General features: G+C 34.9%; 2 protein-coding genes across 3 annotated transcripts; both read left to right on the top strand.

Annotated features, from left to right (window-relative positions):
- The first annotated feature begins 4,231 nt into the window (after positions 1 to 4,231).
- On the top strand, positions 4,232 to 91,285 carry STK31 (serine/threonine kinase 31). 2 transcript variants are annotated; one of them, XM_036863955.1, is made up of 23 exons: positions 4,232 to 4,274; positions 4,363 to 4,415; positions 9,969 to 10,067; positions 15,102 to 15,176; positions 16,605 to 16,763; positions 21,098 to 21,456; positions 22,432 to 22,606; positions 28,258 to 28,373; positions 29,780 to 29,939; positions 32,984 to 33,106; positions 38,751 to 38,930; positions 40,553 to 40,669; positions 41,660 to 41,779; positions 42,873 to 43,004; positions 44,235 to 44,336; positions 45,682 to 45,762; positions 47,955 to 48,080; positions 48,710 to 48,835; positions 50,366 to 50,452; positions 51,166 to 51,315; positions 54,553 to 54,675; positions 73,571 to 73,639; positions 91,099 to 91,285. In XM_036863955.1, exons 1-23 carry the CDS (start codon positions 4,247 to 4,249, stop codon positions 91,258 to 91,260), a joined length of 2,922 nt encoding a protein of 973 aa, XP_036719850.1. In that variant the 5' UTR covers positions 4,232 to 4,246; the 3' UTR covers positions 91,261 to 91,285. The 2 variants fall into 2 exon arrangements, with proteins under 2 accessions (XP_036719850.1, XP_036719851.1); XM_036863956.1 differs by lacking the exon at positions 73,571 to 73,639 and having other exon boundaries at positions 4,247 to 4,274.
- A 4,422-nt stretch (positions 91,286 to 95,707) lies between these two features.
- On the top strand, positions 95,708 to 105,718 carry LOC118900539 (tubulin alpha chain-like). The gene is given in 5 exon segments (XM_036862942.1): positions 95,708 to 95,713; positions 96,802 to 97,331; positions 97,333 to 97,395; positions 101,299 to 101,363; positions 105,684 to 105,718. Coding segments are annotated over 5 exon segments (699 nt in total).
- Positions 105,719 to 121,335: the final 15,617 nt, after the last annotated feature.

Below are 121,335 nucleotides of genomic sequence, written 5' to 3'. Positions count from 1 at the left end.
GGTTGGGGATCCAGGGCAGTATGAAGCAGGAGAGTGTAGGATTTCATCATACTTACTCAGATGGGTGCACAATTTAATACTTATAATTGTTTATTTTTGGAATTTTCCATTTAATATTTTCAAACCCTGGTTGACCATGGGTAACTGAAACTGTGGAAAGTGAAACCATGGATAAGGGAGAACTGCTGTACACATTCTTTTTTCTTTTTTTAGTGCACATGGAACATTTACTAAGATTGACTATATTCTAGGCCATAAAACAAGTCTCAATACTTTTAAGATGATTCAGATGGTAATTTATGTCCTCTGACAGCAATGGAATTAAATTAGAAATCAAAACAAGGTGTCCCAATATTTGGGACATCTCCAAATATTTGAAACTTATATAACATGTGTCTAAATAATCCATGGGTCAAAGAAAAAAATTAGAAGAGGAATCAAAGTACTTTTAATGGAATGAGAATGAAAACATAAAAATATGTGTGTGATTCAGCTAAAGCAGTACTTAGAGGGAAATTTACAGCACCAAATGCCTATACCAGAAAAGGAGATTTCAAATCAGTGACCTCAGCTTTCACCTTAAGAAACTAGAGGAAGAAGAGAAAATGAAAATTAAAATAAATAGGAAAATGGAAATAATAAAGATCAGAGCAGAAATAGAAATAGAAAACAGAGAAGTAATAGAGAAAATGAATAAAACCAAATGCTGGGTTTTTTTTGAGAAGACAAAATTGATAAACCTCTAGCTAGATGGATCAGCAAAAGATAAAGAGAGCAGACAATTCACCAACATTAGGAACAAGAGTGGTGATATCACTATAGATTCTACAGATATTAAAAGGAGAATAAAGGAATGTTATAAACAACTTCATGCCAATGAATTTGACAGCTTGGATGAAATGGATAAATTCCTTGAAAGACACAAACTATGAAGTTCATTCAATAATAAATAGATAATAGATGATTAGCCCTATATCTATTATATGCTGATTAGCCTATGTATCAATTAAAGAAACTGAATTTGTGGTTAATAACATTGCCACAAAGAAAATTCCAGGCCCAGATGGCTGCACTGTGAATTTTACCAAATATTTAAGGAACAAAGATTACCAATTCTATACAGACTTTTCCAGAAAACTGAAGTTAGGAATTCTTTACAACTCATTCTATGTGGCCAGTATTGCTCTGTATCAAAACCAGACAAAGACATTACAAGAAAAGAAAATTTCAGACCAATATCCCTCTTGAACATAGATGCAAAAATTCTTAACATTTTAGCAAATCTAATACAAGAATATATAAAAAGGATAATACATCATGACCAAGTGGGTTTTATCCAAGAGGTGCAAGGTTGGTTTAACATTTGAAAATTAGCCAATGTAATTCATCATATTAACTAACTAAAAAAGAACCACATGATCATCACAATAGATGGAGTATTTGACAAAACTGAATATACATTCGTGATAAAAATTCTCAGCAAACTTAGAAGGTAATTTCTTCAATCTGATAAAGGGTATCTACTAAAACCCCACAGCTGGTATCAGTGGAATAGTACTTAGCAATAAGGAGCAACGAACTATTGATACATGTGAAAAAATGGATGAATCTCAAAATAATTATGCTGAATGAAAGAAAACAGAGAAAATGGACATATTGTATGATTTCATTAACATCCAGTTCTAGAAAATGCAAACTTAACGTATGGTGACAGAAAGCAGAATCTGTTCTTTGGGGTAGTCATGGGGAGCCAAGTACTATAAAAAGGCATGAGGAAACTTTTGGGGGGGAGGTAAAGGAAATGACTGCTATCTTTCTTAACAGTGAGGATGACTGCAGCAGTATATAGTATGTTCGGTCATCTAAGTATGTACTTTTAATACCTGCAGCTTATTGTATATTAATTATACTTCAATCAAGCTGTTAAAAATTAATGGAGATAATTTTCTACTGTTATGCAAGGTTTGCCACAAAGGGTAATATCTGCTTATAACTGGACAGATAAGCTATATTAGTTTTTCCCCCTTAATGTCGTGAAAAACGCTGCAACACAAGAGAGAGATCTGACGCTAGGCTGGACTGAGAAATGCTTGTAAAGCTACGAATCTGAAAACCACATTTTCATTAACCAAAGTCATTTTCTCCTTTCCACCTGTAAAAAAGAATGCCGGGATTCTTCTTACTTGGCTGCTTTAAAATTTTAATCACCGTGTACAAATTAGGAAAGGCCACAAAATCCAAGCCTTATGTCATTATTTGAAGCCTTGTTAAAGAAGCAGCCATTAGCCCGCAGGTGCTGGGAATACCGGCCCATAAATCTTGCCAGCGCAGTCTCCGCGCGCGGCCCTCTGGGTGCCTGGCCTCAGCCATCACGCCCCGCCCTAGGCCCCCAGGCTTTGGTGGTCACGTGAGCGCGGCACCGGCTCGCGCCAAGCCAGTATGAAGGCGCAGCGACGATCGCGCAAGCGCAGTGTGGGGCCAGAGTGGCCGGGGCACGCGAGGTAAGCCTCTGCACATGCGCCACTGCCGGCTGACGGCGGGTTGACGGTGAGCTGACGGTGAGCTGACGGCGAGCTGACGGCAAGCCACGGCCTTGGGGTGGAGGGCTGAGGGCCAGGCATGTGGGGCCGGGGACACTTTTCTAGAACTTCTCTGGTGAGCAGTGCGAGGTCAGTAGGAGTCTTTTTGGTAGGTTCGATGGTGGCTGCTTCAGGGACGGTATTTTCACCCCTGGTGGTCTTTTAGGGCTGACCAGTATGGGCGCGGCCCGTTTCCTGGCCTTCTGGGTCTCCGAGCCGCCGGCCCACTTCTGAGGGTGACAGGCGCCCCAGTTGCTGAGTGTGGTGCCGGGAGGCGAAGCCGGCCTGCACATAACTGAGACCTGCGTGTTCTGGGTGAAGACAGGGACCTGCAGGCCTCTTGTCGGGTGGAATTTTCTCTTCCCGCAAACTACGTGCCGTTTAAACTTCGAAATCCCTCCTAAAATAGGTGTTAAGGAGCGACCTGGACTTACTTATTCCAAACTCTCGATGTGAATTGGAAGTGCCGTTTGGTAATCCAGGTTTGCAGAAAGTGGGTGCAGCATCACTTCCTTCATAACCATGTGAAAAAGTCTTTTTTGACCCCTTGAAAAGTAAGGTTTAAACATTATTCTAGCAGTGGCTTTTTAGATCGTGTGGTGCGATTTCCAAAGTAAACATTTTCATTTTTACTAAGTTTAAGCCAGTGCCTTCCAGTGAAATATAGTCTCCCTGAACAGATTTCAACTTGATTTTACAACTTTTTGCTCAATTTAAAAATTACTTTTGGCCAATATTTGCGGAAGAATCCTTCTTTTAAAGATGTGTTGATCCTAGTTAGTGTATGCGAAAAAATTTTTTTAAAGTTGTAACAAAAATAAGAATAAAGTTTAAAAAATAATTTTTATGATCTTCCCCCCTCCCCCCCCATAGGGTTAACTTTTTTCCCCATAGTTGGGAGAGTATTTGGAGCTTTGGTGTAGTGATGTATAGTTAACTCTTAAATTTCTTTAAAAAAAATTTATTGTTTTCCATTTCCTTCAAAAAACTAACATTTATGCAGGTAAAGTGCAATCTTCTGGTGTTTTAAGGATAAAATTATAAACTAGTAGACATTTATCTTGAAATATTCTGCAGTTGGGAAAGCAAATTATTTAATGAAAATTATGTTTGAAGGTATTGTAAAGTTTGATTCATTTTGCAGTTTTTAAATGCAGGGTATCTTCAAAAGCAGAAACAACTATGCCTTTTAAGTAAAATGGATATGTTTATTTAAAAATTAAATACCAGTCGGAAGCATTTGTTTTACATATGTTTGTAGTGTTTCTTTTTGCTTAGATTATGGAAGTCCTACTCATGTTTGGGGAGGGCATCAATTATTTTAAAAGAGTATGCACATTGTTCTGAAGTATTTATGTAACTGATCAAAGTGTGCATGAATTATACCCTTCAAGGTAAATTTGTAAAGGTTTGGCTAAGGAGATAATTTCAAAGATAGAAATTGCGTATGATAAAATTGCAAAATACAATATACTCAAAACAATTATTGAAGAAAATATCTTTGGGGTTGTTTTTAACATAGAATTTAAATTTTGATAACTTAGGACAAAACATACTTGGAGGAATTTGGACATTATATGGTTTAGTCTTTATTCAGTGTTAATGGACAGATTAATAGAACCTAATTCAAAGTATTAAATTGTTTTAGTTTTTCAGGAATTGTCCAAATGGATGAAGAAGTACATTACAGTAAAGGTACTGACACTAAAAATTATTTTTGATTGTAAGAGCTAGATGATCTTGATTAATTTCTAATTTTCTTTGCATTGTGATTTGGTTTTAGTTGAAGATGTGGTTGGAAGTCATGTAGAAGATGCAGTAACGTTTTGGGCCCAGGTAAATAGTAGCCTGGTTGATTTCCTCTCCCACCCTTTCCTCCACTAATCCAGGACCTCCCCAACAAAAACAAAAATAAAAACCCTCTAATGTATATATATCATTGTTATTCTCAATGCTTAATTTTTATTGAACATTATTTAACACAAGGCATCATTAGAAGACAAATGGTTACAGCTGGAACTTAATACCAGAATTATGAGTAGTAGGCTCATAATACACTGAGTTAAAAAAGAAAACAGCAAAATTGTAGTTGTGGTTTTAGAATTACATTCAATTTAACACATCTAGGCTGCATCAATTACTGAAGGTGCTGAAAAACTGTTGTATTTCTGAAGTTACAGCCCCATCTAGAGGTCTCTGATAAGATTGTTTCTTAAGTGATACTAAGTTTTAAAATTTCAGTCATTTTTTTCTATTGGCTTAATTTTGAATTTGAGGTACAATGTTTTTCTCATCATATAATTGGAAGTACTAATGGAACATTTATAATTTTACACTGGCATGCTTCAAGACAGATAAGTTTACTCAGTTTTAAATACAAAGCAAAGCACCAAAGTGCTTATGTTCCAGAATTTAAAAGGTGAATCCCTCAGAGGTACACAATTACTCACTAATTTTTAATTTTGTGAACTACATGATATGGGAGGGAAGGGAATAACATTTCTCTGTACTTCTACGGCCTGAGAACTCCTTTTTGTACGAGTAGAGTGAATTGGCAATGTGGGAAATAGGATTTATGAGAAGAAAGGTTATAGAAGACATACGATTAACTCAGTGTTCTTAAATCTATATAGAAAACATTTTAGAAGGCTGATAGTCATAGAAAAATTTTGGCAAATTTGTATCTCTGCTTATGAACATATTTTCTAAAGGTTGCCCACAATGTTCTGGTTCAATGCCCATTGGCTCTGCATTAATAGCACCTGTGTTCCTCTCAACAGTGTCCCAGGTTGGATGATAAATGATATTTTTAAGCTCATTATATAGGAAAAACATTTATTATCTTAAATAAGATTTTCAGACCAGCACTGTCTGGTAGAAATATAATGTGAGCCATATAAGTAATTTAAAATTTAGCAGACACATAAAAAAGTAAAAAGAAATGGGCAAAATTGATTTTAATAAATATGTTTTATGTAACTCAGCATATCCAAAATATCATTTCAAAATATAATCAATATAAATGTTACCAAGATAGTTTATTTTCCTTTTTTTCATATCCAGTGTATATTTTGGATTTACAGCACAACTTAAATCAGACTAGCCATATTTCAAGTAAGAATTGGCTATTGTATTGGTCATTGCAGCTCTAGACTTTGATTTTTATTGACCTTTATGTGAAGCTGTTGCTTGAATTTGGAACTATGATTTAAACCAGGAGTCAGCAAACTTTTTCTGTGAAATATTAGATAGTAAATATTTTAAGGTTTGTGGGTCTCTTTTGCAACTGTTCAGCTCTACAAAAGCTGCCATTGTAGTGCAAAGGCAGCCATAGACAATACATAAATAAATACGTATAGCTGTGATCTATTAAAATTTTATTTACCAAAACAGGTAGGAGAGCCCATAATTTACCAACCTCTGATTTCAACCGTGAAGTTGAGGCCCCTGTAGAAATTTAAACATATTTGAAAAAGTGAGGAAAAATGTCTTAATTGGATGAAAGGATGAAGTGAAAACTGCTAAGGCGTCCATATGAATCGAATGATTTTTTTCGAGAAGCAAATTGTGCACACATGTGTGAATCCATACCGGAGACACGCCCTGTATGTGCCCCTTCGATGGTTGTAATAAGTTTGCTCAGTCGACTAACCTGAAATCTCACATCTTAACACATGCTTAAGGCCAAAAACAACCAGTGAGAAAAAGAAGACCCTTCTCAACCTTGAGAATCTTTCAGGAGTGTGATTGGGAGTGAATATGCTTCTCCTTTGTATATTGTTTCTAGGCAAGAATTTTAAAAATGAATCCTACATATCTAAGGGACATCTTTTGATGTTTGATGAAATTTTGATATATTTTGATAAAGTAGTAAAAATCAAAGAAAAATACTTTAGTAAGATGCCATTGCTAAGATGCTCTATCTTGCTCTGTAATCTCGTTTCAAAAATGTGGTATTTTTGTAAAGTGTGGTCCCAACAGGAGGACAATTCATGAATTTCACATCAAAAGACAGTTCTTTATACAACAGTGCTAAAACTGGGAGGACTTCTTTTCACATTCTTATAAATATGCAGCTCACCTGTTGCTTACAGTTTTAATTTTGTATTTTTCAAGTGTGCATTTTGTAGACTTTATGGGGATAGGCTTACTGTGTGTGATTTTTCTGGAGGTTGATAATTTTGCTTTAAGTAGGTTTTCTTTAAAAGAATGGGCAGTTACATGCAGGTTTCAAGAGTATTTTCTGTTAAAAAAAAGTTATATAGGCTTTGTTTGCTATCTTAATTTTGGTTGTATTCTTTGATGTTAACACATTTTATGTAATTGTATGGCTGTATTGAATCATATAATATCAAATATTAGAAGTGATTTAATAGTGTTAATCAATTTAAACCCACTTTAGACACTTTTTTTTTTTCTGAAAAATACTGCCAGATGCTGATGTTCAGTATAATTTCTTTGCCTGTTCAGTTACAGAAAGTGGTGCTCAGCTGTAGAATGTATTGTACTTTTTAACACCAGTTGTGTACATCCTGTGTAACAGGAAGGGCAACAATAAAATAGTAATCCTACAGAAAGAATATGGCAGGAAAAAAAAGATGCAAATTTTAACATTTGATTAGGTTGGGATAGGGTGTAGATGAAGAGTAAATAGAGATTTAGAAACACGTGGAGGCAGGTCAAGATGAAGGTTTGCTCACACATAGTCTCTGTGTTTCTACCACTATGGATTTCTGCCATTTAAGCCATTTACGTGAAACACTTCAGAATTTTTGGTAGGCCTAGTTTGATGAGTGGCAGTTGAAGGAATCTTAAGTATTTGACCTTTGAGAAAAAGAGCTTCTGTTTATGCTAGTCTGTATACCTACAAAATCTAATTATGTAAAATACTTCGGTGTATTTTGAACTTTAGAGAGCTCATTCCAGGAGTTTATTTACAAAGGCTGCTTCAAGTGTGTCTTGGGGTCAGTTTAAATTCACTTCCCATTTTTGCTGTTTATCAGTACTTATATTCATCATGATGTCGTTTGAACTGCTCTTTCAGAGTTTATTTTCAGTTACAGAGATAATCATGTTCTTTCTAGCCTTATTGAATATGGTATTGATATAGATTTTTTTATTTTGTTTCTGTGTTTTTGAATTTTATTTATTTTTTTAATACAGTAGGTTCTTATTAGTTATCTATTTTATACATATTAGTGTATATATGTCAATTCCAATCTACCAGTTCATCCCCCCCTCCCACCCTCCCTCCGCCCCCCGCTTTCCCCCCTTGGTGTCCATACGTTTGTTCTCTACATCTGTGTCTTTATTTCTGCCTTGCAAACCGGTTCATCTGTACCATTTTTCTAGATTCCACATATATGCGTTAATATACAATATTTGTTTTTCTCTTTCTGACTTCATGTTATTGGTATATTTTTAAAGAACATATATATATATATTTAACAGTTTACTTTGAAATAACTTTAGACTTACAGGAAAGTTGTAAAATTAATTTCTTTATACCCTTCACCTAGCTTTCCTTGTTGCTAACATTTTACATAACCAAAGTACAATGGTCAAAGTCAGGAAATTAACATTAGTACAATGCTGTTAAATCTTAACTACAGCTCTTATTCAAATTCCACCAGTCCCCCGCCCCCCCCCCCGCCTTTTTTTTTGTTTCTATAACAGGATCTAATTCAGGATCCCACATTATATTTAGTTGTCATGTATCCTTAGTCTCTTCCAACTTTTGATAGTTCCTTTATTTATACATATTTTTCATGATTTTGACATTTTTAATGAATTCTGGTCAGTTTGTATTTGTTTATGATTTCTCATAAATAGATTGGCAGTAGTACTACAGAAGTGATGTGTACTGAAAGTACGTCATATTGGGGATGTATGATGTTGTTATATTTCACTATTGATGATGTTAACCTTGATCCACTTGGTTAAGGTGGTAACTGCTGGGTTTCTCAGTTGTAAAGTTACTGTTTTTCCTTTTGTAAGTAATAAGTGTTTTAGAGTGAGATGCATTGAGACTATCTAATCTTGTTTCTCTTAAACTTTTTACCCACGAATTTTTTATTTATTGCTATGGCCTTTGCCTAATGATGGTTTTCTATTTTCCTCATTCCTTCTACATTTATTAATTGGAATTCCTCTTTAAGGAAGAGCTGTTTCCTCTCCAGCATTTATGTATTTATTTATTCCATTATTTATATTAATATAAATCCATGGGTATTTATTCCATGGATTATAATCCCATACTATCATTTATTTTGTTGTTTAAGTTGTTCCTGCTTTGACCAATAGGAGATTGTTCACATTGGCTACTGTATCCTTTAAAATGCACCCATTCTTTTTTTGAATATTTCTTGACTTTCTGGCATCACCAGATGTTCCAGGATCATCTTTTATTTCCCTGTCCTAGCCCTGGATTCAACCACTCTCCAAAGAACTCTTGTTCCTTTTATTGGAGAATGGTGTTTAAAAATCAAGATCTGGGCACTAGGTGTGCTTATTGCTACTTGAGTGTCATTGCTTCTAGGCTCTCTCAGCGGACAGAGATAGGACCTATATATATATTTATAAATATACTATATAAATACAAATATATATATAACTAACACATATACACATCTGTATCTCTGTGTCTCTTTAATATATGCATATATTAACACACAAACATATATGTATACACACACATGCACACACATATATGTGTGTTTGTGTATGTGTGTGTGTGTGTGTGTGTATATACACACACACACACACACAAGTTCATACTGATACTTCCCAATTGTAATCTAACACTGCAGGTTCATTCTAGCCTTCCTTATTTGTAATTTCTCTCTCCCTGCTTTCATTATCTAGAACATATTTACTTAACTTGTTCAGTCCTAGTATATACCTAAAGTAGTTTCAAAATTGTTAACCCATGCCCCTGTGAGAAATAAATTTACTAACTAGATTACAGTATTTATATACAGAGAACCTGTACATTTTGAAATTGTTTTTACGTTTCCTTTACACAACAACAAATATGTGAGAAGACCCATGTCATTTGACCAAAATATGGTATCTATTTTGAGCAATTAGAGCTAAAGTAAAACCCAGAGACAATTGTTTAAAGTTACCTCTTAATATGATATTAATAATATTTGGTATCTTAGTTTGAATTCCAAGTAATTTGAACTCATCGGGAAGTAAAAATTTTCTATAGCCTAGTTCCATTTCTTACAAAGAACTTGTTTGAATTATGAAAAAATAATGACATAAGAATTGATTTAATTTCTAATACTCCAAAACCTTTTAAGTATTATGCATAGTAGAACCCTCATTTGCATAACACTGTCAAATAATATTTTACTGAATCTTATACTATATCTATTCTTCTAGAGTATCAGTAGAAATAACGATATTATGAAGATTGGTTGTTCACTGTCTGAAGTCTGTCCCCATGCCAGTTCAGTTTTTGGGAATCTTGATCCAAAGAAGGTGAGCCATATTCTTGGGTATAATTATTCTGTCTTTCTTATTAGCTTTCCTGTGTCTCAGATTTTATAGTTTTTGGAATTTTTAATATATTTGAAAGGAAGAGGCAAGTTTTTAGAATTTGTATAAACTACAGTCGTAATAAGTTTACTTTTTCAAAAATACTTATGAACTATCTGCTAGGTACTGGGCACTGTGTTAAGCATTGAGTATACAGTGGTGAACAAAATAGAATCCTTGCCCTTGACACTGATTCATAAAAATTTGTAAGAGACATACTTATGGAGAACAGTTGGACAATATATATATGTACATATATTTTTTAATTGACATATAACTTACAGTGAAGTGTGTATCTCTTAATCTCTTGATGAATTTTTCATATCTATGCATCTGTGTGGTCATCACCCAGATCAAGATACAATTCTATCACCCTAGAAAATTCCCTCAGGCCCCTTCTCAGTCAATTCTTGGTCAGTAGTCTCTTAACAGAGGTAATCATTATTCTGACTTCTATCACCATAGGTTCATTTGCCTGTTCGTAAATTATACAATATGTACTCTTTTGTATATGTCTGGCTTCTTTTGTTCAACGTAATTTCTGAGATTTATCCATATTATTGTGTGCATCTATATTATTGTGTGTTTGTGCTTTTTCAAGCTATGCAGTATTTCACTGTATAAGTATACCAAAATTTATCTGTTCTCCTTTGATAGGCGTTTGGAGTGTTTGTAGTTTTTGGCTACTGTGAATGAAACTGCTGTGAAATCCTTATACAAGCCTTCTAATGGATATTTTAACTTATTTCTTTTTTGTATATACCTAGGAGTAAAATTGCCAAGTCATAGGGTAGGCATGTTTCACTATAGTAGGTACTGGCCAATCAGTTTGGAAAAGTATTGAACCAGTTTGCATCCTTACCAGCAAACTATGAGAGTTCCAGTTCCTCTGTGTCCTCACCAACACTTCTCATTGTCAGTTTTTCTAATTTTAGCCATTTTGGTGGGTGTGTATTGTTATTTTGTGATTTTAATTTCATTTTCCTGATGAGTACTAAGCTTAAGCATGCTTTTCAGGTTTTATTAGCCATTTGGATATCCTGTTTTGTGAAGTACCTATTTAGATCTTTTCCCAGTTTTCAAGGTTGTTTGTCTAGATTGATTTGTAGGAAGTTCTATACAGTTGGCCCTCCATATCCATGGGTTCCACATCCATGGATTCATCCAATTGTGGATCAAAAACATTCCAAAAAATTTTCAGGAAGTTCCAAAAAGCAAAATTTGAATTTGCTATGTACTGACAACTATTTACATGGCATTTACATTGTATTTACAACTATTTATGTAGCAATTACATTGTATTCAGTATTACAAGTAATGTAGAGATGATTTAAATTTTATGGGAGGATGTGTGTAAGTTATATGCAAATACTGTTCCATTTTTTATAAGGGACTTTAGCGTCTGAGGGGGGTCCTGGGACCAATCCCCTGTGGATACCAAGGGACAACTGCACATGTTCTTTATATATTCTGGATATGAGTCCATTGTCTTATATGTGTGTTGCCACTGTCTTCTCCTAGTGTATGGCTTCCCTATTCACATTCTTGATAACATTTGAAATCTGTTAATTTTTTCTTTTTTGGTTTGTGCTTTCTGTTTCCTATATAAGATCTCTTCACTTACCCCAAGGTCATGACTATATTCTCCAATTTTGTTTTTTCCCTAGAAGTTTTTGCCTCTTGCATTTAGGGCTGTGGTTTACCTCCAATAAATTTTTGGTTATGATGTGAAGTAGAGGTTACATTAATTTTCTTCCATATCGATATCCAGTTATATCAGCACCATTTATTGAAATAACAATCCTTTCTTTGTTGAATTGTCTTGGAATCTTTGCTTTAAATCAGATGACTATATGTGCGTGTTAACCATCTTTTTCAAGATAGTAAATGCCTGTAGTCTTGGCTGCATCAGTTTCTCTGCCAAGAATTTACCCTTTGGACATTTAAGTACAGAAAGTACTCAGAGATGTTTGTACAGATATATTCAATGTAGCATTATTTGTAATAGGCAAAAGTGGAGATTAAGTATCCTTTAATATATCAATATTACAGTAGTAGTAGTAATGATAATAATGATAGCTAGCATTTGAATCTTACCCTTTGTGAGACAGAGACAGTGTTCTAAATACTTGGCTACTAACTCATTTAATCCTCACTCATTTGTACTAACTCATTTAATCCTCACAGCAACCCTGTGAGGCAGATGTTATTATTTTATACTTTATTTTTTTGGAAATTGAGACACAGCTAGGATAACTTTATGAAAATCACCGGCTAGTTAAAGGTGGATCAAATATTTAAACTCACAGAGCCCACCTTCTTAACTGTTACCCTGTATTGGAATAATTATTGAACTGTAGTAGATCCTTATTTTGGAATACTAAGTAATCATTTTGGGGGCTGATAGCTAGGGTAAGGTAAGCACTGAATTTAAGGAGGCACTTTTGCAAGTTCAGGGTTGATACCTCAGAGTGAATTCCCCTTTAAAAATTTTGTGCCCTGGGTGCCTTGCTTGCCTCACCCAGCCCCAAGCCCTGGTTATTTAAATGAGGGAGATAGAGTTCTGTATTTTGATATGGAATTAGGTGAAAAATAGTATATTTAAAATGAACTCATTTATGTAAATAAAAAAGCATAAACATATAGTGTACATGTGAAATTAGTGTAAATGTAAAATTATTTTCAGGAGGTGCATGTGGAAGAGTATTGGGAAGGAAGTCTTACTCTTTACCTCTTTGGGTATACTTTGATTTTCTTTTAATAATGTGCCTTTATTTAGTTTTATTTAAAAATAATTTAAAACCCCAATGACATATATAGAAAAGTATAAAAAGAAGAAATTTAGAAGGAAGAAAGGATTGTAGCTTGGAGCTGAGCATCAGAATGGATAAGATAATGCAATTTGTAAAGATTTTAGGTTTTTTTTAAACATCCTTGTAGTCTGTGACTGTGTTTAATAGTATTATGAGTTAAGACATACCCATTTTTCCTCTGTTGAATGCAGAATAAATTACTTGCTTCACAAAAAATTCAACCTATTTTCAGTAATAGACCTCTCATTATAAATGATTACTTAGCCACCTCTGATTATCTGTGAATGGATTATACTGTGTAAATTTTCTTTAGTGATTGAGTAGTCCTCTTCCTCTTACCATGTAGTCAGGACATGGGGTGTGAATTGTGGAGTCGTGAGAGAAGATGGGGACTAGGCACAATGGGAATGACTATATAGTTCTGACTGTGCTCTCAAGACAAACCTATTTGGGATAGATTTGTATTTATGATGGTGGTTGTGATTATTCACACTAACAGAGTCAAGAACTTTAGATTGCTCAGTTTGGTTGGGTTCGAACTCTATTTCTAGAGGTATCCCCACCCCTACCTAGACTGGGTTACAATGATACACCATTTCTGTCACTTGCCTTGTATTGAATTGTTAATTATATTGGTATATATTACAAAATCGTAACGGTAATGTGATCTTTTGCAAGGTTTGAAATTGGATAGGACGGTTGATCAGGTATTTCTGCTACTAAACCTGTTTGCTTGCTGAAACATGAAGTAAGATGGCTGGGAGAGGGTACCATGCCATTTGTGCTCTCCCTTGCCCTTCAGTTGGTGAGTGTTAGCTGAGGGAACCAGAGTTAAGTGCTAATTGAACACACCTGTCCTTTGTAGCATTTGCTTTCTTAGCTATCCATTTGTGTGTCTAAGTTGATTTGTACTTTGTTGCTTTGGGGAGTTGAGGATTTTTACATTTCACCCTCTGTATTCCTTTTGCTTTAAAATCTGTGAATTTGTCCTAGTTCAGAGTGATATACTTAAAATTAATTTTATACTCCATCACCTAAAGCCATGCTCCTCAACCTTTTTTTCATTATGCCCTTCTAAGGCATTTTTTTCCCTAATGGGTCTCCTCTCTGCAAGACATTTTAACACCACAGATACACTGGATATCTATTTATGTTGTCAGGTAGGGTTGAACTTTGGAGGACTACAAACCACTGTAATATCTAAGATTCTCCTCCATGCTCCAAGAACCAGTTTTTACTCCCATGGGGATAATATTTCTCCCATTGAGAATGTATGATTTAAAGTGGTTATCAACCTGGGGTTACTTTGTATCTTCCACTCCCACCCCCAGGAGACATTTGGCAATGCGTGGAGACATTTTTGGTTGTCACAACTGGAGGGAGTGCTATTGGCATCTTGTAGGTAGAGGCCAGGGTGGGAAGCTGCTAAACATCCTACAACGCATATGACAGAAGACAGCCTCCATCCCCCCACCAAGGAATTATCCTGTCTCTAATGTCAGTAGTGCTGAGGTTGAGACACTGACTTAAAGTATGTAAATTTTTCTCTTTGTTCTCTATTAAACATAATTAAATTAAAATATAAATTTAAAATATATGAAGGTTCAGTATTAAGGATATTATCTGATGTAATTTATTTGCCTATATTTACAATAACACTGAAGTCTTTCTGTACAAAGTAAAAAGTGTAAGAATCTTTCTTGTCTGATTGGACATAGGGATCCTACCATGGTTGAGAATTAGACTTAAGTAGCATGTACTTGGCATGTTTGTGTTTTAAGAACAATTAATTGTACCAATTATGTCTTCAGACATCAAAACAGCATGACTTTAAGTCTTTGATGCTTGGGCCTTTTTTTGAGTTTTCTGTTTTTATGTCTTTCGTCTTCTCTCTCCTTTTTTTGGAGAGGCAGGAAAACATAATGGACTCTGAAGTCAGTTGCCTGAATTTGAATCCTGGTTCTGCTGCTAACTAGTTTATGACTTTGGGCATATAATGGTGAAAACAAAGTACCTGCCTCATAGGGTTGTTATGAGAATAAAATAAGTTATTATGCTTATTTATGTATAGTAAGTCCTTAATTCTGCTAATTATTATTCTGATCTACTTAGCATTAAATTCATTAAAATGCCAAATAATTTTACTTTCTTTTTCTCTTTGTAGATTTATGGAGGATTATTTTCTGAAGATAAATGTTGGTACAGATGCAAAGTACTGAAAATCATCAGTGATGAAAAGGCAGGAACAAGTGTTCAATTTTTTTGCTCTGAGGAATATTTATTTTGGTTCCAAAATTTGATGCTGATTTAGTCCTTCATTGCTTATTCATAGTAGTAATAAAATATGGTTGAATGAACTTATAAACTGATTAAAATATAAATTTTTCCCCTTAGAGAACACAAAAGAAATCAATTGCTTAAAAAAATACAAGTCAGATTCAGGAATATTCTTCTGATTTTAAGTTGTTGTATAATCACCCCAGATTATCCAAGAATAGATTACATAATTTGTGATTATTTTTGGTGACCAATTGGTTCTTTGTACCTCAGTTCTTAATAATTATGTTTGATTCTTGCTGAGTAACTTAAAATTTCATTCTATTAAGATTGAGTAGGAAAAGAACATTTGATTGATCCTGAAGTTATGGTTATCTTTTACTTAGTTGATGTGCATATTGTTAATAATGAAGATTGGCTTGCCACTTTCTCACGCCTTGGTTAAATGTGATGAATTTTCTTTGCATTTAGCTATTTTGTTTTTTACGTTGTGAAATTGTGGGAGATTTTTAAGGGAATTTGTGGAGATAGGATTCTGAATAGCTATTTGGTGGCAATTGCACATTGCAGGCTCTGTAAAAGCATCTCTGTAGGGTTTCTTTCACTGTTTTTTTCTGTCTACTTTCCTGAACTTAAAATATTTTATAATATATATGTTTTGTAAATATTGTTCTTGGTGTAATGAGAAGGTAAGGTGAAACACCTTGAGTAATGTTCCATATATCTTTAAAAAAAATCTCGTGATTTATTACTGTCATGGGTAGTGGTTTATCTTAGTGAAATAGACCTTTTCTCCGCAGTTTGACAACTGGAGATGATATTTTGTGTTTGCTTTTGGTTTAGCTTTAACTTTTTTAAATTAAAGGGCAAGATAGCTTTTGACCTTGTAATAAACTATTTTTCTTTTTTACCTTCTATACAGATATAGAGCTGGAGGTAAGGGTGAATTTGATTCATTTCCAAGATCTAACAGTTGGAGTAGGCTTAAGTTTATCAAAGAAAGTTTCATAACTTTGCCTTTATTTTCAGATTTTATTGTTTCCAACTTGAATTTAAGAAGGTTGATTGATTTTAACATTTGAGATAGGAGAGAGTCATACGTTTCATAGATTTATGTTTATTTAAATACTGTTGTTTAAAAAAAATCAAAATGAGAAATGGTACTGTTGGAAATAGTACCAAATATAGAAATCCTCGGGATCTCATCGACTATAGATTTTCTGTATTTTGAGGATATTGCTGGAGCTCTCATTTCTGAATGCATTTTGTCAGTTTCAGGTAAAATGCTATCATGATTTACAGGTAGTTAACAGAAAGCAGCAAATGGGTAGTTTCTTTGGAGATATTTAATCTAAGTTCTGTATTAGCATTTCTGTCTTTTTTTTTCCAGTGTCTGGTGAGATATATTGACTATGGAAATACTGAAGTTCTAAGTCGATCTGATATAGCTGAGATTCCTTTGGATCTGCAATTTTCTAGTGTTGCCAGAAAGTATAGACTTTGGGGACTACAGATTCCTTCTGGCCAAGAAGTTACCCAGTTTGATCAGGCAAGTCAAAGATTGTAAATATTTTTGCTAATAGAAGTAAAACTATGTGCTGGAAACGCAATATAAGTGTGCTAAAAATCCATTAATTTTCTTTGATGTAAAAGCTTGTATAAATTAATGGAAAATATGAAATTATAGAATAATTCACAGACAATTGTATAATAATATATTTGTGCTCGTCTTTGCTGGGTAAACATTCTTGATCAGATAAGACTGATATGATATATATGTGTGTGTGTGTGTGTATGCGCACACATATAATAAATGTAAATAGTTTCTTCTGATGTGAAAGCTTCCAAGAATAGTCTCTTTTATGATGGAGAGAATGATGAATCTAATTATTCTGTTTTTTGCTTTTGTGAAAGTATTTATTAAATAAAAGTGCTCTTTAATCTAGCCCTGGCGATAAATATCACAAATTTGAAATTAGTGGAGTTGTAAATTAATCAGATTGTATCATTTTGGCAGAGGCTCATACTGTTCGATATAGTAATTGGCAGTGATGTTCTGCTAATCTAGACTACTGTTTGTATTCATTTCCATTAAATTTTGGGTTAGCAACCTAATTCTGGAAGACCTCTAATAATTTCAGGGGTAGTCTTAACAAGAATCCTACCTCCTTTTAAATCTGTGCAATAGTGATGTTCTTTTGTTAGCTGATACTGCCATTGAGGGAATATCACATTGCAGAGTAATCAGATTTGTATTGTATATTTAGCAGCTCAAATGACTTATTTGAAAATAATTTAATCAGTACTAGAAGGAACAGTAAAATTTGAAAACCTTCTCTTTGCCTCTTTTTGTTGTTTTTAGAATCTTTTAGGTCATTGGGTGTAGTTTTGTCTGCACTATAGTTACTTATAAGAAATGTTTCTGTACTTAAAACTTAGACTCTCATAAGTAGAGTAAAGCATAGATATTATTGTAAAATTACACCCTAAATTTTTGGTTTAAAATCTAAAATTTATTACTTTTTTTTTAATATAAATGTTTTGACCAAGGTAGAGGCTTGTTTTGAATTTCTTGCATGCCTAGAGCCTTGGAATCTTAAATTTACAGACCTTAGAATTCATCTGCTCTCATCTTATTGTTTTGCAAATAAAGAAATTGGGTCTACAACAATTAAATGACTTATTTAAACTCATAAAGCTAATTAGGGCTGAGCTAGGGCTAGAACTCAAGTCCATTGCTATTCTCGTAGTAAGATGATGTAAAATTTATGTAGATTGAAACAAACATGAATCAAAGAAAATGTCATTTTCAAAATTTAGTTTTGGAACTGAGGAAATAAACTTCAGTATTGAGAATGTTTTATATGCTTCATAGATTCTTAATAGATGGTATTATTTGTATTTGCATGCTTACATTCAATAAAAAGACTATTCATTGGAGTTGAACTAATTAGCAAACTGAATGTTTTCTGGAAAGAAATGGTTATTCTTGAGTGCCTCTGCTTAGAAAGTCCATGTTTAGCCATTAATTCTCAGCTGAAGGTTCAAATGTAATTTCTTATAAGAAGTCTTTGCTGATACCCACCATTCATTCTCCTGCAGCTGTTTTAGTTCAATGTATAGGCATGTAGAGGTGTAATTTTTTTCCTCCCCCCACAAGATGGTGAGCTTGGTAGAGACGAGACCGTCTTGGTAGAGACAAGTATTTTATTCATTTTTTATGCCTAATCTCTCTGCTTCTGCCTGTTAGGTGTTAGATGAGCATCCAGTTTATCTAGCATTTGAATGGATGAATGGATAAGTAGGGATTCAGTTAAAAAAAAAAAAGAGGGTGTCCTGGGCACTGAAATACTTTCAACACATTTTAAACCAACACTTTCACACCTATGCTGAAGCACAGTTGAAACTGAAACTTAAAATGGTGGTAAAAATTGCTGAAGATCAAAGAAGATCAAATTATGTCCTAAATGCCTTTCTTACTTTGAAAATTTTCATGTAGAATCAGGGAATGAGAGGTAGAGATTGGAATATGGGTTTAACAGTTTAGAGGTCTTTTAACCTGTTTTCTAATATATCCAGACAAGGTTGGGTAGACTAAGAAAGCAAGTGATGCTTTCCTATTTCTGAATAAAGTGTTTTGTTAGAATTTAGGAGAACTCAGATTTTATTCCAAATTCAGGGTTCTGCCTGTAATTATATATGATTCAGGGAGAATCTGGTTGAACAGTTTTGTACTAATTGTGATTAATGACCATAACTAAAAAGAATTTGACTTCAGAGAAAAGTCTAAAAATCAGATTTCTGTGTAAAAATTTCTAAATAGTATACCTTTAGAACATTCAGCTTTAGGTAATTGGAACTTTCGTAAAAAGTAGATTTATTTCCACTTAAATTCATATGTTGCCCAAGGACAGAGTTTCTTGAAGTGTTAAGTATTAAGAATTTCACATATTGCAGCAATAATTTTCAGACACTGTCACTTCCATTAAGATTGGTTAGGGGTGGAAGTTATACTTGAATTTTAGATAGACTTTCAACATTAAGTGTTGAAGTTAAGGGTTTTTTTTATGAAAGAGGTTAACTAAAAACTATATTCTGATTGATCGAAATCTTAGATATATTTCAGTGAATTATATTTTGAGTTTGTTAGCTTTGCCTGCTTGATCTCATTTTTTGGTGATGCATTCTGGACCATCTTTGCTTTCTATATTGGTGTTCTTGGTGAATTCAAGTATCTCAATATGTGTGTATTTAAAATTTTTATGATTTGAAAAATTTATTAAACCTGTGTTTTTGGTAACTTAAAATACTTTGTCATTTTGGTTTGCGGATTAAAAAAATTCTTTTTTCTTTTTTCTTTTTGGTAGTGATGGTTGGTGATCCTTGAGCCTATGTAGTTTGAATCTCCTGTACCCTTTCAGATGCGTCCTTTTAGGCTCAGGAGTTCTTAACCTGGGCTTAAAATATATCATGATGAAATAATTTTCTTTGTAGTTCTCCTTATGTTTATGTTATACATTTAAAAACATTTTCCAAGAAGGATTCCAAAGGGGTCACCAGATCGATGAAGGAGCCCATGGCATGGAAAAAGTTAAGAACTCCTACATAGATCTCCCTTCTGCCCTCTATACTACCATATAGTTAAAAAGGAAATAGTTACTCCCTATCAATATTATTTAGTTTCTTGTACCTTGAAAAATTTTTTTCTTTCTTTCTTTTTTTTTTTTTTTAAATGTGACTAGCTTGTATTTTCTGGTTTTTAATTTGTTCTTTATGCTCGTGTTGCCTGGATTATTATTGGTATGATTACCTATTAGGTTTTATTTGCATCAGCTTTATTGTTTATCATATTTACCTAGTGGGAATATAGCTAAAAATAAAGCTTCTCCCTAAGAGGATTATGGCCCGTAAGATTAATTACATCAGGGATTCCAAGGAAGATATGAAACAAGATATTTTTGTCTCAAATTTATACTTTATATATTCTGAGAAATGATTCATTTCCTCTATAGGATGAAAGTTAGGTAAGGAACTTAGAGAAATTTGGGAAGAGAGGAATAATGATCAAATTGGACCATATCAAAGTAATTTTAGGAGTTCAGATTTCTGGAGATGTAAGCAAGTTCTTATTAAAATTAAATCTCAAGATATCTTCAATTCTAAATATGTTTTAGGTATGTCTTTGCTCAGTGCTGTGGATCAATAATCTATAATTAAATGTTATCAAGTACCTAATTACTCACATGTCTTCTCATATGCCAGTTATACAGGTATTGCTCCCTCAGACAAAATTCTATTTAAGAGAGTTTTAATTTAGGAATTTCTAACATCTCATAGTCCATAATTGCAGTTTGTTGATTTTTTAAAAAAATTGTTGATGTTTTATGCTTTGAGTTTCTGTTTTCTGCTTCTGCTCTTGTCTTACTTTGAAATGAGAGTACCTGATTAGGCCTTTAAAATGATTTTTAAAGTTTTGTTGAATTTGAGCACTTTTTCTAGATACCAAAATTCATTTTTATGTGGTGTAGCTCCTCAGGGCACCATTATATGTAGTTAGGGCCAAAATGTCAACAGAATCTGCTTGGTTGAAAAAAATTATTCTAGGGTATTTAATTGGTACACATTTAAAAATGTATAAATATGGCTGCCTATACTGGTCTCAGCTCTGCTTCTGGAAAGGATTTTAGCAAGTGTGTAATTGGAATATAGTCATACACATGCTGAAGTATATTTGCACTTAGCCAACAACAAGGTAAGACCACTTTTATAGAGATTTCAGAGTGAGGAAATACGATCGTTGGAAAAACTAGGTAGAAACAAAATAAGTGGAGAAAAACATGTTGGTGTAGCTGGTTTATGTCTTCTTTTTTTTATCTTTCTTAGGGCAGAATCTTTTTGGGGAGCTTGATTTTTGAAAAGCAAATAAAAATGAGAATTAAAGCAGCCTATCAAGATGGAACAGTTATTGCTCAGGCTGAGTATGGCAGTGTGGATATAGGGGAAGAGGTGGCTAAGAAAGGATTTGCAGAAAAATGCAAACTTACTTCCAGCACTGACATCTGTGAGGAAAAAAAATCGGATCCTGGTCAGCTTGTCCTCAGGAACCTCAAAAGCCCCATTCCTTTGTGGGGGCATAGATCAAACCAGTCACCCTTCATCAGGCCAAAGAACCGCTTAAGTGGGAGGCTGTCTGTTGACTTGAAGAGTGAAAATGATGCAGGAAATCATGTGGCACTTCCAAAGTAAGACTACGTTGGGATTTTTAGTCTTAACTAATTTCTGATTTATGGTGTAAGCCCTTGTCATAGTAGAAGTCAAGGCTTACGTTTTTGGAGTCCTCAACTATGTCAGTGATTCTGAGGGATGATACTGATTATTTCTGTTTTTTCTCAAGCAGGTATTCCTCTCCTCTTTAGCAAGACTATTTTAATTAAAAGCCATTTTGAAAGAAAAATCATTCCTGAATTGTTTGAAGTTCACATACCAACTCTTCATTCCAACTCTTTCTGATACATTTATTAAAAATAAAAATCTACCCCTAAATCTAAATGATTCAGCCAAGAGCCAGAATTTCAGATAAACTTGAAGTTTTTCCTTTGGCTTTAAGAGTATTTTAATGAGTTTTAGGGAATTGCCTTCCCTTTTTAACAAAAGAGAGGCTCTTTGTTCTTCCTGTGAAAATTTACTGTGATAGAATTTGATTATTACAAAAGGTGTTCACTTTTTAGATAATTTTGAATTATAAACTTGAAGCAAAAAGTCAGGTTTGATGTTTACCAAACCATTCTTACACTTCTGTGTCATGATTAGGCTATGATGCCATGTCTTGGGTAATATAGCTGTTTTTTGGAACCTTATCAGTGCTCTAGGAACTAAACTGTCAGATGGAGTTGGGGTGATGGGGAGGAGGGATTGGAAGAAACTGATACAGAAATGCTTTTTACTGTATTTCCTGGAGTTGATATTGCTATGAAGAAGTTGGAATATGTATTCTTTGAGATTTGGAGGCATTGTTTTTGAAGTGTTTCTTCAGTTATAAAATCTAGTTTGCATTAAAAATATTTTTTAATGTTGAACTAGGTAAAGGTTTTAGATTAGTTTCCAAAATTAACTTTAAGATATATCATGCTAAAAAAAACCCAAGAGAATTTTAGGGTTTGATCTCTGTAACACTTACACAATTTGTTTTTTACAATGAGTGAATTTGTTTTTAATAGGGAAAATTTGGCTGTTGGTGGCTTTAATTTAGGGTCGAATGTCAGCCTGGCAAAAATTAAGCAGGACCAGAAACTGATTGAAGAAAATGAAAAGCTTAAAACAGAGAAGGAGGTTCTTCTTGAAAGGTATAAGGCATTAGAATTGAAAGTAGAACAGACTGTCCAGGAGCTGCAGGTATGGTATGTTCAGTGGCATAAGGTAAAGCATGACGAACTGGGAAATCCTTATATTCATTTGCTCTTATTTGTTTGTTTAATTTTCTGTCTCCTTTCCTTCCCTTCATCTCCCCACTCTTTATTCTCTCCTTTCTTTATATTTGTTTACAGATTTTTTTTCTTATGCTACAAACTAATCATCTTTGGATTTCATTGGATGTTTGAGAGATTAATAATTTCTCAGTTACATTTCCTCTTATGTTCTTTAAAATTTTTAACTATGGAAATTTTCGAACATTTTATTTATTTATTTAATCTATTATTTATTTTTGGCTGCGTTGGGTCTTTGTTGCTGTGTGCGGGCTTTCCCTAGTTGCGATGAGCGGGGGCTACTCTTCATTGTGGTGCGCAGGCTTCTCATTGAGGTGGCTTCGCTTGTTGAGGAGCACAGGCTCTAGGCACGCAGGCTTCAGTAGTTGTGGCTCGCGGGCTCTAGAGCGCAGGCTGAGTAGTTGTGGTGCACGGGCTTAGTTGCTCTGTGGCATGTGGGATCTTCCCGGACCAGGGATCGAACCCATGTCCCCTGCACTGGCAGGCAGATTCTCAACCACTGTGCCACCAGGGAAGCCCCCTCAAACATTTCAAAAAGAGAGAATTGAATAATTAATACTTATGTATCCATCACCCAGTTTTTACAATTATTAAATACACAGCAGTCTTTTTAAAAATCTATACCTCCTGAGTAATTTTAAAACAAATCCCATTCATAATATTTTAATGTATGTGCGTTTGTATGTATCTCTAATAGAAAAGAACTTCAAAAAAGACATAACCATAATACTATTATACTTAAAAATTAACAATAATTCCTTAATATCATTTAATATCCAGTCAGTGTTCAGGTTTCCCATATTGTTCCATGAATGTCCTTTTACGGTTGGTTTCTTCTAATCAGAATTCCTGTTAGGCCCATACATTGCATTTTGGTTGATAGATCTCTTAAATTGCTTAATCTGCATCCTTGTGTTGCTTAACAGGCTCCTGTATCTCCATGTGTTTCCTTTTATGGTAGTTAGGTCTCAAGGTTTGCTCAAATTCGGGGCAGTTTTTTTCCCCCCAAGAATACTGTGTGGTTTTCAAATGTGTAGCTTTTTCTGATACTAAATATGTTATCCCAACACTATTTTCCAATTCTCTAACACCAGCTGGATGTCCTACAATGCATTTTTGATACTAAATACCAGGAGTTATCTCGGACTCCACAAGGTAAGGACTCAGTCCCTCAAGATTTAGCCCAGTTCAGGTACCAGCCACAAATCACATCCCAGGCTACCCACACTTCTGTCTGGCTGAGTATAAATTTGAGGGTTCCTATGACCCCACCCCCACCCCCTGCCCTCAATTCAGTAATTCTCTAAAACAACTCACAGGACTCAGGGAAATGCTATGCTTATGGTTACAGTTTTATTATAAAGGATAAAACTCAGGAACAGCCAAGTAGAAGGAAGAGATGCATAGGGGAAGTAATGAAGGGGGTGGAGATGGGGTAAGGGGTGGAGGGGGTCTCTGGGCCTGCCACTCTCCCAGCACATGGATTTGTTCACCAGTCTGGAAGCTCCCCCAAAGCTCATCATTCTGAATTTTTAAATTTTTTTCTGAGTTTTTTTTTAAATCAAGGTTTTATTACATAGGCCTGGTTAAGTCATTGACCATTGGTGATTGAACTCAATCTCCAGCCCCTAGATTCATATGTGACATTCTTCAGGGAACTCTGACTCATAAATCCATAAATTGTGGGTTTTATCCATTATAACTATCCTTTAGCCAGGAACATCTTGCTAAGTGCATTTCAGAGATAAGGTCTCTTCCTCTTAGAAAACAGTCTGTTTTCTTTTTAGAGGTTTAGTTGACAAGGAGATCAGACTAGTCACCTGCCTTTTATTTTCTCTATGGGTGTCCTGGTTCCCTTCCATGAAGAGAGTAAATGGATTATAGGCCAACTGCTTTACCTGTTGGAGATATAAAGCCTTTCTTTCAACCCTGGAAAGTTCCTTGGTATCTCTTTCTGGCCTATCCTCTCTTCCTCCCACTCAGGGCAACCATTCTTCTGATTTATATATAACCACAGTTTCATTTTCCTGGTCCTGTACTTCATATAAATGTAATAATCCTCTGATAAGTATTCTATTATGTTTGGCTTCATTCACTTAAAGAATAATGTCTGTGAGATTTATTGAGGTTGTGTTTATCAGTAGTTTGTTCATTTTTATTGCAAAGTAGTGTTCCATTCTATCAATATACCCCAGTTTATTTACTCATTTTCCTATTCATGGGCATTTAGGTTGCTTTCAGTTTTTGGCCATTATAAATAAAGCCACTGTGAATATTCTTCTACAGGTCTTTTTGTGGGTATATGGATTCACGTATTTTGGATTATATTCTTTCCTCAGCCATGTCTAGTCTACTGATAAGCCCATCAAAAGCATTTTTCATTTCTGTCTACAGTGTTTTTGATTTCTGGCATTTTTTGTTTGTTTCTTTCTTAGAATTTCCATCTCTCTGCTTACATTGCCTGTATGTTCTTGCATGCTGTCTACTTTATCTGTTAGAGCCCTTAGCATATTTATCGTACCATGTTTGAAATTTCTGGTATGATAATCCCAGTATTCCTGCCAGATCTGAATTTGATGCTGATGTTTGCTTTGTCTCTTCCAACTGTGTTTTTGTCTTTTAACATGTCTTACAAATTTTTTTTTTTTTTGATAGCCAGGCATGATGTATTTGGTGAAAGGAACTGCTATAAATAGGAATTTAGTAAATGTGATGATTAGGTGTGGGGGAAGGAGAAGCGTTTTATAGTCTAAAAAGACTAAGAAGGTCTTTTAGTGAGCCTGTGCCTCTGGACTGTGAATTTCACACTTGCATCTAGATTTCTCCCCCACTCTCTTTAGAAAGGACAGGATGGCTAGAGTGGGCTGGATTTGGGTATTTCCCTTCCCCCAGGTTAATTAGGCTTGGATAAAATCCTAGCAGGTAGGCTCTGTTTAAATGGTTTCCCCTAAGGGCAGATCTTGTTAAGTACAGAATGTTCTAACATATTTCAAAATGGTTCCTTTTCCCCTCCTCCTGCTGGAAGCTTGAGGGGATTTACTGTGAGAACCTGCTGGAGATCCAGGAGGTAAAACTCACAAAAATGTGGGGGCATCCTGATGATGGGGTCCCCCTGGTGTTTTTAACTTTCAGTTGTTCATACTGAGCCTCTAGCAATACGTCAGTTACAGTTGCGGCTTCCCTACTCCAGACTTCTTCCCTGGGCGGTGGGGATTGCTGCTCCAGAAAGTTTTGAGTTTCCTTTATTAGCCTGTCTTGTCTTTCCAGTTGTGCCTTGTGACCTTACCTCTGTGACAAATCTAAGAAGAATTGTTGATTTTTCAGTTTGCTCAACTTTTTACTTGTTAGGATGGACTGGTGACTTTTCTTCTTACATGCTGAACTGGAAACTGGAAGTCCTTAACATTTTTCAAGAACTAATTTTTGCTTCTGTTGATTTTTTTTTCTTTATTGTTTGTCTCTATTCTACTTTATTGTTTTCTTTACTTATTGTTATTATTTCCTTCCTTCAGGTTGTTCTTCTAGCTTCTTTAGATGGAAATTTGTATCATTGTTTTATTTTTTATTCATATCATTGTTTTTAATCTTTTGTTCTTTTATAATGTTTAAAGATTTCCGTTTAAGCATCACTTTACTTGTAGTCCACAAATTTTGATTTTTTTTTATTATTTAATCAAACATTTAAAAACTTCCCATTATTATTATTTTTTTTAATCATGAGCTATTTAGAAGTGTGTTGCCTAATTTCCACATATTTGGAGATTTCCCCCCAATATATTTTTGTTACTGATATTTTATTTTCTTAGCATCAGAGAGCATACTCAGTATGGTTTCAGTCCTTTTAAATTTATTGATATTTGTTTTATTATCCAGCATATTGTTTGTCCTTGGAAATGTTCTTTATGCTTTTAAAAATTATGTGTATTCTACAGTTGTGTGGTGGAGTGTTTTATAAATGTTAGTTAGGTCTAATTGGTTGATAGTATTGTTTAAGATTTTTGTATCATGACTGATTTTCTGTTTACTTGTTTCTTCAGTTACAGAGAGAGGAGCGTTAAAATATCCAGATATTATTGTGGTTTTGTATATTTCTTCCTTTTGTTCGGTCAGGTTTTACTTTGTGGTTTTGAAGCTTTGTTATTAGGTGCATTCACATTTAGAATTGTTGTGTCTTCTTGATGAATTAATTCATTTGTCTTTATGAAATATCCCAGTTTATTGCTGGGAATGCTCCCTGTACTGAAGTCCACATTGCCTGATATTAATATAGCAATGTTTGCCTTGTATATAGTTTCCATCCTTCAATTTTTATCTGTCTCTTTATATCTAATAAGTGTTTCTAATAAGCAGCATATGGTTGAGTCTAAGCTGTTTTCATCCAGATTGATAATCTCACATCTTTTAATTGGAGTGTTTAGCTAATTTTCATTTAGTGTAATTATTAATGTGGTTGGGTTTAAGTTTGGCATCTTTTCTATTTGTTTTGTTTGTTGTTTGTCTTAAAAACCATACTAATGATTTGTCATCTGAGCTCCGGTTTTTTTTTTTTACAGGTGGATTAACAATAAGTTTAAGACAGTTGAGAAATAAACTGAGTTGACATTTCTTTTAGATTTAAATGATTCTTCAGAATTTTATAGTTCTCATCCACATGTATTTCATTAGCAATTTGTACTAAAAATTTGCTTTTATGGAGTCTTTGTAAAGCATTAAACACATTTTCAAAGATTCAACAACTTTTTATTTTCCCACTTCTGTTTCTTAGATTTATGTAATTTTTGGAGTAATTATCATAGCAATTACAGTAGATATAAACAGATTTAAGAACAAACATAACTGCTTCTTCATGGTCATCCTCCTCAGCAAATGGGAGCAGAAGGGCATGAGCATTCCCAAATGTAACTTACTATTAATCAGCATTCAGTATTGGCTCTCTTTTTATTTAACTGAAGCATTGGAGAGAATGTGAACACCAGAGAGCATGTTGTTTAAATACTGAGTAAAAGTTCTGTGTTTAACTATGTAATACCTGGTTTGTAGTATAATTGGAATAAAATTGCTAAGTCTTTATCCATATTACTGCACTATACATTATTTTGAATAATTATATTAGACATATTGTTAAGGTACCACTCAGAATCAAGGAGTTTAACCTAGCTTGGGTCAAGGAAATGATGTTTTTGATTCTTTTATAATGCAGAATGACATCAGACTTCATCAGAAAACAAATTGTCATTGATTATCATTTGGTTTTTAAGGGGATCCTTTATTTTTCTTTTTAAAATCTAAGTATTAAGACATATAATATGTGAAATTTTGTTTTTATTTGGTTTCTTATTAGGATGCAATATAAGAGTGTCTCATCTGTGTGAAGGCAGAAGACTGGAATAGTTTATCTTTTTCAGATCCTAGCTAGCAGGGAAATCAGTGTTTGTTGTCCTGTCGCCTAACAGTTTTTAGCCTTTAAAATTTTAATTACACCTAAAAATCATTTAAATAACAGTAGAAATACAGTTTCCTATTTCGGTCTAACTAAGATGTATTTGTTCTTTGCTTCAGCAAGAGAAAGCAACTACCATGGATTTGACTAAACATTTAGAAAGTACTCTGAAGACTTGTGTAGGTACCAGAATGAAAAATCTGGCAGCTAAGGTTGAAATATTGAAAGAAATTAGGTAGGTAAAAGCATATTTTTAAGAAGGATAGTTTAAAACAAATGCTAATTAGTTGGTGCTTTGTTTTGTATGCCTGCCATTTTTGCTTTGTAACTTAATCTTTGTATGTTTATTACTTTAAAGAAGGAAACTAAAAATAGTTACTCCTGAGACAAATTTTATATTGTTTTTGTTAGTGTTCTGTTGTCACTATGTGGCATGATAGTGTCCTAAAGTCATCTATGAGAATGAAATTAAAAAGTCAACACAACTTCTAAGTGGTAGTTTGATGAGAAACTACTATGTCCTCTTGTTTTGCTTGGGGTTATTTTCAGTCCTATACTGAAACTATAGATTTCAGTAATCTAAATTAATTATACTCCGTCTAAAGAAAGAAGAAAGTAGTCTTCATGGAGTTAGAAGAAAAGTGATCTTCATGGAGTCAGAAGAAATTGGTTAGCAAGTTTTGTACAGGGTTTATTCAGCATATCTCAGACTCTATATATGAATTATGTAGGTACTTTACTTTATAGAGGATTGCTTTATTATTGGTTAGGGATAATTTTTCACCCTTTTCTGGAATGTGGAAAAAATAGTTCTCAAAACAACCTAGTTCTCTTTTTGTGCTATACATACAACTTAAACCAGTAATTCATTTTCTCATGTACTTTGAAACACTAAGAAGATGTTGCCCTGAATTAATCCTGCACATTCATCTTTTGTCCAGTGGGAATTTATATTCTCCAGTATAAATCCATCAATCGGTATCTGGTTTATAAGTTTCTAAATAGTTTGAGTAAATTAAGTCTCTCTAGAGCTTAATCAACTTTTAATGCACAACCAAAAATTCAAGTGACTACACTTGCAAAGCTGTGAGATTGACTTTGGACCAAAACAGTTCAAAATATTTTAACCCATATTTGAGGAAATAATGTGCTGTTAGAATGGTGGCAGTCTAACTGGAAGCTAGAAAAAAGAAAATGATGGGCCTTGTTGGTTTTGCTATTTGGTCTTTCTCATTGCTTTTTTTTTTGGCTATTTTAAAAAACTCTGCAAATGCTAGTCTGCTTATTAAGGTACAAGGACTATGTGCCTGTCATCTTGGTAAGCAAGATTGGCTTAAGTATAAAATTTTACAGAATTATTTATAAATCTAATTTAATATCATTTAAAATCTGCAGACTTTTGAAGTTGTCTTCTTATATAAAGCTTTTTGGAAAAGATATTTAAGTTTTTTTCTCAATCAATTATGTTTTTAATTAAAAGTTTGTATCAAAGTTATTTATGATTTTATATGATTTTAAAAAGTACCTCTTCATAGCCAGTGTTGTAAATAGTAACTTTAGACCATTCGTATTTAAGTGTAATTTTTTTTCTCACAACACCTTTAAAATTTCTTGATCTTTTCCTTTTTGCTGTTTTAATAGATGTGTCAATGTCAATGTTCATTTTGGAAATGACCTTTCAGATGCTATACAAGTATTGTATGAAGACTGCTTTACTATCCCAGCTTCTTTGAATGAATTAGAGATAATTTGGGCAGAATACTGTCTGGCTCAGGAGAAGATTCAAACTTGTCAGAATGTGGTGGGTTAAGAATTTTTCTCTATGATGATTTTTATCTGTTGAACATAAGGAGATAATGTCTTTCAAGAAAGCAGAAGGACTGCAGATATTGTAATGATACTTTATGTGAAATCTTTAACTTTTACAGTATCTTCATATTAATAATTTGATTTCTTTTGTTGCCTTGTAAGAAAGGTAGGATAGATAAGTAGTGATTGTGGAAAAAGGGTTAATTAACAAAATCTTTCCCCCTTTTGCATGAGAATTTACCTCTCTCTGTTCCCTTGGTAATTTGATGAAATGATATTTCAGTCATGTTACTGGCAACATTGTTTAGGTAAAAATAAAACCCCTGATTGGTAAATTGTATCTGGACTGGGAGGAACTGTAAACTACAAATACTTGCAACTGGGCATACCCCTTGAGGGACCCTGGCAGCTATACCTATAAGAGATGGTGGCTTTTGAGGGACATGAGGCTTGTAAGCCAGAGTGGCTCCCACAACTGCTAATGTGGATCTTTTTTTAAAATTTTTTATTTATTTATTTATTTATTTATTTATTTTTGGCTGTGTTGGGTCTTCGTTTCTGTGCGAGGGCTTTCTCCAGTTGCGGCAAGCGGGGGCCACTCTTCATCGCGGTGCGCAGGCCTCTCACCGTCGCGGCCTCTCCCGTTGTGGAGCACAGGCTCCAGACGCGCAGGCTCAGTAGTTGTGGCTCACGGGCCTAGTTGCTCTGCGGCATGTGGGATCTTCCTGGATTGGTGCACAAACCCGTGTCCCCTGCATTGGCAGGCAGATTCCTAACCACTGCGCCACCAGGGAAGCCCGTTAATGTGGATCTTGTCTTCTGGTCTGAGTGGCGTGTTTTATGCTGCATTATAGGACTCTGCCTTACTGTTAAATGCTATCTAAGCCATCCATATGTGGGTAGGGGAGGGATATGATGAATGGAATATTTCATGTGACTTCTTCATTAGTGTAGGTAAAAATATATTTATTTCCTCTTGGAAGTTTTTTAGTTTATTATATTGAGCTGAATGGAACTCCTTGTTTTTCATATAAAGATATTTGGTACAACAATCATAGCTTTCCATAGTACCTATGAGCCCTAAACTTGTGTTTGGAGTTGTCGTATCTTAAGTATCGGTGGTTTCTGCCTCTGGGGATTGTACCCTGAAAGTCTTATTCCCTATTCATTCTAGGTTGGCCAGTTGGCAGCCTAACTGGCTCTGAATGAGAAAAGTAAACAGAATAACTAGGCCTTTGAAAATGCCAGGAATGTTTAATTTGGATAAGGGATTCGATTTGGGTTATTTTACGTATTAGACCTTTACTGGTCACTTCTGATTATGGAAGGAAAAAAAGTGACAGAAGTAATAATTTTTGAATCTGTATGAATCACAGGCAGTGTTATAGATACTTTATAAACTTTTTCGTACACAAACTTTTAAAAATGGGCACTTTTGCTCCTCAGGAAACTGAGGCCCACAGGGTTTAAGGAAATTGTTCAAGATTACGTAGTTCTAAATGTTAATATGGAATTTGAACCCAGGTATGTCTGATTGCAAAGTGTATTCTAGTTCCATTTAAACCATACTGCCAGTATTAAAATACTTCATCGTGTATTTTCATGTAGTAAGATGAAAAGATGAAAAAGGACTGCTTTTTAATTTTTGTTTTGTTTTGTTTTTGAGCATAAGAAAGTGATTTATCACAGGGAGGGAAAGGGCTTAGTATATACATAGGACTTGGTATTCTAGTAGAACAAATGTGATTTTTTTTTTTGAAGCAATTTATTTCCACTACTGCTGATGTTTCAGGACTTACTTTTAGGCTTTATTGCCCTAAAGTTCATTTGACAGACTGAAGAGTAGATTATTGGATAAATAGAGAGTCATAATTGTCCCTCAGATAAAGTTGTAATTTTATTTCCCTTCTTGTACTTAATTTGGGTCTTAGTATTGTTATTTTCATTTATATATTTCGCACAGTTCCTTAACTTGATTGCCATGTACTTTTTTTTTTTTTTAATAAATTTACTTATTTATTTATTTTTGGCTGCGTTGGGTCTTCATTGCTGCTAGTGGGCTTTCTCTAGTTGCGGTGAGCAGGGGCTACTCTTTGTTGCCGTGTGCAGGCTTCTCATTACGGTGGTTTCTCTTGTTGCGGAGCATGGGCTCTAGGCCCATGGGCTTCAGTAGTTGTTGCACGTGGGCTCAGTAGTTGTGGCACATGGGCTTAGTTGCTCCGCGGCATGTGGGACCTTCCTAGACCAGGGATCGAACCTGTGTCCCCTGCATTGGCAGGCGGATTCTTAACCACTGTGCCACCAAGGAAGCCTGCCAGGTGTATTTTTGATGAAAGAGATTCTTTTCTTCTGTCTTTATAATTAGTTATATAATGGTCTGGTTGAGCTTACACAAAAAACAGTATTCTAACATTCAGGCTTTTAAGTGTATGTGCCAGACACTGTTACAGGTAGTAGACACATGCATTTGTTTAAGACGTGGTCCTATCCCTCTATCTACCTTGGGTATTAGCCGGATATATAAATAGATAGTTTTAATATAGTTTGGTAAGTACTATAACAGAGGTAATGCACAGCATTCTTGGATATCTCTCATATCTATTTCCAAACATAGCCTTTTGGGTGAATTGGAGGTTTTATCATGGTGGAGTTTAACTGAATCTTGAAAGATAAGTAGATGAAGGAATTGAGGGTGGGCTGAGAGTAGGAAGGAGACAGTGTGTAATTAGCCATAGACACTTGTATAATTTTCTTAAGAAAAGCAAAAATTTTATTGTTGCAGAAATAATGGGAAAAGATGAAGATTAACAGAGCAGAATTGTTGAACGTAAATCTTATTTCTAATTAAGGGAGAGAAAACTCTTTGTCAGTTTGGTGATCTAAGGAGACAGGTGTTTGTCTGAAATGTTACTATGTTTGGAGAACGTAATGTTAAATTTTACTAACTTTAAGAGATCAGTTTTTTTCATAGAGGTCAGTGTGTAAAAAAAACACCTGATATATTAATGATGGTTATTCTTTTTTTCCTTCCTCCAGAATGAAGGGAATATTTTGATAGCCAAAAGAAATGAAGTACAACAGAAGTTGTACATGGCAGTAGAAGTTTTTATTCTGGAAGTTGATGAGTTACCTCTTAATAAACGCTTGAAAACATTACAGGTTGGAATTTTAAAAGATATAAAATATACATTAAAATATGTTTATCATTTGAGAGGTGAAATTAGCATTTACCTTTAGACTTCAGATAGTACTGATGGCTGCAAAAGTTTTTCTTTGATAAATCCTAGTTTCTTTTTAATGGTGTTAAAATTTTATATTGATATATTTAATGTGTTTATGTATATGTATTTATCCTGCAAACAAGGTAAAATGATCAGGCATGTCAGGCTTGCTAGAGCAGCATTCTTTGGGAAAACTCACAGAGACAGGAGCAGTAGCAGGCAGGTGAGTCCCTGTTACCCACTGCATTCTAGCAGAAAAGCTAGTAAAGCCATATGTTAGAGTTAGGGAGAGGGATCCTGATCCTTGAGTTATAGGGTTTTTAAGATCTGTGATAGGGGATGGAGTACAGTAGCTGTATGATGTTGTGGAACCTTGTCTTTAGTCCTATCCTGTCAGCTCAGAAATGAGTAATTTGGAGTGAATGAGTGTGACAATGTCATTCCACCTATTAAGTCTTTCTACTTATTCAGATCTTTTATTATGTTTTTTAATGATGTTTAAAATTTTTCTCCATAGAGCCTCATGCATTTTCTTCATTTAACTCCAAGACATTTATACTTTTGATTGCTTTTGTGAATGTTATCTTATTTTCCATTTCCTAGTTATTTTTGATGGTGTAGAGGGATACTATTGATTTTTATATATTGATGTCTCTCTGGCAACTCTGCTGAACTCTCTTTTAGTTTTTGTCAGTTGATACTCTGAGCTTTCTGTGTGGTCATATCATTTGAACACAATAACCCTCTTCTACTCCTTCTACCTTTTATGTATCTTAGAATTTTTACTGTTTTTGTCAGTATCTTTAATACCAAGTTGAATAATAGCTGTCTTGTTTTATACTGTAGGGAATAAGCTTGCTGGAGAATTGGAGAAAAGGATATTCAGGGACATCTGGGCACTGTCTCTTTTTGTCCACCTAGATGAAGGTGTAGTTTTCATATTACTGTGTATGGTTCAGGAGCCATTGGAGCCCTGGTTTGAAACATTTTCTTAAATGGAATTGCATAAATAGTATAGGTTATTCCAGAATGGTGAAGTGAGCTTTTCATATAAAAGGATAGTGATGAAAGAATTCACCTGTCTGCATTGCAGCTTCTACTTTACCCTGTAAAGGTTTATTTCTTCTCATTAACTGTTAGAAAACAGAGGTAAAGGATCAGCAAACAAGGTCATTTTTAAAGCTCTTTTCTTTTTAAAGTTTAATCTTAAAAGAAGTTTTGCCAAATCTGGTTTGTCTCTCTTTCTACTATTCCCCTCGGTCACCAGTTTATTCTTTTTTTTAAATTTTTCCTGGAGTATAGTTGATTTACAATGTTGTGTTAGTTTCAGGTGTACAGCAAAGTGAATAAGTTGCATATATACATTCTCTTTTAGATTCTTTTCCCATGTAGGCCATTGCAGAGTATTGAGTAGAGTTACCTGTGCCGTACAGTAGGTTCTTATGAGTTATCTATCTTATATATAATAGTGTGTATATGTCCCCCTACCCAGAATCATATTTTTCTACATCTGTAACTCTGTTTCTGTTTTGTAGATAAGTTCATTTGTACCCTTTTTTTAGATTCCACATATAAGCGATATCATATGATATTTGTCTTTCTCTGTCTGACTTCACTCAGTATGACAATCTCTAGGTCCATCCATGTTGCTGCAGGTGGCATTATTTCATTCTTTTTTATGGCTGAGTAATATTCCACTGTATACATGTACCACATCTTCTTTATCCATTCCTCTGTTGATGGACGTTTAGGTTGCTTCCATGTCCTGGCTATTGTAAACAGTGCTACAGTGAACATTACGGTGCATGTATCTTTTTGAATTATGGTTTTCTCCAGAGCTACATGTAAGTGAATGAAATTAGAACACTCCCTAACACCATACACAAAAATAAACTCAAAATGGATTGAAGACCTAAATGTAAGGCTGGATACTATAAACCTCTTAGAGGAAAACATAGGCAGAACACTTTCTGACATAAATCACAGCAAGATCTTTTTCAATCCACCTCCTAGAGTAATGAAAATAAAAACAAAAATAAACAAATGAGCCCTAACTAAATGTAAAAGCTTTTGCACAGCAAAGGAAACCATAAACAAAATGAAAAGACAACTTACAGAATGGGAGAAAATATTTGCAAATAAAGCAACTGACAAGGGATTAATCTCCAAAATATACAAACGGCTCACGCAGCTCAGTATCAATAAAACAAACAACCCAGTCAAAACACGGGCGGAAGATCTAAATAGACCTTTCTCCAAAGAAGACGTACAGATGGCTAAAAAGCACATGAAAAGATTCTCAACATCACTAATTATTAGAGAAATACAGATCAAAACTACAATGAGATATCACCTCACACTGGTCAGAATGGCCATCATCAAAAAGTCTACAAATAATACATGCTGCAGAGGGTGTGGAGAAAAGGGAACCCACTTGCTCTGTTGGTGGGAATGTAAATTGGTACAGCCACTATGGAGAACAGTATGGAGGTTCCTTATAAAACTAAAAATAGAGTTACCATGTGATCCAGCAATCCCACTCCTGGGCACCAGATTATTCTTTAAGCTTCTCTTTAGTTTGCTGAAAAATAGTTTGATTTTTATTTATATTCTTCAAGTAAATACTTAAGAAATATAACTTATACTTTGATAATGAGGGTCAAAGAAGTGAAATGTCATGATTTTGATTTCCTCAGCATTTATTGAGATTTTTTTTGTGGCCTACAATACACGGTTAATTTTTCATGACTGTTCCTTTTAAGTTCAAAAAGAAAGTATATTCTAGGTTTTCTTTGTGTGCAGTTTCTGACCTATAGCTATTATTTTAAGCTTTAATCTTCTGTATCTTTGCTTAGTTTTTTTATCTGATCAGTTTATCAGTTTGGGGATATTTTTGTTATATATTCTAGTTAATATATTGTTATATATTCTGGTTCTTTAAATTGTTCAAAATATTTCATTGCTGTATTGTTGAGTGTTAATGAATTTGTGATTGTTATGTATTTTAAACTGTTATGGAACATTATTTTTCCCTTAAGGTGTTTTGGGATAAAATTTTATTTTTGTTTTCATTTAAAATTCTTATCCCACCTGTCTTTCTGGTTAATATTTGCTTTATATATATTTTCTTTTTTTCTTCCCTTTATTTTAAATGTCTCTCTTAGACAACAGACTAACAGATCATTTTTAAAAAGAGTCCAGTGTGTAAATCTGCCTTTTGATGGGTAGCTTGATTTATATATTTATAATTACTGTTTTATTAGAACTTTTTTCTGTGATTATTTTTGTGTTTCTGTTTATCATGGTTTCTTTTTTTTCTCCCTTTTTTTTTCACCTTCTACCCCTGATATCTTAGAACATTTTCACTTGCGTCTGGTGTGTCTTTTTGTCTGTCTGTATCTCCCTCCCATGAATCTAACAACCACAATTGTTGTCTAGGATTTGACTCACAGATTGTTACAGATATTGTATATGATATCTCAAGTAACAGACTTTAGAGTTATTTTCCCACTCTTATTTATTTTGTAAATTATTGGATATCTTTTGGTTTACTCTGTATTGGAATACTTTCTTTGAGAGTACTTTCAAGGAGGGCTTTGAGTGGTTGACTTTGTGAGGTAGTAAATGTCTCAGGATATTGTATTTAAACAATTTAAATATTTAAACAATTGCTTACATTTAAGCTCTTTAAACAATTGTTTAGTGAGCTACAAAATATTAGGTCCATTTTCTCTTCAGACCTTTGACAATAATAATCCATTGTTTTCTTATTTCAGTAGTTGTTGATATGAGTCTGATTTTTGTTCTTCTGTTACCTTTTTTCCTCCTGGAGCTTGAACATTTTCTCTTGACTTATTTCCTAAATTGCACTGAAACATATATAAGTTTAGATTTAATCTGAGGCAATTCAGTTTGAGGTTTTTCTTTAACTCTAGGAAATATTTGATAATTATTTCTTAAAATACTGTTCCCCCCGCTCCCTCCCACCTCATTTACATTTTCTTTCTTTCTGAGACTTCTGTTAGATGGATATTTAAACTTCTGTTCTTTACATATTTTAATTGTTCACTCATTTTTTTTCTATCTTTTTATCCCTTTCTTTGTCTTTTTGGAAGGATCCTTGACTTAACCACCTAGTCACTAATTGGTTCTTTTGCTGTATTTCTTCTGCCACTTAACCAATCCCTTGTGTTCTTTATTTCAAAGATTATTTCTTTCATACTTATATTTCAGTTGGTTATTATTCATAGCTACTTGGTTTTGCTTTATGTTTCCAATATTCTTTCTTTCTTTGAGAATATTTGTTATGTTTATTTTGAGTTCTTACTATTACCTAGGCGACTGATTTTGCTTCCTTTTTATAAGGTGGCTTAGTTTATTATATTTCTTTCAGAGTGCTTGTATTATTCACACATTTCATCCTCCCCTGTACTTCCCCTCAGGACCTCATATTCTCTTGAAGAATTATAAGCTGCCTTAGTGTGCTGTTGTATACATATGTGATAGTGTGGTAATGGGACCTAGGGAGGGGTGAAAGCTTGGACCATAACTTCAGAGACTTCAGATGGGTTTAGGGAATAGGATGGGGTTGTTACTCAGAACTTCTAGGGTTGCAGACTGGGCTCAACTACTTCCTATTGGCTTTTCTTCTAGATGATCTTACTCTTCAGAGGACCTCCGAGTCCTGGGAGGAAAAGAGCCACTGCTCTTTTCCAGGGACTGCCACCCTTGGGTGTAAATGCTACCAGGTGTTCAGGGCAAAAGGGAAGAAAAGAGAGTGCTTGGCCAATTCTTTTGTATTGGTTATCAATTTTTGCCTCATCTAGGTTTCTATACTGTACTTGTATAAATCCATTGCCTCTTGCTTGTGCTGCTGCCTTCCTGCCCAGTGTGAGGGAGAAAGAAGGGCATATGAAGACAGTTCTTTTCCCACAGGATATTCTCTGCTGTGGTACAGGCCTTCTCCCACTTGCTATGACCGTATTCATTCAGTGCTAAGCACCAGCCATCCTCTCTCTTTCCAAGGGTTTGTCAGAGTTTTGTGATAAGAATTTCTGGAATCTATTAAGTTTTCCTCTTGTCTCTGTGACATTTCTAGAGTCTGATTCCTAGAGAGAGCCATCAAGCTCTTTTGTCTCTTCTAGTCCTTTCTAAAAATGCTTTTAAGTGCATACACACACACACATATATATGCTTAATGTCTTTCCTTAATTGGAATTATTTGAATATTTTGGTGTTTTTATTTTTACTTAGCAGTAGCTCTTAGAAACTTCCATATCAGGGCAAAATAGTAGTGATTCTTACGTAAAGTCAGAGAAAAGAGGATAATTTCTACTTGATTAAAAACCTAAGAATATAAAACCTTCTATTTATAACCTTAATGAACGTTTACTCTTACAGTCCAAATAAATCACCTTATAGGTAGTTTTATGCTTTTATGTTTAATTATTCTAAATTTTATTTATAAAATGCTCAAAGATAGGGATTCAACATACTACTTTTCTGTCTCTCAGATTCTAATATGGTGCTTGAATCCTAATATAAAGTTAATAAACTTTAATAAACAGAAGTATCTCTTGCAGGATTTGTCAGCCTCTTTAGAAGCAGTATATGGACAGGCCACAGAAGGGACAAACTCTGAAGAAACACTGAAGAAATTTTATGACTGGAAGTGTAATAAAAGAGAGGAGCTCACCAGTGTTAGAAGTGAAACAGAGGTTTCTCTACAACATCTTGTAACGTGGTTTCAGAGTACCTTAAAGGTAACAAGAGCTGTTGCCGAGTGGTGTCATAGCATAAACCGGGGAATATGTATTTTTAAATTGTCCACATGTAATTTACTTCTTTCTGAGAGAGGGAGGGTGGGAGAGAGAGATAAAAAGGAGAAAAAATATTAATGAGAATATGAATGAGAATGCTGGGATAGAAGAGTGAGGGATTTACATATTTACATTCTCTGTTTAGGACATATATGAAAACAACTTCAATCAAGTTACAGGTGTAAGATAATATCAGTGGAATTTATTACAAGTGTAGTGTATATTTTACAGCTATAGTGTAGAGATAAGAGTATGTGCTTTGAGGGTAGTAGAGCTTTCCTCTTTTTGGTTTCTTTTTTAGCAAGACATGTGTGTTTTAACATTAGTTGGCTAACTAGCCATGATTACAATGTTGTTTAGCAGTGTAAGTCTTTTAAGTTTTAGTTATCTTAAATATCCTAAAGATACCTAAACTAAATGGGGAATATTAGTCTCATTTGATATTAGATATTAGAAAAGGTGTCTTTTATATCTTCTTTTTTTTTTTTAGTTCTTAATTATTATTGTGAAAACACAATGTAATTTTCTAAAAGGCTTGGAGGCATGTGGCTTTGTGTAATGTACTCAGAACCCTAATTAAATTTTGGCCTAATTTTGTTATTGATTCTGTGTTCTTCTGTCTGCTTTACATCCTCCTGAGCAAAGGGAAAGGCACCTATAATGTCATTTATCTCTCTGTGTGAATGATTTCCAAATATGCAGTTCTAGCTTTGTCTGGGGAAAAAAAAATCTTTAATCTCCTGCTACTTCTAGAACTCTTCATTTTTGGTGCTTTTTATGGATACATTAATGTAACTAAGTTATTTCTTTGTCTTATTTTGTTATTGATCATAATTGTCTTTCCATTTAGGTTAATTATCTGTTATCCTTTTCTTTCATTTCCATATCCGTTTCCCAAATCTAGACCTCCATAAACACAAATCTGAACCTCTGAAAGCCGAGTGACTGCTTCTGACATTTATGTTCTGTATTATAGTTTGGGTCCCTGATGTCATTCTATTTAACACCTTATTATAAAGTCTGTTTCCTGATAGAAAGTACCTTAGTTTTCCTAATGAGATGGAAACTATCAGGGTTTAATTTTTAACCTTGAATCTTCATATTCCTTAATGCTAGTGGGTCATCATTAAGTACCAGGTACAGTCATACCCCTTCTTTGTGTAAACGCTGATATTGTCTGCCTACTACCTGTCAGATTTAAACTTGCTCCCTGAGCAGTCAAGGTTCTTTACCAGTTTTTAGTCAGACTGCGTCTTTTTCTATTCCCCCAAAACATCTTGGTCTTGTCCCTGTTTTTTCTCATAATTTTCCTCTGTATTGTCCTCTCATCTCTCTTAATCAGTAATTACCTTAACAAAAATCTGTGTTTTCTTTAGGCATGTGAGGTGTGTATACCTTTTCTTTCCGGTGCATAAGTTTTGTGAGGGTAGTACTTTATGTTTCTTGTGTTTATTTCCCCCTCGTTGCCCAGTACATAGGTTAATGCTCTGCTCCAGGTATAAGGACACAATACTAATTGAAATAATTAAATGAGATACTTCATGTTTTTTATTTTTGCAAACGAGGCCTTTGATCTATCTGTGGAAGAATCACTGACTTCTGAAGACACAATTGGTAATATTGATGAAATCCTAGAGAAGACTGAGTCAGGTGTCTGCAAAGAGCTGGAGATATCTCTGACTGTGAGTATTGATATTCTTTATTACTGCTTCCTTTGAAGCAAAGTGGTTTCCTTACTAGGTAGAGAGTGTTAAGACTAGTCTTAGCTTTCTTCTTAAAGGCCTATTTGAGATAGTAACACTGTCAAGTTCTAATCCAAATACAGTGTGAAGTCTTATTCTTCCACAGGGTGGTATTTTGATTTTAGTAGGATATTTCACATGAAAAAAAAATCTAATGTTTAATTCTAGGAAAACAACTGTTAATCTGAGTGTATCAGCTTTCTTTAGCACTTGATTCTTGAGTCCATCATACCCAATGACTGTAAGTGTAAGATAAGGCTCTTTAGAGTTTGTGAAAACTTGAAATAAAATCTGGGAGAGCTCTTGGAAGTGGATACACAAGTTTGATTAGTAGCTCCCTTTCCCTACTGTGTATACTCTCTTTTGCTGTGTAAAGTTAAAAGTTAGTGTATTTTGTAATGTTAATATTGCTCACTGGAACTCTTAACCAGTTTTTCAGGCTGCTTACCAAAGTCTCATTGGTTATGTTCTTTATTTTGCTTGTTTCTCTTTACCTTTTGTGATTTTATAAAGATTGGCATTAAAAAATACACATTACTATATTTCCCTATTGTCAAATTGTCCTTATTTAGATGGTTTTGTCAGGCTTGATTTTAGAAGTGGTTGTTAACAGATATCTAAAAATAAAGTGTTGAAGTTCTGTATATTGTTTAGTTCTTACATTTAGCATAACAGTATCCCTGATTTCCTTTAACACTCTGCTTCAGACAGCTTTAAGTATAATAGCGTTATGGGAATAAAATTTCCCATATGAACATCTTTGACATCAATCTCTCTTCTCCCTAGAAAAATATCTGTGTTTAAGAAATATTTTGAAATAGATATAGAAGTTCGTTAAGGGTATCATTTTAAAGTGTATCCATTGTTATTGAAGGTTTTAACTATTTTGTATTCCTTTGTATATAAATCTGTGTGTATGATTTCATTTAGGAGCAAGGTGATGCAGACAAGGAGATCACTTTAAATACATATAGTCAAGTAGTACAAAAGATCCGTTCAGAGGAAAGGCTTATTGCCACAGTACAATCCAAGTACAAGGACAGTGTTGAGGTTGGATTATGCTTTATATTATTGGTCTTATATACTGATGCTTTGAAATTTTTAATACTTAAACTTTTCTCAAGTAGTTTAATACCCAGTGTGTAGATAAATTATTTACTATTGCTAGAAAAACACTATAGCCATTGTTAGCTGGTATATAATTAAATTCATCCTATAGTGGAAATGGCATTTCACTGATATAAATATATTGAGATTTTTTTATTGTCTTAAATCTTTGATTTTCTTATGTCCTTTAAAACATAACTTTTATCATTTTCTTTTTGCCTATACAAGTTTACAGTAGAAAACTTGCTATATACAGAAAGATAAGAAATAAAAACATTGATTATAGTCCCTTTTGCTTAAGAGATACTCACTGCTAGTTTCAGAGTATTTCCTTTGTGAATGGTGACTTATATGTATGTATGAATATTATGTGCACTGCATCATTTTGTAAACTGTTTTGAAAATGTTTTCTTCATTTAATTGTGTATTATGAACATTTGCCCATGTGATTTATAATTCTTGTATACTGTCATTTTGAGTGACTAGAACATCATCTCTTGCATAGATGTACAGTGTTATTTAACCTTTCATCTATCAGATGTTAAGGTTACTTCCATTTTTTTTACCATAAATAACACTGTACATAATCTTTGTACATAATATTGTGTGTGTATTTCCTCAAATAGAGTCCTGAAAATTGTTAATTACTAAGTCAAAAGGAATGAACATTCTTAAAACTTGATACATATTGTCAAACTACTTTTGGGAAGGGTAATTTCAATTTACATCCTCACTAGAAATTCAATTTGCATTTTCTGTAGCAAAGTGTGTCTCGCTGTGTGTCTCAGCTTGAAATATTTTTTCCCTTTGCTTCTTTGATTGCTAGAATGATACTCTTCTAAATAGATATGTGGATAATTAAGAAATCAGTGGGTAGAATTGTCTTGTTGAAAATTGAAGAATTTCTTATTTCAATCTGAACTCAGTAAATACTAGTTGAATCTTAATAGAGAATTAATGAGTGGTCAGAAAGCGACTGTTTGATTAATATTGTTGTCTCTGTGTTGAAAATATAACAACTCTTTCTCTCACTTAGTTTAAGAAACAGATTATTGAATGTTTAAATAAGAGCCCCAATGTGGATCACTTGCTGTCCATTAAAAAGACACTGAAAAACTTAAAGGCTCGACTGAGATGGAAATTGGTTGAAAAGAATAATTTGGAAGAAGTAAGGAACAGTTGGTTCTTACTGAACTCTGTGTGTACCTCATTTTATTTATGCGTAAGAGTAATGCATAAATACACTCTTTAAAATTATTCACATTTTGTTTTATTTTTCCCTTCTGTGTTTGTGTTTAAATAAAATTACTACGTTAATAGTGTAAACATTTTCCCATGTCATGAAATGTTTTTAAAAAACATTTTACATGGTTGCCTTGGTTGTTAGTAAGATAAGCATTTTCGAATAATTTAAAAAACTGTTGATATGGACTGTTATAATATCTATTAAAAACAAGCCTACTACATGCTGCGAGGTGATGGGGTACTCCCCCAAAGGCAGAATTTTGTCGTAAAGATCAGGATGTCTTTTGTTAGCTCTCTTTTTAATGGCTGGACATACTATTTCTTGCAAATAGTTTAAGTTGTTTTCATATTATAATAGAACTGGAAGAATTAGGACACTTTAAACTGGACTAAACCTCCTTCTTTAGTCTTGAAACTTTGTGAATAAACTGGCATTCTTTGTTTCCTTGAACAAAGAATTTACTTATCAAAGGGATTTACATTATATCTTAATCCAACTTGAGTTAGCTTTCTTCCTCATTGGAGCATTTAAGCATGGAGTGGAGCTAATTTAATAGTTTAAAATTTTTCTAGTTTTATCCTATTCTGGGCTGTGGGAAATGGGGTCTTTTTTAGTTTAATTTTTTAACTTTTATAGAAACATCTAACTTTGAAAACATGTACCTTTTAAGGAGGCTTGTTAATTATCTTAGAGTTTTATGGAGTCTTTGTGAGTCCTACATTGTCTTTCCTGTAGTAGACATGCCATATGTTTACTAATTTTTAAAAAATCAAATCTTATGTAGAAAAAGGTTCCAGGGAGTTTAATTGTATTCTGGTTCCTATTCTTGACATTTACGTTATGGTGGCAGTTGGTCATCTTAGAGAAAATGTACAGCAAATTAAGAGATAAGAAAAATCTATGTAATTAACTTTATGACTTTATTTTTATAATTCCTTTTTGTAGGTTTTGGAAAAGTCAGGATTAGAATAAACTAATAAATATTAATTCAACAAGTGTTAATGAGAGATTGTTATGTGCTAGGTATAGAAGGATACGTAGAAATCAGACAGAGTGATTTGCTGTAGAAGTTGCATTAATTCTTACTAGGAAGAGTTGTTTTGAGTCTACTTTCATAAGTCTGTAAGGTCACTTTTTTCTTTCTGATTAAAGTCCGATGACCATGATGGATCTGAGATTGAGGAAATAAAACAAGAAATAACTCAATTGCGGAATAGTGTCTTTCAGGAAATTTATCATGAGCGGGAGGAATATGTAAGTATTCGATTCTTTGAAATTTTGAATTAGTTTTTACTGTAAAAATTGAATTCAAATATCCATTTTTATGAAGTGTACTATAATCAAAAGATCAGAGATTATATTGGCATAGTTAAATTGGTATAGTAATGTTTGTGAATTTAGAAATTAATTTCTGATGACAAAATAGTTCATAACCATTGTGCCAAATGTGAAAATTACAGAAAAGTGTAAGGAAGAAGAAACATCATCTGTAATGTTCTCACTCAGTGGTAACAGTAGTATAATCACATTTAACTTTTGAGTTAACTTCCTTTTAGTTTTCTTTCTGCTTGTTTTTACGAGAATCGTGATTATAACAGACACTTTTGCATATTGCTTGTTTTCTGTTGAAGATAAAGCCTAAAGATTTTTTCCTTTATTAAAATCTGTATGAACATCATTTTAGCTTAAAACTGCAATGAAAACATTAATAGGGCATCATAATTTAGTTGAAGAATATAACAAAATAAAACTACTGGGTTGGGGGAAAGTTCTACCATGAATTTTTGTGACTTTGGAAGAGTCAGTCAGCATATTTTGTCTTTAAAATGGAGAGAATATTTTATGTTTCAGGGATGTTATGGGAAAGAAGTAAGATAAGAAACAATGCCTCTGAAAAATAAAAATACTATGAAAATAGTAGGCATTTTAAGTGTTATGCATTATTTAGCAAACTTATCTGACTGTGTGTGCTTCATTGTTCACCTTAGGAACCTTGGATAAAATAGCTATCTCCCAGGAACGTGATAAGTATCTAGAAGTTTTACTGAATAAACATGTGATAAGTGACTTTTCTAAGGATCCTCAATTGACACATTTGCTTCAAAGTAGCTTTTGCAGAGCTACATGTTTATTATTCCTTTCAAGGCTTTTATGATTTTTTTCTTCCTAAAATGAAATAGCCATTATTTTAAACTGTTACTGTGTTCTGTTTTGTTCTGTGTTTGTACTGTGTTCTACTATTTTGAGAAATAGTGACAATTTTATGACTCAAATTGGTTTTTCATCACACTTTTTCATTTTAGCTTGTGAGTATGGACTTTGACCTTAGGCAAGGTTTTGTGCCTGTATATGTATATTAAGCTTAAAATTGGTAATTAAGTTTTTCTTCTGTTAGTAAGATGGTAATTTAGAACCAAATGACTCTTGGTTTTTGTTTAATATTTCTTGTAGTAGAAGGCAAAATCAGTGATTATATATTTTATGAGGTTATATATATATTATTAGATTATATATCTTGTTAGATACATAATAAGGGAGATACCAACATGTCACAATTGAATATATATTGATCTATAATAAAAATATTTTTTAAATTTAGGAGAAGCTGAAGAGCTTGGTACAGAAATGGTTCCCTGAGCTTCCTCTACTTCATCCTGAAATAGGATTACTTGAGTACATGGTAAGCTTTGTTTCCTCTGAGAATTACTATTCTGCAGAGAGTGTTGAAAAGTGATGACATTAAAATTATGTATTATGGGCTTCCCTGGGGGTGCAGTGGTTGAGAATCTGCCTGCTAACGCAGGGGACACGGGTTCGAGCCCTGGTCTGGGAAGATCCCACATGCCACGGAGCAACTAGGCCCGTGAGCCACAACTACTGAGCCTGCGCGTCTGGAGCCTATGCTCCGCAACAAGAGAGGCCACGATAGTGAGAGGCCCGCGCACCGCGATGAAGAGTGGCCCCCGCTTGCCACAACTAGAGAAAGCCCTCTCACAGAAACGAAGACCCAACACAACCAAAAAATAAATTAATTAATTAAAAAAAAAATTATATGTTAGTGTTAAATTTATATTATCCTTACTTTATGAAAATGTTCCTGAGGAATGGTTTTTAGGTATTATTAGAACTTTTTTCAAGACTGTCTTTAATACTTGCATACTGTATGTATATCAATTTGCATGTTTTTAATTTTTATATCAATTTTTATATCAATTTGCATGTTTTTCTTTGTTTTCACTTTTCCTCATACCCACTCAATACATTGCATGGCACTTATTTGAATTACAGGTGTTTATTTTTTGAAGTGATGAAGCAGTTTTAGCTTCTGTTCCAGGTTAGAATAAAAGCAGGACACTGATAATCATGAGGAATTTAAACAGAATTTATCTTTTAAGTTAAAGCAGGCAGGATTCAAAGCCTGGGAGATCAGTGTGTTAGAAGGACTCTGTGGAGCAGGATTGGTAAACTTTGGCTCTCAGAGCAGAATCTGTTAGCTCTGTGTTTTATATTGTCTGCTAGGGATGAGGGACTAGATGAGATGTTTATTCTTTTTTTTTTTTTTAATTTTATTTATTTATTTTTGGCTGCATTGGGTCTTCATTGCTACGCGTGGGGCTTTCTCTAGTTGCGGCGAGCGGGGGCTACTCTTTGTTGTGGTGCGGGGGCTTCTCATTGCGGTGGCTTCTCTTGTTGCAGAGCACGGGCTCTAGGCACGCGGGCTTCAGTAGTTGTGGCACGCGGGCTGAGTTTCTCCGTGGCATGTGGAATCTTCCCGGACCAGGGCTGGAACCCGTGTCCCCTGCATTGGCAGGTGGATTCTTAACCACTGTGCCACAAGGGAAGCCCAAGATGTGTATTCTTCAAGATTGTCATTAAGTCCCTGATAATAGCTTAAATACAGTACATAAAGGGATGTTCACATAGACTTGTGAACTCATAAATATGTAAGATTAATAAGTCCCATAAATTGTTAAAGCAATTACTGTATAATCTTTTCAGACTAAACTTTAAAATAATGTAGTGTTTTTCTTGCAATTATTTAACTCTTGCTTAGAGACTCTCTCTTATAGGATGGGTGAGTGAATATGTGGTGCTATATAGGACTTGAAAATTAATTTTAAAAATATGCTAATCTGTTTTATTGTGGAAGATTATAAAAGGTTCGAATTGTGGCTTATGGATGCCTTTAATTATTTTAAGATGTTTTCCTGTGATGTATCCTTAGGAAACCCCTGTAGATTATGTATTGTGGATTACTTAAATATGCTGACAACACTTAAAAAAAAAACCAGAAAATAATTTCACAACCCCTCTTACTAAAACTATACCACAGTAAAACTCAGCTTGATTTAAAATGTTGATAGTCATATTTTAGTGCAAAAAAGTTATTCCTTTTAAAAAGTAGCAGAAATACCTAGTAGAGTTAAATTATTTAAAAGCCATTTTCACTTTTGAGGATTCCACTTCAGAGGCAGGGGTGTTAGAGTTCACAGTAGTCATAATTTTTAGACATCTCATTCCCATTGTACAGTCTCCCTTTTATTTGTCATCATTTTAATATTTTTTAGGAAACACATGAAGTTTTCCAAGTAAACATCAGGGTCCCTTGGAAGCACGTCTGGTTCATCCCAGTCATCTTCAGAATCTGTTAGAGAGCTGTTGCAAGGATTAAATGTATGGTCATAACATTTTGGGTGGGAGTTCAAGAGCCAGGAAATAGAAAAAATATGAAACTTTAAATATTTTTATTTATTGGTGTCTCCAGTAGGGTTGATGTCCAGTCCATCTAATAGTATGTAACTAATTTTGTTGATTATTTAAAAGTGCTGGGATTATTTGGATTCTTAAACTGTAACAAAAACTTGTGCCTAGAACTCTGGTGGTCTTCTTACAATGAGCTTGGAAAGGGATCTTCTTGATGCTGAGCCCATGAAGGAACTTAGCAGGAAGCGTCCTTTGGTATGTTCTGAGGTTAACGGGCAGATAATTCTTTTAAAGGTAAGTTTAAGTTCTTTGGACTTGTGGGAGATTCAGAAGTACAAAGGGGAGTGGTGGTGGTACTTTTCAGGAAAGTAAAGACCCACTGTTTATTTTCTAAATTATGTGAATTGACTGGTATGATGATTATGCTTCCAGTGTGGTTGCCAGAACTAATTTTGAATTTAAAGTTTCTCTCATTTCCCTAAATAATGTATGTCTTTAATAGGATATACTTGCTTTCCTTTTTTCGGGTGAACTTATTACATTCTAGCCAAAAGCCTTTTAAAATTCTTGTTTTTCTTACATTTCTCTTTGAAATCTCAACTATTTTGCCAACACAGTCTTCTGTTCTTTGATTTCTTCTCTTCATTGACCTGGAAAACTGTTAATCATGATAGTAGGATAATTACTTTGGCCTTAGTGAGTACATATTGTAGAGTGTATATTAAGCTACTGGTAGAAATGTTCTTTTCTTTCTAAATCATATCATTTAAAGCAGATAGAAAAAGTACTTATACAATTAAAAAAAATAAATTTAGATATATTTTAACTTACGTAAAAATCTAATTTAAGTTGGAATGATATATAATTAGAGTGAGATTTTTAATCTTGGAATTGCCAATCCCTCTTTTTTTTTTTGGTACAAGGGCTATTCTGTGGATGTCGACACAGAAACCAGGGTAATTCAGAGAGCAGCTGCGTATCACAGAGCTTGGAGAGAAGCTAAAGAAGAGTCTGGGTTGCTACCATTGATATTCCTATTTTTGTGTAAGGTAAAGTTTTTATGCTAATCTCTTGCAGAAAACATTTTATTTAAAGTGCGTTTTAGCTCCAAGCTTTAGAGAAGTAATTAATTCCTTTTAATTTTTTTAAAATTGAAGTATATAGTTGATTTACAATATTGTGTTAGTTTCAAGTGTACAGCAAAGTGATTCAGTATATTTGCAGATTTTATTCCATTACATGATAATGGGTATAATTCCCTGTGCTACACAGTAAATCCTTGTTGCTTATCTATTTTATATATAATAGTTTGTATTTGTTAATCCCATACCCCTAATTTGTCCCTCCCACTTTCCCTCTCCCCTTTGGTAACCACAAGTTTGTTTTCTATGTCTGTGAGTTTGTTTCTGTTTTGTATATACATTCATTTGTATTATTTTTTAGATTCCACATATGTGATATCATATAGTATTTGTCTTTCTCTGACTTATTTCACTAAGCATGATATTTTCTATCCATGTTGTTGCAAATGGCAGTATTTCATTCTTTTAAATGGCTAATATCACATTGTATATCTACCACATCTTCTTAATCCAGTCATCTTTTGATGGGCATTTGAGTTGCTTCCATGTCTTGGCTATTATAAATAGTGCTGTTATGAACATTGGGGTGCATGTATCTTTTAGAATAAGTTTTTTTGTTTTTTCTGGATATATACCCAGGAGTGGAATTGCTGGATCATATGGTAGTTCTATTTTTAGTTTTTTGAGGAACCTCCATACTGTTTTCCATAGTAGCGACACCAATTTACATTCCTACCAACAGTGTATGAGGGCTCCCTTTTCGCCACATCTTCTCCAAAATTTGTTATTTGTAGATTTTTTGATGATAGCCATTATGACAGGTGTGAGGTGATACCTCATTGTGGTTTTGATTTGCATTTCTCTAATAACTAGTGATATTGAGCTTCTTTTCATGTACCTGTTAGCCATCTGTATGTCTTCTTTGGAAAAATGTCTATTCAAGTCTTCTGCCCTTTTTTTGATTGTTTGGTGTTTTTTGATATTGAGTTGTATGAGCTCTTTGTATATTCTGGATATTAACCCCTTGTTAATCGCATCATTTGTGAATATTTTCTCTCATTTCATAGGTTGTCTTCATTTTGTTGATAAAAGCTTTTGCACAGGAAAGGAAACTAAGTTTAATTAGACAGTCTTTTCAAAAGGTGGTGCTGGGCATGTAAAACAATGAAATTAGAGCATTCCCTTACACTGTATATAAAAATAAACTCAAAATAGTTTAAAGACCTAAATATAAGACATGAAACCATAGAACTCCTGGAAGAGAACATAGAAGAAACAGTCTTTGACATAAATTGTAGCAATATTTTCTCCTATCAGTCCCCCAAGGCAAAAGAAATAAAAGCAAAAATAAACAAACGGGGCCTAATTAAATTTAAAAGCTTTTGCACAGCACAGAAGTAATTCTTTCCAGAAAAGTTATTTTGTACAGTCATTGTATACTAAAAATATATTGAAGAATTTTTCACTTACATTCTCATTCTCTGTTTTGCTTCTCAGTCTGATCCTATGGCTTATCTGATGGTCCCATACTATCCTAGGGCAAACCTGAGTGCTATTCAGTCCAGCATGCCTTTAACTTTAGAAGTAAGTAAAAAACCTTATTTCCACGGATGTATTAAATGAGAAAAATGACATCTAAAGTTTATTGAGGATATACTACATGCTTTATACAGTGTACAATTTTGACTCATTCTATTTAATTGTCATATCCGCCCTGTGATATGAGTTATCCCATTATATACAGATTAGAAAAATGAGGCTCACAGAGATTAATGTGACTTGCACAGGGTCCCTCATCCAGTGGCTGAGTTGGGACTTGGAATTGGGTCTTTTTGGCACCAAAGCCTATCCTTATAACTATTAAGCTGTGCTGTGTGTAAATTGTGTAGTATAGCACTTGGTATTATAAGTTTTAAGCAATAGCTTTGATTTCTATCGTAAATTTGAATTAGTAATAACAATAAAGGATGCCCAGATTCTTGCTACCCAGTAACACTATTTCAGTCTCTTTTTCTTTTCTAGATGCTTTCTGCTCATTATTTGTAATCCAAGTCTTCTTAGAGACTGTAGTCTCTAAGTCATACACACACACACACACACACACACCCCACACGGTATTACCAGTGACATAATCAGGACTTCTGTCCTTTAATTCTTTCTCTATGCTGTATTCTTTTTAAAGGTTCATTTGGAAGAAGCTTAGTCACTTCTGGAAAAGTCTTTTAATTAGAGAAAAGGTTCAGCTGTTAAAATGATTTGTCTACTTCCTGACTTCTTTTGTATGTACTTGTCTATAGGAAGCTTTAAAGGTCATGAAAGGTGTTGCCCAGGGCCTGCATACGTTGCACAAGGCTGACATAATTCATGGATCACTTCATCAGAACAATGTATTTGCTTTAAACCGTCAACATGGAATTGTTGGAGATTTTGACTTCACCAAATCTGTGGTAAAATATAGTGGTTTTATAAATAAGTTCTAGACTTCATTTAGTATTATTATTATTAGGCAGTAGTTCAGCACTTTTACATCATATGGTAATTTATTATAAGATCTTTGCCTTCAGTTAAGGTGTGTCATGTAGTGTAAGCAATTATGTGTTATCAGGTAGGTGCTGGAACAAGAGTTTCTAAAGTTGTGCATTATATTTTTTAACCGTAAGTCTTAGGAGCAACCTGAAATTACAGTCAGTGGCATTGACAACATTAGCATTAATTAATTAATTCATCAAGAAACATTTAGTTGCTGGAAATACACAAGGAAAACTAGGTGGCCATCTCCTGTCTCCCAGTCTACTGGTGCCCTCCCCCTCAATAGATTAAATTTAGATATACACGCTTTGCTATTTTTTGATTAATGGGCATTTTTAGAAACTTGGGAACCTTGGACTTTTCCATTTAATTCAAGTTCCAGTTTGATGACATTGCCTGTGAATTTTGGTGTCATATTACCTCAGAAGAGGCAGTTTGTGGGAATAACAAACATCAGACAATTAAAGAGCATATTGTGATCTTTTTTATTTTTCTTTTTGGTAGAATGGGCAATTTCAAAATACACACAATCATGAGGGAGCAGTTCTCTTTGTTAAAATAACAGCTTTATTGAGATATAATTCACATACCATAATGTGTATATTTCGCTACTAATTTTAATATAGTCAGAAGGTTCTGCATCAATCACCACTGTCTAATTCCAGAACATTTTTTATCACCCTCAAAAAGAAACCCCATACTGGTTTGCAGTTACTCCCCCTTTCTTTCTCTACTCAGCCTGTTGGAAACCACTAATGCATTTTCTGTCCCTATGGATTTGCCTATTCTGGACATTTCCTATAAATGGAATCATGTGTGGCCTTTCGTGATTGACTTATTTCACTCTGCATAATGTTTTAAAGGTTCATCCATGTTGTAGCATGTGTCTAAACTTCATTCCCTTTTAAAAATGCCCAAATAATATTTCGTTGTATGGATATGCCATATTTTGTTTTTACCTTTGTCAGTTTGTGGGCATTTGGGTTTCCACTTTTTGATTATTATGAATAATGCTGCTATGAAAATCAGTATACAAGTTTTTGTGTGGAGATATGTTTTCTTGGGAGTGGAATTGTTGGGTTATATGGTAACTCTTCTGTGTTTCACCGTTTAAGGAAAAAAACTGTTTTCCAAAGTGGCTGCACTGTTTTACATTCTCATCAGCGATGTATGAGGATTCCAGTTTCTCAACATCCTTGCCAATATTTTATTGTCTGAGGAGTTCCTTTTTGACTAGTGAAAGTCATAATGCTTTTTTATTTTTTTTTAAAGATTTTTTTTGATGTGGACCATGTTTTTAAAGTCTTGATTGAATTTGTTACAATTATTGCTTCTGTTTTGTGTTTTGGTTTTTTTGGCCGCGAGGCCTGTGGAATCTTAGCTCCCTGACCAGGGATCGAACCTGCACCCCCTGCATTGGAAGGCAGAGTCTTAACCACTGGACTGCCAGGGAAGTCCCCATAATGCTTTATTTGTTGGTCGTCTGCAAGTTATAGGATAATGCCACCTGTCTGTATACAGTTTCAGTGGTGTTCATATGGTACCTCAAAAAGAAGAGAAAATAAAAATGTAAAACTATAATGAAATGCTGGATTATAAAGGATTTATACATAGTAGATTTGCTGAAGTGTTTATGTTTATTTATTTGAAAATTAGGATAACATCTTAAGAAAAATAACTGAACTGTGAGTTTTAAAAAGTTCTCAATTCATAGGGATCCTGGTTACTTTACCTTTTGAACATGCCATTTGCACAACTATAGATATGACTCCAAGGAATTCTTCCTGTTTTATACTGATTTGTCAGCTGTTATTATCCAACAAAACATTGTTTTTAATCTCTATTTAAAATTATTTACTTTGAAATATTGATTAAAGTCACCTTTTGCTGCATTTTTCACCCTACTGTCAGATTGAAGTACTAATCAGGAAGGGTAATTTGAAAAGTAGACTGTAGTCAAGAGCATTGCTTTTCATACTTCATACTCCATGTGAATCTCCTGGGGATCTTGTTAAAATGCAATTTTTAGAAATTGAGGTAAAATTAGTATATGATACCATATGTTTCAGGTGTACATAAAATGCAGATTTTTATTCAGCATTTCTGGGATGGAGATTTTGTATTTCTAACAAGCTCCTGGGTGATACTGTAGCTGCTGGTCTTTGGACCACACTCTGAGAAGCAAGGATAATGATGGTAGTGATATGTGCTAGGTAATTATTGTGCTGATTACCTTTACCTTTACAATAACTCTGTAAAGTAGTTACAAATTAATTTCCTTTTTACAAATTAATTATTTTAGGCTCAAAGTGGTTAAAGCCCAAGGTCACATAGCAAATAAATGGCAGAGTGGGAATTGCAGTCAAGGTTTGTCTGAATCCAGGGTTCATGTTCTTGTCATTCATCATCCTTTGACACATTGGAAATGGTGTACTTAGAAAATGGTCAGTAAGGAAGTACTTTGTAGACTTGTGGTTTTTAAAAGTTATTTAGAATTTTCAGAATTAGAAAATAGCACTGCCTCTAGCCCTTATGAAGTGTGTTTTTTTTTTGTTTGTTTTTTGTTTTTTTAATTTTTATTTATTTATTTATTTATTTATGGCTGTGTTGGGTCTTCGTTTCTGTGTGAGGGCTTTCTCTAGGTGTGGCAAGTGGGGGCCCCTCTTCATCGCGGTGCACGGGCCTCTCACTATCGCGGCCTCTCTTGTTGCAGAGGACAGGCTCCAGATGCGCAGGCTCAGTAATTGTGGCTCACGGGCCCAGCTGCTCCGCGGCATGTGGGATCTTCCCAGACCAGGGCTCGAACCCGTGTCCCCTGCATTGGCAGGCAGATTCTTAACCACTGCGCCACCAGGGAAGCCCCTGAAGTGTGTTTTTTAAAAAAAGAGTACCAAATTCTTAAAGAATCACTGGTTCTTAATTTTTAATCTGCTGGAGTCTACAATGTGAAATGTAACCCTAGTCTCACTGTTAATTTCATGAGACTGATTTTAAGAGCAATTTATAATAGTGGAAATTAGGTAAAAATATTTGAAAGCAAGAGAGAATAAAATATTTCAAATGAACATTTTTTGTGTTGATTAAATGCAGATTACTTCACAGAATGCCGCCTCAACTGTGTTGCCTTTAAAATATTTAACCTACTTTTTTTGTAGAGTCAGCGAGCCTCAGTGAACATGATGGTTGGTGACTTGAGTTTGCTATCACCTGAATTGAAAATGGGAAAACCTGCTTCTCCAAGTTCTGACTTATATGCTTACGGCTGCCTTTTATTGTGGGTATGTTATTTTTTTATTGAAACAGATAAGTCATTTATTTATATGTATTTCAGTATAGAAAGTGATGATTTGAAGTGGCTTTCCTCAGTATATTACTCTGAATAAAAAATAGTGGTAGATTTTCTGTAGAAAAAAATTTCTTCCCACTTGTTTTTAAAATTTTGTCATAAACTGTTGCTCTACAGTTAATCTTTGAACAACATGGGTTTGAACTGCCTGGGTCCGCTTAAGCGCAGTTTCATTTTCAATAGTATATACTGTAGTACCACGCCATCCATGGTTGCGCGGATACAGAGGAACCAGGGATATGGAGGGCCAACCATAAATTCTATGCGGGTTTTCAACTGTGCCAAGCTTCGGCACCTCTAACCTCCATGTTGTTCAAGAGTCAGCTGTACTTCTTATCATCTGTTGTGTACTTTCTAGAAATTGGCTTGATAATATGGTTTACATAGCATGCTACTGTCTTAGTTTTATTGAAGTCAAGATTAACAGTGAAGATGGTTTTGTCCTATATTAATCTGGAAGTAATTCATGCATATATGGAAAATAAATATTAAATGATATTAAATGAGCCTTGAGTAAATGTTCCTGCTTTGAGTGTAAACCAAATAGCTATTTCTAATCCATGGTTTAAACCCATTCTTCCTGTGAAATATGAGGGATTAAGTGTTAACAAGGGAAGGATGTCTGTTCTCACTTCTTCTGTTTAACATTGTACTGGAGGTTCTAGCCCAGGGGTCAGCAAAATTTTCCATAAGCGGCCAGATGGTAAATAGTTCAGGCTTCGTGGGACATACGGTTTCTGCTGCTTTAGCGTGAAAGCAGCTATAGAGAGTACATAAATGAGTGAGTGTCTCTGTTCCAATAAAACTTTATTTATGGATATTGAAATTTGAATTTCATATAATTTTCATGTGTCATGAAATAGTATTCTTTGATTTTATTTTCAACATTTTAAAATGTGAAAACCATTCTTGGCTTGCACACTGCATGAAAACAAGCAGTGGGATGGATTTGGCATGCAGGCTGTAGTTTGCTAATCCTGGTTCTAGTCAGTCAAATAAGGCAACAAAAAGAAATAAAAGGCATACAGTTTGAAGATGAAGAAGTAAAGCCATCTTTATTTGCAGATGACGTGATTAATTATGTAGAAAATCTTTTTGAATGTTATATACATAAATGCTACTAAACCCACCAAATTTAGCAAGGTTTCAGGATACAAAATCAGTATAATAATTAATTGTGTTTCTATATACTAGGAAATTGAAATTAAACAGTCATTTACAGAAGTATAAAAAATATGGAGCTTTTAGAGCTAAATTGACAAAAGATTTGCAAGATCTGTATACTGAAAACTACAAAAGTATTGTTGAGAGAAACTAAAGAAGGTGTAAATAAATGGAGAGATGCGCCATGTTCATGGACTGGAAGAATCAGTGTTGTATGGATGTGAATTCTTCTCAATTGGTCATAGTTGTGATACAATTTCAACAAAACTCCTTCTAGGCTTACTTTTTTTTTTTTTTGACAGTAATTAACAATCAGATTCTGTAGTTTATAGGAAAATACATGGGATCTGGGATAGCTAAAACAATTTTGAAAAAGAATACAAGTGGAGGATTTTAACTGATTTTAAGACTTAATAAAATTACAGTAAATCAAGACAGTGTGATACTGATGTAAAGTTAGACATAGGTCAATGGAACAGAATAGAGACAGTAGAAATACACCCACTAAAATATGGTCAATTGATTTTTGACCAAGGTGCCAGGACAGTTCTATGAGGGAAAAGATAGTCTTCAACAAACGGTATTGTAACAATTGGATATCTGTACATAAAAAATAAACTTTGACTCATTCATTGCACAATGTATAAAAATTAACTCTAAATGTATATTAGACCAAAATGTAAAACCTAAGTCTCTAAAACTCAGGAATAAAATACAGGAGAAAATCTTACTGAGTTTGGCAAAGATTTCTTGTAATAGGACACAAAAAACATCAAGTGTAAAAGAAAATAATTTGGATTTCATCAAAATTTAAAATTGTGGTCTTCACAAGACACTGTTACAAAAATGAAAGGCAAGTCATACACAAACTTGGAGGAAATATTTGCAAAACATATATCTGACAGAAGACTTCTATCCAGCTTACAATGAACTCTTACAACTGAATAATAAGACAACTCGGGGCTTCCCTGGTGGTGCAGTGGTTGAGAGTCTGCCTGCCAATGCAGGGGACACGGGTTCGAGCCCTGGTCTGGGAAGATCCCACATGCCCTAGAGTGTCTAGGCCCATGAGCCACATTCACTGAGCTGGCGCGTCTGGAGCCTGTGCTCTGCAGCAAGAGAGGCCGTGATAGTGAGAGGCCCGCGCGCTGCGATGAAGAGTGGCCCCTGCTTGCCACAACTAGAGAAAGCCCTCACACAGAAACGAAGACCCAACACAGCCATAAATAAATAAATAAAAATTAAAAAACAAAAGCAACAACATAAAAAGCACTTTCCTACACAATTTCCCCCTCAACCCCGGATAGATTTATAAAAAAAAAAAAAGAAGACAACTCAAAAATGGGCAAAATATTTAAATAGGCACTTACCAAATAAAATGTCCAGATGGTAAATAAGCATGTGAAAACATGCTCTCAATATCATTAGTCATTGGGGAAATATAAATTAAAACCAAAATGAGATACTACCACATGCCCACTATAATGTCTAAAATTAAAAATACCACATCAAGTGTTGGCTAAGATGTATAGCAACTAGAACTCTCATGTATTGCTGAGGGGAATGTAAATGTAACAACCACTTTGGAAAACAACTTGGCAGTTGTTAAAAGGTTAAACATATACCTATTATATGACCCAGCTGTTTTACTCTTAGGTATTTAGCCAAGAGAAGTAAAAGCATATGTCCACACAAAGACTTGTACAAAAATATTCAAAGACATTTTATTTGTAAGAGCCAAAAAATGGGAACAACCCGAATGTCCATAAACGGATGAATGGAAAAACAGTCTGCTATATATTCATTGGAATACTACTCAGCAATAAAATGGAATGAACTATTAATACAGGCATGCCTTGTTTTATTGTGCTTCACTTTATTGCACTTCGCATATATAGTGTTTTTTATATATTGAAGGTTTGTGGCAACCCTGCATGTCAGATGATGGTTAGCGTTTTTTAGCAATAAAGTATATTCTTAAATTAAGGTATGTACATTGTTTTTTATTCTTTTATTTTTTTTAACATCTTTATTGGAGTATTAATTGCTTTATAGTGTTGTAAAGTTTCTGCTGTATAACAAAGTAAATCAGCTATATGTATACATATATCCCCATATACCCTGCCTCTTGTGTCTCCCTCCCACCCTCCCTATCCTACCCTTCTAGGTAGTCACAAAGCACCAAGCTGACCTCCCTGTGGTATGCGGCTGCTTCCCACTAGCTATCTGTTTTACATTTGGTAGTGTATATATGTCCATGCCACTCTCTGACTTCATCCCAGCTTACCCTTCGCCCTCCCCGTGTCCTCAAGGCCATTCTCTGTGTCTGCGTCTTTATTCCTGTCCTGCCCCTAGGTTCATCAGAACCATTTTTTTTTTATTCCATAAATATATGTGTTAGCATATGGTATTTGTTTTTCTCTTTCTGACTTCACTCAGTATGACAGACTCTAGGTCCATCCACCTCACTACAAATAACTCAGTTTCGTTTCATTTTATGGCTGAGTAATATTCCATTGTATATATGTGCCCCATCTTCTTTATCTATTCATCTGTCGATGGACACTTAGGTTGCTTCCATGTCCTGGCTATTGTAAATAGTGCTGCAGTGAACATTGTGGGACATGACTCTTTGAATTACGGTTTTCTCAGGGTATATGCCGGGTAGTGCAATTGCTGGGTCATATGGTAGTTCTATTTTTAGTTTTTCAAGGAACCTGCATACTGTTCTCCATAGTGGCTGAACCAATTTACATTCCCACCAACAGTGCAAGATGGTTACCTTTTCTCCACACCTCCTCCAGCATTTATGGTTTGTAGATTTTTTTGATGATGGCCATTCTGACTGGTGTGAGGTGGTACCACATTGTAGTTTTGATTTGCATTTCTCTCATGATTAGTGATGTTGAGCATCCTTTCACGTGTTTATTGGCAATCTGTATATCTTCTTAGGAGAAATGTCTATTTAGGTCGTCTGCCCATTTTTGGATTGGGTTGTTTGTTTTTTTGATATTGAGCTGCATGAGCTGCTTGTATATTTTTGGAGATTAATCCTTTGTTAGTTGCTTCATTTGCAAATATTTTCTCCCATTCTGAGGGTTGTCTTTTCATCTTGTTTATGGTTTCCTTTGCTGTGCAAAAGCTTTCAAGTTTCATTAGGTCCCATTTGTTTATTTTTGTTTTTATTTCCATTTCTCTTGGAGGTGGGTCAAAAAGGATCTTGCTGTGATTTATATCATAGAGTGTTCTGCCTATGTTTTCCTCTAAGAATTTGATGGTGTCTGGCCTTACATTTAGGTCTTTAATCCATTTTGAGTTTATTTTTGTGTATGGTGTTAGGAAGTGTTCTAATTTCATTCTTTTACATGTAGCTGTCCAGTTTTCCCAGCACCACTTACTGAAGAGGCTGTCTTTTCTCCATTGTATATTCTTGCCTCCTTTATCAAAGATAAGGTGACCATGTGTGCATGGGTTTATCTCTGGGCTTTCTATCCTGTTCCATTGATCTATATTTCTGTTTTTGTGCCAGTACCATACTGTCTTAATTACTGTAGCTTTGTAGTATAGTGTGAGGTCAGGGAGCCTGATTCCTCCAGCTCCGTTTTTCTTTCTCATGATTGCTTTGCCTATTCGGGGTCTTTTGTGTTTCCATACAAATTGTGAAATTTTTTGTTCTAGTTCTGTGAATAATGCCAGTGGTAGTTTGATAGGGATTGCATTGAATCTGTAGATTGCTTTGGGTAGTAATTTTCACAATGTTGATTCTTCCAATCCAAGAACATGGTATATCTCTCCATCTGTTTGTATCCTCTTTAATTTCTTTCATCACTGTCTTATAGTTTTCTGCATACAGGTCTTTTGTCTCCTTAGGTAGGTTTATTCCTAGATATTTTATTCTTTTTGTTGTGGTGGTAAATGGAAGTGATTCCTTAATTTCTCTTTCAGATTTTTCATCATTAGTGTATAGGAATGCAAGAGATTTCTGTGCATTAACTTTGTATCCTGCTACTTTACCAAATTCATTGTTTAGCTCTAGCAGTTTTCTGGTAGCATCTTTAGGATTCTCTGTGTATAGTATTGTGTCATCTGCAGACAGTGACAGTTTTACTTCTTTTCGATTTGGATTCCTTTTATTTCTTTTTTGTCTCTGAGTGCTGTGGCTAAAGCTTCCAAAACTATGTTGAATAATAGTGGTGAGAGTGGGCAACCTTGTCTTGCTCCTGATCTTAGAGGAAATGGTTTCAGTTTTTCACCACTGAGAACGATGCTGGCTGTGGGTCTTATATGGCCTTTATTATGTTGAGGTAGGTTCCCTCTATGCCTACTTTCTGGAGAGATTTTATCATAAATGGGTGTTGAATTTTGTCGAAAGCTTTTTCTGCATCTGTTGAGATTATCATATGGTTTTTATCCTTCAGTTTTTTAATACGGTGTATCACATTGATTTCTGTATATTGAAGAATCCTTGCATTCCTGAGGTAAACCTCACTTGATCATGGTGTATGATCCTTTTAATGTGCTGTTGGATTCTGTTTGCTAGTATTTTGTTGAGGATTTTTGCATCTATGTTCATCAGTGATATTGGCCTGCAGTTTCCCTTTTTTGTGAGATCTTTGTCTGGTTTTGGTATCAGGGTGATGGTGGCCTCATAGAATGAGTTTGGGAGGGTTCCTCCCTCTGCTGTATTTTGGAAGAGTTTGAGAAGGGTAGGTGTTAGCTCTTCTCTAAATGTTTGATAGAATTTGCCTGTGAAGCCATCTGGTCCTGGGCTTTTGCTTGTTGGATGACTTTTAATCACAGTTTCAATTTCAGGGCTTGTGATTGGTGTTTTTATGTTTTCTATTTCTTCCTGGTTCTGTCTTAGAAGGTTGTGCTTTTCTAAGAATTTGTCCGCTTCTTCCAGGTTGTCCATTTTATTGGCATATAGTTGCTTCCAGTAATCTCTCCTGATCCTTTGTATTTCTGCAGTGTCAGTTGTCACTTCTCCTTTTTCATTTCTAATTGTATAGATTTGAGTCTTCTCCCTTTTTTTCTTGATGAGTCTGCCTAATGGTTTATCAATTTTGTTTATCCTCTCAAAGAACCAGCTTTTAGTTCTATTGATCTTTGCTATTGTTTCCTTCATTTCTTTTTCATTTATTTCTGATCTGCCCTTTATGATTTCTTTCCTTCTGCTAACTTTGGGTTTTTTTGTTCTTTCTCTAGTTGCTTTAGGTGTAAGGTTAGGTTGTTTATATGAGATGTTTCTTGTGTCTTGAGGTAGGATTGTATTGCTATAAACTTCCCTCTTAGAACTGCTTTTGCTGCATCCCATAGGTTTTGGGTCGTCGTGTTTTCATTGTCATTTGTTTCTAGGTATTTTTTTGATTTCCTCTTTGATTTCTTCGGTGATCTCTTAGTTATTTAGTAGCATATTTAGCCTCCATGCGTTTGTATTTTTTACAGTTTTTTCCTGTAATTGATATCTAGTCTCATAGCGTTGTGGTCAGAAAAGATACTTGATATGATTTTAGTTTTCTTAAATTTACCGAGGCTTGATTTGTGACCCAAGATATGATCTATGCTGGAGAATGTTCCATGAGCACTTGAGAAGAAAGTGTATTCTGTTGTTTTTGGATGGATTTTCCTATAAATATCAATTAAGTCCATCTTGTTTAATGTGTCATTTAAAGCTTGTGTTTCCTTATTTATTTTCATTTTGGATGATCTGTCCATTGGTGAAAGTGTGGTGTTAAAGCCCCGTACTATGATTGTCTTGCTGTTGATTTCCCCTTTTATGGCTGTTAGCATTTGCCTTATGTGTTGAGGTGCTCCTATGTTGGGTGCATAAATATTTATGATTGTTATATCTTCTTCTTGGATTGATCCCTCGATCATTATGTAGTGTCCTTCTTCGTCTCTTGTAATAGTCTTTGTTTTAAAGTCTATTTTGTCTGATACGAGAATTGCTACTCCAGCTTTCTTTTGATACCCATTTGCATGGAATAATCTTTTTCCATCCCGTCACTTTCAGTCTGTGGGTCCCTAGGTCTGAAATGGGTCTCTTGTTGACAGTACATATACAGGTCTTGTTTTTGAGTACATTCATCCAGTCTGTGTCTTTTGCTTGGAGCATTTAATCCATTTACATGTAAGGTAATTATCGATATGCATGTTCCTATTACCATTTTCTTAATTATTTTGGGTTTGTTTTTGTAGGTCTTTTCCTCCTCTTGTGTTTCCTGCCTAGAGAAGTTCCTTTAGCATTTGTTGTAAAGCTGGTTTGGTGGTGCTGAATTCTCTTAGATTTTGCTTACCTGTAAAGGTTTTAATTTCTTTGTCGAATGTGAATGAGATCCTTGCTGGGTAGAGTAATCTTGGTTGTAGGTTTGTCCCTTTTATCACTTTAAGTATGTCCTGCCACTCCCTTCTGGCTTGCAGAGTCTGCTGAAAGATCAGCTCTTAACCTTATGGGGCATTCCACTGTATGTTATTTGTTGCTTTTCCCTTGCTGCTTTTAATATTTTCTCTTTGTCTGTAATTTTTGATAGTCTGATTACTATGTGTGTTGGCATGTTTCTCCTTGAATTTATCCTGTATGGGACTCTCTGTGCTTCCTGGACTTGATTGACTATTTCCTTTCCCATGTTAGGGAAGTTTTCAACTATTATCTCTTCAAATATTTTCTCAGACCCTTTCCTTTTCTCTTCTTCTTCTGGGACCCCTATAATTCGACTATTGGTGCGTTTAATGTTGTCCCAGCAGTCTCTGAGACTGTCCTCAATTCTTTTCATTCTTTTTTCTTTATACTGCTGTGTGGTAGTTATTTCCACTATTTTATCTTCCAGGTCACTTATCTGTTCTTCTGCCTCAGTTATTCTGCTATTGATTCCTTCTAGAGAATTTTTAATTTCATTTCATGTGTTGTTCATCATTGTTTCGTTGCTCTTTTGTTCTTTTAGTTCCTTGTTAAATGTTTCTTGCATTTTCTCCATTCTGTTTCCAAGATTTTGGATCATCTTTACTATCATTACTCTGAATTCCTTCTTTTTCAGGTAGACTGCCTATTTCCTCTTCATTTGTTTGGTCTGGTGGGTTTTTACCTTGTTGCTTCCATCTGCTGCATGTCTTCTCATTTTGCATAACTTACTGTGTTTGGGGTCTCCTTTTCGCAGGCTGCAGGTTCATTGTTCCCGTTGTTTTTGGTGTCTGCCTCCAGTGGGTAAGGTTGGTTCAGTGGATTGTGTAGGCTTCCTGATGGAGGGTACTGGTGCCTGTGTTCTGGTAGGTGGGGATGGATCTTGTCTTCTTAGTTGGCAGAACCGCATGTGGTGGTGTGCTTTGGGGTGTCTGTGAACTTCGTATGATTTTAGGGAGCCTCTCTGCTAATGGGTGCAGTTATGTTCCTATCTTGCTAGTTTTTTTGGCATGGGGCGTCCAGCACTGGAGCTTGCAGGCTGTTGGGTGGAGCTGGGTCTTAGCGTTGAGGCGCAGATCTCTGGGAGAGCTCTAGCCGATTGATATTATGTGGTGCTGGGAGGTCTCTGGTGGTTCAGTGTCCTGAACTCGGCTCTCCCACCTCAGAGGCTCAGGCCTGGCAACAGGCTGGAGCACCAAGACCCTTTCATCCACACAGCTCAGAAGAAAAGGGAGAAAAAAAGAAAAAAAAAACCCAGTAAATAATAAAAGTTAAAAAAAATTATGAAAATAAAAAATTTTTTAAAAATTGTTAGAATAAAAAAGTAGTAATAATAAAAAAAGAAAAAGAGAGCAATCAAATCAATAAATCCACCAATGATAACAAGCACTAGAAACTATACTAAGATAAACATAAAAGTCAGAAAGAAGTCAGTTGCAGACAGCAAACCGCAAGTCTACAGTTGTTCCCAAAGTCCACAACCTGTTTTTGGGATGATTCGTTGTCTATTCAGGTATTCCACAGATGCAGGGTACCTCAAGTTGATTTTGGGAATTTAATCTGCTGCTCCTGAGGCTGCACGGAGAGATTTCCCTTTCTCTTCTTGTTCGCACAGCTCCTGGGGTTCAGCTTTGGTTTTGGCCCTGCCTCTGTATGTAGGTTGTCTTCAGCCCTCTGTTCCCACCCAGACAGGACAGGGTTAAAACAGCGGCTGATTAGGGCAGTCTGGCTCACTCAGGCTGGGGAGAGTGAGGGGTACGGTAGTTATAATTGGAATGCGGGGTGAGCCCGCGGTGGCAGAGGCTGGCGTGATGTTGCAACAGCCTGAGGCGTGCCGTATGTTCTCCTGGGGAAGTTGTCCCTGGACCACAGGACCCTGGTAGTGGCGGGCTGCACAGGCTCCTGGGGTGGGGGTGTGGGGTGTGTGGATAGTGACCTGTGCTTGCACACAGGATTCTTGTTGGCTGCAGCAGCAGTTAGCGTTTCATGCCCGTCTCTGGTGTCCGAGGTGATAGCTGCGGCTCGTGCCCATCTCTGGAGCTCGTTTAGGTTTTGCTTTGCTTTCTGTGGACAGACAGGGAAAGAATCCCCTCTCCTCGCACACCCCGAAATAATAGTCCCTTGCCTCTTAGGAAGGTCCAGACTTTTTCCTGGACTCCCTCCCCACTAGCTGTGGCGCATTTGTCGCCTTCAAGATGTCTTCACGCAGCCAACCCCAGTCCTCTCCTTGGGATCTGACCTCCGAAGCCCAAGCTTCAACTCCCAGCCCCCACTGGCCCTGGCGGGTGAGCAGACAAGCCTCTCAGGCTGGCGAGTGCTGGTCAGCACCGATCCTCTGTGTGGGAATCTCTCCGCTTTGCCCTCTGCACCCCTGTTGCTGAGCTCTCCTCCGTGGCTCTGAAGCTTCCCCCCTGCCCACCTTCCGTCTCTGCCAGGGAAGGGGCTTCCTAGTGTGTGGAAACTTTTCCTCCTTCACAGCTCCATCCCAGAGGTGCAGATCCCGTCCCTATTCTTTTGTCTCTGTTTTTTCTTTTGCCCTCTCCAGGTACGTGAGGATTTTCTTGCCTATTGGGAAGTCTGAGGTCTTCTGCCAGCATTCAGTAGTTTTTCTGTAGGAGTTGTTCCACATGTAGATATATTTTTGATGTATTTGTGGGGAGGAAGGTGATCTCCACGTCTTATTCCTCTGCCATCTTGAAGGTCCCCCCTTTACATTGTTTTTTAGACATAATGCTCTTGCATACTTAATAGGTTACAGTATAGTGTAAACATAACTTTTATGTTACGGGAAACCAAAAAAAATTGCATGACTCACTTTATTTCAGTATTCACTTTATTGCGGTGGTCTGGAACTGAATCCTCAGTATCTCTCAGGTTATGCCTCTACACCCAGTAATATGGAGGAATCTCAAAATAATTCTGCCAAGCTAAAAAAAGCCAAAGGAAAGAAAGAGTACATATTTTATGTTTCTATTTATATAGAATTCTAAAAAATGCAAACTTATCTATGGTGATAGAAAGGAGTGCTCTGGGGATTGAGGGTAGAGAGGAAGGGAGCAATAGATTACAAAGGGGCATGAGGAAATTTTTTTGGCATGATCACCATGTTCACCAGATTGATTGTGGTGATGATTTTGTAGCAGGATACATATATCAAAAATATTGATAATTATATACTTTAAATACATGTAGTTTATTGTACATCAACTATACCTCAATAAAACTATTATAAAAAGAGTATTTATACCTACCCAAGTGGTAATCAGTGGGAATCCCATTCAACAATTAATTATTCCCAAGTTTTAGCCTTATGCTGGCATATGTATTTAAATTTGTGTGGTTTCATAGAACCATCATAGCCATAGAAATTATTGTACTGGCATCATTTTTGTCATTGCTTTAGTAATCTCTTTATTCTTTACATCAGGACGAAAGTGAATGACTCAAATGTTCTTATGTTCCTGAGAGCTATCATAAAATACCACTTAAGTATGGTAATAGCAGTCTTTATTCCACCAATTTCCTTTCTTCATTAACTGGTAGTAAAGAGCTTTATGAGTAAAGACACTATTGTGCTGAATTCCTGCTCATCTTTAATGTTGACTAAGTTCTTTTAAAATTTTTATTTTTAAATTACCATGTAGTACAGTTGATTGGTTTTTGGTGTTCAGGCCTATGAATTTTAACATATGTGTAGATTAGTATACCCATCACCACAACTGGGATACAGAACAGTTCCCTAACTAAAAAAAAAAAAAATCCTATGTGCTGTCCCTTTGTAGTCATACCCTCTCCCTAACCCTTAACCCTTGGCAACCGCTGATCTTTTCTATATCACTACAGCTTTGTCTTTTTAAGAATGTCATATAAATGTTATCTTACAGTATGTAACCTTTTGAGACTAGCTTCTTCACTCAGCATAATGCCTTTGAAATTCATCCAAGTTGTTTAGTATATCAATAGTTCATTCCATTTTTGTGACTGAGTAGTACTCTATTATATGGATGTACCAACTTTGTTTATCTGTTGAAGGGCATTTGGGTTTCCAGTTTTTGGCTATTACAAATAAAGCTGCTAGGAACATTTGTGTATAGGTTTTTTACGTGAACATGGTTTTACTTCTCTAGAATAAATAGGGGGGCGATTATTGAGTAGACTGTAATTGTATGTATAACTTTATAAGGTGGTGCCAAACTGTTTTCCAGAGTGGCTGTACCATTTTGCATTCTCAGAACCAGCACTGTATGAGAGTTTCAGACACTCTGCATGATTGTTAATACCTCATATTGCCATTGTTTTCTGTTTTAGCCATTCTCTTAGGTCTGTAATAGTGTCTTCTCATGGTGGTTTTACATTTCTCTAATGCGTAATGATGTTGAGCATCTTTTTATTTGATGATTATTTGCCTTGCATATATCCTCTGTGGTGAAGTGTCTAAGTCTTTTGCCCATTTTAAAAATTGGGTTTCTTACTGTTGAGTTGTGAGCATTTAAAAATATATTCTAGATCCAAATCCCTTGTCAGATGTCATTTGAATATTTTTCCTAGTCTGTAGCTTGTCTTTTCATTTTCCTAATAGTGTCTTTTGTAGACAAAAAGGTTTTAATTTTGAGGAAGTTCAGTTTATTATTGTTTTCCTTCAATGGGTAATGCTTTTGGTATTGTAGTTAGGAAATCTTTGCCTAACCCCAGGTCATAAAGATTTTCTCTTATATTTTCTTCTAAAGGCTTTATAGTTACATGTTTTACATTTTAGATCTAGGATCTATTTTGATGTAATTTTTGCGTAAGGAGTGAGGTTTATGTCAGGGTCCACTTTTTTTTTTGCATATGGTTGTCCAGTTATTAGAAAGACTATGATTCTCTACTGAATTTCCTTTGCACCTTTGTAAAAAATCAGTTGGTAATATTTGTGTGAGTCTGTTTCAGGACTCTTTATTCTGTTCCATTGATCTATATATCTATCTGTTTACTAATACCACACTATCTTGATTACTGTATCTTTATAGTAAATCTTAAAATTGTATGATTAGTAAAACAGTTTTTTCAAATTGTTTAGCAGTTCAGATATCTTTGCCTTTCCATACACATTTTATAAACAGCTTGTCTATATACACAGAAAGCCTCTGTGATTTTGATTTTGACTGGAACTACATTAAATCTGTTGATCAAGTTGGGGAGAATTGACATTTTCAATAATTGACATCTTTACTATGTTAAGTTTTTTAATCCGTGAATCTGTTTATTTAGGTCTTCTTTGATTTGTTTCATCAGCATTTTGTTATTTTTGAGCTTATAGATCCTATACATGTGTTGTTAGATTTTATACCTAAGTATTTCATTTTTTTGGAGCTATTGTGATATCTTAAAAAAACTAAAAAACTGTTTTCTAGTTGTTCAAGTTCTTTTTTTAAAAAAACAGCTATTTTATTGATAGGAAAGTTAGTTTAGTACCAGAGGTTACAGATGCTTTGATCTTCCTCCTCAAAGAACTGGGCAAGTTACAATAGAAACACATAGTGTAAAATATATAAAAGGGCAAAAAGTCAAGACTCAAGGGCTATGCTTCAAAAGACAATATTCAGAGTTAAACTGGAATCATTAGCGAAGAATCTTATTTCCAGAGCCATGAATAGATTACTGTCACGATATGGCTTTTAAAAGTTTTGGAATTAGCAAAAATGAAAGTAACAGCTTATTTGATATTAAAACACTAGAATACTGACTGGATGTTTTGGGGCATATCATAAGATATTTTGGTTTAGGATCATTTTTGTTATGAGACCCAGATTAAATGACAGAAAGATTCTGAAGACTGCCTTCAACTACAGAAAATTATAGTGTTTGAGTGTTGGCACCCCTTCTACCTCAAGCAATAAATCATGTCTTTTAACTGGTACATTTGGCAGGTAGTCTTATCTTAAAGTTGTTTGTATTAAGGTTCTTCTGTATTTTTTTGGGTTATAATGAAATTCTTAAAGGCATTTCTAGAAGCCAGTTTTAAAAATTAGAATGGTTCTGATGTGATATTGAAAAAAATTGTGTGTGGGTGCTACTGTGAGGAAGCTGAATAATTTTAAAATAGAGAGAAGTAAATGGTTATTTTCTTTTATTCAAATGACACTTTTTTAGCATGGACTTCTCTAAAATGCAACGCTTTTCCCTGCTTTAGTTTTCTCTTAACGTGCTATACATGTGTTTTATTTATCTTTATTATTGTCTGCTTCTGCCAATAGAATGTAATCTCCTTTCAGGTAGCTTGTCTGTCTTGTTTGCTAGTGGATCCTATGCCTAGAAGCGTCCCTGGTGTAGAGCTGTCACTGGAATATTAATTGAATGAAAGCATGCCTTTATGATATCAAAATGAATGTTTAAATTTTAGCCACAATTATGTGCTGAAGTATTAGGCTTTTTTTTTTTTTTTTTTTTTAAATAAAATGTGCCATGTTTCCTTGGTGTGTTCATCTTCTGGTCTCTCCACCATGGCCCGTTGTACATTTCTTTGGAACCTTGTTTGAAGATTTTCTTTTTATTCCAACTCCAGAGATGTTCCTAGGAGATATTAGTGGTCATATTGATCCCCCATTGAACAACTTAGCTTTGCGTTTTTTGGACCTCGTTAACAATTTGAGACCCATACCTTCATGCAGTTTCAATTACCTTCCGAAACCAGGATTTTGTGATTCCCTATAGTTTTTCTTTTACAAAAGTAAAGAATCCAATCCAGTATATTTTTATCTGGACAGGACTTCCTATCCTCTCATTTTACTATAACTGCTCTTAAATCTCCAATATGTTTTGTCCACTGTCTTCCCTTTCTCCCTAGTCTATCAGCAACCTCCTAGCTTCTCTTCCTTTCTTCTTCAGCGTTGGATCCCAGCATATAACATCTAGGCTACCCTGTATCCCCTTTGACTCCTATTCATCTCTTTAGCCTCTTTAGACAACCCTCGTTTCTAGATATGTTTTGTGGTCTGCTATATATGATTTTTAAAATAGTCTATTTTTTAAGGTTTTATTTCTTTGTGAGACTAATTTCTATAAAAGGCACATATATTTGATTTTTCTCCAGAGTATGACCAAACATTATATTTATTAATTTAAGGACATTATTATGTGTATTTATAACATGGTGATAACATCCTCCCTTGCTGGGAGCACATAGTGCATGTTTGGAACTTAGTTAATAAGTGCTTTATGAACTTTATCTCATTGCATCCTCCTAAGCAACCATGTGAGGGAGCACATCATCATCCTAAGTGTAGACGTGAGGCATGTGAAAGTCAGAGAAGGCCATCACTTCTTAAGTAACGTCCCATCTCAGAATTTCAGTGACTTGAGGCTGTGTTCAAGACTACCTTCTGCATTCACATCACATATTAAGCCTTGAATGTGCAGTCTTCACTGAAGCCAATGATGAACAGTTGCTGAAGGGACCCAGGCTTTGGAAATAAGTTACTAATAAGTGTCATTGCACTGATTACAATGAAGTCCCTTACATTTTACAGTGCCCTATTAAGGCATCTCTAACCTTGTCTTCTATGAGCTCTTTGGTGAGAAGTCCTCCTTTTAGAAAGCCTTGCATGGATGTGAGTAACACTCCTGTTTAGAGGTCAGGTGTACTTTTTATACATTATGCTTTGTTTTGATGTTTAATCCCCAACTAAGAGACAAGGGGAAAAGTAATATTCCATATCTGTCATTCCTTTAGACCCAGCTAATGTGGCCTATGATGAGTGCCTTTCACAAATATTCCAATTAAGAGAAATCTCAAGAGAAGGAAAATGGGTGGCAGCCCCCTAAAATCTGGAAGTGATGCTAATATCGTAATTAAGCAGACTGAGTGGAATGGATCTCATTATTACAGAATTGGATGTAGGAGGATTAAGGCTTCCAGGCTGGATGGAGCCACTAACATCTCTAATGCCCTCCTCTGTGCAGGAATTTCATGTGTTTCTGGACCTCCTTTGAGACCCAACCAAGAACCTCAGACTCATTATTGCTTTCTTGGATCCAAGTGCAGAGAGCTTGGAGTTCACTTCTCAAAGTGTGTTATTTATGAGGATTATCTATAACATCTACCCATATTTTTACTCTTTTCAATTGTTCTTTTTTCATTCCTGATGTTTCAGTATTTATTCTTTTATCATTTCCTTTCTATTTTAAGAACTTACTTTAGCCATTCTTTCAAGGTAAGTCTGCTGGTGACAAATTGTTAGTTTTCCTTCATCTGAGAGCATCTTAATTGCACCTTCATTTCTGAAGGATATTTTTTGCTGTGTACAGAATTCTGGGTTTATAGTTCTTTTCTTTCAGTGCTTCAAAAATGCTGTGCCACTTTCATTGGGCCTTCATGGTTTCTCATGAGAACTCCACTGTCATTTGAATCATTATCCTCTTACAGTAATGTGATGTTTCTTTCCACCTGTTTTTAAGACTTTTCTTTGTTTTTAGTTTTCTGAAGTTTGATTATGATGTGTCTTAGCACGGATTTCTTTGGGTTTACTCTCTTTGGGGTTTGCTCAGTTTCTTCAGTTTGTTTATGTTTTTAACAAATTTGTGAAATTTGGTTCAGCTGTTATTCATATAACTATTTTGTTAGTCCTACATTCTTTCTCCTTTTTTTCTGAGACTCTGATGATACAAATTTTGGATCGTTTGTTATTGTCCCACAGGTTCCTGAGGCTGTGTTCATTTTCTTTCTGTTGTTCAATCCGGATATTTTCTGTTATTCTATCTTCAGTTTCATCAGTGCTTTCCTCTGTCATATTCATTCTACTGTTGAGCCAATCCAGTGAGTTATTTCTGTTGTTCTGTTGTTGTTTTTCATTTCTAAAATTTCTATTTGGTTTTCTCTATATCTCCTGTCTTCTTTGCTGAGGCTTTCTATTTTTTTTTCTTTCATGCATGTTTCAAATTGATCTCTAAGCATTGTTATGATGGCTCCTTTAAAATCCTTGTCAGATAATCCTTGCATCTGTGTCATCTTGATGTCTTCTGTTGATTGTCTTTTTGTCATTTAAGATTTTGTTGGTTTTAAATTTGACGTGTGATTTTTGATTGTAGCCTGAACATTTGGGGTATTATGTTCTGAGACTCTGCATCCTATTTAATCTTCATTTTCTGCAGACAGTTACCTTGTTTAGGTGTAGTGTACAGTTTCAGATGAGTTTAGATCTTCAGCTCCCCATTGAGCTCTGCTGACACCACCTCAGCAAAAGTGGAATGCTGATTTGTATTACTTTGCCTCTTCTCATTCCTGATGGTTGGGAGTGGAAATTCATCTCTCTATTGAGTGCAGGGAGCAGGAGGAGCAATGTGTTAAACTATTACTGCTTTACCACTACCTTATTCCACCTCCTTGTACCTTGTTGCTACCTGGTGAGGGTATAAGTTTCATTTCCCACTGGATCCTCCTGTCACTTGGGGAGTGGAGAGGGAAAAACAGAGTGCTGGCTAACACTGCCTCACACTGCTTTTTCCACTTTGTTGCTGTTGAGTGGTAGTAGAAGATAGCTCCCCACTGGGTCCCACTGACAGTACCCCTGGGAGTAGATTGCCAACTAGTGCCATCACATACAACCTTGTTCTGCCTTTTTGCTGATGAGTACGGGTGGGAGTTCAGCTCCCCACTCAGCCCCGCTGAGACAGTTTTTCCTTTGGTGTTTGGCTGGAATAGAGGCTGTTACCAAAAAGGTTTTCTGTTCTGCTAGACTACCCTATTCACAGTCCTTTAGCTAGATGGAGCAGGCTTTTCTTGGGGCTATTTTGGTCTGTGGCTCTTGCCATTTCTGGGTTGCAGGCTTCTCTAGCATCCATTGTGGGATATAGGAGAGCCAAAAATAAAACCCAGGGAATTCACCATTGTGTCATTTCTTAAATCCTAAGGTTCCTAGCCACTTCGCTTTCTTCTTTCCATTTTAGCTTCTTATTTCCACTTTTCGGAGTCTTCTTAGGTTTGTTGGTTATGTTTTATTCAGATTTTATTTTAAGAGGGAAGACTGGTATGGAATGGGACCCCTGGAACACCTTGGGAACTGAATGCTTTTGCAGAATGTCACCACCATATCAGTCTTACTTCTGTTAGGTCCTCAGTGCTTTCTTTTAGTCCTTTCACCTGCCCACAGCTAGTTCATTCTCAAATTTCCCTCAACGATTACTTTAAACCTTTTACTGCTTTCCTCAAGCCCCTACCTAAATCTTATACCCATTCTTTTCAGTAGACCTTGCCTCTTAATTTTTTTTTTTAAACTGAGATCATGATATGTGCTTTCCATAAAATTTCAGTGCTTCTGTCTACAAACTGGTCACCTCTTTACCTGGTCTTCTGTCTTCTACTCCTATCTCAGAGAATTAAAGTGCTCCTTCTCTAGTGCAAGCCATCTGCATGTGACCTTGATCCCATTCTCTCTCCTGTTCTAATACCTCACTTTTACCATTCTTCTGTCTTCACTGTATCTTTAGTCTATTTCTTTTCTTTTTATTCTTTACCTTTCCTTTAGCCTAAAAATACGGTTAAGTCTGATCTATCGGAAAAAAAATCCACAGTAATTACTTTACCCATTGTTTTCTATGACACAGTACCTTCTAAGTTCTTCTTTTGCCTCTGTGACTGGGCATTTCTTTTACTCCTCTTTACTGCCTATCTGTTAAATGTTAGTGTTCCCAAGGATTTAGCCCACATCCTACTAAAGTTTTCACTGTACAGCCCTTCCTTGGGTGGTGGTGTTTACTCTCATAGCTTCTGGAACCACCTGTTTGTTGCAGTTCTTACATTTATGAGAGTAATCTAGTCCTCTTGCCAGAGTTTCAGCCTTGTGTATATATGCCTTCCTTTTGGCTGACTTTACCTTAATTTATTAAATACCTTATCTTGTGCCAGAAAGGATATAAGGCAGTTCACAGAGGTACTTGAAAATAGAGCAAGATATTATAAATTGAAGATGAGAAGAAAGAAGAAAATGGTTGTGGACATAAAGTAGAACCATGAATGGGAGTGCTACAAAATTTTAATACATTTGCTTGTAAAGTGAGGAAGTATTAAAAGTGCTTATAGTGTGTGCATCAACTCTGATTAATATGTTAGGAGCCCCAGGGACTGTTTGGTAGTTGTTATTATGAAAGTTTTTTTATCCTGCAAGAACTAATGTGCTTTCTTTGAGCTCTGCTCTTCTCTCTAGAACCTGAAAAGTTCCAGATTGGCCTCTGCTATAGGATCGGTAGTTTGGTACATTGGGAACTTATTCATTCTCATTCTCTTTAACAGCTTTCTGTTCAAAATCAGGAATTTGAGACAAATGAGGATGGAATCCCGAAGGTGGATCAGTTTCATTTGGTATGTTACCTTTTTGTCATTTACTGGTTGGAAACCTGTGATAAAGGTGTGTAGCAGTAATATAAACTTAAATATTTGACTGAAGATGTCCTCTTATTTTTGTAAGACTACAAAATAGCATTCACAGTAAAGAAGTATTGAAAAAATTTAAGTGCAGTACTTACACCATTGCCAGAAAATTACTGCTAGAGAGTACTACTGGATTGTATGTTTGTCACACAAATTGTATATGTAATCTGTGTAATAATTAAGGAAAAACAGTCTTTGCTATATCTTCAAAGATCATATTATATTAAAATTAGTGTTTTACTACTTTTTATAAGTACCTGGCTGTATCTTTTCTTTGTCATACATCTGTGTCATTCATACTGCTTTGAGATCTATATATATATATGTATACAGACAACCTATTTTGAGTATCTTCTGTATCAGGAATTGAACTAGGTGCTGCTTTTTAGGATTACAGCATTGAAGGAGTTAATAATTTAGAAATGTGAACAAGTAAACAACCAATATTTATATATAGAATATTAAGAAAGTACCCTGGAGGGAGCTGATATTTAATTTGGCAGAAAAACGGGGAGGGAAGAGGCTGTTCAAAAATGCCACCAAATAGTTATTTGAGATGAATCTTCAACATTGAATTAGGATTTTATGAGAGTTAGAATGAGATGATGGGCATTTCAGGTAAAGACAGTAGCCTGAACTAAGACATGAAAGTATTAAAATCCATTGAAATGGAATAGTCCCCAGTGTGACTAGATATTAAGGAGTTAAATATGGCAGTAAACATGTCTATAAAAGTATAATGATACTGAGTTGCATGAGCTGCTTGTATATTTTGGAGATTAATCCTTAGTCAGTTGCTTCGTTTGCAGATATTTTCTCCCATTCTGAGGATTGTCTTTTCGTCTTGTTTATGGTTTCCTTTGCTGTGCAAAAGCTTTTAAGTTTCATTAAGTCCCATTTGTTTATTTTTGTTTTTATTTCCATTTCTCTAGGAGGTGGGTCAAAAAGGATCTTGCTGTGATTTATGTCATAGAGTGTTCTGCCTATGTTTTCCTCTAAGAGTTTTATAGTGTCTGGCCTTACATTTAGGTCTATAATCCATTTGGAGTTTATTTTTGTGTATGGTGTTAGGGAGTGTTCTAATTTCATCCTTTTACGTGTACCTGTCCAGTTTTCCCAGCACCACTTACTGAAGAGGCTGTCTTTTCTCCATTGTATACTCTTGCCTCCTTTATCAAAGGTAAGGTGACCATATGTGCATGGGTTTATCTCTGGGCTTTCTATCCTGTTCCATTGATCTATATTTTCTGTTTTTGTGCCATATTGTCTTGATTACTGTAGCTTTGTAGTGTAGTCTGAAGTCAGGGAGCCTGATTCTTCCAGCTCCGTTTTTCTTTCTCAAGATTGCTTTAGCTATTCAGGCTCTTTTGTGTTTCCAAAGGATTAATCTTCAACATATACATGCAGCTCAATATAAATAAAACAAACAACCCAATCCAAAAATGGGCAGAAGACTTAAATAGACATTTCTCCAAAGAAGATATGCAGATTGCCAACACACACATGAAAGGATGCTCAACATTACTAATCATTAGAGAAATGCAAATCAAAACTGCAATGAGGTATCACCTCACACCGGTCAGAATGGCCATCATCAAAAAACTCTACAAACAATAAATGCTGGAGAGGGTGTGGAGAAAAGGGAACCCTCTTGCACTGTTGGTGGGAATGTAAATAGATATGGCCACTATGGAGAACAGTATGGAGGTTCCTTATAAAACTGAAAATAGAACTACCATATGACCCAGCAATCCCACTATTAGACATATACCCTGAGAAAACCATAATTCAAAAAGAGTCATGTCCCACAATGTTCATTGCAGCACTATTTACAATAGCCAGGACATGGAAACAACCTAAGTGTCCATCGACAGATGAATGGATAAAGAAGATGCACATATATACAATGGAATATTACTCAACCATAAAAAGAAATGAAATTGAGTTATTTGTAGTGAGGTGGATGGACCTAGAGTCTGTTATACAGAGTGAAGTAAGTCAGAAAGAGAAAAACAAACACCGTATACTAACACATATATATGGAATCTAAAAAAATAAAAATGGTTCTGATGAACCTAGGGGCAGGACAGGAATAAAGACACAGACGTAGAGAATGGACTTGAGGACAGGGGGAGGGGGAAGGGCAAGCTGGGACAAGTGAGAGAGTAGCATTGACATATATACACTACCAAATGTAAAATAGACAGCTAGTGGGAAGCACCTGCATAGCCCAGGGAGATCAGCTCCGTGCTTTGTGACCGCCTAGAGGGGTGGGATAGGGAGGGCGAGAGGGAGATGCAAGAGGAAAGGGATATGGGGATATATGTATACATATAGCTGATTCACTTTGTTATACAGTGGAAACTAACACAGCATTGTAAAGCAATTATACTCCAATAAAGATGTTAAAAAAATCATAATGATCAGGCTGTAAAAGTTCTCTTGCCATTTTATTTTAAAAGAGAATATTTTATGTTCTACAACTGCTTTTATGGCTTTATTTTCTTAAGAGCAGTTTTAGATTCACAGCAAAAATGAGAAGGTAGAGATTTCCCATAGGTTTCCTTCCCCCATATATGCAGTTTATCCATTATCAACATCCCCTACCAGAGTTATACATTTGTTGCAATTGATACCTACATTGATACATCATTATTTCCTAAAGTCCATAGCTTAAATTAGGGTTCACGCTTGGTGTTGTACATTCTTACAGGTTTGAACACATGTATGATGCCATGTATCTACCATTATAATATCATACACAGTATTTTCATTGCCCTAAAAATCCTCTGTGCTCTACCTTTTCATCTCTACTTTCTCCAAACACCTGGAGACTGATCTTTTTCCTGTCTTCATAATTTTGCCTTTTCCAGAATGTCATATAGTTGGAATCATACAGTATGTAGCCTCTTCAGATTGGCTTTTTCCACTTAATAATATGCACATAAGTTTCCTCTATGTCTTTTCATGGCTTGATAGCTCATTTCTTTTTAGCCTGATCCATTGTCTGAATGTTCCACAATCTATTTATCTCTTCACCTACTGAAGGACAACTTGGTTGTTTCCAGGTTTTGACAATTATGAATAAAGCTGCAATAAACATCCATGTGCAGGTTTTTGTGTGGACATAAGTTTTTTATTTCCTTGGGTAAGTACCAAGGAGTGCAGTTGCTGGATTGTATGGTAATAATATATTTAAATAGTTTAGTTTTTAAAGAAATTGCCAAACTGTCTTCTAAGCTGTACCATTTTTGATTGCCACTAGCAATAAATAAGTGCTCCTGTTGCTCCACAGCCTTACTAGCATTCAGTCAGTGTTTTGGATTGTGGCCATTCTTATAGATGTGTACTAGTATCTCATTGCTTGAATTTACTTTTCCCTGGTGACATGTGATGTGGAGCATCTTTTCATATGCTTATTTGCCATCTGTATATCTTCTTTGGTGAGGTATTTGGCAAGGTCTTTGGCGCATTTTTTAATCATGTTTTCTTATTGTTGAGTTTTAAGAGTTCTCTGTATATTTTGAATAACAGTCTTTTATCAGATACGTCTTTTGCAGATATTTTCTCACAATCTGTGGTTGTCTTCTAATTTTCTTGAATGTGTCTTTTGCAGAACAAATTTTAAATTTTAATGCAGTCCAGTTTATTCTTTCCTTTCATGGATTGTGCTTTTGGTGTTGTATCTTGAAAATCGTTGTGAAACCCAGTTTCATCTATATTTTCTCCTGTGTTTTCTAGGAGTTTTATAGTTTTGCATTTGACATTTAGGTCTGTGATCCTTTTTGAGTTAATTATTGTGACAGGTATAAGATCTGTGTCTAGATTCATTGTTTTTGCATGTGGATGTCCAGTTGTTCCAGTACCATTTGTTGAAAAGACTATCTTCTTCATTGTATTGCCCTTTCTCCTTTGTCAAAGATCAGTTGTCTATATTTATGTGGATCTGTTTTGTTCCACTGATCTATTTGTTTATTCTTTTACTAATACCACATAGTCTTGACTACTGTAGCTTTACAGTGAGTTTTGAAGTTGGGTAGTAACAGTCCTTTAACTTTATTCTTTTCCTTTAATTTTGTATTGGCTATTCTGGGGCTTTTGCCTCTCAGTGTAAACATTAGAATCATTTTGTTGATATCCACAAAATGACTTGCTGGGATTTTGATTGAGATTGCATTGAATCTGTAGATGAAGTTGGGAAGAATTGATATCTTGACAATATTGGTTTTTTTTCCATGAGCATGGAATAACCATTTATTTAGTTCTTTAATGTCTTTCATCAGAGTTTTATAATTTTTTTCTCAAATAGATCCTGTACATATTTTGTTAGATTTCTACTCAAGTATTTAATATTGGAGGGTATGAATATAAATGGTGTTGTGTTTTTAAATTCAAATTCTACTTGTTCATTGCTGGTATATAGGAAAATGATTGAATTTTGTATATTAACCTTATAGCCTACAAATTTTTTATAATCACTGAACTAGTTCTAGGTGTTTTTTTGATGCTTTCATATTTTCTACATAGACAGTCATGCCATCTATGAACGAAGACAGTTTTATTTCTTCCTTCCAGCTGACATGACCTCATATTCTTTTGGTAGTTTGAACTGCAATGAAGGAACACACACAGTTTTGTTTAACTCTATATGGTCTCTTATTTGACCGAAAAATTTTTTTGTTTTGTAGTACCTACTATTATCCCATGAAATTAATTTTTTAAATAAATTTATCTATTTATTTTATTTACTTTATTTTTGTCTGCATTGGGTCCTCATTGCTGCACGCGGGCTTTCTCTAGTTGTGGTGAGTGGGGGCTACTCTTCATTGCGGTGCGCAGGCTCTAGGCACGCCGGCTTCAGTAGTTGTGGCTCACAGACTCTAGAGTGCAAGCTCAGTAGTTGTGGCACACGGGCTTAGTTGCTGTGTGGCATGTGGGATCTTCCCGGACCAGGGCTCGAATCCGTGACCCCTGCCCCGGCAGGAGGATTCTTAACCACTGCGCCACCAGGGAAGCCCATGAAATTAATTTTTAAACACACATTAGGAATGATTATTAAGGAGTTTTGCCCCACTTCTTGGGCAGTAGTAAAAAACATTGGAGACAACTTTTGGGAGATTATGAAACTATTCATTACACCTACTGGCCATCTCTATAGAATGGGATAACGAAGAAGGTTGATAATGTTTTACATTTTTGAAAAGCGTATGATACAGAGTTTTTGCCATTAGAAAAATAACAGTTAGAGGTTACAGCTTCACCCAAAGCGAACACTTGAAACTCACGTTCTTTCAGGTTTGATAGAAAAATTACCCTGTAACAAATTATCCGTAAACTTAGTGATTTAACACACATTTATTGTCTTAAAAGTTTGTGAGGGCTTCCCTGGTGGCGCAGTGGTTGAGAATCTGCCTGCCAATGCAGGGGACACGGGTTCGAGCCCTGGTCTGGGAAGATCCCACATGCCGTGGAGCAACTAGGCCCGTGAGCCACAACTACTGAGCCTGCGCGTCTGGAGCCTGTGCTCCGCAACAAGAGAGGCCGCGATAGTGAGAGGCCCGCGCACCGCGATGAAGAGTGGCCCCCGCTTGCCGCAACTAGAGAAAGCCCTGGCACAGAAACGAAGACCCAACACAGCCATAAATAAATAAATAAATAAATAATTCCCATTAAAAAAAAAAAAAGTCATGTGCCTTGCTTTAAAAAAAAAAAAAAAAAAAAAAAAAGTTTGTGAGCCAGGAGTCTGAGTGCAGCTTATTTGGATCCTCTACTTCATGTCCTTTCATAGGCTGCAGTCAAGTTGTTGGGTGGGCTGTAGTTATCTTAAAGGTCGACTGAGGAAGGATCTGTTTCCAGGCTCACATAGTTGTTGGCAGAATTAGTTTCTCTCTAGTTTTTGACCAGAGGTTGCCGTATTTCCATCATGGCAACTTTTCTCATCAAAGTGCATAAGCAGAGAAAGCAGTAGAAAAGAGTCTGTTAGTTAGACATAAGTCACAGTTTTTCATAACCAACTTATGGATGTGATATCCATCACTTTTTCTCTTTGTTAGAGGCATTTCACTAGGTCAAGCCTATACTCGAAGGGATGGGATAATGTAACAAAATGAATACTGGGAAGTAGGGCTGACTGGAGGACATCTTAGGGGTCTGCCTACGACAGGTTGTAATCTGTCAGCCATGTGCTAGACACTCTGCTAGGTGTATGTGTAAGGAAGATGAATAAACACAAGAAGTCTCTCTTTAATGTGGGTAGCTATGTGTGGACATTAAGTTAGAAGAATACTTGGCATGTGCAGTATTTGCTTCTATCTGAGGCAGCCATTAGTGCTGGGAATGGGGTTGTCTTTACCCACATTTTGTGCTCACACATAGTTATCAAACAAATGAGGGAGCTCTTGTCTGGACATAGCAGGGCCCATGTCACAAGTGGAGAGAAATCATGGAATTATGCAATGAAAGAGGTATTAGAGGATAATTAATTCACTTGTCCCCAGCCCCCTGGGAGAATTTCTTCAATAATATCCCTAACAGATGGCCTTCATTCTCTGCTTAAATACCTTTAAGTTTGGAGAAACCCATTTCACTATTGTACAACTCTTAGATTTATTATAAGGTTAGTTCCTTCAAATAGTTGTTCCTTCACATAACATGTATGATGCAAAATTCAAGAGTTACAAGAGGAAGCACATGCTGTTAGAAATCTCTCTATTCGTATTCCGTCAGCTATCCAAGTCCCTTCCCTAGAAACACTTGTTATTGCTAGTTTGTGAATCTTTCTATAAAAGTCTGTGTATGTATCCTTTTAAAAATAGATTGTTTCATTAAGTTTTTAAAAAATTTATATTTGGTCTGTAAGCTCAATAAAGCAGGGACTTTGTGTTATGCAGCATTGTATCCCCAGTGTCTGTAGCAGTGCTTTACACATAGTAGGACCTTAATAAATATTTTTGAATGAATGAATCTTGCTCTATTATATTTTTTCTGGTTAAATGATCTTCATCTGCTATTTCTTGGACCTGCCTTTTCCCTCCATTTCCCATTTATATTTTTAATCCTTCTCAAATCAATTTTTGTGTATGATACGAAGTTAAGGATCTAATTTTATCTTATTATATGTGGATAAATAGTTGACCCAGCACCATTTATTCAATAATCAGTCATTTCCCACTGATTAATAATGCCAGTCTATGCTGTATCAAATTTCCATGTATTCATGAATCTATTTTGGGCCTATTCTGTTCTTTGACTATTGATCCCTGTGCTGGCACTACACTATTTTAAATGCTGTATCTTTGTAGAGGGCGTTGGCTTTCCTTCCTCACATTTTTCTTTAACATTGCCTTGACTATTCCTGTCACTTTATTTTTCCATGTGAAATTTGGCACCAACTTGTTAATAAGTCTTCTGAAAAACACTGTTGAGACTTTGAAAGTATATTGAATTTATAGGTTAATTTGAAGGAGAGTTGCTATCTTAATGATACACTATTTTTGTGATTGGGAAAATAATAGCTTTCCATTTGTTTAGGACATTATTATTTTACTTTTTATTGTATTGATTGTAAGATAGATTTTATTATTATTACTAATATTTTTTGTTCTAAATAATTTCATAAGTAGTTTTAATTCAAAGGTGCATATATCATGTAGCAAAAATTGATTCTTTTTTTCAGTTTTAAAAATTGGGGTATAATTAACATATAACATTATATTAGCTTTAAGCATTCAACATAATGGTTCAATATTTATATACATTGTGAAAATGCTCACCACGCTAAGTCTAGTTAACATCTATGACCATAATAGTTAAAAAATTTTTTGTGTGTGTGTGATGAGAACTTTTAAGATCTACTCTCCTAGGAACTTTCAAATATAAATACAATATTATTATTATTATTTTTTAAAGGAACGTTTATGTATTTATGTATTTTGGCTGCGTTGGGTCTTTGTTGCTGTGCTCTGGCTTTCTTTAGTTGTGGTGAGCAGGGGCTACTCTTTGTTGCGGTGCGTGCGCTTCTCATTGCAGTGGCTTCTCCTGTTGCGGAGCATGGGCTCTAGGCATGCGGGCTTCAGTAGTTGTGGCTTGCGGGCTCTAGGAGCACAGGCTCAGTAGTTGTGGCACATGGGCTTAGTTGCTTCGCAGCATATGGGATCTTCCTGGACCAGGTCTCGAACCCGTGTCCCCTCCATTGGCAGGTGGATTCTTAACCACTGAGCCACCAGGGAAGTCCTAGTATTACTATTTTTTAAAACAATTTATTATCTCTGAAGTTGGGCTATTTCTCATAATCGAAGTCTTTTTATCATGGTTCATAGTTTTATTGGGAGTATTTTAATTCCTTAGTGTTTTAGTGTCCCTTATGTTAAATGAAATATGGCATGTCTTTCAGTAAAGTTTTATAATCATTTTTAAATAGCTTTATTGAGAAATAACTTAAACACCTTACAGTTCACCCATTTAAAGTTTACAACTCAATGATTTTTAGTATATTGAAAGATGCATGCAAACTATCACCACAGTCAGTTTTAGAACATTTTCATTACCTCAAAAAGAAATTCCATATTCCTTAGTTATGGACACTCTATGTCACTATCCAGCCACACCAGTCCTAAATGACTGCTAACGTACTATTTGTCTCTCCACATTTTTTCTATTCTCGACATACATATGAATGGAATCATATGATATGTAAACTTTTATGATTGGCTTCATTAATTTAGCATAATGTTTTCAAGGTTTATCCAAGTTTTCCTATGTATCAGTACTTACTCCTTTTAATGGCTGAATAATATTCCATTGTGTGGATTTACCACATTTTATTTATCCTTTTGTCTGTTGATAGACATTTGGGTTGTTTCTACCTTTTGGCTATTACGAATAATGCTGCTGTAAACATTGGTATACAGGTTTCTCTGCGGACATATGTTTTCATTTCTCTTGGGTATGTACCTCAGAGTGGAATTTCTGGGTCAAACTGTAACTCTGTGTTTAGTTGTTTGAGGAACTGCCGGACTGTTTCCCAAAGTGGCTGCAACCATTTTAAATTTCCGTCAGCAGTGTATCCGGCAAGATTCCAAGTTTTTATCCTCCCCAACACTTGTTTTTTACCTGACTTTTTGCTTCTAGCCATGTTAGTAGGTGTGAAGTAACATCTTGTTGTAGTTTCAATTTGCATTTCCCTGATGATTAATGATGTTGAGCATCTTTTCATTTCCTTATTGGCCGTTTGTATATATATATATTTCTTGGTGAAATGTCTATTCAGAACTTTTGATCATTTTTAAATTGGGTTATCTTTATATTACTGAGTTGTAAGAGTTCCTTATATTCTAAATACAAGTCCTTTATTAGGTAGATGATTTGCAAATATTTTCTCCCATTCTGTGGGTTGCATTTTCACTTTATTTTTTTATTGAAGTATATTTGATGTACAGTATTATATGAGTTTTCAGGTGTACAACATAGTGATTCACAGTTTTTAAAGGTTATGTTCCATGTATAGCTATTATAAAATATTGGCCATATTTCCTGTGTTGTACAATATATCTTGTAGCTTATGTATTTTATACATAGTAGTTTGTAACTCCGAGTTCCCTACCCATATCCTGCCCCTCCTCCCTCCCTTCTCCAATAAACGTAACTACTAGTTTATTCTCTATATGTGTGATTCTGTTTCTTTTTTCTTATATTCACTAATTTATTTTTTTAGATTCTACATATAAGTGATATCATACAGTATTTGTCTTTCTCTGTCTGACTTGTTTCACTTAGCATAATACCCTCCAAGTCCATCCATGTTATTGCAAATGGCAAAATTTCATTATTTTTTATGGCTGAGTAATATTCCATTGAATATATATACCACATCTTCTTTATCCATTCATATGTTAGTGGGCACTTATGTTGCTTCCATATATTGGCAATTGTAAATAATGCTGCTACGAACATTGGGGTGCATGTATCTTTTTGAATTGTTTTCATTTTTTTTTTGTATATATACACAGGAATGGAATTGCTAGATCATATGGTAGTTCTATTTTTAGTTTTCTGAGGAACCTCCATACTGTTTTGCACAGTGGCTGTGCCAATTTACCCTCCCACCAACAGTGTAGGAGGGTTCCCTTTTCTCTACACCCTCTCCAGCATTTGTTATTTGTGTTCTTTTTGATGATGGCCATTCTGATGGGTGTGAGGTGATGTCTCGTTTTCATTTGCATTACTCTGATGATTAGTGATGTTGAGCAGCTTTTCATGTGCCTGTTGGCCATCTGTATGTCTTCTCTGGAAATATGTCTTTTCAGGTCTTCTGCCCGTTTTTAAAATGGGTTTGTTTTTTTGATGTTGAGATGTATGAGCTGTTTATTTATTTTGGATGTTAACCCCTTATCTGTCATATCATTTGTAAATATTTTCTCTCATTAAGTAGGTTGTCTTTTTATTTTGTCAATGATTTCCTCTGCTATGCAAAAGCTTTTAAGTTTAATTAGGTCCTGTTTGCTTATTTTTGCTTTTATCTCCTTTGCTTTAGGAGATAGACCCAAAAAACATATTGCTGGGGTTTATGTCACAGAATGTTCTGCCTATGTTTTCCCCTAGGAGTTTAATGATTTCGGGTCTTACATTTAGGTCTTTAATCCATTTTGAATTTATTTTTGTATATGGTATTAGAGAATGTTCTAATTTCATTCTTTTACATGTAGCTGACCAGTTTTCCAGCACCACTTATTGAAGAGACTGTCTTTTCTCTGTTGTATTCTTTTTTGCCTCCTTTGTAGATTAATTGATCATAGGTGCATGGGTTTATTTCTGGGCTCTCTATTCTATTTCATTGACCTATGTCTTTGTTTTTTGTGCCATTATCATGCTGTTTTGATTACTGTGGCTTTGTAGTATAGTCTGAAGTCAGGGAGTGTGATACTTCCAGCTTTGTTCTTTTTTCTCAAGATTGCTTTGGCAATTTGGGTTATCCTCTGGTTCCACATAAATTTTAGGATTATTTGTTCTATTTCTGTGAAATATGTCATAGGTGCTTTGATAGGGATTATATTAAATCTCTAGATTGCTTTAGGTAGTATGCTCATTTTAACAATATTAATTTTTACAGTCCAAAAACCTAGTATATCTTTCCACTTCTTTGTATTATTTTCAGATTCCTTCATCAGAGTTTTATAGTTTTCAGAGTATAGGTCTTTCACCTCCTTGGTTAAGGTTATTTCAAGGTATTTCATTCTTTTTGATGTGATTTTATTTATTTATTTTAAAAAGATTATTTATTTATTTATTTATTTTATTATTTTTGGCTGCATCGGGTCTTAGTTGCAGCACATGGGATCTTTGTTGAGGCATGCGAGATCTTTTGTTGTGACGTGCAGCCTTCTCTCTTGTTTTGGTGCGTGGGTTCCAGAGTGCATGGGCTCTGTAGTTTGCGGCATGCAGGCTCTCTAGTTGAGGCATACAAGCTCAGTAGTTGTGGTGCGCGGGCTTAGTTGCCCCGTGGCATGTGGGATCTTTGTTCCCTGACCCTCATCCTCTGCATTGTAAGGCGATTCTTTACCACTGGACCACCAGGGAAGTCCCTGATGTGATTTTAAATGGGATTGTTCTCTTGCTTTATCTTTCTGATACTTCATTACTAGTGTGTAGAAAATAAACAGATTTCTATATATTAATCCTGAATTTTTCAACTTTAATGAATTCCTTTATTAGTTCTAATAGTTTCTTGGTGGAGACTTTAGGGTTTTGTATATATAGTATTATGTCATTTGCAAATAGTGACAGTTTTATTTCTTCCCTTCCAATTTATATGTTTTTTATTTCTTTATCTTGTCTGATTACTATGGATAGGACTCCCAATACTGTTGTAAATAGAAGTGGTGAGAGTGGTCATCCTTGTCTTGTTCCTGATTTTAGAAGAAAGGCTTTCAGCTTTTCACTATTGAGTATGATGTTAGCTGTGGATTTGTCATAAATGGCCTTTATTACGTTGAGATATGCTCCCTCTGTACAAACTCTGATGAGAGTTTTTATCCTGAATGGATGTTGAATTTTTGTCAAATGCTTTATCTGTGTCTGAGATGATCATGTGATTTTTATCCTTCCTTTTGTTAATCTGGTGTATCATAATGATTGATTTGTAAATATTGAACCATCCTTGCATACCTGGAATAAATCCGTCTTGATTACAGTATATGATCCTTTTTATTGTTGGATTTGGTTTGCTAGTATTTTATTGAGGATATTTGCATCTCTATTCATCAGAGATATTGGCCTGAAATTTTCTTTTTTCATGGAGTGTTTGTCTGGTTTTGATATCAAGGCAGTGGTGGCCTTGTAGAATGAATTTGGGAGTGTTCCATCCTCTTCAAGTTTTTGGAATACTTTGAGAAGGACAGGTATTACCTCTTCTTTGTATGTTTGGTGGAATTCACCTGTGACGCTGTCTGCTCCTGGATTTTTGTATATGGGGAGTTTTTTAAATTACAGTTTCAGTTTCACTCCTGGTGATTAGTCTGTTCAGATTATCTATTTCTTCCCAACTCATTCTTCCTAGGTTTTATGTTTCTAGATATTTGTCCATTTCTTCTAGTTGTCCAATTTACTGGCATAAAACTGTTTGTAGTATTCTGTTGTTTTTGTATCTCTATGGTATTGGTTGTTATTTCTCCTCTTTCACTTCTCATTTGGGGCCTCTCCCTTTTCTTCTTCATGTACCTGGCTTAAGGTTTGTCAGTTTTGTTTATCTTTTCAAAAAACCATCTCTTGGTTTCATTAATTATTTTTTAATTTTATTTATTCTCTCTCCGACATTTATTACTTCCTTCCTCTACTGACTTTGAGCTTCATTTGTTCTTTTTCTAATTCCTTTAGATTGTAGGTTAGGTTGTTTGAGATTTTTCTTGTTACTTGAGGTAGGTCTTCATTGCCATAAGTGTCCCTCTTAGAACTGCTTTTGTTACATCCCATAGATTTTGGAAAGTTGTGTTTCCATTTTCAGTTCTCTCGAGTTATTTTTTGATTTCCTCTTTTATTCCTTGGTTTTTTAGTAGCGTGTTGTTTAGTTTGCATATATTTGTACTCTTCCCATTTTTTTTTCTGTAATATTTTTCTAGTTTCTTTTGTGATTAGAAGAACTGCTAGATATAATTTCTGAACTCTTAAATTTGTCGAGACTTGTTTTGTGGCCTAGCATGTGATCTGTCCTGGAGAATGTTCCATGTGCATTTGAAAAGCATGTATTTTGGTGATTTTGGATGGAATGTTCTGGAGATATTTATTAAGTCTAACTGGTATATTGTGTCATGTAAGACCACTGTGGCCTTCTTGGTTTTCTGTTTGGATGATCTATCTGTCCATTGATGTAAGTGGGGTGTTAAAGTACCCTACTATTACTGTATTGTTGTCAGTTTCTCCCGTTATGCATATTTGCCTTATATATTTAGGTGCTCCTGTATTGGGTGCATATATGTTAATGAGTGTAATATCCTCTTTTTTTATTTATCCCTTTAATGCTTTTCTTTGTCTTTTGTTACAGAGTTTGTTTTAAAGTCTATTTTGTCTGATATGAGAGTTACTACCACCAGTTTTTTTGTTGTTTCCATTTGCACGAAATACCGTTTTTCCATCCACTTACTTTCAGTCTGTGTGCTTCTTTAGCTCTGAAGTGAGTTCTGTGTAAGCAGTATACAGATGGGCCTTAATTTTTATCCAATCAGCTACCCTGTGTCTTTTGATTGGAGCATTTAGTCCATTGACATTTCAAATAATTATTGATAGGTATGTACTTATTGCCATTTTGTTACTTTTTTTCTGGTTATTTTTGCAGTTCTTTTCTGTTTATTTCTTCTCTTTTTGTTTCTTCCCTTATGGTTTGATGATTTTCTTTAGTAGTTTGCTTGTGTTTCTTTCTTTCTAGTTTTTGTGTATCTGTTGAAGGTTTTTGATTTGTGGTTACCATGGTGTACATATATGCTGACCTATAACTATATCTACTTGTTTTAAACTGGTAGTTATTTAAGTTCAAACAGGTTCTAAAAGATCTATATTTTTACTCCCCTCCCCTGCATTTTGTATGTTTTATGTCATATTTTACATCTTTGTGTTTATCCCTTAACTCTCTGTAGTTACAGTTGATTTTAGAATTTTTTGTCTTTTAATCTTTTTACCAGCTTAAGTGGTTTATCCCCAGCCTTTACTATATATTTGCCTTTACTAATGGGATTTTTCCTTTCCTGTAGATTCTTTCTTCTTGTTACAGCCTTTTCTTTTCCATTTAGAGGAAACTCTTTAAGCTATGAACTGTTAGCTTTTCTTGTCTGAGAAGTTCTTTATCTCTCCCTCAATTCTAAATGATAATCTTGCTGGGTAGAGTATCCTAGGTTCAAGGTTTTCCCCTTTCATTACTCTGAATATGCTATTGCACTCCCTTCTGGCCTGAAAAATTTCTACAGAAAAATAAGCTGATAGTCTTATGTGGGTTCCCTCATATGTGATGCTTTCTTTTTCTCTTGTTGCCTTTATAATTCTTTCTCTTTGGCTTTTGACATTTTAATTGTGATACCTCTTGGTATGAGTCTGTTTGGGTTCATTTTGTTTGGGACCCTCTGTGTTTCCTGTACCTGGATATCTGTTTCCTTCTTCAGGTTTGAGAAGTATTCAGCCATAATTTCATCAAATACATTGTCAACTCATTTCCCTTTCTCTTTTTTTTCTGGGACTCCTATAATGCAAATGTTGGTATGCTTCATATTATCTCAAAGATCTCTTAAACTGTTTCATTCATTATCTCTTAAACTGTTCCATTCATTATTTAATTTTTCCATTCACTGCCTAGTAATTTTAGCATCATTTAGTGATGCTCCTCTAGATACTTTGTTTTGTTGAATACTGGTGATTTTCCAGTTCTGTTATTGCATCTGTGTTTATTAATTGAAATGTTTTGATAAACTTTGTCTCAACAATTATTGGGTTACCCTACATTTTAGTTCGTTCAGGGAAAGAAATTTTAAGAAAAATTAGTTGGTGTCTTGGCAACCTCTAAAAGGTATCAATCAAATTTTAAAATTTTGTTTTAATGGTATGATTATAATCTTGTGGATTTAAACATATTTTAATGTGTCTTAATTTGTTGAAGTCATTTAAAAAAGTATTTTGCTCAAATTCTAATTCGTTGAGAACCCTATTCAAGATGGATTCTGTGACCTTTGTCACAAATTGAATTGTCTTTTATAACTTGCTTTTTGCATAAGATGTCCCTTATTATCTTGTACATTCTTTGCCCAATAACTGGAATTAGCCATTTTCCCAAGGAACCTGGGATCCTTTTAGCAGGAAATTTAGAGACAAAAATATGGGTTGCAAAGGTTGTTCATTGTTATTGGAAGTTCATTTTTTTTTTTAGAAAAAGAAAAATGAATGCATATTTTGTATAGGTATTTCCAAATAAAATTCAAGATTATAGGCTTTTTACTTAATTTTAATTACAAATTTCCTCTTTCCTTTTATACTAATATTCATTTTTATGATATTAACAATTACATAATTGCTTCATCTTGAAATAAATTTGATAGTTTGAAAATAACAATGATATTATTAGAAACAGTAAGGTTATTGAGTACACTTTAACATTTCTTTGAAGGTCTTTCTTTAGGATGTATCTCACAAGATCCTTATCCCACTACGATTGTATAGCCAAAATACTTGTTTTAAAGTCAGTTAAAATAATTTTCTGTGTGATTATGTTACCTGACACATAGTTCATTTGTTTAATTTTGGTTTTGACATTTAGAGATTGCTTTTGTTTTTGTTCTTTAGCTGTGTTTTATAATTTTACAATATTTTATAATTTGCAAGAGGGATAACCTTAAGGTAGAAATTTTTTGTCTATAGTTACTTTTGGGAATTGAGAAGACTTTTTTCCTAGTAATTAGATAATTTTATTTTATACATTTAGATTTTTGATACATTTGTAATTATCCTGGTGTTTGGTGTGAGGAATAGATCTGATCTTATTTTTTTCCATTGGGTCCAGTTGTCCCAGTACCTTTTATTAAAAAGTTATCCACTTCTTCCATTAGAAATGTCATATTTCTTATAATAAGATTTTATTTGCACAAGAGTGTATTTTTAGTTTTTCTGTTTTGTTCCATTGGTGTGTTTATTCGTATTCTTTTGTCATATTCCTTTAATTCACAGACTGTATGATATCTTTTAATACTTGGAAAGGCTAGTTTCTTCCTTATTGATACTCTGTATCAGAACTTTCATGTCTGTTCTCACTTATCATTCTTATAAAAGATCTATACAGTTAACTTATCTAGTTCCAAGGGGGAAAAACTGATTGTATGTTGTTGGAATCAGGTAAAGCTTATAAATTAACTTAAAAATTGGCTCATTACTGATGAGATCCTTTTTGTCCAAGAACATGATATGATTTTCTATTTGTTCTAAATCTATTTTTGTGGCTTTCAAGAGTGTGTGCTAGTTTTTTTCATTTAGATTTTGTAATTTTTAGTCAAGTTTATACTTACTAAAGGTATTATCTTTAAATACGTTTAAAAACATATTCTGTAGAATTCAGTATGAGCATTGGCATTCATTCAGTTAGCAAATGTATACTGAATACCTGCTATATCCCTGACACTGTGCTTGTTGTTGGGGATGAAGTGAGAAACTAAGATTTCTGGTCTTATGCATCTTAGAGTCTAATGAGGACACTACCAATAAATAGGTGAGTTTTATTCAGTGTGAAATGTGCTCTGATTGGATTCATCATAGGGAGCAAGAAAAAAAGCATACTTTGGGAGGTGGAACTAGTGGAAGAGGAACATTATAATGTTATTTACTTGTGGTAACACAAATAACGTTCTTTGAAATTGTGGTACATAATAAAATCCGTAATAATGATGATAATGTGTTAGGGGTGGTAGAAATGTTTCAAGAGGAGATCATTTCATAAGTGAAACCAGAAGCAGTTGAAGTAAAGGTTAGGCTACCCTTCCAGACAGAGGAGCTTCAGTGTAAAATTTTCATAGTGTCAAATTCTGACTAGTGCCCTAAAAAAGAAGGAAAATGGGAAGTAAAATATACAGGGTTTTTTTGTGAATTTCACTTGTTTTTGATAAATTTCAGTTGTGATTCTTTTCTTTTTCCTTTTACATTTCCCTGTGATTTGATTCCATTGTTTTAATACTGGATTAATCCTTTTCCAATAAAAACCAGTTGATATTGGTAAAAAATTTTTTAAAACCTAAATAGGAAAAATTGATTTTAGCTCTGTATCATTGATTAAAAGTATTTTTGAATTGGATACTCCTTACTTATTACAAGTTTGTCCTTTCATTCATTTGCTTTGATTTTATTTTTGTTTTGTAACATCTTTTTTCTTACAGGATGATAATGTCAAATCCCTCCTCTGTAGCTTGATCTATTGTAGAAGTTCAGTGACTGCTGAGCAAGTTTTCAATGCTGAATGTTTCTTGCTACCAAAGGGGAAATCAACTCCAAACTCAGGAAAAGATACTGAATACACCCCAAAAAAAGAGGAAGAATAATTAAAGGTGGAGAACTTGGATAAAGATAAGGAAAAGACAAGATATGGTGAAGCCAAATTTGATTGATCAATATTTTTTTGTTGTTGCAGATGTTCCTTTTTAAAACTTTGTTTAGTTTGGTTAAATAAATAGAAAAATATCTGGAAGTGTTCTGGAGCTAGTTGGGTGTCTTTGGTATTCCAGTTGTGAAAATAAAAGATGTTTTTGGTTATGCAAAAAAATTGTATACTTTGAAATTTCATTTAACTAGAGTTGTGAAGGAAGAACTTTCTGTCTGTAGTTACTTTTTGAACTTTTTGAAATTGTATAGCCCGACTATGTTACTTGTAATAGAAAAAGGTTATTAGATTGTTGGACAGCTCCTACACAGACTTTCAGTATGTAGGCCAGCTCATTATGAAGGGTAATACTTTTGTTTAACAGATGATAGTTGGCATATGCTTTGTACCCAGTTTTGGGAATATAAAGATAAGTTAAACGTGGTTCTTACACTTAAAAAGCACATAAATCTATTGAGAAAGTTAGAGATCTAAACAGATCTTCATAACACAGTATAGAATATCTAATGATAGTTCTGGGCAGAGCTCCTGGTTACACAGGAGGGATACTCATCTTATGGAAGAGGGGTGTCATGGAAACTTTCTGGAGGAGATACTACCTTAGTTAAATCATAAAGGATGAGTAGTAAAGGTGAAGGACGATCAAGAGTATCTTACTAGCAGAGAAAGCATGATGAAAGCACTGAAGGGAGAAACAGTTTGTGTGTTTAATAGGGAATAGTCATATAGGTAGATGAGGGCTTTATATGAAGTAATAAAATGCTCATACCTTACAATTCTATAGGAAATGTGGAGCCATTGAAGAATTTTAAACAGCTTTAGCTCCCTCAAAATCTGTCTTATACCTACTACCAGGATAAGAGGTAGGGAGACTGATCAGACGGATATTATGATAAAGTAGGTGAGCAGCGATGAAACTAAGATCTACAGAGGGGAAAGAAACAGTGATGAAACATATGGGTCCAATTTATGACAGTTAGGCAGTTCTTTCGGACTTGGTGATTGAAGCGTATGTAGACTAAAGTAGTATGTTAGAGTCTCTAGATGCCTATTCAAAATCTAGTCTTTCTTTCTTCCTTAGTAGTAGATAGCAGTTTTATTCGGGGTGGCAGTGTACTTGGTTAAAAGACTACATTTACCATCTTCTCTATTAGTTGAAGCTTTTTGACTAAATTTTTGCAAATAAGGATCCTTAAAAGGAGCTGACTTAGCTTGGAGATGTGTCCTTTCACCCTTACCCCTTTCCTATTGCCTAGAAGTTAACATGGTGGTTAGAATTTGAGCAGTCTCCTCGGATCATGAGGTGACCTTGAGGAAACTCATGAAACTAGGATGATGGAGCAGCAAGTTAGAAGGAGCTGATGTTCCTAATAATTCTGGATCCTTTGTACTAGTCTCAAGATTTCATGTTATTTGAGAGAATAAACCCTTACATCAGAGTGTGGTCCCTATATCAGCAGCCTCAGTATCACCTGGAGGCTTATTTGAAATGCAAATTCTCAGCTCCACTCCAGATTTTTTAAATGAGAATCTTTGGGGTTGGGTGGAGCCTGGCAATCTGTGTTTTAACAAGCACTGTTAAGTAATTGTAATACATACCAAAGAGGACTGTTGCCACACATCCAAGCTATTGTTCCATTTTGGGTTTCTTGTTTTATAGTAGAACTTAATTCTACCTGATTAAGTAATAAAGACACAGCAGTTAGGTTTAAAACAAACTTGGATAATTTAAAGGGGCAAAGAATAGATCACTTTACTTATACTATTTTAAATAAAGAATTAGATTATCATTTTCCAAATGTGTTCTGCTGAATGAACACTAGTCCCTTGGGATGTTCATTACAAAAAGAATTCTGTGATTAGTTGTTTGGAAAATAATGAATGCTAAATTGGAGATTGATCATATTAGAGGGTAAAGGTTCTAAAATGTTTTCCGGAAAAGAAACCTGTTTGGTTTTATTTAGCCAGCATATACCAAAATTGACAATGAGACCCCCTTTTTTTCACGTAATACCTAGCAACTTCTCTCTTGTGAAACTAGAGTTTCAGATTTTGTTACCAAGTTAGATAGTACTTATTTTTATTTCTTGTTTTAAAATGGCAAGTATTAATGTGTGGTGGAAAGAGACAAATTCATGTGTCTCTTCAATGCCACAGATGTTTCTTGAGATATGTGTATATATGTGTAAGGGCAATACAGAGGCAAAAAAATGTGTTCACTGCCCTGTGGGCAGTCTGAGAATAATGCAGTATGTAATAAGCTACAAGAACGAAATGTATGTCATCACAAAGAAGAGGAAGGGAAGAGAGGAATAATGAGGTTGGGGGATAGCTGTTTGACTCATTTTAGAGGTGCAGTAGTATTCTGCTTATTTAGAACTGGAAAAAGGTATTCCAGACAAAGGAAATTAAGAAAGCTCAAAGGGTAGATTTGGGAAAGGGCAAGAATTTGGCTGGAGTATAGGATATTCATGGGGTAGCTGAGAAAAAAGCTTAGGAAAGTATTTTGGGGGCAGATCATAGAGGGTCGTGAGTTGCCAAGAGATGGGACTCTATTATAAATTTATGAGCAGCTGAATCACACAGTCATGCTTATTTTAGAATAAAATAGCTAACTAGAGAGGATGATTTGGGAAATAATGGAAATAAAGAAAAGTCAAGGATGGCATATTTCATTAAAGTAATTGAGGCAAAGAAAACATCTTGTTTTAGATCAAAGTATTGAAAAGGAGAGAATTAAGAGTATAAACTGTTCCTCAAAAGAAATTTATGGGGAACCTCTGGTCCATTTCATAGATTTCATAGTATCAGTGCTAAGTCATTTCAGTGTATATTTAAATGTCAGTATTTGTTAAGTTTCTTTTTAGCATCTCTCTTTTAACTCAACAAATGACATGCTTTATCATTTCTTACTTGTTAGTATAACCATATCTTCTGCCATCAAAACTACATGTGGAAGCAGTTCTGGAATGTAAGGACCTCTGAAGATCTAGTTCTCCATAAAAGCAACAAGAACACTGGCAAAAATTATCAAATGAAAGCTAAGTTGCACATGAAAAGAATACAGACTTCACAGAATTAGTCCAGGAAAGTCACTAAGCAAACATCGTCATCGTCATCAATAACAACTAGCAATAACAACCTCTGTGTTGGTGGGGGGCGGGGAATATGATTTTCAAAGTTGGAAATTGCTATGCTTAAAATGTCCAGTTTTGTGCAAAAAAAAAAAGTGAGACATGGAACAGGAAAGTATGGTCTGTATGCTAGGAAAAAAAGCAACCAATAAAAACTGTCCCAGAGGAAGCTAGATGTTGGACTTTAAGTTCACAAAGACTTTATATCAACTATTAAAATATGTTCAAAGAACTAAAGGAAATCATTTCTAAGAATTAAAGGAAAGTGTGAGAATAATGTTTCACCAAATAGAGAATGCCAGTAGAGAGATAGAAATTATAAGAAAGAACCAAATATAAATTAGGGAGCTGAAAAGTACAACAACCAGAATAAAAAATTCATGAAAGGGGCTCAACAGCAGATTTGAGTTAACAAAAGAAAAGATCTGTGAACTTAAAGGTAGGTCAATTTAAGTCATCTAGACTGAGGAACAGAAAGAAAAAGAATGAAGAAAAATGAAGAGACTAAGAGGCCTATGAGACACCATCAAACATACCAACAGCATAATGGGAGTCTTAGAAGGAGAGAAGAAAAAGGGACAGAAAGAATATTGAAGAAATAATGGCTGAAAAATTTCCAAATTTGACAAAAAACATAAATCTACATAATCAAGAAGCTCATCAAATTCCAAGTAGGATAAACTCAAAAGAGACTCACAGCTAGACACATCATAATCAAACTACTGAAAGCTAAAACCAAGGACAGAATCTTGAAAGTAGCAAGAGAGAAATGATTTACTGAGTACAGGGCATCCTCAATAAGAGCAGCATCTGATTTTTCATCAGAAATAAATGGAGGCTAGAATTCAGTTGGATGATGTATTCAAAGCATTAAAAGAAAGAAAGCCTTGTCAAACAATTGTATATCCAGCAAAAATGAAGGCGATATTAAGATTTATATTTATGATGTTAAACCATTCCTAGATAAACAGAATTTGTTACTAGAATATCTGCCATGCAAAAACAAAAAAGGGGTCTTTCAGACTGAAATGAAAGCACACTAGATGGTAACTTCAGTTCACACACAAAAACAAAGAGCACTGGTTAAGGAAAATACATGGGTAAATATAAAACAGTATTAATGTATTTTTGTTTGTAACTCTTTTCTTCTATCTGATTTAAAAGAAAACTGCATAAAGCATTAATTATAAGACTGTGTTAATGACCTTATAATGTGGAAAGATGTAATTTTTCTGACAAAGGAGAGGGGAGAAAATGGAGGTATATTGGGGCAAAGTTTTTGTTTGCTATTGAAATTAAGTTGGTATTAATGCAAACTAGATTGATTTAAGTTAAAATTTTAATTCTAATAACTGGTGCAACCATTAAGAAAATCAGAAGTATGGTTCATTAAGAAAATAAGAAGTATGGTAGAGGAAACAACAAAGGAATGGTACACTAGAAATACCTAACAATAAAGAAAACTGGTGGAGATACAGAGAAAAAAGATACAAGACATACAGAAAACGAACAGCAAAATGAAAGCTGTAAATCTGCTATAGTAATTACATTAAGTACAAATGTATTAAATTTTCCAGTCAAAAGATAGAAACTGGAAAAATATATTTTAAAATAGGATCAAATTATGTGCTGTCTATAAGAGATGCAGTTTTAGTGCCATAACCACAGAGTGGTGTTGACACCTTCAGATCAGCATGAGGGAGTGAGTGCCTTTCCATTCATATTGGCCAAGCTGACATCTAGATTGAGGACACGTGCTGGAAACTCTGTTGCTTAGAGTATGGAATTCAGCCAGATGGTGTCATTCTTGGCAGTAAAAAGGATCAGTAGGAAAATGCTAAAATAGAGCATATGAATGCATCTTTTGTGAGACAAGAGCTGGGAATCATGTGCCCAGAGCACTCTTCCCAACCTAGAACCAACTATTAGAGATGGGATTCATACAGGGAAGTACCAGTCACTCTTTTACCCAGAGCAGCTTGTTAGCAGAAAGGAGGGTAGTGGGAACAGCTATGTCTGAGGTCACTATGGGGTCAGAGATTGTCTGCCTTCGACTAGAGAGCATCAGAAAGCTGGCAGAACAGTTTCTGACTTTCTGAAGCTTTGGAAGAAACATTGAATCAGGATTTACATCTCTCTTAATAGAGTGGCTCATGATAGAATATAGCAGGAAGACTAAATTGAGTTATCTGTATATTCAGCCTTCAGGATCTTCACTGTTGTAGAGCCTTACAGCTCTATTCTTAGAGCACACAGACTGTAGCTGCATGGTAGACAATGAAGCCATCTGTGACATATGCCGCCATATGCTTGGTGTATAATGCCGCCTCTTCTGTTAGCATTAATAGGCTGACAGGTCTTCTATTACTGCTTGCTTCTGGTTTGAAGGGCCTTTGAATGGGTACCTAATTGAATTCCAGAACAAATTAGTAACTTATCTGAGAATATATTTCCCCATGACAACCCTTGCCCTCATCATCTCTGCTGACAGAAACTACCAGGAGCAGCTCTCCATTTCAGACATCACTACTGCTTGCTTTGAGTTCTCCAACCAGCTGGTTAAGTGTGATCCTCAACTTGGGAATTACATGGCCTGCTACCTGCTCTACAAAGGGGATGTTTTTCCCAAGGGTGTGAATGCAACAGTTGCAGCCATAAAGTCAAGGAACTCTGTTCAGTTTATAGATTGGCTTCCAAATGGTTTCAAGGTGGCCATCAACAATCAGCTATCCGTGGTGATGCCAGGAGTTAACCTGGCTGAAGTCCAGAAGGCTATCTGCATGCTGAGCAACAGCACAGCAATTGTGAAGGCCTTAACCCTACTAGACCACAGGTTTGACCCCATGTATGCCAAGAGGGCATTTCTACATTGGTATATCAGAAGAAGTGTGGGAGTTCTCAGACACCAGGGAAGATTTGGCAGCCTTAGAGAAGGATTATAAGTAAGTGGGGTAAAGTTTCTGATGCAAATATCATTGGTTAAAAAAATGAATAAGTTAAAGTGTTATGCTTTCTTTTTAAAACATTATACAGTTAGTAGGTAGAGTTTCCTTGATTAGAAGAAAAAATAAATTAGGCAAGACCCTAAGTTTCACACTATATCAAATGGCTCAATATTAACAATGAGCACATATTTCCTTGTCTATCAGTGATATTCAGCACTACTACCTGTGACCCTCCTAAGGTTTGGAGTCCTTTGAACTACTGGATCACTTTGTATGTGTGTGTGTGTGAGAGAGAGAGAGAGAATGGAAACCTGGCTTTATCCTTTGCTTTTTAAACCAAGAGACTCTGAAATCCTGTGCAACGTTTATACTTTTCCTTTCCTGTACATGAGGTAGAAAACTGCACATATAGTTTATTAATGTCATTTCCATATATATATAAAATATATACAGTATATATTACATTGATTAAAGAATTAGAATTTTTTTTAAAAGACCCAATTTAGTTTCAAAGATACAAATAGATTAAGAGTAGAGAGATGGAAAAGATATACCATGCAAACAGTACCCAAAAGAACTAGTGCCTACACTAATATCAGACAAAATAGTCTGTGGCAAAAATTATTACTAAAGATAAAAAATATTTTGTAATGGAAAAAAAGTCAATACATCACAAAGATGTGTGCATACATACATCTAACAGCAGAGTCCCAAATTTATAAAGCAAAACTTGGCAGGATTGAAGAGAGAAATAGACAATTCCACAATAACAATTGGAGATTTTGTTACCTCAGGTTTAATAGTGGATTGAACAACTAGGCAGAAGATAAACAAATAGAAGAAATGAACAACACTATAAATTAAAGGCCAACTTTAGAACACTGTACCCCAAAAGAGCAGAATGCATGTTCTCAGGTGTACATGGAACATTCTACAGGATGGACTATATATGAAATCATGAAACAAGTCTCAAAACAGTTTAAAAGGATTTAAATCATAAGTATGTTTTCTAATCACAGTGGAATGAAATTAGAAATCAATAACAAGGAAATTTAGAAAATTCACAAATATATGGAAATTAAAAAAAAAAAACACTTCTAAATAACCGATGGATCAAAGAAAGAAATAGCATAAATTAGAAAATACTTTGAGGTGAAGGAAAATGAAAACACAACATACGAAAACTTACAGGATGCAGCTAAAGCAGAGCTTAGAGGGAAATCTATAGCTGTAAATGCTTATATTAATAAAGGAATAAGATGTCAATCACTAACCTGACCTAACACAGCCTTAGTTTCTATCTTGTTAAGAAACGATAAAATGATGAGCAAACTAAACCAAAAGCAAGCAAAAGAAAAGAAATAATGAAGATTAAAACAAATAAATGAAATAACAGAAAAACAATAGAGAAAATTGAGACCAGAAGTCAGTTCTCTGAAAACATCAACAAAATTGAGAAAAACTTCAGCTAGGTGGACCAAGAAAAAAAAGACTCCAGTTATGAAAATGAGTAATTAAAGAAGGGACTTCACTACAGACCTTAGAGAAGTAAAAGAGATTGTAAGGAAGCACTATGAACAACTGTATACCAACAGATAGATAGCCCAGATGAAATGAACAAATTCCTAGGAAGACACAAACCTGAAAAACTGGCACAAGAAGAGGAAAACCTGAATAGACCTATAAGGAGAAACAATTAGTAAATCAGAAAATTCTTACCAAGGAAAGCCCAAGCTAAATGACTGAATGGTGAATTCTACCAGACAAAGACATCACACACACAAAAAACTATAGATCAATATCTCTTATGAATATAGATGCAAAATTTCTCAACAAAATACTAGCAAACTAAATCTAGCAACATTATACACCATGAACAGCAGGGATTTATCTCAAGAATGCAAGGCTGGTTTAATATTTGAAAATCAATCAATGTAATATACTATATTAATAGAATAAAAACAAAAAGCTTATCTTTTCTTAATAGATGCAGAAAAAGCATTTAACAATATCCAATACCCCTTTTATGATAAAAACACTTAAACTAATAATGAAGAGTTTACTCAACCTGATAAATAGTATCATTAATAACTCATAGCTAGGGCTTCCCTGGTGGTACAGTGGTTAAGAATCTGCCTGCCAACGCAGAGGACACAGGTTTGAGCCTTGGGCTGGGAAGATCCCACGTGCTGCGGAACAACTAAGCCCCTATGCCACAACTACTGAGCCTGTCCTCTAGAGCCCGCGAGCCACAACTACTGAAGCGCGCGTGCTTAGAGCCTGTGCTCCGCAACAAGAGAAGCCACCGCAATGAGAAGCCTGCACACTGCAACGAAGAGTAGCCCCCGCTCACCACAACTAAAGAAAGCCCGCGTGCAGTGACAAAGACCCAGCGCAGCCAAAACAAAAAACAAAAAAACCCCTCATAGCTAACATCATACTTAATGGTAAAAGACTGGATGATTTCTCCTAAGATAAGGAACAAGTCAAGGCCTCCACTCCTGCCACTTCTCTTCGACATTGTACTATTGGTTTTAGCTAGGACAATTAGACAAGAAAAAGAAATAAAAGGCATCCAGATGGAAAGGGAGGTGTAATACTATTTCTATTCTCACATGACTTGATCTTGTCCACAGAGAATCTTAAGAAATCCATTTTAAAACTTTTAGAAGTAATCAGTTCATCATGGTTGCAGATACAAGGTCATTACATAAAAATAAATTACATTTCTATAACCTAGAAATTTTTATAACAATTTCGTTTACAATATCATAAAGAAAAAATAATTAGGAGTAAATTTAACAAAAGAAGTGTAAGACTTGTATACTAAAACTACAAAACATTGGTGAAAGAAAGTAAAGAAAACCTAAATAAACTCAAAGATATATTAATGCATCGGAAGACTTAATATTGTTAAGTTGGTAATACTTAATTATCTAGAGATTCAACACAGTCTCTATCAAAATCTTTGCTTCTGTTTTTACAGAAACTAACAAGCTGATCCTAAAATTCATGTGGAAATGGAATGGACCCAGGATAGCTAAAACAATACTGAAAAAGGAGAACAAATAGGAGGAATCACACTCCTAATTTCCAACTTACTATAAAGCAATGATAATCAAGACAGTGTGGGTGCTGGCATAAGGATAGATATGTAGATCCATGGAATAAGATTGAGAGTTTCTATCTATCTATCTATCTATCTATCTATCTATCTATCTATCTATCTATCTATCTATCTATCTATTTATTTATGGCTGCATTGGGTCTTCATTGCTGCACAAGGGCTTTCCCTAGTTGCAGTGAGTGGGGACCACTCCTCGTTGCGGTACGTGGGCTGCTCACTGCGGTGGCCTCCCCCGCCGCGGAGCACAGGCTCTAGGCGCGCGGGCTTCAGCAGTTGTGGCATGTGGGCTCAGCAGTTGTAGCCTGTGGGCTCTAGAGCGCAGGCTCAGCGGCTGTGGCACATTAGCTGCTGTGCAGCATGCGGAATCCTCCCGGACCAGGGTTCGAACCCATGTCCCCTGCACTGGCAGACGTATTCTCAACCACTGCGCCACCAGGGAAGCCCAGGAGAGTTTCCATTAAATTACAATATTTTGTGCTTCAAAAGACACTATCAAGAAAGTGAAATGACAACCCACAAAATGGGAGAAATATTTTCAAATCATGTATCTGCTAAAGGACTTGTAGTTAGTGTGAGAACTCCTACAACTGAATAATAAAAAGACAAACCAAATAAAAATGGGCAAAGGCTCTGAACAGATATTTCTCCTAAGAAGGTATACAAATGGCCAATAAGCACATGAGAAGATGTTCAACATCATTAGTCATTAAGGAAATGCAAATCAAACTACGAGATACAACTTCATAACCACTAGGATGGCTAGGATTAAAAAGTCAGATAATGACAAATGTTGGGGAGGATGAGGAGAAAGTGGAACTGCTGGTAGAAGTGTATAGAGGTACAACTGCTTTGGAAAACAGTTTGGCAGTTCCTCAAAATGTTAAACATGGAATTACCATACAACCTGGGAATTTAACGCCTAGCTAATTACCCATTAGTCATGAAAACCTGTGTTTACACAGAAACCGTGTTCTTGAACAATTATTGCAGCATATTCATGGTAGCCAAAAAGTGGAAATAATCCAAATATCCATCTATTGATGAATGGATAAACATAATGTGGTATATTCATACAATGGAATGTTATTCAACAATAAAAAGGAATAAAGTATTAATACATGCTACAACATGGACAAACCTTGAAAACATAAAAAAAACTCAGTCATAGAAGACTGCATACATTTATCTGAACATTTCATATCTGGGCATTATGGAATGTTCCAAATAGGTAAATCTATAAAGACAGAAATTAGATTAGTAATTGCCTGGGAATGGTGGTAGAGGGTAGAGGGTATGACTGCTAATGGGTGTATGACCTTTTTTGGTGTGATAGAAATAATCTCTAATTAGATAGTGGTGATGGTTTCACAACTCTGAATATACTAAAACCACCGAATTGTTTACTTTTTTTGAAGGGTAAATTTTATGGTACATGAATTATACCTCAAAAAGCTATTATATAAGAAAAAATATACATATGTGTTCATTCAATAAATATTTGAGGGATTCCTGAATGTCAGTCATCATATGTTGCTTTCTTATCTTCTACTAATCCAACTGTGTGTGAGTCACCTACTTTTTCTCCTGGTTTGTGACTTTCAAGCCTAAATCTGCATAAGAATCATCTGGTAATCTTTTAAAAAAATTCAAGTTTCCCAATGTCCGTACCGAGATTCTACCTCAGTGTATCAGAGATGGGACTTGGGAATCTATATTTATAACAAGTACCCATAATTATGTCTGATGTAGCTACTCTGGGAGGACCACATTTAGAAAAAGTGTTCTAGGAGAATTTTACCAGCCACATTTTATTCATTGATTTTCCTAGTCCTTTCTTAAAGGGACCTTTACTCTCTGCATTGAATGTGTATAGATTAAAACCAAAAAATTAGAATATTTGTCATATTTGTGGAGAAATAATGTATCTCCTAGTTCTAAATTGATTGAAGAAATCATGAAGGTTGAGACTGACAGATGAGAATATATAAAAATCAACATAGTAAAAATAAAGGATGAGAGCTGTCCAGAAAAATCTGCATGAGTTTAGAAGACAGTGGGTTAATAGTTATAACGCATAAAGTGATTATTCAAATTTATAAGAAAATTACTAAGATTCCAGTAGATAAATGCAGAAATAAACATGTAAATTTTTTTCAAAAATCAAAGAAGTGTAAATTGACCTCTGAATAAAAGCAAATTTCATGCTTAGTAAAGCAGCAAAATATTAAAATGGCAAGGTCCTATGATATTAGCTAAATTGGTGCTGGTTTTCATTTACGAAAGCAGTGTGAAGTTGGTAGATAGTAGTTTGATCCTATGTCTCATGAGCCATGAAAATGATTCTCTCCTTTGATCCTAATGATACTAGTCTTAAAATTTTGTCTTAGGAACATGATTTAACAGAAATAAAGTTACACATAAATAAATGTTCAATTGGAAATTGAATAAATATTCAACAAGTGAATTGTTTCATAATTCATTGTACATCAGTATAATAGACTGCTACACAAGCATAAATTATGAAGACACACACATAATGCTCATACATACGGGGAACAATACCTAAAAATGTGCTTGTGAGGAATATAAGGGTAATGAAACATTTTTTTAAATTCTTCATTTTTTCAACATTTTATTATGAACATTTCCCAACATACTGCAAAGTTAAAAGAATTTTACAGTGACTATTCATATATCATCATTTAAGGTATATCATTAACATGTAGTTATACTTTACCGTATAATTTTTCTTTACCTACCTTAATATTTTTATATTTGTTTCTTATTGAGTTTAAAATTTCCCCCAGTATATTGAGCAGAGTTCCCTGTGCTATACAGTAGGTCCTTGTTCGTTATCTATCTCAATATTCTATAACAACCTAAACGGGAAAAGAATTTGAAAAAGGACAGAAAAAAGTAAATAAATAAAACTTAAAAAATTTCCCCCAGTTTTCAAGTAATAATATGACATTTCCTGAGAAACGCTTATTTTTGATTAACAGAGGAGTAACTTAAATTTCACTGAAAGGCTTAGAACTCTTGTAAGTATGTATATGGCCACAAGGTGTAGCTCTGGACCTATCATCCTGGGATACGCATCTGTAAGCAAGGTTGTAGTAAAGGTAACTTCTGAATGCAATCAGACTTGTTTTGTTTTTTTGAGTGAGGGTACAGTAAATTTCTCCTCCATTAAGATCTAAAGTAATTTAGGTTGTATATTTATTTCATTGTTCAAAATGTCTTTGCCACAATTTCTCTTACCTGGAACTTGACCTTCTTACTCCACAGCCTCTGAGTCAGAAGTTTTGGGTTATGCAGCAAATATGTTTGTTACTAGCTGTTTGAAATGATAATTTTAAGAAGATTTAAATTAGTCATGGAAATAGAAATTTTCAGACTTTTTTGTACAGTGAAAACTCATCAAAACTATAATTTTTCTTTAGTGTGATTATTTGATTAATGTATGTATTTCTTTAAATATAAACTCTATAAGGTTTGGGACTGTACCTAGCACAATGACAGACATTCAAAAAATATTAGTTGAATGATAAATTTAAAGAGTGATTTGAAACTTTTACTGAAGGTTATTTTGTAGGAATTGGTAAATCTACTCTTTAAGAAGTATGCTTATTCATTTTAACGATAAGATGATTACCTTTAGATATACTTCATAGTTTAAAAATTGCTCCCAGATGAAAATATTTTTCTGTTTTTAGTTGCAAAAAAGAATATAGTCATTTTTAAAGGAAAGTAGAGCCTAATTTGTTGAAATCCATTTTAACCAAAAATGCTTTCTCTTCTTCCCCTTCAAGGAATCCTCAGTTTCTCTCTACATTAGACGTCATCAACTGTCAATTTGTTTCTTCATACCAGAGAATAAAATCATGAGGCAAGAATCCAATAGTATGGTCAAGTAAATCAAACTGTCTACTGGAATAACCAGGGGAAGGGTTTTCCAATTTAAAGTCTTTTTCTTTTTTTTTAAAGGAGAGAATATTTGACAAGCAGTCTATGAAACATAGTATTCTTTTTCATAAAATAAAGCTATTCAGAGTTAAAGGTCTTGGGAAAATTTTAGTTTAAGTAGAGACGTTCTTCTCAAAGAATTTAATGTCATTCTTTTGAATTTCAGCTAGGATGGTAAAAAAAATTCATCAAGGGAGAAGATAAGAACAAACATTTAGAAGGACTCTTATTTTACAGAAAGAAGAGAAATACCAGAGAAACAAGACCACAAAATTACTTAGCTCAAGAATTAAATTATCGACAAACTTTTTGTATTATCCCTGTATACTGCTTTTACATGTGTTCTTTCAACTGTACTTGACAAGGGAGAAGAGTCATTATATACATATAGCCTGAAGGGCTTGGACTTTGAAGGTCTTTACTATCCTTCATTTCCTTAAAAGGTAAGTAATGTTTATATTGCAAACCTGTCTTGTATACCCTCTCCCTCCTCCTTTCTCTCCTATCTCCTCTTTCCCCTTTTTTCTTCTCCCTGCACCTTTTTTTTTTTTTAACATTACAAGTTCATTTAGAGGAAGATTAATAGCTGCTGAAAGAATTAAATTGGAAACATAAAATATTTCTTGAACAACTTCTACTAAGGTACAGACTTGTTATTGCCATCATGTTTCTGTAACTGCCCCAAAATATTATACATATCAATATTTTAACACTTACTTGCTTTTCCTTGAATATCATGATTTATTTTTATCTGATATCAGCTCCATTTATGGCAACTAACTGGTAACTGCAAATTACAATTGCTATGACAAACTGTATATGAATAATGCAAGCATAATTTTGGTCATGATTATTGTACTTGCCTGAGTCATGGCTTGCATCATCTCCTGCAATTCTATTTATGATTCACAAAATTTTATTTCCATATATCCTTTTCAACCTTGCATAAGCATCAGCCGTATCATATAAATATGTGATGGCAATTTGCTTTAGTAGGAAAACCCAGAGAATTTCTTTTGGCTTCTGTAAGAATTTTCAGCCTTTTCTTTAAAGCAAATAATAAACTTTATGCCCCATTAAATGACTTTTTTTCCTGTGTGGTAGTGTTTAAAGTCATGCTTAGAGGTTATTTTAAATTTGATTCTTTACTAGTTAATGTGCTTGACAAAATTATGTCATTGTATTTTTGCAGGTTGGGAAGGGATGTGGTTTGTTCTAACACGATGATAGCATATTCAGAGTAAAAATCTGAGCCAGGGTAGTCATAGATGACTTTAATGTAATTAATTACATTAGACCCTGATATAACAGTTGATTTTAAAACATACTTTGGTTGTTAGTTTAATCTACTGCTTTCAATTCTCCCCTCCTTTTGTGTTAAAAATTTCTGAAGTCTGGAAATGTTTCATTTGTTTCCTATTTTGTTTCATAATTAAAAGCTATGGAGCTCCCCTATGTTCATAGCAACACTATTCACAATAGCCAAGACATGGAAACAACCTAAATGTCCATCGACAGATGAATGGATAAAGAAGATGTGGTACATATATGCAATGGAATACTACTCAGCCATTAAAAAGAATGAAATAATACCATTTGCAGTGACGTGGATGGAATTAGAGATTATCATACTAAGTGAAGTAAGTCAGAAAAAGAAATACCATATGATATCACTTATATGTGGAATTTAAAATATGACACAAATGAACCTATCTATGAAACAGAAACAGACTCACAGACATAGAGAACAGACTTGCGGTTGCCAAGGAAAAGGAGTGGGGGAGGGATGGACTGGGAGTTTGAGTTTAGCAGATGCAGACTATTACATATAGAATGGATAAACAGCAAGGTCCTACTATATAGTACTGGGAACTATACTCAGTATCCTGAGATAAACCATAATGGAAAAGAATATAAAAAAGAATGTATATATATATATATATAATATATATATATTAGCTGCATCACTTTGCTATACAGCAGAAATTAACACATTGTAGATCAACTATACTTCTTAAAAAAACAAAAAAAACCCATCTTTATAAAAAGAGATATTATGCTTATAGTCAATTATAATAGAACGTAAGTGTACATTCATATTTTTATGGAAAAAGATGTATAGATGCATAAAAGCAGGTTTGGAACACTACACACTGAAATGCAAACAGTGAAAAAGAAAGAATAATTCCAAAGAAAATATGACAGTTATATAGAATATACATACATAAAAGTAACAGAAAAAAAAAAAAAAGCTATGTAGCATCACTTACCTCAGTGCAGAAGTTAGGGTGGATGGATGCTAGGTATTTTGTCTACATTGTCTCGTTTAATCTTCACAACAACCCCATAAAGTGCAAATATTATTCCTCTTTTACAGAAAAAGAAGGAAAATGAGGCATGAGTGACTAGGTTTTGGCAAGGATCACATTTATCATCACTGAAATTATATATGGGACACCAGGATTGATGCTGAAAACACTAAGAGGTATGAGTCTTTGTTTTAGAAAGCCTTCAGTATGCTTGAGACAAGGCATATCTGTGAAGAAAATGAGAGGAGAATCTCTTGCTAAGTGCTGTTAATCCTAAAGTGGTGTCTCCCACAAAAGTGAATCAATCTTGGGGTCAGCGAATCTACCTAAAACTCTGTCTTAGCAGAGGAGTCCAAAATGAAGTGGAACTCTACAATTTTTGCATAAGTCTGTTTATTGCCATTACATTTATTAATTTATTTAATTTTTGGTTGTGTTGGGTCTTTGTTGCTGTGCGCAGGCTTTCTCTAGTTGTGGTGAGCGGGGGCTACTCTTCGTTGCGGTGCGCGGGCTTCTCATTGTGGTGGCTTCTCTTGTTGCGGAGCACGGGCTCTAGGCACACGGGCTTCAGTAGTTGTGGTGTGCAGGCTCAGTAGTTGTGGCTCATTGGCTATAGAGTGCAGGCTCAGTAGTTGCGGTGCACGGGCTTAGGTGCTCCGCGGCATGTGGGATCTTCCCGGACTAGGGATCGAACCCATGTCCCCTGCACTAGCAGGTGGATTCTTAACCACTGTGCCACCAGGGAAGTCTGCCATTACATTCTTGAGAGAGTTAAAATGTATTTCTCCTGATTGTTTTCTTGAAGTGACCCTTGGAAGGATAGCTTCTGTACAGGAAATAAAATGCTCTTACTTTAGGTATCAAGTCGTCCATTATTTGTCCACTTTGGTAAATCAGAAGTTTGTTATTTTCAAGTGTGAAGATAATTTCCTTGAATGGCTGGCAGAAAGATTCAGTATACATGTAAAGAAATAAATATTAATTTCTGTGTATGTTTAATTTTTTATGAAAATGTACTATTGTAGGAGATATCCCTTTAACAGAAACAGTTTGTAATTGAAGCTCATTTTCCATGCGAAAGTCATTGCCAGGGACCATTTATGTAGAACAAATAAGTAACTGTAATATGGAATTCAAAATTACCAGTTCTGGTTTGAGTAAGAGATTAAAGTGAGTTTATTAATTCTCACACCAATTTGAGGGAAATATCTCTCAATTTGAGGGCAAACAAAACACAGTAGGTATGCTGTATAGTTTTTGCTTTCCTTCATTTTTATCAGAGTTTGAGAGAAAGGGACAAGAGGCATTACATGCAGAGAGATTAGAAGGAAGTGTTACCCACCTCAGTGTTCCAAAACTTTTTGTTTGTTATGCACTTTTGAAGAGTAGAAATTTTGGCATTTTATTTAAGGAATTTAGAAGATGGATTTTTTTTTTTCTTAAAAAAGTTTTGGGAAATAGAAAATGCATTTCACGGTTATTGTATTCTTTGCTGTTACTGTTTGACACTATTGATTTTTTTGTCTACATTCTCCTTCATACTCAGAGGCTTTCGGTTCTTACATGTTCTAGCAAATCACTAATTTTTTTTTTTTGGAACTGACCAGATGCTCCATCACATCTCTTATTACTAATTTACAGCAAGTTGTATCTTCTCTGTGCTAATCTCTCACATAAAGTGTAAGTCTAATACAAATTATTGTAACAGTATATATCCTTATATTTTTACTTGTAGCAAAAGTAAATTTTATATGTATAGTAGTTTACCTGTGAAGGGTTTGTGGTACACGAATGAGCTGTGGCCTATATTACCATAAGCCTACACAGCAAAGGGTGAAGAGACCAACTGGTGCTGAGACAGAAAGCAACTGACCTTTAGGAATTAAGAAACTTGAGACCGTTGAAGACCATGGCAGCCTGGAAGTTGAAAATCAAATTCTGGGTATGACAATGTTAGGATTCTGACTGAATTCACAAAGGAAATTTTGATTATTTATATATTGCTTTTTAAAAATTAAGAAATGTAAGGTATTAAGTTATACTTCATGTTATTTTATTGCTTCTTAAAAGTTATATTTTTTCATATTGTTTATTTTTTACTACCACATGTATACACACATTGGAAAACCTAGAAAAGTTGAAATAAAAGGAAATAAAATAACAAATTTCAATCACTTAAAAAGTAATTATTCACATTTTAGTGTTTTCCGTGCAGTTTTTCTCCATGCACAGCCTTTTAAAATAATCTGTTATTATATATATATCTTAGCTCTGCTGGCTGCCTTGCTTTCTGCTGACAAGTTGATACCTTGTTACTGCTCTCATCAGTGGCATTTCTGTTGCTATTTTTCTTAAGTGGCATGTTGAAACAGAAACATGGTGTCAAGGTTCCCTGGTGTAAGGCCTTTAGGCAAAGATTTGGTCAGATCTTTGTTCTGGGCTCTCTACTTGGGAATGTAGGCAAGATCCCTTCCAGCAACAAATCAGCAATTCCATTATCTGAGTTGGTTAAATAATGTTTTTGGAAATATTCTGAACCCATCAGATTCCTGGAAGAAATAAAATATTATATTTGAAAAAAATCTGTTATTATAATACTGTATATATAATTATCTTTTTCTGGTTAAAATTATATCATAACTACTTTTTCATTATTATAAAGTCTTCACAAACTAATTTTTAAAAATGGCTTTAAAGTATTCTTTTAAGTGAGTATATCTTAGGTCATGAAAATATTGTTTGTTTAGTTCACTCTGGAAGGGAGGAGGAGATAACAGTGTTAAGTTAGGTGGACTGGACTTAGAAGATGGAACAGAAGTCTGGATTCTGAACTGTTAAGTTAATGATTAAACTTACCCAAATTAGAAGCAACTTAAAGATCAAGGTCCAGGACAAGATTAGCAAAAACTATAATGCCACCCTACTGCTCCATGGCAGATCTTTAGTAGATTATGGCATTCTTTCCCGTGAACCCAGGTACTTTTGCCATTGCAGGTTAGGGATTTAAGAAATTCAGTTTTTAGGTAAAAACTAAGAATCTGAAATTAGAGATTGCAATAACCAGATCTAATGTGTCAAAAAGAAGATGCAAAAATCTAGAACTCAGAAGTGGAGAGAGCCAGGTAGCATAAGAAATCAGAACACAGGAATCTGAACCAGGGATAAAGGTGATTTTCCTACTGACTCTCTTGTACTAAATGTATTGATAAATGTATTTTTTCTAAATGTATTCAAGAAGTCTCTGCATTGTGATACAATTAAAGGGAAATGATTAGGTTATATTAGGATAGTGATTTTAATAGTAATTTTTTCTCTTACTTAAGTTTCTAAATTTTCTGTAGTATGAATATATTTACTGTTATAATTAAATAATTTATAAGTACTATTCAAATAAGTTGAAGAATATCACCTATATTGAATTAGAAAACAAAAATTCCATAGTAGATAATAAGTGTTGTAAATGCATATATCTGAATTAGCTCTGGACTTGGGGTCACAGGAATTGGGTTTTAGGCCAACCTATACCATTACTATGTATGATTCTGACTCCAATTCTGATGTATGTTTTTTTCCCACCCACCAAGCAATTCTCTGACACCAGCTAGGTGTCCTATAATTCACCTCAATTCTAACACTATAGTTGACTGAAAAAAAAATGCACAACTGGGACTTCCCTGGTGGTCCAGTGGTTAAGACTTCATGCTTCCACTGCAGGGGGCATAGGTTCAATCCCTGGTTGGGGAATGAAGATCCCGTATGTCAAACGGTGTGGCCAAATAAATAAACAAGTAAATAAATAAATAAATGCTCTTAAAAAAAAAAGATGGAAAAAAATGCATGACCTAAAAGTTGAGAATTATGTTTTATTTGGCAAACAAAACTGGGAACTTAAGCCTTGGAAGATAGCCTCTCAGATAGCTCTGAGGGACTACTCTGAGAGGTAAGGGAGGAATCAGAATATATAGGAGTTGTAAAGCAATTATACTTCAATAAAGATATTAAAAAAAAAAAAAGAATATATAGGAGTTTTGCAATAAAAACCAGGGATTCGGAACATCAAAAGATTACTGTTAAATAAAGAAAACCAGACATCTCAAGTTAATGAATTTATGTACTTTTTTATTTATGGGAAGATGCAAGAGTCTGGGCTCATTGAAATCATCCCTTTGATATGTGCCTTAACTATCTAGGGCCAGTATCCTGCTTTTCTCCATCTTGAATCCCCCAGGGTGCACAGTTGGGGGTGGCTTCAGTGGCTGCTGGCTTGATAGCTGCAACATCCTTTGTTTACTGATATGGCAGGCAACATTTTTCATCTATACTGTCTACTTGGAGATAGTGTCAGATTCTACAGGTTAATGGCTCAGTCCCACAAGACTGCTCCCACTGCAGATGCCAGTTAATTGCAGGTCCAGATCAATACCCATGACCCCCTCTTTGGGTTTGAGTAATTTGCTAGAATGGCTTACAGAACTCAGGAAACCAGATGACTTGCTATATTACCAGTTTATTATAGAAGGATGTAACCCAGGAACAGTCAGATGGAAGAGATTCATAGGGCAAGACATGTGAGAAATGGCCACAGTGCTTCCATGTTCTCTCCACTCTCCCTATATCTCCACATGTTCACCAACCCAGAAGCTCTCTTAACCCAGTCCTTTTGGGTTTTTATGGAGGCTTTGTTACATAGGCACAATTGATTAAATCACTGGCCATTGACTATCCATCAATTCAACCTCCCACCCCTCTCCCATCCTGGGAGGTCAGGGAGGTGGGAATGAAAGTTCTAACCCTCTAATTTCATAGTTAGTTCCCTGATTTTCCAAAAGTCATCTCATTGTTGTCGAAAGAGATATCAAATCATTTATTATGATATCAAGTCAACTTTGTGGCTCTTATGACTTAGGAAATTCCAAGTGTTTTAGGAGTTCTGTGTCAGAAATAGGGACAAAGACAAAGTATATATATTTCTCATTATAAATGACAGTATTACACTATGGAAGTCACTTTTTTTATCTGGGTTTCCACTTCCTTACCTGTAAGGTTGAAATAAAATAATATCTACCTTTAAGGCCATTTGAACAGATTATGATAATGTCTTCGAAAGTACTTGGTAGTGTGCTACACAAATGTAAATTACATTGGAATGGTATGAAGCAAAAGCAAGTTCTTTCAAGTTTTGGAAGTATTTAAAAATACAAAGTAAGAGAAAAGACAGTCTCTTTGGCAAGTGATGTTGGAAAAGCTGGACAGCCACATGTAAATCAATGAAGTTAGAATACTGCCTCACGCCATACACAAAAATAAACTCAAAATAGCTTAAAGACTTTAATATAAGGCATGACACCATAAAACTCCTAGAAGAGAACATAGGCAAAATATTCTCTGACATAAATCGTAGCAATGCTTTCTCAGGTTAGTCTCCCAAGTCAATAGAAATCAAAGCAAAAATGAACAAATAGGACCTAATCAAATGTATAAGCTTTTTCACAGCAAAGGAAACTATAAACAAATCGAAAAGAGAGCCTATGGAATGGGAGGAAATATTTGCAAATGATGTGACTGACAAGGGCTTAACTCCCAAAATATACAAACATCTCATACAACTCAGTAACAAAAAAAAACGAAACAACCCAGTCAAAAAATGGGCAGAAGACCTAAATAGACATGTCTCCAAAGAAGATATCCAGGTGACCTCACACTGGGCAGAATGGCCATCATTTAAAAAGTCTACAAATAATAAATGCTGGAGAGGGTGTGGAGAAAAGGGAACCCTCCTACACTGTTGGTGGGAATGTAAATTGGTGCAGCCACTACAGAGAACAGTATGGAGGTTTCTTAAAAACTAAAAATAGAGTATATTGATATTATAACATGTCCCTTTTTTAACATTAAATGTAAATGGTGTAAACATTTCTATCAAAAGGCAGAAATTATCAGACCTGTGAAATCCAACTATATGCTGTTTACAGGAAATGCACTTTAAATATGAAGATATAGATATATTAAAAAGTAAAAGGATGGAAAAAGACATACTATACAAATTCTAGTCAAAGGAAAACTAGATTGGATATTTTAATATAAAACACAGTAGATTTCAGAATGAGGAATATTACAAGGGATAAAAAGAAACATGACATAATGATAAAAGAGTTTATTCACCAAGAATACATAACAATTCTAAATGTGTATGCACCTAACAACAGAATTTCAAAAAACACAAAGAAAAACCAGCTCAAACCAAAAGAAATAGACAAATTCATCCACAATGGTGTGAAATTAGAAATCAGTTATAAGAATAAAACTGGAAAATTCACAAATATGTGGAGATTAAACAATATGCTATTGAATGGTTCAAAGAAGAAATAAAAAATTAAAAATATCTTGAGACAAAAGAAAATGAAAATACAACATACAAAAACTTATGTGATGTGGCAAAAACAGTTCTAAGAGCAAAGTTCATAGTGATGAAACCTACTTTAGGAAACAAGAAAGATCTAAAATAAACAAACCAACTTTACAGTTCAAGGAACTAGAAAAAGAACAAAGCCCAAAGTTAGTAAAAAAAAGGAAATAACAAAGATCAGAATGGAAATAAATAGAGACTAAAGAGACAATTGAAAAGATCAATGAAACTAAGAGATTTTTTTTGAGAAGATAAACAATTAATTTAAAAGAATTTAAAGAATTTAAATCACAATCATACAGAATATATTTTCTGACCATGATGAAACTGAGTTAGGTTTAAAAAATACACAAGTACCTGGAAAATTCCCTTAATATTGAAAAATTAATACATTTCCAAATAATCCACACATCAAGGAAGAAATCACAAAGGAAATTAGAAAGTATTTTAAACTGAATGAAAATGAAAACATGACGCCAAAATTTGCAGAATGCAGCTAAAGCAGTGTTCACAGGGAAATTACAGATTTAAATGCTTACATTAGAAAAGGAGCATTTAAAAAAAAAAAAAAGAAAAGGAGCATTTAAAATCAGTGATCTAAGCTTCCATTTTAAGAAACTAGAAAAAGAAAAATAACCCCAAAGGAAGTGGAAGGAAGGATATAATAAGGAGTGGAAATCAATGAAATAGAATCAGTAAAAACTACAGATCAATAACCCTCCAGAATATAGATTCAAAAATCTTTAACAAAATATTAGCGAATCAAATATAGCAATATATAAAAAGGATAATGTATTATGGCTAAGTAGGGATTATCACAGGAACTCTAGGTTCCTTTAACATTTGAAAACCTGTCAATATAATTATTCATATTAACTGATTCAAAAGGGAAATCCATATGATCATCAGTAGATGCAGGAAAAAAACAAAAACAAAAACAAAAAACAAAAAAAACTCTTGCCCCAATTCTACATCTATTCATGATAACAACTCTTAGCCTATAATCCCAGGCCAGTCCTCTGCCCTCCAAGGCCCCCTCCAGTCCATGTGGGTCCTTGAGGGCATAGGAGGGAGGCCGGGGAGATCAGGAGAGACAGGCGGGAGGAACCATCCAGGAGGAGAGGGAGAGGAGTGGAGAGTGATTGCCCTGCCCACTCGAGCCCAGGAAGCCTGTTGGGCTCCCAGGTGAGGTCCCCTGCCCTCTGGATCAGGGGTGGGGGACACACCTGGGCCCCTTCTGTTCCTTGAGCCTAAGCCCCAACCTGCCACAGCCCTCAGGGCCTTTTCCAGCCCTGTGGGTCCTGAGCATTGTCCCCGCCCACTGCCCAAACCTCGCCCTTGCTTAGGCCCCGCCCTCCACAGCCAAGGCCTTCCCTCCCCCTCCACTTCTTTTTTCTTTTCCCTCCTCTTTTTTACTGTTGTGGTACTGATATACCTTCCGGTTGTTCATTCATCTATATTTTTATTTTTATATTCTTCCTAACATATCTGTTAATTTCCTAGTCTAATTTTGTTTTTTACTTTGTTTTTTTTTGTTTTTTGGTTTTTTTTGCCACCCCAGGTGGCTTGAGGGATCTTGGTTCACAAGCCCGGGGTCGGGCCGAAGCTCCTGCAGTGGGAGCTCCGAGTCCAAACCACTGGACTAACAGAGAACCTCAGACCCCAGGGAATATTTATTGGAGTGAGGTCTCATGGAGTTCCTCATCTCAGCACCAAGACCCAGCTCTACCCAATAGCCTACAAACCCTAATGTTGGAAGCCTCAGGCCAAACAACCAGTAAGACAGGAACACAATCCCACTCATAAAAAAAATTAATAATAATAATAAGATGGCAAAAAAATATGTCACAGATGAAAGAGCAAGGTAAAAACCTACAAGACCAAATAATGAAGAGGAAATAGGCAATCTACCTGAAAAAGAATTCAGAGTAATGATAGTAAAGATGATCAAGAATCTCAGAAGTAGAATGGAGGCACAGATTGAGAAAATACAAGAAATATTTAACAGAGATCTAGAAGAACTAAAGAACAAACAAACAGAGATGAGCAACACAATAACTGATATGAAAAATACACTAGAAGGAATCAATAACTGAATAACTGAGGCAGAAGAACGAATAAGTGAGCTGAAAGACAAAATGGTGGAAATAACTGCCGAGGAGCAGTTGAATGAAAAGGATTGAAGACAATCTCAGAGACCTCTGCGACAACACTAAATGCACCAACATTCAAATTATAGGGTCCCAGAAGAAGAAGAGAAAAAGAAAGTGTCTGAGAAAATATTTGAAAAGATTATAGTTGAAAACTTCCCTAATATGGGAAAGGAAATACCCAAGTCCAGGAAGCACAGAGAGTCCCGTACAGGATAAACCCTAGGAAAAACACACCAAGACACATATTAATCAAACTAACAAAAATTAAATTCAAAGAAAAAATATTAAAAGCAGCAAGGGAATAACAAAAAATAACATACAAAGGAATCCCCATAAGGTTATCAGCTGATTTTTCAGCAGAAACTCTGCAGGCCAGAAGGGAGTAGCAAGATATACTTAAAGTCCTGAAAGAGAAAAACCTACAACTAAGATTACTTTACCCAGCAAGGTTCTCATTCAGATTCGATGGAGAACTCAAAAGCTTTTCAGAAAAGCAAAAGCTAAGAGAATTTAGCACCACCAAACCAGCTTTACAACAAATGCTGAAGAAACTTCTCTAAGCAGGGAACACAAGAGAAGAAAAAGACCCACAAAAACAAACCCAAAACAATTAAGAAAATGCTAATAGGAACATACATATTGATAATAACCTTGAATGTAAATGGTTTAAATGCCCCAACCAAAAGAAACAGACTGGCTGAATGGATACAAAAATAAGACCCATATATATGCTGTCTACAAGAGACCCACTTCAGACCTAGGGACACATACAGACTGAAAGTGAAGAGACAGAAAAAGATATTCCATGCAAATGGAAATCAAAAGAAAGGTGGAGTAGCAATACTCGTATCAGATAAAATAGACTGTAAAATAAAGACTGTTACAAGAGATAAGGAGGGACACTACATAATGATCAAAGGATCAATCCAAGAAGAAGATATAACAGTTATAAATGTTTATGCACCCAACATAGGACCTCGATACATAAAGCAAATGCTAGCAACCATGAAAGGAGAAATCAACAGCAACACAATAATAGTGGGGGACTTTAACACCCCACTTACACCAATGGACAGATCATCCAAACAGAAATAAGGAAACACAAGCTTTAAATGACACAATAGACCAGATAGATCTAATTGATATTTATAGAACATTCCACCCAAAAGTGGTAGAATACACTTTCTTATCAAGTGCAGATGGAACATTCTCCAGGATAGATTACATCTTAGTTCACAAATCAAGCCTTGGAAAATTTAAGAAAATTGGAATCGTATCAAGCATCTTTTCTGACAACAACACTATGAGATTGGAAATCAATTACAGGAAAATAACTGTAAAAATCACAAATACATGGAGACTAAACAGTGTGCTACAAAATAACCAAGAGATCACTGAAGAAATCAAAGAAAAAATCAAAAAATGCCTAGAAAAAAATGACAACAAAAACATGACGACACAAAACGTATGGGATGCAGCAAAAGCAGTTCTAAGAGGGAAGTTTATAGCAATACAGTCTCACCTCAAGAAACAAGAAAAATCTCAAATAAACAATCTAACCCTACACTTAAAACAGAGAAAGAAGAACAAAGAAAACCCAAAGTCAGTAGAAGGAAAGAAATTATAAAGATCAGAGCAGAAATAAATGAAATAGCAATGAAGAAAACAATAGCAAAGATCAATAAAACTAAAAGCTTGTTCTTTGAGAAGATAAACAAAATTGATAAACCCATAGCCAGACTCTTCAAGAAAAAAAGGGAGAGGAGGCAAATCAATAAAATTAGAAACAAAAAAGGAGAAATCACAACTGACACTGCAGAAATACAAAGGATTATAAGAGACTACTACAAACATGTATATGCCAATAAAATGGAAAACCACGAAGAAATGGACAAATTCTTGGAAAGGTACACATTTCTAAGACTGAACCAAGAAGAATTAGAATATAAACAGACCTATCACAAGTAATGAAATTGAAACCGTAATTAAAAATCTTCCAACAAACAAAAGTCCAGGACCAGGTGGCTTCACAGGCAAATTCTATCAAACATTTAGAGAAAAGCTAACACCGAGCCTTCTCAAACTCTTCCAAAAAATTGCAGAGGGAGAAACACTCCCAAATTCATTCTACGAAAACCAATAGTAGTCAAGAGAGCGTGGTATTAGCACTAGGATATACCTATTGATCAGCAGAACAAGAGTCTAGAAATAGACTCACACGTTTTGGTCAATTGTCGTTTTTTTTTTTTTAATTAATTAATTAATTAATTTATGGCTGTGTTGGGTCTTCGTTTCTGTGCGAGGGTCTTCTCTAGTTGCGGCAAGTGGGGGCCACTCTTCATCGCGGCGCGCGGGCCTCTCACTGTCGCGGCCTCTCTTGCTGCAGAGCACAGGCTCCAGACGCGCAGGCTCAGCAATTGTGGCCCACGGGCCCAGCTGCTCCGCGGCATGTGGGATCTTCCCAGACCAGGGCTCGAACCCGCGTCCCCTGCATTGGCAGGCAGACTCTCAACCACTGTGCCACCAGGGAAGCCTGGTCAATTGTCTTTTGATAAAAGTGCCAATATAATTCTATTAGAAAAGGTAGTCTTTAAAAAAAAAATGAAACTGGAACAATTGGGTATCATTTGGGAAAAAAAATGAAGCTTAATTACTATCTCATGCCATACAACAAAGTTAACTCGAAAGAGATCATAGACTTAAATATAAGAGTGAAAACTCTAAAACTTTTGGTGGAAAACATAGAGGATCTTTCTTTTTATAACCTTGGGCCAGGCAAAGATTTCTTAGGTAGAACATGAAAACGCATGAACTATTAAAAATATTGATAAAGTGGACTTCATGACATTAAAAAACTTCTGCTCTTCAAAAGATATCATTAAGAAAGCTAAAAGGCAAACCACAGTCTAAGAGAAAATGTTCACAATACATCTACCTGACAAATGACTTCTATCCAAAATATAACAATTATATCCATAATATAACAGTGACATATCCAAAATATAACAATATTACAATAATATATCTTCTCAATATTAAGAAACTTTTAAAAAGGGGCAAAAATATTTTAAAAGGTATTTCACAAGAGGAAATAGACAAATGGGAGCTAAGCATGTGAAAGATGCTTAATATCATTAGTCCTCAGGGAAATGCAAATTAAATCCACAGTGAGATACCACTATACATCAATTAGAAAGGATTCTATTGAATTCAGATGACTGACAATACAGCATACTGGCAAGGATGTGGAGCATCTGGGAATGCACAATATTGAAAATTTTCTATTTTTTAAAATAATTAATTAATTAATTTTTGGCTGCATTGGGCCTTCATTGCTGCGCACGGGCTTTCTCTAGTTGTGGCCAGTGGAGGCTACTCTTCATTGTGGTGTGCAGGCTTCTCATTGTGGTGGCTTCTCTTGTTGTGGAGCACAGGCTCTAGGCACACAGGCTTCAGTAGTTGTGGCATGCAGGCTCAATAGTTGTGGCGCACGGGCTTAGTTGCTCTGCGGCATTGGGATCTTCCCAGACCAGGGATTGAACCTGTGTCCCCTGCATTGGCAGGTGGATTCTTAACCACTGCACCACCAGGGAAGTCCCACAAATCTTCAATATTGAAAAAAGAATTGCAATTTCTTTATACATTTACCATATAAACCATGAACTCCTAGTTATTTACTCAAGAAAAACAGAAACAAAAACATACCGAGGCAAGATTTTTACAAGAATGTTCCTAACTGTTTTATGTATAGTAGCCAAATATTGGAAACAAAAGAAATGTCCATCAACAGGTAAATGGATATACACTCTGTGGTATATCCATACAATGGAATACTACTCAGCAATAATAAGAATTTAAAAAAAACCCAAAGAACTACTGATACACACAGCATGGATTAATCTAAAAAATTATGCTGATCAAATGAAGCCAGACACAACAGAGTAAATACTATATGATTCTATTTATTTGAAACTCTATAAATTACAAATTTAATTTATATGATAGGAAACATATCAATAGTTGGGTAGGATGAGGTGGGTAGGGACTGGTTGGCAAGGAGCACAAGGGAATTTTTGGTGATGGATATTCTCTGTGTCTTGAATGTGTTGGCAGGTATAGTATATTCTGTATACATTTGTCAAAATTCAAAAATATATAAAACTGTAAAACCTTGTCAAAATTCACTAAACTCTAAACTTAAAATGGATTCATTTATTGAGGTAAATTAGAAAAAGGAAACCTGTAAATGTCAATTGCATTTTTTTCTATACCATCAACAAAGTGTAAAAAATAGTTAAAATACCAATATAAGAATAAATGTAACAAAACATGGGAGACCTGTTCAAGAAAAAAATTTTAAAATTTACTGAAAGATGTTAACGAAGACCTAAATTAATGGAGAGATATATACTATTAATAGATAAAAAGATTTACTATTTTAAAGATATCAACTCTCCCCAAATAAAGTTATAGATTTGCATCAACTCCAATTAAAATAATAAATTTTTGTGTGTGCCTGTGTGTAACTTGACAAACTAATTCTGAAATTTATATTGAAGAAAGAAGGGTCACAGGTAGCTAACAAACTTCTGGCAAAAAAAAAAAAAAAAAAAAAATTAGGAGGAGAGTCTTGTCTTACCAAATATCAGGACTTATTATAAATCAATTTGGTGGCTATCAGCACGTGGATAGATACATTGGCCAATGGAAGAGACTAGAGCTCAGAAACAGACCCATGTAAGCATGGAACTTTGATAAAAGAAAAATAGTATTTAAGATTGGTCAATGAAGCGTGGGGGGGGGGGGGTGCGGGGCTTTTTAATAAATAGAGCTGGAAAAATTATTTAGCCATAAGGAAAAAAAAAGAAATTTGATCTCTATCTCATATCACACATAAAAATGAACTTCAGATGTAGTAAGAACTTAAAAATAAGAAATAAAGCTTTAAAACTCTTTGTAGAAAATATAGGTGTGTAGCTTTTAGAACTGATATATGGAATGATTTACTAAAGAAGGTACAAAAAATGCTAGCCATTAAAGATTAGATTTATGGATGTGATTACATGAAAAAATGTAAAACCTTTATGTATCAAAAACCATCTTATATAGTGTTTGTTTTTCTCTTATATTAATGGAAAACTTTTGACTTTTATAGTCTTAGAAAAGGTAGAACTCGCTATATTTCACAATGCGTTAGTATACTTTTGACAGTTCCATCATGTTTTTCATACAAGTTTTTCCCTTCTCATCAGAAATTGGGGATATCCACTTAGAGAGAGGGAGATGTCCCTCTCTCTCTTTATCTATCTCTGTCTCTCCTGAGGACTAGAGGAAAGCTGATAAAATTGGAACAGAATATCCACTATGGAAGAAGCATTTACACATTTAAAAAACAATATTTAAAAGCAACAACGACAACACCACCATGCGGAACATTTTGTTTTCTGACCCTTTGAAAATTACTTTACTCAAGAGGTTTCAGTAGACTGGTTAGGGCAAACTGAAATATGAAGCTACACTTAAAATGTAAAGCATATTGGAGGAAAAAAATAGTTGGGTGTATAGTAGGAAAGTTTCACTGCTTCTTTTAAACACTTTCCCTTTTTACCCCCAATACGTAATCATGAAAAATTCAACCATACAATAAAGTTGAATTTTGCAGTAAACACCAAAATATTCAACTCTAAATTCTACAACTGACATGTTACCATACTTGCTTTACCTATCCATTCCTCTAATCCATTTTGTTTTTTGATGCACTTCAAAGTAATTGTTTAAAAATACTTTTGCTATTATTTCATAGGAGGGACTAGAGAATTTGTAGTCTACTATGCTAAATATCTCCTCTTTATTCCTTCAGATCTACTCTCCACTCTTCTACTCCTTGCTCTGTGCCATGGAAGTTGACCACATCAGTGGCTTCCCTAACCTCATCCTTTACTGAGTCACCTAACTGTCCACAGTTTGCCCCTTCTG

Source organism: Balaenoptera musculus, chromosome 9, assembly GCF_009873245.2.
Source record: "Balaenoptera musculus isolate JJ_BM4_2016_0621 chromosome 9, mBalMus1.pri.v3, whole genome shotgun sequence".
In the NCBI taxonomy this organism is placed as follows: Eukaryota; Metazoa; Chordata; class Mammalia; order Artiodactyla; family Balaenopteridae; genus Balaenoptera; species Balaenoptera musculus.
Note: the sequence above shows the minus strand (reverse complement) of the source record. Positions and strands in the feature narration are given on the sequence as shown.

Coding starts and splice junctions, on each gene's coding strand:
- STK31 (XM_036863955.1), top strand. CDS start 4,247: ATGGATGAAGAAGTACATTACAGTAAAG. Junction 21,457..22,431: donor AATCATGTGGCACTTCCAAA/GTAAGACTACGT, acceptor TGTTTTTAATAG/GGAAAATTTGGCTGTTGGTG. Junction 54,676..73,570: donor ACGGCTGCCTTTTATTGTGG/GTATGTTATTTT, acceptor TCTCTTTAACAG/CTTTCTGTTCAAAATCAGGA.